Source organism: Onychostoma macrolepis, chromosome 16 (assembly GCF_012432095.1).
Source record: "Onychostoma macrolepis isolate SWU-2019 chromosome 16, ASM1243209v1, whole genome shotgun sequence".
Lineage (NCBI taxonomy): Eukaryota > Metazoa > Chordata > Actinopteri > Cypriniformes > Cyprinidae > Onychostoma > Onychostoma macrolepis.
Genome location: NC_081170.1, coordinates 14,792,773 through 14,914,668, shown reverse-complemented (window position 1 = coordinate 14,914,668; position 121,896 = coordinate 14,792,773). Strand labels below are relative to the sequence as shown.

The following is a 121,896-nucleotide window of genomic DNA, read 5'->3' as shown; positions in this document are numbered from 1 at the left end:
CTATCCCACTGCCTGAGGGAAGAGAATACCAGCTGATTATAAAGACAAAGATATTGATCAGACATCTGAGGAATGATTTAGCATATTTTACAATGAAATCTCATTGATTTGCCAATCTGTGCTAGATGCATCCAAATTGTGTCTCTTTTGATGAGTAATTCTAGTGGGGTCTGTTTAAGCAATGTGCATTTGTTTGCTTGTTTCATATTCTCAGTCCTCAGAGGAACAGTAGCCTGCAGGAGAGCTGAATCAACCGTTAGAGAAATAATACAATGAAACTATTGTAGAGCACAATTACTCTGTCAATCAATACATAAATGGACATTTACATTGTTAAGGATGACGGGGGTTTTCTGCAGGATGAAATGGTTTGTGTGTCTGAGTGCATTAGGAAAAATAGGTTGACTTTGTCATCCAATAAATGGGGACCTGTTACAAACAGAAGCTCAATGGTTGCACCAGACGCCACAACTGACAAACTCAGCTGACGCTGCTCTCAGATGAACAGAATGTCATTGAGGAATGGTCTGAATTCAATGCCCGCTCCTCCAAAAGACACATGCACAAGACACACTCGCACTCAAGGTCAAGTCATTGTGCCTGAATCACCGTGATTCGTTGATGAACTATTTGTGGTTTTTATTTCCAACAACAAAACCAAAAACACATTCTTACATAATTAGATCACATCCAAAGTTTCATCTCAAAGCCGTCGAAATTTGGGTTCAAAGAGACCTGGATTTCCTCTGAACAAGCATGTATATGATAAAACTAGGTACACTATAAAACTGAATCAATGAGAGGGGGAACTTTCGCAGCAGTGTTGATGTGAAGTGAAAGGCTGACATCTAGTGGCCAGATATTAAATGGCAACAGCGCACATTTTAATTGACGAGAACTATTACAAAAGAAAAGGGCAGTCCTCGAGTGTGAAAATTATTTAAATGACATTTATAATGTTACAGAAAAACTCTATTTCAAATAAATTCTTAGAAGTTTGTATTCATGAGAAAAAGTATGAAATATTAAGCAGCTCAACTGTTGTCAACTTTGAACATTCAGGAATAAATTACATTTTAAAATATATTAAATTTGAAAACTTGAAAAATTGTCACAATATTTCCCAATATTACTGTTTTTACTTTTGATCAGTTCAGTGCAGCCTTGGTTGGCGTGAGAGGCTTCTTGAAAACATTTTTTTTTTTTTTTTAAATCCTACTAATGTCAAATTTGAAGTATTTACTTATAGGATCTGTTAGACTTTATTGTTTGAAAGACATCTCTGCTTGCTGATTAAAAATGATTACTTGTTTTTCCACATTTGCAGGTAACTTTAGATTAAAGTGTCTAAATTAATATGTAAATATAGTGAACAGACAAGACAAACCACAAACAACTTGTAAAAGACAGACTCACGCTTCTGTGTAGGTCAACTTGTCTATTTAATATATAAAATACAATAAAACATACGCAAAAGGGGAGGGTCATAAAGGACAATGGATACTTTGGTACAATAACAAACACTCTTTTGTAAAAGCAGTATAGAATTTGTAATAACATATCAGTGCATACTTTGTTTATGAAAATATACACAAATTGTATATCATTCTCCGAAAACAACAGAATTTTTTTTTCATTATTTTTTTGTCTTTTTTATTTTTTACAACAAAACTCAAAGCAGACTAGCCGAACACAATATATTAGCTATAATTTTTCTTTTTTAAACTTTTTTCTTCAATTTCTATTCTAGTTTTGTGTTGTATATTCTTATCGAAATTACATTTCAGTTTATTTATAATATGACTCATTCTTTGCTTGTCTGATGCCCATGCATTGTGTCTGATCAGAATAAATTAAATGTGTGGATGTCCCACCTTAACTATGTGTAGATACTATTGTACAATTGACTAAAAATTGCAGCATTGAACTGGTCATTCTATCGAACCTGTTTTATCGCTTCCCTCAATTAGCAATAAGTACTAATATTACTACAACGGTTTTGTTTTACTTAATAAATCGTGCAATATTAGTAACACCCCTTTGAAGAAAAAAAACAAAACAAAAACAAAAAAACCAACAAAAAAAAATTTAACGAAAATATATTTATATAATATTCATATATAATAAAATAAAATCAAATTAAAATAGGATGCCTAACCTACAGAAAAAAAAAAAAAAAAATGCAGATGCAGAAAACAAAAACCGTCTCTCTAAATTTATCTGTGATGATAACCATAATGGTGATGATAATCATCATAACAATTATAATAAAAACAGACAATAAAACTGTCACCAGCACAAATTAACACGAGAAAAAGTATGTGAGAATCTCTAGACATCATACAAAGGGAATACGGGGGCCAAAGTGAACTATTCACCGGACGATTGTCTTTTCTTTGATTACTCAGATTCCTAATTTTATCACGAGGTCCTTGCGAGAGCTTTTCGAACGTTGTCTTAGCCTTAAAATCAACACAGCCAGCGCTTTGAGGCACCGGACCATCCCAGGCGCATCGCTTTACAGTCACCGGCCTTCTCATCTTACACACGTACATAGAAATCACTGCATTTGTTCAAAGCTCAGGACACAACAGTCTTTAAGTCAACAGGTGCGCTGCAGAGGCTTCGCTCTGCTATGGTGCAGTTCTAGAAAACATCCGCCCAGTAGCTCTAGAACCTCAGTCGATGGGATACGAACGCAGGTCTGTGATGAGTCCCAACAAACGCTTACTCTCCTGGTACTGCATCCATCATGTGTGTGTGCGTGCATGCGTGTGTGTGTGTGTGTGTGTGTATGAGGAATCTGGTTTAACAAAATGTGGGTCACCTGTTGAGGTGAAATGAAATGGCTTCTGTCTTCCTCTGTGAGTGAAAGAGTGGGAAAAAAGGAGAGAAAGAAGATACAAGAGGATGAAGGGAGAGGTAGAGAAGCCGATGACGGACAGGTGAGTCTTACCTTAAATATAAATACACTAACACTTAAAACTCATCTTTTTAGAGGGTAATATGCCATATTTGAAATCATTTTGAACCCCATTTCCCTTCAGCACTAGCTTCACTTAATCTGTCATAATTTTTCAAAATCGTCACGGAAACATCCTTCATCTTTGTCACTTAGAGAATACACTAATGCACAGAAAACGATTTGTGTACATAATTGTCACATCTGCAACACGTGTACAGCCTAATCTAGATTTCAGTACAACATTCTTTTTTCTTTGTTGTCTTTTTCTTTTCTTTTTTTTACAAAACGTGACATTTCTATTATTGTTTACGGTTAAACACGTGAAGTGCAAAAAGCCAAGATCTCACAAAAAAATAATAAACGAAACATCCTTCCCTGAATGCTTTAAACATCTTATAAGTGAAAGGAGGCTGTATTCCCTTCGAAGCTGTCGGGGAAATCGCTGTTCCTGTTGGGGTGTAAAATGACGGATATATCAGTCAAAGTGGACTGATCGTGTAAATGATAATGTGAGGAAGCATAAATTCCTCTTGTGTGTCTGAAGGTGTGCGAGTGGACGAGGGGGAAAGATTTTAAAGTGCGCGCCATCAGGATAAAAACGACAGAAAAGAGTCACGCTTAAAAACAGTCAAATCCTCCTTCATCTGCCTCTCCACCTTGCTAACTTACAACACGGTACAGTTTATTTACAGGTAGAGGTTGACAGAGACGGCTCCACTGAGATTACAGCGCTGTTTCAGAGAGACCCAGCAGAATATATGTGAACATACATCGCTATGTACAATCTCAACGCTTCTCACACACACACACACACACACACACACGCACGCACACACACACAGCGCTACACGACCTCCATCTCTTTCTTAGCTAAAATGAGCTAGCTGAGATGTGTGTTAGCCACCAACTCTTTCTCTATACACCTGTTCTGAAACACTGAGAAATTTTGTATATACACATGATCTCAAAACTCGCCATCCTGAGTTAAACAACAACTCAGATTTTTACTTATTCCTGGAATCTTACAAACAATAATTAAGCATACTCGTCCCATAAAGTTTACTAATTAATCTCTGAATTACACAGCCAGACGAAAACAATAAATAGAGCATAATGTGGCAGACCGCTGCTCACAGTCACACGCAGCAGGCTGATACATTTCCTGCATGCCTGGATCTCATTAGTACAGATAGATCTACATTTCCATCAACGACACCACATTTACGGTCCACGCGTATGCAGAAAATCGAGGACGCAGAGCGGCGTTTGTGCTTCGAGCTCCGACGATTGACACACGCATACGAGTGTGCAAGCGAGGGGACTGGTGCGAGATTACGATACCACGAAAGAAGGAAAACGAACATGATCGAGTGGAGTTTTTTGGCTGAATTGTGTTTAGCGATCGAATGAATGAGCACCTCCGTCTCACAGCTGACACACACACACGCACGCACGCACACTATACGCAGTTTCTGTGCAGTTAGAAAAACAAAGATAAAGATCCTACTTTAAAGGAACGGGGGCGATTCTAAAGGCAGCTGCTCAAGCAGATAGAAAAAAAAACAGAGAAAGAAAGAGGAAAAGCAGGAGCGAAAGAGTCAGTCGAGAAGATAAATGGCAAATGCAACCATTCATACAAAAACAAAACAAAATAGAAATCAATACAAAAAAAAAAAGAGATTGACAGGCTCGTCTATGCAACATAACAAGCTGTTTGGACAGAGCAGTGCCGCTGAACTCTGATCGGGTCGACGGTAAGGCCTGTAAAAGTTGATCTGAGATCCAGACGGCCTCTCTGAGCAGGGGCGGAGATATCCGAGACGTGACCAAAAGCCCTTCCGGCCCGGTACATCTCTTCAGTCTCGTATACGTGAACACGTTTACACCTGGATTGGCAACTGTGTGTGTGTGAGGATCTAGTGCGTGTGTGATCATATATGCATATTTTATATAAATATATACACACACCAGTAAATATGAGTGTGTCTGAGAGTGAGACAAGAGTGAGAGAGAGACAGAGAGACAGGCGCATGCATGTGTCTAAGTGCGGACTGAGATTTGGCTGCTGAAAGCAGGTGCCACTAGGGGTGTGTTTGTGTCGGTGTGTGTGCATGTGTGGGTGAGAGAGCAGCTCTCTCGCTCTCTCCTTCAGTGTTTATGTGACCCAGGTGTCCAGTCTCATGCGTTTCACATTGGCTGACTCCTGCTGCTCTGCTTGGGCCGGCTGCTCTCCGGAAGCTCGGAGGAGACCCAGGCTGGCGGAGTTGAAATCGGGAGGGCGTGGCTGCCCTCCGTCGTCTCGGTCACTTCCTTCGTAAGAGCTGCCGTTACTGCTGATGCTGTCGACCGGAGAGCGGCCGGTGGGCTCCAAACGCAGCGGATACTGGGTCACAGTTAGGCCTGATACGCCACCCGCTGCCCCGGCGGTGGAACTAGGGGTGCTGCGATCCCGGTTAGGAGACACTGGCTCGGATTTGATGCTGAAGTTGGGGTCAGTGTTAACCGTCAGAGTAGCTCCATGAGGGAGCGATCCCACGGGCCTGCGGTAGAAAGAGAAAGAAGAATAATTGGAATCATTGATACCTGATGCATTACAATAACAATTTGACAAACATACGTGTGGACAAACAGCAACGCTACCCACAGCTTTACCATCTTTTGCACTACCTCTGAACAGCCACATTTCAGTATACAAAAAATTATAGTACAACAAAGCAGCTATAAAATGAACAGAAGCCAGACAAATTATCTCTGTCATTTAACTCCTGTTAGCCATGCAGTCACAACTTGATCAGCCTCCTTTCACACAACACAACATGCCACACACCCTTAACTGCAGTGAGTGTGTTTGTTTATGTGCCAGTGTAATTAGACAGCAGCCTAATGCACTGTATTTAGTGTATTATTTATGTTGGGATTAGACTATTCCAGTGATTTTTACTGGAAAGAAATGGAAGGTAAAGGGAGGGGAGGGGAGGGGAGGGGAGAGGAGAGGAGAGGAGAGGAGAGGAGAGGAGAGGAGAGGAGAGGAGAGGAGAGGAGAGGAGAGGAGAGGAGAGGAGAGGAGAGGAGAGGAGAGGAGAGGAGAGGAGAGGAGAGGAGAGGAGAGGAGAGGAGAGGAGAGGAGAGGAGAGGAGAGGAGAGGAGAGGAGAGGATTTTTCTTTGTATTTACTTCCTTTGGGCTCTATTTTCAGAAAGCATGGTGTATCATTTCACTGCTATGCGGATGATACCCAAATTTATCTACCTCTGAAACGAAATAAACATGCTGCTCTGAAACCTCTTTTTGAATGCCTGGATGAAGTGAAAACGTGGTTCTCTCAAAATTTTCTATGTCTAAATGAATCAAAAACGGAGGTTATAGTCTTTGGCCCTAGTGAAAATTCAGGGAGCAGAAGTATCGATTTGGACTACCTTGCTCCTTTTACTTCTTCCTGTATTAAGAACCTAGGTGTTTTCTGGGATCAGAGTCTTAAATTTGATAAACAAATAAATGCGGTTATTAGTTCCTGTTTTTTCCAGCTACGTCTTCTCTCCAAAATTAAATCTTTTCTATCTGTGAAAACTTTAGAGATTGCTATCCATGCGCTCATTACAACTCGCTTGGATTACTGCAACTCTCTCTATCTTGGCATCTCTAAATCTTCCATTGCTCGTCTACAATTAGTACAAAATGCCGCTGCTAAATTCCTCAAAGGACACCGTAAATTTGATCATGTTACTCCAATTCTGAAATTGCTACATTGGTTACCTGTGCATCTCAGAATTGAGTTCAAAATTCTTCTCTGTGTTTATAAATCTATAAATAATCTGGCACCGAGCTACCTATCTGATCAACTTCATCCATACAATCCGACTCGAAATCTGAGGTCTGGTGATCAAAGACTTCTCTCTGTCCCCAGATCACGGTTAAAGCATAGAGGGGATAGAGCCTTTGCAGTTGCTGGCCCTAGGCTGTGGAACAGCCTTCCAGCCTATATCAGATCGGCACAGTCTTTAACTGTTTTTAAATCATCTCTTAAAACCTATTTATTTTCCTTGGCTTTTAATTCACTGTGAGTTTATGGTACGAATCTGTGGGTTGTCCTGTGTTTTTATGTCTTTATCTGTTCAGCAGTTTGGTCAGCCGTGCTTGCTGTTTTTAAATGTGCTATATAAATAAAGCAAACTTGAAACTTGAAGAGAAGAGAAGAGAAGAGAAGATACATTTTTAAAAATGAAAAGTAAGGGGAAATGAAATAAAAGGGAAAGAAATAGAGAAGAAATGGAGAGGCATATGGAAGAGTAAAGAAAATGAAAAATGAAAAATTAAAGGAAATGGCAGAGGAAAAGAAAAGAAAGGATGTAAGTGAACTAAAGGAAAGAGAGATAGGACAGCGAGAGGGCGAGTGGGAGGGAGTTCGGTCTTGTGGGTCTGTACAGGTTGATTGATGATGGTGCAGGTGCTGTTTCAGTATGTTCTGATGCAAAACAGAAAGAAAGGCCAACTCAGCAAATCACTGACAAAGACAAAGCCCAGCTTCCTACAGGCAAACAGCCAGAGACTGATAGAGAGAGAAACCAAAGGGAGAGCGGGAGAGTTAGCGCTATTAGCGCATAAAAAACGGCCACAAGACAGACAACAAACAGATACAGACGGAGAGAGGAAAAGCCAGATACAGTACCAGCTGATCCCTTCCTCCCTGCCCAAGAGTAAGCTGCCCTGAGAGGTCACACTGCAGAGAAAGAGACAAGCGAAACCCAATCTAGCATCTCCAATAATCAACGTCATGTGACAAACACACGTAAATCACAGCATTTACTCATCTACAACAGTTAAGGACAGACAGATGTCTATGCACAGTTAACATGGACTGCTCAGCAGGAGAAAGAAACCCAACTGAATGCTTATTTCCAAAAACAGAAATACATATCCCACCCTCATGCATAGCAGAAAGAGTCCGGTCAGAAAAGGCCTGGCCGCCGAGGTCATGGCACTCAGAGAAGCATGGCGCAAGGGAAAATGATTTGATGGCGTGAGAACAGAAGACAGGGTGGCGGAGCGGCGGGGAGCTCTCATGGCTCCATTAGCATTTATATTAGAAGGAACAGAGAGTCAGGGCCACAGTGGGACGTAATGACAGGTTCCTCAGGCATAACGAGAGAGAAATTCATTTGGAATTCACTGTATATTTGCCGAGAACACAGCAGCTGCTGCCAGGAGAGTGGGAAGTTCTGATAAAGTGGTGTAAGGTTACTGCATTACTGATCAATGAAATCTGCACGTGGTTATCCTGAAGACACGAAAATACTGTCTCAGTCCTGCTAAACCTAACACCTACAGCGTATTTGGAATATTACTTTCTTCTTTGAACCAAGAATAGATAGACCACATTATATGGGATGATATTAAAACTACTCTAATGCCCCCTTGAGGTCAGTGACAGAACTCACAAGAACTTACAAGAAATACAAGTTGACTTGCAGAGGGAGAAGGCAGAAAACGATATATTTTCATTATACGATATGAATGATAACATTATGTAATATATAATAAAGAAACAGCTAGTGACGGAAAAGCTACATTGACCTTGGTTGCAGCTGCTCACTTAGACAAGCTATAGAGAATGTACCATAAGAGTGAATTGTGCAGTGAAACTTTCATTGTTTGTACTATGACCTGAATCAACATGTAAATTAATTAACAAGAAGCTACTGATGTTTTCATGTTCATTTGGGAATTAATCCAAAGCATGAACTTTTTTTGGTGAACTTTTAATTCAATGCATTACCCACCATTACTTTGAACTTATGAAATTTACGTGTGAAATATTTCAAGGGGTAGTTCACCCAAAAATGTACCCATACCCGTAAGACATTCGTTGATCTTCAGAACACAAATGAAGATATTTTTGATGAAATCCGAAAGCTTTCTGACCCTGCTTAGGTCAGATTTTATGAAGATTTTATAATTTTATGAAGCTACGAGAATACTTTTTGTGCACAAAAAAATTTCTTCTCTTCCGTGTCAGTCTTTGACATGCGTTCACGAGAGTACCACACATGGTAAGGAGCGTGTCAGTTGCGTTGCTGTCTATGCAGGGTCAGAAAGCTCTCAGATTTCATTAAAAATATCTTTTTTTTTTTTTTTTTGAAGATGAACAAAGGTCTTACTGGTTTGGAACGACATGAGGATGAGTAATTAACAACGTGATTTTCATTTTGGGGTGAGCTTTCCCTTTAACTATATTGCCACTAAAATAAAACACTAAACAGTTGACGTATAATGTTCATTATTGTGCATCGCTGTCGATCAAATGATGCAGATAAACTTTTTAAGCCTCGACCTGCTGCTGTGCTGAACAGCCTGGTTTATATAATGTGTGGTGCTTGAGGTGATTCAGAGGAGGATATGCTGGCGTGATGAACGTGTGGCCATGCGGCAGGTTACAAACGGACGGACGAATGAACCCCAGAGAGTCCTGACCCACTTGGGAGGACATGATGGAGATGTCTGTCCTACTTTGGAATACTAATCTCTACCTGCTCCGTTATCAGGACATTAAGGCTACGTTTATTAGAATAGCATTGAATGCTTGTGTAAAGAGCACAGGACACTGGACAGTAAACAATGAACGAGGAAAAATATAAAAAGACACAGATAAAATGCTAAATTTGGATTTAACGATGATGAGATGGTCATCAGCGAGACGACGAAAGCGCGAACATTCTTCAGCACGGTCCGAGACGGTAACCATGACAACAAGGCCATGGCAGGTGACAGACAGGACAGCGGCGTGTAATAGGCTGAAACACTGCACCCACAAAATATGACTGGCTGACACAGAGAGCCCACGGTTTGACTGGCTGACACAGAGTGCCTATAGGGCCCCATTCACCTGAGATTAGCAGCCAGACCAGAGATGCAGTGAGCCATCTCTCCGTTCTGTTTGTCTGAGCCCCACATGCTGTAAACAAATGAGAGAGAGCAAAAACACACACACGGCAGGTTAGACCTGCTCCAGAAATCAGCAAATCTGTACTCAGCATTAACTAAAGCGCCCCCTTCCTCTAAGCGAACAGTCACACTAATGAGAGCATAGCACAGCACTAACCCCGCTGTTCGCAGGCATTAAAGCCAGACTAGAACACCTCCACGTTCGCCCCCCATGGGGAGCAATGGGGAGGAGAGAACCAGGAAGAAAAAGAGGAAAACGTCTGTGTGGGAGACCGAAAGACAGTTATTTAGGTCAATCTCTGAGGGAGAATATGCAGGCTTTAGGTTGTGCGATCTACCGATGATCGTTAGCCTCCGCTGTCATTATTTCTTGTTCATGTGATCGCTAATATGAGATCATGACCCGCTGAAAACAACTGGAAAAAAAATAATAAATCAAATGAGCGAAATCACACCAAAGTAGATGTATGTGCCGTGCTAATAATGTAGCATACAGCTGCCCTCGACCTGAGCCCCAGTCTATTAAGTGATGCATAAAGAGAAAATAGGTAGCGCAGGCTTTCAGCTGTTCTGCTCTGTACATTAAATTCATCATTGAAACATCATTTTCAGGGCGTCTAGATGCCCAGTTTTGAGTCACAGAGTAGTTGCGATGTTCCCTCCATAGCTGATGAAGCAGAGAGACACAAAATTAGATTAAAGTGTTACAGTTATGTGTGGTGGGAAAATTGCAGATTAATAATGTAACAACGTATGAGCATTATTTAGAGAATAACGTCCAAATATTTTGTCTAGGAAAGACACTAGTTAGTGCCAATGCACCTTCTAAAAACTAAATGTTAGTTCAACGTTAAACGTTAACACTTAGCTGCAATTAGTTATCATGAACTGACAATTAACCTTTTTTTTTATTTTTTAACAGCATTAATTATCTAGGTTGATAATTTAAATGGCTAGAACACCCAAAAATGAAAACTCTGTCATTATTTACTCACCCTCATGACATTCCAAAGAGTGAAGAAATTGTTGAATTAAGTCGTTATTTTTGTTTTCTTTGAGCACTAAAATTAAGGTTGAACCACTACATGTAACATGGACTATTTTAATGATGAACATGTCAGTTGCATTACTGCCTACGGAGGGTCAGAAAGCTCTTGGATTCAAAATATCTTAATTTGTGTTCCTAAGGTCTTACGGGTTTGGAACGACATGAGGGTGAGTATTAATGACAGAATTTTAGGTGAACTATCTCTTTAAATTAATTCATACCTCTTGAAGTGTTGAAACTTTATTTCATTATCCATTAAATTAATTATGAAATGCTGTAAACAAAACGTTTGGGGGGCTTTTGAAAGAAGTCACTTATTCTTAGCAAAGCTGCTTTTTTAAGTCAGAAATACTGTATAATAAATACTGTAAAAACAGAAATATAATTGCAATTTAAAATAACTGTTTTCTATTTAATATATTTTAAAATGTAATTTATGATTCTTCAGAAATCATTTAACTAATCTGATGCCCAAAAACATTTCTTATTATTAATGTTAAAAACAGTGCTGTTTAATATTTTTGTGGAAAGTGATACCTTTTTTGAGGATTTTTGATAAATAGAACAGCATTTATATCTTTTGTAAAATTATAAATGCCTTTACTGTGATCAATTTAATGCATCCTTGCTGAATAATAATATTTAAAATATATACAAATTTTACTGACCCCAAACTTCTAAACTGTATTTTAATTATAATTTCATGTCATCTTTTGCATTAAATATATATATAAATATATAACCTAATTGTATAGGGATTTGCCCGCTAACCTTTACAGTATCTAGCTAAATGTAGCTAAAGGTAGACTCAGACTAGAGAGGCTTATATCAGCGAAACACTCATTTCTACACTGTAGACAGGAAGTAGATGTGGTGCATGCGGGCTCACACTATGGACATGTGGTTAGTCGAGAACCAGGTGCATGTGTGAGTAGGTGCTAGCAAGAGACAGAGAGTCTGTAAAAGGCATATGACGTACACAAGATTACTGAGGGAGGCCAGAGTTAGCTGCTGTGGTTGTTGCTGCTGCTGCTGAGGCTGTTGCTGGGATACGGATGGTTGCTGCTGTGGTTGTTGGGATACAGATGGCTGCTGCTGCTGTTGCCAAGTGGTCATGTTGCTTGGCAACAGTGCACCCGACGGCGTAAAGGCCTGGAGGGCTGTGAGATCTGCACTTGTTAGCTGGTAGTCTGCATGAAAACAAAGACGAACATTTAATGCATATTCATTTACAGAGTTTACAAAAACACAGTTTTCTATTAAAAGCCTCTGATTCCTATAGTTGTGATAATGTGTGCAGGCCTGCAGAGTGACGGATGTCTTAGCTTCTCGCTATGATGTCACTCTCACCTGTGGTGTAGGCGGTTGGCATGGAGAATGGAGTCAGAAGGCTCGGCGTTGCCACGGAAACCACTGGTGTGGTAAGAGGCTGGGTCACCTGAGAGGACACTAACCGCTGAGCGTTCTGGAAAGCCAGAGGGAGAGAAAAACAGAGATATAGCATAAGATAAGTGAGAAGTACATGAGCTCACTTTCCAGGCAAGGAAAGAATGGACATGAACACCTCTGAATGACTTGTATACGTATGTGTATGAACTAGAGGTGTAACAGTACACAAATATAACTTCCAAATTATACCATTTCTATTTGTTGCTGAAATATATTCATGTACATAGTGACTTTCATAACTTGAAAAATAAAATAGAATAATTAAGACGTCACTAAGAGGTAAAGTAAAATATGAGTATACATTCAAATATTTCACGAAATGCTCTTCTCTAGATTTCTGTAACGAGCTCTGGTCACTGATGAGTCAACTTGTCTGAGGTAAATGAAATACGTGGCATTTGTAAATAAAATGAGGCATGAGATGTTCATTCATGTTTCTTTTGCGTTAAAACTAGCAGTAAAGAGGAAGGGATGATCGTGCTCACTCGCGCTCCGCGCTGCTGTCTGAACTGAGGCGTTTATACATATAAATCAGTTATACAGATCGGTTATACATGCTTCCCGAAACCGAAAATTTTCAGTACGAATACCTGTATGTTACACCCCTAGTATGAACGCAATCTTCAAATTTCAGACACTTCTGAAGATGAAACATTTCAAACCATAATTGAATTCAATCCTAATAACAGTAATGATCATTATAACAAACACAGTCCATATAAACAACATTCACAGCTCCACAGGTTCAAGCTGTCGCTCTAACCATCTCTTTAGACTCTAAACTGAATGCAAAACATTGAGATAAATGTCCTGAAACTCAACAATAAGGATGGTCGAAAGTGTTTTGGGTCAGGTGACACAACTGACACTTGTACTTTTGGTTTATATGACATACTCAACATTGTTGTGAACTCTGCTCATTAAAATATGGCACCAAGGTAATATGATTTAGCTGACTAACACTGAAGTGTTAAAAAAAAATATCATGGTTAAAATCATATGCCATTATTTGTAGTTTGTTAAAATAAAAAAGAAAAAGAAAAGAAAAATATTAAATATATTATCATTTTACAAAACAAAACAAAATCATCATGTGGTGGGGCTGTTGAAAATGTTGGCAGGGCAATTAAAAATGGACTCACAAAAAAAATCCTCATTGTTGAGCCCAGCTCTCAATCATGCAGAAAAAACCCTAAACACTTCACTACAAAACACACGATAACAAAATGGGTAGAGTGTGTCTGCAGGGCAAACCAGTGTCAAACATTTGCATTTAAAGCCCTCAGGCGCTTTGAGAGTCCTCTTGGTTCTGCAAGGGCACTTTTTCAGTCAACAGACTCCCATGATTCAGCAGTCATTGGACATTGGTTTGCCCTGCTCATGCACGCACTCACAGATCCAGATGCTGAGATGGCTGAAACACCCTTCCTTCCCGTCATAAACTCAGATGTGCATGCACTACACTTAATGTGTCATTGGACAACAATCATTAGAGGAAAAGACATCAAGAAGTGAAAGAAGGTGGGAGAGAGACAGACAGACAAATTGATCTCTGGAGTGAGGGCTTCTGCTCCGCTGCGCTCCACATTTGATCTAGTGTGTCTGACTCATGTGAGATCAACCCATGCATATGTGCATTTCGCCTTGAGTGTGTGCATTCAATAATCAGGCAGTCAGCCTGCAACTTAATAAACAGCACGCATTTAACTCCAATTCACTGACCGCCAATTAGATCACATATGAAAAACACTGTATTCTTCAACACAAATAAATAAATAAATAGAAATAATTTTTCAACCAATCAAACTGTTTAATCAATAAAACTTGATCAGTGAATAATGGCGTGTATAAAAAAGGTGAAGAAAAAAATGGTTCAATATACAACATCCATTAAACGTTCATCAAACGTTGTGAAACCGTTCACAGCACAACAGTCAAAAGAATGGAGCTGTATTCACCTCACTCACCAACTCCAGCTCTTCATCTGTCTGCGAGGCCAGAAACAAATAGAAAACAGAGATTACAACTCCAACACACACACGCTCTGTTTTACACCTGGTTTCTTTACCGGTTGATAAGAGCACATTTGTCTCCAATGACCACTTCTGATCAGATTTCAAGGAAGGACCCAGACTTTATGACTGCATATATTACTTACTTTAAATTCTATACTTTAAATTCAAATGTTTACAATTTAAATAGCAATATCAAAATAATCACCTAATATATATGTATATATATACACACACACACACACACTAGTCAACGTTGAAGTGGATCAAAACCTTTCATCAAAGGTGTCCTAAAACCAAAATGTGTTCTTGTCTTAGGACAACTTTGCTGAAGTTTTTTGATCCACTTCAAATGTTGACTACTGTATTTCTACAGTATATATATATATATATAAAATAATTCATTACATTTATATAGCATTTTCTAAGCACTCAAAGTGTCACTATACTGGGGCATTAGGACCCACGCAGACCCTTACACTACTAACACCTCTTCCAGCAGCAACCTGTTTTTCCCAGGAGGTCTCCCATCCAGGTACTGACCAGGCTCAACCCTGCTTAGCTTCAGTGGGCAACCAGTCTTCGGCTGCAGGGTGATATGGCTGCCGACATCTCTCTATTCATATATATACAGTGGTGGCCAAAACTGTTAGAACAGCTGACAGATCTGAAAATATTGACTTTTTTGCCTCCAAAACATGGTTTCATTTCATAATATTCATGAAGCATGCAGATGGTCGCTCTGGGCACAACAAATATCAGATCAAATGAGTCGTACTGTTTTTATTCACTTTTAACTTTAATATTTGGCATGTCCACCTTTTGCAGCAATTACAGCAGCACATCTCTCTGGCATGATGTCAATATATTTCCTGAGAGCTTCAACACTAATGTTATCCCATGCCTTCTGCAGCTCAAGCCAAAGGCTTTCCTTTGAATATACAATAGATCTGTCCAGTTTATTTTCCAACTCTCCCAAAATTTGCTCGATGGGGTTGAGGTCCGGACTTTGAGGGGGCCAGTCCATAATTTTCAATGTTCCAGCAGATTCCTTCCATCGCAGGTAGTTTTGGCAATAGTTTGTTTTATGGGTATTGTAATGGCCAATTCAACAAAAACACCTAAAACCTCTTAAATATGCCAAGTGTTCTAACAATTTTGGTGTGTGATATATATATATATATATATTTTTTTTTTTTCCCTAATTCTTTTTTTTTTTCTCTTTTACATTCCTCTTTACATAAAATTGATATTATTTTAAAATATAATGTTTTGTTTTTCATTTATATGACTTAAGTATTAGCTTTAATTAACTTGTTTCTGTCACAAATCCCAGTTTGGCAAAACCTGACGGAATGTGATGTTTAATGCACTTCTTGTTGTTGATATTACCGTATTGTCCCGAATATAAGACGACCCTGATTATAAGACGACCCCCCTTTTTCCAGATGTACCTTTTGGAAAAAGGCTTTTTGAAACCCAAATCTTGTTTGTTTTTTTCTCTGTTTTTTTCCTATTTTAATTTTTGTTTTGAAAGTATGGTAAATACTGGTAAAATGTACCAACAATGACATTGAAAAATATACACTTTTTGATATACCATTGAAAACAGGTAGCCCATCTGAATTATATAACATTTAGGCTATCCATCTCATAGTCTACCAAAATGTTATTAACAGTAGAAGTGAAATCTTATTGTAGTTTTCAAATCTGGGTACTGTCTTATGTTTTAAAATCACTTACAGAGGAAGTTTGGTGCCCCTGTAAGCTTTTCTTTTTATTTTTCATTTGTTTTCATTCGCGATCTTTACAACACACATTACATTACATATTTCATGGCACACTCGTTTTATGCGTTTTTGGCGCCACCTATTGTTGTGGGTGTATTACTGACATGTCAAAGTCTAGACCCCGTATATAAGACGACCGCTTTTTTCAGATGTATTTCCAAGAAAAAAAAACATCGTCTTGTATTCGGGTCAATACGGTAATTAAATTTTTTTATTTTTTATTTCATTTTAATAAATATATATTATAGTAATTTATTTTCCTTTCATTTTAAAGCTGCTTGATACCAATGAAGTTTAAAACGTCTAATCTACAAACAAGTACTATATTGTGGTAACAAAATGTTTCTGACACTTTTACACCTGAATTTAGTGCTGGCCACTTGTGATCGGATCAACCCGGATGGATCTTAACACCAGGTGTAAACAGGGTCACACATACACACATATACACACATACACACACACACACACACACACACACACACACACACACACACACAAACACACACATACATACTAAGAGCAGACAGACGTGTACGAATCAGCTCAGTGTATCTGACAGCTTTACTTCCCTCTCTCATGGTCCTCGTGAGAAATTCCTGTGTAGCATCACATTGAGAGCCTAGACCTACTCCCATCTCTAACATTAGCCCTCATAAGTTGTAACATGGAACAGCTTTGATGATGTTTGGCCCACGGAGGCTCCTGTAGAGTAATGTGGAAGTGCTCACCAGCTGCAGGAGACCCTTGCTGCTCTGGGAGGTGATGACCCGAAGGTCCGGTTTACGACTGTTCACCATCTGAGAGCTGGGTGGAGGGGGAGATTTAGCCACTACTTTCCCCATGCTGTTGCCGTTGGAGACTGAGAGGAGTCCTGGGGAGGCCCTGGCACTGACGTAACCATTGGCTATAGAAAGAGAACCAGGAAAACACAGAAAAATGTCAACAGAAAGCTGGTATTTTTTTGTTTTTTTTGTTTCTTTCTCGTCAACCCTAAGAAACTCTTTTGCATTTTTTAAACACAAAATTCAGATACACAACCTTGATCACATTTTCTGTTTTCTGTCATTTGTATTGATTGGAAAAACACAATAATTACCCACCAGGGAAAATAATCCTATTAGGGTCTCCCTCACCATGGCAGATGTGTTTTCTAACACTTCCTGCTTCAAACCAAATCCTCTGTTTTCTGGGATTACAACTCTATTATGTTGTAATTGGAGGATTAATAGCTATTGGTTTTTAGGTTGGAGAACCGCATTCCTTTCAGGGAGGAAACGTACACAAAAGCAGACGCACACAAGGAAGGGATCAGGCTATCTAACTGACACCAGTTCATCCTGTTCCTCGACTTTCTTCCCAGCTTGGTTATTGAAATATTTTTGCTCTATTTTGTTTATGACGTTGTAGCACATGTAATGCTTGATCTGATCTGATAAGTAGTCAAACTCAAGGGCAGTGTTTCCAGGGGAAGGCAGAGTATGTTATGATCTGTGTTTCTGAGAGAGAGAGAGACTGGGGACTTTCCCAATGTTTTCCCACATTCTGAAACTGAATAACACTATTCTCTCAGCACAACATGAACGTCACTTGCTAGTGCTATGACAACACACTGATGTCTCAGCTGAACAGAAATATCCAAAACATTTATACTACAAATATTTTTAGCAATGCTATTTTAACATGTGGCTGTAGGAAAGACGGGGTTGGTTGGCCACAAGAGTTGGATGGCACTGGGTATATTTCTGGGTCATAATAGGGTGCTGTCATAATGTAACATACAGCAACATTGTGTAACATCATATCAAGATATCACGACTAAAACCTGTGACAAAACAAAAATGAATTTAAATTTAGATAAAAAAAAAATATTACAATCTATGTTAGCTAATCAAAGTGGGAACCAATTATATTTTGATATAAGACTTGTAAGAAATTGTCTTTTGGCAATTCTTTTGGCTAAATTTAGGAAAAGTTGTTGTATGTTTGTCCTTTATTATTATTATTATTATTATATTATAACAATCATAATATTCATTATACTTATGAAAAAAAGAAAAGTTGGTTTTATATAGGCGTACATAATACCAACCTGACTCTTTTTTACAAATAAAGTTAGCCAGAAGACATAATTCATATATAAAAAAAGTCATAAATTATTATAACTTTTTTCTTGAAATATTTTCAGACATTAAACTTTTTTTTTTTTACTCAAGATTGTACACCTTCATTTTTACCTTGCTTGGCCATCTTAATATTTTTAACACCAAAGATATTGAATAAAGTTATGAAAGCTCTGCCAACCAAGCCCAGTCTCCCCTACTGCTTCTAAAATGTGCTATAAGCTGACGCTTTAAAAACTAAACTAAATTAATACACTAAATTAAAAAAGTGGAGGTGTTCAGTTTATGAATCATTTAAGAGCTTGAGACTTGAGAGACTTTTGCAGTTTGATATTTTATCCTATCTGAGCTCTGGTTACAGGGCAACAACAACTGTGTGTGTGTGTGTGTGAGCAACAACCGCGTCAGCAGCTCTGAATGGAAAGAGATTGCAAAGGGAGCTGCAATTCCTTGGCAGTAGAGAAGAGACGTGCTCAGCTGTTCTCTGCCCCAGGAAACACAGCTTTAAGTTCAGTCTGGTTTTTAGAGGGGGGCTGGGACAGAAACATGTGTATAAACACACTATGAACTTGGGTTAGAAAGTATGCTGGTAAATATCGTGGATATGAGCGTGTATATTTGAGTGCGCTGATTGCGTGAGTAAATAAGTGTGAGTGTTGGTTGTAAGCCCTGGCCTCTACTAATCTCCACTTCAAAAGGTCTGACTGTTTTTTTCTTTTCGTCTCTGTCCATGTCTCTCTTGCTCTCTGTCCCTCTCTCTCATGGGAATGGTAGGAATGCTACATGACGTCAATGCTGACATTCCCAGAGCAACAGCTGAGAATGGAGGGAAGGGAGGGGCAACGGACAGACAGAGAGAATGAGACAAGGAGTGGTAATGGACAGAGAAAAGCAGTTTGTTAAGAGCTTCTTAAGAAAAAAATAATTCACTCCACATATACAAAAAGCATATTCCACAAATACGGTACAAAATATTAAATCATTAAAACTTGTTTTCTTTCTCAATAAATAGTTTGTGGAAGGAGGTTCTTTACCTTCAAGAAAGCGAGAAAAGTACAGAACGTCAAATTGATTTAGTCAAATTAACATTTTATATATATTTTAGCATTTGATATATAATATAGATGCGCTGAGCAACAATTAATCATGATTAATCGCATCCAAAATAAAAGTTTTTGTGTACATAATACATGTATGTGTACTGTGTATATTTATACATATATAAATACACACATGCATGTATATTTAAGAAAAATATATTGTTTATATATTAAATATATTATTTATATATAATATAAATTATATGAATGTAAATATATACATGTAAATACTTTCTAAATATATACTGTATATATATATATATATATATATATATATATATATATATATATATATATATATATATATATATATATATATATATATATATATATAAAATAAATGTACACAGTACACACACTTATATTATGTACACAAAAACTTTTATTTTGGATGCGATTACATACACACACACACACACACACACACACACACACACACACACACACACACACACACACACACACACACATACATACATACATACATACATACATACATACATACATACATACATACATACATACATATACATACTAAAAGGGTTGCAAATTTAACCTAAAGGGGCAGAATATTTTTGGACAAAAATTTGTCATTACTGACAAAAATATTTACCATTTAACTCTTGGTTAAATTTAGGTTTACGTTTAATACTTCACATAACATAAAACCCAGAAATTGGACTCTAACCTTTAAAAAAAAAATGACAAAATGGCAAAGAACACCAAAATAAGGCATATTTATGGAATGTGCCAATTAATACAAACACAATCCCAAGAAATGGGAGGCGTTTTTCCAGTGACTCCACAAGGGCCTTCAGCCTCTTCACTGATTAAATGTTCACATTATAAATGCCCACTTAAAATGTCCATGAGACTTATGTGCTCTTTGAAGTTCAGAGGCAGGAGAACCTACAGCTGTCAGGGACTGTCAAGATTGGCTGGGAGGAGAGAAGGGAGTGTGACAGAGGGGGAGGGGAGGGGACGGAGCGTGCTGGTTTAAGCTGGGTATTCAGAATGTCATGAGTGAGATATGAAGAACAGCTGAGAGGGGAAGAGGATGGGAAGACAGTTATGCAAGGGCACAGAAACAGAAAGGAAAACAGAAAAAAGCAAACAATAATGTAAGAAAATGAAAGGACGGAGTAGGAAAAACGACGTGTGGTGTTGACCTATAACATTTATGTCACTGTGCCTCATGGTCCCATGAGGGTGTTTACAGGCATGCTTGAAGAACACAGTGTGAGCTTCAGCTGTCACGAGCAAACAGGTGTGTGAGCATACACTGGATGTGCGATAGCCTGATCACTCGCGTTCAGATTTTTGAGTCCGGATAACCTTCATAGAGCTGCTGTCATTCTCATAATCACAGTCAGATCAGATCAGATCTTATCGGATGAGATTGAAAACTCTCACTCCACTCTGCAGGTCTTGAGCGTGCCCTTCGATTTTAAGCAGTTTGACTCAGACTGATGCATTATTCAGGTGAAAATGAAGAGGTATTATCGGGGCCGTCTGGCTGGTAGGAGGAAAGACTTACCCACAGGGCTTGGGCACGCTCCGTTTGAATTGTTGAGGTCACCTCCCAAAAGAGCACCTGGGAAACGGACAGAATAGCTTAGAGGATGGCTAAAATTTCAAGTCTAGACTATAGACTCTAAATCTAGATCTAAAGTCAAACAAATCTGGAACTAACATGAAGTTTTTGGAGCAAATATAAGGAAATAACATTAGTCTCAGCTGAATTTGATCACAAAAGGTCAGCCAAGACAGACTGCTGTTTACACCCATCTGAACACGTGTCTTTTGGGGGAGGGGGTCCAGAATTTTAAGGGAGGGTGTCTTATTTAATGACTATATTGATTTATGAATGCGTCACAAGTGTACGTTCAGTGAAGCATTGTGCACTTTTATGTATCATATTTTAGATGCATAATGTACATTGTTTTTGTACAGTATATTGTATTATATAAATTATATGAATGTAAATATATACATGTAAATACTTTCTAAATATATATATATATATAAAATAAATGTACACAGTACACACACTTATATTATGTACACAAAAACTTTTATTTTGGATGCGATTACATACACACACACATACATACACACACACACAATTAATCGCATCCAAAATAAAAGTTTTTGTATATATATATATACACACACACATACATACACACACACACAATTAATCGCATCCAAAATAAAAGTTTTTGTATATATATATATTTGCAACCCTTTAGTGTGTGTGTGTGTATGTATGTATGTATGTGTGTATATATATATATACACACACACACAATTAATCGCATCCAAAATAAAAGTTTTTGTATATATATATATATATATATATATACACACACACACATACATACACACACACATACACACACACACAATTAATCGCATCCAAAATAAAAGTTTTTGTATATATATATATTTGCAACCCTTTAGTGTGTGTGTGTGTGTGTGTGTATGTATGTATGTATGTGTGTATATATATATATACACACACACATACATACATATACATACTAAAAGGGTTGCAAATTTAACCTAAAGGGGCAGAATATTTTTGGACAAAAATTTGTCATTACTGACAAAAATATTTACCATTTAACTCTTGGTTAAATTTAGGTTTACGTTTAATACTTCACATAACATAAAACCCAGAAATTGGACTCTAACCTTTAAAAAAAAAATGACAAAATGGCAAAGAACACCAAAATAAGGCATATTTATGGAATGTGCCAATTAATACAAACACAATCCCAAGAAATGGGAGGCGTTTTTCCAGTGACTCCACAAGGGCCTTCAGCCTCTTCACTGATTAAATGTTCACATTATAAATGCCCACTTAAAATGTCCATGAGACTTATGTGCTCTTTGAAGTTCAGAGGCAGGAGAACCTACAGCTGTCAGGGACTGTCAAGATTGGCTGGGAGGAGAGAAGGGAGTGTGACAGAGGGGGAGGGGAGGGGACGGAGCGTGCTGGTTTAAGCTGGGTATTCAGAATGTCATGAGTGAGATATGAAGAACAGCTGAGAGGGGAAGAGGATGGGAAGACAGTTATGCAAGGGCACAGAAACAGAAAGGAAAACAGAAAAAAGCAAACAATAATGTAAGAAAATGAAAGGACGGAGTAGGAAAAACGACGTGTGGTGTTGACCTATAACATTTATGTCACTCGTGCCTCATGGTCCCATGAGGGTGTTTACAGGCATGCTTGAAGAACACAGTGTGAGCTTCAGCTGTCACGAGCAAACAGGTGTGTGAGCATACACTGGATGTGCGATAGCCTGATCACTCGCGTTCAGATTTTTGAGTCCGGATAACCTTCATAGAGCTGCTGTCATTCTCATAATCACAGTCAGATCAGATCAGATCTTATCGGATGAGATTGAAAACTCTCACTCCACTCTGCAGGTCTTGAGCGTGCCCTTCGATTTTAAGCAGTTTGACTCAGACTGATGCATTATTCAGGTGAAAATGAAGAGGTATTATCGGGGCCGTCTGGCTGGTAGGAGGAAAGACTTACCCACAGGGCTTGGGCACGCTCCGTTTGAATTGTTGAGGTCACCTCCCAAAAGAGCACCTGGGAAACGGACAGAATAGCTTAGAGGATGGCTAAAATTTCAAGTCTAGACTATAGACTCTAAATCTAGATCTAAAGTCAAACAAATCTGGAACTAACATGAAGTTTTTGGAGCAAATATAAGGAAATAACATTAGTCTCAGCTGAATTTGATCACAAAAGGTCAGCCAAGACAGACTGCTGTTTACACCCATCTGAACACGTGTCTTTTGGGGGAGGGGGTCCAGAATTTTAAGGGAGGGTGTCTTATTTAATGACTATATTGATTTATGAATGCGTCACAAGTGTACGTTCAGTGAAGCATTGTGCACTTTTATGTATCATATTTTAGATGCATAATGTACATTGTTTTTGTACAGTATATTGTATTATATAAATTATATGCTATCATTCAAAAGTTTGGGGTCAGTAGGATTTTTTCAATTAATAATTTATTTTAAATTAATATCTATCGTAAGGACATATAAATGTTATTCTTTTGAACTCCATATTCATTACAGACTCCTAAAAAATTTATCAAGTTTCCACAAAAAACTTTAAACTTTTAATAATGAGAGCACCAACTTCTTGTCAGCATATTAAAATGATTTCTGAAGGATCAGGACTGGAGTAATACCCGCTGAAAATTCTGCTTTGTCAGCACAGGGATAAATTCAATTTTTTATTAAAATAGTCAACAGTTATTTAAACTGTAATAATACTTCACAGTATTACTGTTTTTACTGTATTTTTGATCAAATAAATGCAACCTTGGTGAAAAAGCATAACATTTAAAAATAAAAATAAAAAATCATACTGACCCCAAACTTTTGAACGCTCATTGTACATTGTACATACTATTACACAATTGCTCATGTACACTTTTAAACACTGTCTTGTGTATGTTGCACAGCTGTGCCTACATTATCCACCATCCCTGCCTTGTGCCAATAAAGCTTGTTTCACTCTAAAATGATTCGATCAAGCACTTGTTTTTGTTCAAAGCTTTTCCTAGCAGAGATTTCATGCTACGCGAGTCGGGAGTCCTTCGAGTTTTCAAGGATGCATCAGGACACATTAGCGTTTACACTACAAATGCGATATGTGTCCCTGACCACCTCCAAAGGAGCTTTTGAGAGATCAAATCACAAAGAGATCCATTGAATCTTGTTTACTATATCTCTCAAGATGTTGATACCAGGTGTAAAAAAGATGCTACAACTCAGCTGATGCTGAATTACAGAAATGCAAACTTAACAGAATGAGCTGAAGAAAGACTACATGACGTAGGAATGCATTCAAATTTTAGTCAAAATAAAGGTGAAAATTATTTTCATGTTATCGCAGATAACTGATAAATGGCCTTTACTAAAATTCTGTGTTAACATTATACAATAAGCTTCTATTAGCTGACATTGGTTAATGCATTAACCCTCAATGATCAACATGCTACAGTATTTTTTTAATGTTAGATTAAAGATGTTCATTGTCATTGGTCCATTAAATAATATAAATACATACAATTTTAGATTTTAACAAAAAACTATTAAATTAACACAAAGTATTTTTCATTGTTAGTTCATATTAACTAATAGAGCTTGGCAACGGACGTCACTGCGCAGTGCATTCTGGGACGTAAACAAGAGGGCGCCGCCATATTGTGAGGCCACATCGGGCGAGACTTAAAACAACCACATGAAAAACAATGTTGAAAAGTCGATTAAAAGAACAAAATGTACTATACAGAGACAAACTTCTAACGGACGCAAGAAAACGGTACCTGGAAAAGATGGCCAACCACCCGCACCTATATTTTTGCCTGATTTTGATTTAGATAACCGCACCCGATCGTCACATTCAGGGTTCATATACGGTCATGAAAAACCTGGAAAAGTCATGGAATTTTAAAACAGCAATTTCCAGGCCTGTAAACTTTTGGAAAAATAAATAAAGCCAGAAAGTTTTGGAAAAGTCATGTTTCACAATTCTATGTACAGTAGAATTATGCTTAATCAGGTCCTGAATTTCGGTGTGGGATTGCGCATATATTCCCGCAGCTTTCGACTTTAAAATGAGGGAAATTCCTGCAAAACATTTATTCAATATAGAGTGTAGGTTAGATGAGTAAATAAATTCACACAACCAGTCATTTGAAAACAGCGTGAGTGATTCAGCTGCACCGCGTCCTCTCTCTTTGACCTTCTCTTCACATCTGCGATACAAGACTTTAGCTCGCGTTTCGGTACAGCTGACAGAATTGTCAATTGTCTAATCGGTCATTGTTGCATCGTCACAGAAATGTATTATTTGCACGTCTTTTTAAGTCTTTCGGTACTCGTGCGCTCCAGAGGCGCTTTTCTGTGCGCTGCAGTCGCATCCAAAGCGCGTGCTGCGAACAAACAAACACAGCTTGTTGCGCTTAAGTGGCCAAATACACACAAAATAATGTCAAAATGTTCGTCCTGGCGAGTATCCTCATAAGTATTGTCAGTTTTGTCTTAAGTTGCGAAAGAAAACGCATATGTATAAGTATTGGATCCGTGAAACTGGTCTTGTGACAGCAGCCTAATAAAGCTGTGCCGTCTGTCATTAATCTTAATCAAACAACAAAAGACAGAAGAAATCCCTCACTGCTCTTGACTAAATAATGTTTTGTTGAATAACTTTAATATGTTGATTTACACTTTATTCAATTTCTGTATCCTATTTAAAACAGGTTCATATTACAACTTCCTCGGCGCGTCGCAACAAGTGGCCTCACAAAATGGCGATTTTTCCCATCAGCCACCGCGGCGCTAGAGCAGTGACGTCACGCCCCCATCCCCTATTACTAATTTTAACAAATAGAATTCTATACGATTTTATCTAATAAAAAATTATAAATCCAATATTAGCTGATATCAAATTTGTAAAATCAGCTAGAAATAATCATAATAAAAAAGATCTGAACACTATGCCACCACTCCAGAGCAGAGAAGATGAAGGTTTTGCAGTCATTTTTATGCATAAATCAGTGGTATGTCTCTGAAACAGCTGCTCCGTGTAATCTGACACCCACAGGGCAACATTATAAGCTCATGTACACAACATGAGTTACTATTTCCTCCTTCCTGCTTTGCTTACTGGTACCCAGCACCATTGATCTGCTCAGGATTTTACCTGCGCTGGCAGGTCTCTGTGGCAGGCCTGGAGACACCGTGTTCCTCTGCAGCTGCGGTTGCTGTGGTGACAGCAGGCGCGGGTCTGTGAGAGTAGAGGTGACGAAGGAGGTGGTGACGAGACTGCTGGGATTGCTGAACGGCAGAGGGCTCTGACTGGACACCGGCACTGTGACTGGCATGGAGAAAGTGGGCGGTGGCACTGTGGACTGAGAAGCACAGATAGAGAGGGAAACGGTTAACAGCTTAAACTCGCCTGCCTGCATGTACATGGTCACACATCGGTTTTTAATAGCATGCAGTGACTTGTGCAAACATCTCCAAAGCAGAGCACGTGAAGCTACGAGGTGCAGAGTTAATTTTGTAAGACTTTTGTAAAACTGTTGATGTTTTAGTGCAAATTATCCAGGCTGGAAATGAAAGGAACAGGAAGTCTTCTCTTCATTTGCATCTAGATTTCACTGAATCATCTGGTGTTTACGGTTTTATTTTAACACTTGTTTTGGAGCCCAGGATTATACTCAATTTTAGTCTGCAACAGTTGTCCTTAAACTGGTAATACGGCTCTAGGGAATAACCCACGGTGCACAGTAGGCTCAGGTGTTTCAAACAAGGGGCATGTGGCCGTGACAACTCCTGAGTCAGCCGATCCTCGTTCTCTCGCTTTGCGAAGCACAATTAGCCAGCTTCGGCAATCAGTGTGGACTCAAACTGTCCAGATGCTCTGATGGAGACCCATTTTCCCATGATCCTTCAGCAAAACCAGGGCCTCTAAATTTAGAATGTGGGCCGCACTAGGCCTCCTGTGTTCTGAGTGGGACCCAGTTTGATAGAGTTAGTCTGGCTCTTCCTCTGTCCTTCTCCCGTTCTCCTCTAGCCTCTCTGTCTGAGCTTCAGCAGAAAAATGTAGTTCGAAGTGCGCAGATTACAGACACTCCATTCTTAAAAATATACATTCTAAAAGGGGAGTTACATAGTGATGCTATAGAAGAGGGTTTTTGGTTTTTTTTTAGTGTGAAGAACATTTTAAAATTCTAAAGAACTCTTTCACTATAAAGATCATTTTGTGCAATGGAAAGGTTCCATGGATGTTAAACGTTCTACATGGAACTTCATTGATGTCAATAAAGAACCTTTAGTTGGCCCGTTCACACCAAGGACGACACGATAAAGACATAGTTCTAAAAATCGTTCTCAATATAAAAGAATAGCAGAGTCCACACCACAGCTATAACGATAAAGGCACAGAGAAGCGATATCGTTGGAATCGCTTTCAGAAGGATTTTCTCCAGCTGATGATCAGAATTTGGGCTTGTGTCCTCTATAACCACTGTTGTTTTGAAGAAATGACTTCTAATGAGAATATACTGAAGCCAAAGCTGTTTTAAAAGAATATTCCAGGTTAATTTTATCCGAGCTACGGTTCTGGAGGGAGTAACCCATGTAGCATATCGGCCTGTAGGCGAAACAGCAACTAAGTTCCAGCACTGCACGCAGGCCAGACAGGGTGAAGGGAGGGGAGGGAGGAGGAGAGGGAAGGGTCTTTAGTGTGAGACGGGCAGCTGGTTTAAAATATGGAGCACCAAACACACCTCAGCTGAATACATACACCAAGACGGAAAAAATCTAGTTTTCTAGTCTCCAATGTCTCAGCCAGAAAGTGCAATCTTACACTTCTGAAGTGCCTTCAACAACTGAAGATAAATACAACAGACTCAAGATTATATCAGTGTAGACACTGACAAGCGATAGACAACTGTGATAAGAATGACACTTGGTACTGAAAGGGAGACTGTGTGACGTCGAGGAAGAGCGTGACCAGTGAAGTGAGAAAGACTGACTGGTTTTGGGAAACAAGTTGGCAAATCATAATCACATGAAGTCCCTTCGGATTGGAGCTCACGGTGCACACGAGGAATGATCTTTCAGGTCGATTTAAATGTAATTCAACACAATGCGATCACAAATTTTATATAATATAATATTATAAAATGTAATTAGCCAAGCGGAGTGCTGAGCAGATTCTGAACAAATGTTTTCACTTGCTACTTGCAACATCGTAAATGAAAATATGAAAGGCAAATGTATTTGAGATCTGCTAAAAAGTGTTATTAAATTTGAAAGATTACATTTAAACGAGTGTTAGATATTGCAAAATGTAATCTAAATATAATATAGACAGAAATGGGTCAATTAAATATCTAATATCAACTGATATACACTACCATTCGAAAGTTTGGATTTTTTAAATGTTTTTGAAAGAATGCTTGACAAGGATAGATTTATTTGATCAAAAATACAGAAAAACTGAATTTTTGTGAAATAGTATTATTTTAAATAACTGCTTTCTATTTGAATATATTTTAAAATCCAATTTATTCCTGAGATGACAAAGCTGAATTTTCAGCAAACAGTGTAGCATAATATTTTCATGGATCCTGATTCATTTTTAACGAATCCTTGCTAAATAAAAGTATTAATTTATTTTTGAATTATCCTGATGACCTTCGAATGGTAGTGTATATCCAATATCAACTGATCTAAAAAAAATTATAAAAATAATAAAATCACTGATATAGCACTGATGTATACTGCATTCCTGTTTGGTGCACAATACAGAAATATTAATTGTCTTTTTTTCTTTTTACTTCAAGTTGAAATTAAAAATTTAAATTAGTATGATTTGTAATATTTTTTTTAATTTCCTCACAATCCAGCTTTATCCACTGAAACTGCCACCACAGCCAAGTCAGACAGTTAGTGGTGAATATCTAAAAACTCATTACAAACTGATCATTTTCCGGCCTGTTAAATAGAGCTCGTAGTACACATGCTGCTGGGTGTCCCCAGTGAGAGGGATTAAGGTTTTAGCTTTGCTTCCTCGGGCACTCATGCTGGGATTATGTGGCAGAGAAAGAGAGAGGTGCTGGATGACTCTCTTTGTGCTCCGGCCCGTGAACGCCGCACTGGGCAGAGAACAGGAGGGGAGCGAAGGAGAAGAAAACTGGCCCTTCATCAGGTGACGAAATGCTTTTTGGATGCAGCTACCGAGCAATGTCTAATTTCCAGTCTCATTAGCATTTCAGAGGAAAGAGAACGCAACTTACTACACTAATCAGTCTTTGCTGCCCACATCCTGTTGAATCACGTTCACCGTGTAAATCATATCAAACTCGGGCCCACGATACGTTGAGATAGCGAGCAGCACTTTCTTGTTTCTGTACCTCCTGAGAGGAGATTCCTCATGCAGGGCTCATGCATAAAGCATTCTTGACAGTGCCTTAATGAAAATTATCTTCACCGACGCCTGAATCGGGACCCAGATGAGTCAGAAGTCTATTCCTGGCAAACGCGATACAAGCATCAGTCATCGCAGAACACAAGAAACAACAGCACGCAGAATCAAGACAGCTATAAATCACAGGCGCGTTTGAAAAAGTGGATTGTGAGGATCAAAGGGATGCGGCCCACACTCGCCCTCTCGCCCCCGACTGCCCTCTCCTTGCCCAAGCACACACATTCAGAGGGGATTGAGGGGTGGTGGGAGGGGAATGGGGTGAGAGATGGCTGCTAGGTGCTCTGTGAGTTGATTGCCGGGCCGGCAGCAGGCTGTGTGAGTTGGTTGGCGGGCCAAAAGCAGGCCTCTTCACACGGGTACTCACTGAAAGCCTATAGCTCTGCATCATTTTATCAAACTCCTCGTCTATCTTTTTGTACTTCTCCTCTGTGCGAGGCGTGAGGGAGAACGGCTCCTCTGGGTCTGGGCTCTCCGAATCCCGGTGCTCTTTCTTGTTCAGAGCCTTGGTTTATTGCCGACCGAGGACAGGAGAGAGAGACAGAGGGGAAGAAAGAGAAGGAGGGAGGTTAGAATGACAAGATAAAGAGGAATACTCACTCCGTAGCGTTTGAAGAGGATGTCCAGGTCGTCGCTCTTGCGGTATTTGTCATCCTGTAACGGACTTTGGTCGATCGAATCGTCCCCGTCTGGCTCTGGACTGTTGCAACCGTTAAAGCCTTTCTTTCTCAACGTCTTAAAGCATTTGGAGTGGGAGAAGAAAAGGAGAGGAGCATATTTCACATTTAGAAACACAAACGTCAATCAGAGAGAAGCAGCACTGATTTATTAAACCTACAGAGTAACGTGTGACACATAAACCAAGACCACTGTACATCAGCAAAATGTTTCATGAGGGAGTGAAGCGGCTAAATTCGATTTTACACCATGACTTGGAAAACGATGAAACTGCACAGCCCATAGACAACCGTGGGCTGGAAATAAGTTAGACGAGGCTGAAAAAGAGAGAAACTCCGTTTATCGGTTTCAGCCTGAAAACAGCTCGAGTCTTTTTTGAGAAGATTTTCCAAACAAGATTTTCTCTAAGTAGCTTTGATGGGGGTATCGAGGCTGAATGGAAAACAGTTTTTAGCTCTGCCTTCTTCCTCACAGAGGTTATAGTGACATAAAAAGTGTGCAAAGAAAATACAGCATAAAACAATGTAATCCAGATCAGCAATGTAAATTGGACAATTAACACTTTAAATGCTTTTTGTTCTAAAGTTTGGGGTCAGTAAGATTTAATGTTTTTGAAAGAAGTCTCTCAAAAAAAAATTATTACAATTTAAAATAATTGCTTTCTAATTTGATATTACTCCAGTCTTCACGGTCACATGATTCTTCAGAAATCATTGTTAAATGCTGATTTGATTCTCAAGTTTTTTCCCCATACTTTGAAAAACAGAAAAATAACACCATTTACTTGAAACAGAAATCTTTTGTAACATCATAAACTGTCACTTTTAATCAATTTAATGCATCCTTATCAAAGTATTAATCAATTAAAAAACCCTTCCTGAATCTTCCTAATCCCAAACTTTTCAATTATATTATAAAATGAATTAAAATGAACTAAAATGCAAGCGGCGAAGACTAGGGTGTTGTCACACCTCTACAAACACACCTCTCCACAAAACTCCATACGATTAAAGGCTTTTTTTGAGGCCACAAATCTAGCACTGAAATAAAACATTTAAAAATAGGGGCTGTTGAAATCCCTAACCCCAAGTACGAGCATTAGCAATTAGCCTTAGCAAGCAATACTAATAATTTATAGATTTAGAGGATGATTTGATGAATGATGGATAAAAAAAAAAAAAAAAATACATAGCAAGCATTTGATCTAGCTCGATCGTTCATACATAACACTCTCTCTCTCGCGCGCACACACACAGTGAGGAGTGGGTCAGCTGATCAGCTTGTCTCTGAGTCGGCTCCATCTGTTCACCTGTCCCTGTATTTCTCTGCCTGCTGTCTCTCCTTTATGGGGCGGGTGCTTGTTTGTGTTGCCAAGGGAAGATTCCCCTGCAGAGCTCCGCTGCCTCTGACTGGCTAACCTCATTCAGTAGCGCCCCTCCCCCTGCGACCGCCTTCCTTCCCTCCCCCCAGCTTCCCCTTCCTGTCTTTACACTATTTCATCTGTTAGCCCTCGACCTTCACTTTCTTTCTTCTAATGTTTCTGGATGGCTTTTTACACTGTATCTTTGCGTCTCTTTTCTAATCCAGTAATGCTCTCATTCTTCCACGACTTAGCGAGCTGACTCATTTCTGTCCTCTATTCCCCTCCTCTCTCCATCCCATATCGTCTTTTCAAACTCCCACTTCCTATGTGGGATGGAAGCAAACATTTGAGAGGGACCAAATAAAAGTTTAAGAATCTGTAATTGAAAAAGACATACTGATCTAAAAACGAAGGGTCTACGGCGGTTTATGGTCTTAAAACAACTCTCTCACGAGTGGGAGCTGATGTCCAACACAGGCAGACTGTAATGTCACCTTCCATTTGCAGCATGTAAAGCGGAGAAGGCTGCAACCCCCCCCAGCCATCCCTTGAGAACGCGCTTAAAGCCTCGGCTTCGCCGCAGCCTGCTGACTTACACAGACGATAGCGTCCAGATACACCCATCTGACAGATTAGCGGCCCCTCTGAACCCTCCACTCCTCCTTCTCTTCATCCCTCCATCTCAATTCCTCCTTTAAAGGCAGCGTGTCTGCCATTATCAGGCGAGTCTGACTATAACTCATACATGAGGCTAATGGAGTCATTTTAGCAGCTGATCTGGGCTGATAGCCCACGGCTCAGCCCACTGTGGAGGCGGATCTGAGAGAATAAACTGGAGTACATCATCTCGATCTCGATATCGAAGAGGGCTTAGCCCATGTCCAGCACACACAGATTTCTCATCTCTTACAGACAGAGGTTAAGAGTTCAAAGTCATTTCATCTCGACAATCTAACGCCAGTGGTCACACTTGAACAGAACTGCTGCTGTCAGGTGGTGTTGTTGACTTTGATGTCAAGTCGATACTCAAATTAAATGCAGTTCCTTCTGTAGTATTGGTACTATAGACCACTCAATTTAGTACTTAAAAGCAGTCTGGTGACAGGTGGTTACTCCTGAACGCTCATAAATGTGCACTTCCTGGTCAAAATGCCAGCTTGGCATGGCATCAATGTAAACACAGCAGGTTTCTGCCACTGTCTGTTATGTCATTTATAATAATTAAACTGTAATGCTGACAATAAAGAGAGAAACCACTTACTGGGATTACTTGTTTATTTGTTCTTCATTACTGTGTGTTTGAATAATTACTTAATTTTAAAACTTTAATTAAAACTTTTTAATTTAATTTACTTAACTGACAGATATAAAAATGTTTAATTTAGTAATATCTATTGTAATAATAATAACAATTTTTAAATAAAGCACTGTTAAATAGCATATTAGTTTTTGATGTGGTCTCAAAAAATTAACACTAACAATTGTGAAATTTCACTGGTATTGGTTTTCTTAGGAAAACCTATTTTCTTAGGAAATATAGATATAGGCTATTAATATATTGATTAGTATTGTATAATATGTCATTTAATATGAATACTGTTTTTATCGATTGTCAGCCCTGGTTTCTATATAAGTGCTCTCCTAAAAAGCAGTAGAAATATAATAAATTAATTGTTTAACAACAACATGCAACAAATTTTGCAACAGTGTGAAGGAAAAAGTTGAGTAAAAATGAAAACTGTCATTGTTTACTCTCATGCTTTTACATTTTCAGGGACACAGCTCTTTCTGAAAACACAGTCTGGACCTGGTCTGTCAAGCTGCAATGAGGGCAAAAGAAAAACTCAGTAATGTGCAATGATGTGAAACTGAAATAAATTTTGTATTCACAAAAAATTGTTGCCGCCTTCTAAATGTTATCCTTTATTCATAAAACTTACAAGTAGTTGTATGGACTACTTTAATAGTGCTTTATTTGAGGTTGATGCACATGATCACTATTGACTGTCAGTGTTTTGAAAAGCAATGACATGAAGAATTTTCAAAATTTCTTTTTTTGTTGCATAAAAAATGTCATAGGTTCAAAACAACAAAAGGGAGAGTAAATGATGGCAGATTTTTAATTTTTGAGTAAACTGTCCCTTTAAGTGCAAACAAAGACCAAAGAATATTCAGTAAATCAGCACTTGATTTTATCTAGCGGGATTTGATTGGATTGTGAAAAATGGATTAAGAAAATATTAATACTATTATTTTCTCCCCCAACACGACCTCAGTTATATCAGCAAAATAAACATTGTTTCAGAAGCAGAGAAAGTTATTACATTTTGATGAAAGATTATCATATTTTTCATTAGAAAGCTGAGAATAGATGAATCACACCAACCATTTATAAAGGAAATTTAAAAAATATATATTTCATGTTGTTTTTAAGTCCCCACGGCCTCTTCATCTGAGCTGCTTATGAAAAAGGCCAAAGCCTTGTGTTTTTCTTCTTACCACCTCCCTTCAATCCCAAATGATATCTACAGGATCTTCATCCTTAAACACCCACTCTTCATCTCTCTGTCTCTTTCATTCTCCACCTCCCTCTCTCTGTCTCTTTCTCCCTCTCTCTGTCTCTCTCCTGATTGGGATCTGCAGTCAAGCAGATTAACAAGCTCTGGCAGAAGAAGCAGGCAGCCCCCATACAATCACACACACAAACACACACACACACACACACACAAGGCACGTGCAACACGAGGCGAGCGAGATGAGAGCAAAAAGAGAGATATGTAGCAAGAGAGAAGAGGAGAGGCAGTGTGCGTACATATGCATCTGTTCAGTCATGCATCAGTGTGAAAGCATGCCTGCCTGAATGTGTGTGTGTGTGTGTGTACAGTGAGCTGTAGGGTGAATGAGGGTTTTTATCTGGGTGACTGTAAACCACTTGATCATTTATAAACAGTGAAACTCCCTTACTTCATTGAATTGTCTCTGTTTGCCTGCCTGTCTGTCTCTTTTTGGTCTCTGAAAGTCAAATAACCAGGTAAAGCAGAGAAGTCATGGACATGAGCCACAGGAAGAGTCTTCTGAATGGTACTGCCCCCAAAAACATCAGGCCAAACACTGGGAACTCTGCACCAGGTCTGCCTGTACTGTCACTCTGCCTCTCAATATTACATGAGACAGCCTTCAGCCTTTACACACACAAAGCAGCCCAGTCAGGCTTGAGCTGATGTGGCCCACAGCGGCCTAACGCCCTCACCACAGTGCATGCACGCATACACACACACACACACACACACACACACAAAAGAGATTTCTGCAGCTGCAACCAACAGGAAACATGCACCTGTACCACTGGGGGCTTCTGCAAAAGAGTCATCAGTTTTTCAACATCACACACTCTACATAAGTATTCACCCTCTGATGATTGCATTTGAAACTGCACGGAATGACCACCTAATGTTGAATGTTTTCTGTACACACACACACACCCACACACTTGATGTCTTAAAGGAACAGTTCAACCAAAAATTACAATTCTGTCATTATTTACCCACTATCATGTAGTTCCTATAATATAGTATTTGTTTATAGTTCATAGCAATTTGTAGTTATAGTTCAAAGCACTACAAAATTGGTTCGTACGAAGTGTGCAGTTCATTTCGGATCTTCTTAAGTCATGATAGTTTTGAGTGAGTAAAAGACCCAAATTTAAGTTGTTATTTACTGATAATCTTTCCCTCTAGTAAGCCCAAGAACCAAAGCAACCAAATCACTGAACCAGTGAGTTGAACGTGAGTACCATTTATTTCCAATTTGGAAACAAATCATTCTTTTGAGCTGGTTCTTTTCAATTAAATGCATGATCAAGTTGCACTGAATGATTCATTATGGAAAACAGCTGCATTAAAGTGCATCAAGACAAGAAAAAAAACACGAGTTTGGAATACTATGAGGGTGAGTAAATGACAGTTTTTATTTTTGGGTGAACTCTCTTTTCAATCTGCATTTCAACTATACTATTTGAGACACACTTCAACTCTTCCACTGAGGTTATATGCTAGTTTTGTGTCAGTAAAAGACCTAAATTTAAGTTATTGTTCACTGATAATCTTCCTTTCCAGTGAGCTGTTAACTAGAGAACCAAAATATCTGAATCACTGAGTAAGTGAGTTGAAGAACCAAACCAGTTAAATTTGCATGTGAATGATTCTTTTGAACTGGTATATTTCAATTAAACACTTGTTCACAAGTTGCACTGAATGATGCATTATGAAAAACAGCTGCATGAAGACAGGAAAAAACATACGAGTTCGGGATACCGTGAGGGTGAACAAATAATGAGAGAACCTTTTATTTGTGGGTGAACTGTCTTTTTAATTCGAGAAGCATTCCAACTATACTATCTGAGACACTCTTTAACTCTTCTGCTGAGGTTATATGAGTGTTTTGTGTCAGTAAAAGACCTACATTTAAGCTGTTATTCACCGATAATCTTCCTTTCCAGTAAGCTGGTAAATGAAGAATCCAATTCATAAATTGCACTGAACTACACATTATGGGAAACTGCTTTGAGTGAATTATCCTTTTAATTCAAGTGGCGTTTCAGCTATACTATCTGAGACACTCTTCCGCTGCTGCTGTTCTTTCCATGTTAATGTTACGCGCCCCAGAACAACATGCCACACACATGCAGTCGCCATCTTGTGTTGGACGGGACGGACACCGGATGGGCACCGTGTGTGTGTTTGTGTGTAAGCCGCTTTTTCCTCTCTGGCCAAAGGCAGGAGGTGGTAGAGGGTGCAGCTGTCCCTACCTCTCCTGTCCCACCATCGTCCAGGCAGTTAGCCAGCAGCGTATAGAGATCCACGAGCCTCTGAACCACCCTTCATGCTCTCTTGACGTGCACACACACTCTTTCTCTCACACATGCGCCCGGCCTCCCTATGGGTGAGTGTTTATCTATGCAAAAGCCTTGCCATTTCTTGAAGAAACTGCAATGTTGTGGACTTACATTGTCACTATGGTATAACCAAGGTATTCTGGACATGGTAACATGGTAATAATATAATATTCTTAGAAGCACCATGTAAATTAAGTCAAATTAGCATGGTATTATCATGGTCTAAATCCATAATGAAGGTTCACTATGTAATGAAATGACAAATTTAGCTTTGGTTAAAGTATTCGATAAAGGTCAAAATAAACGAGGAGAAGCTTCATGAAAAAAAAGTCATTGCAATTACAGACATTCCTATTTGGACAGGATCTTTCTCAGAGGACTTGCGTGTTAGCCGGAAAACAGTAGGTAATTTGTTCTGTGATTTTAACAAGGTTTCTGTGAGGAAAAACACACAAATGTACATGGCCTCCTCAGGGAAAACTAGTCCCGACCAAATAGGGCTATTGACTGAACTACTGCAACCAAATTAACACGGTTCACCAAAGACAGGAAGGAAGGAATGAAGAGAAGGAGCAAACAAATAAAGGACAAATGAGACCAACAAACAAACAAAACAATTTCCTGCCACCTGAAATTGGGAGGATTCATGGTGGGCTTGTATGTCTGTGTTACCTCGATGATGTCTGCGTTGGTCCTGCTTTCGTGCGGCTCATTGTACTCAGTGTATTTGAGGAGCACTTTGTCCATGTCGGTGCTGGCATACTGGAAGAGCTTGTTTGAGTGATTGAAAATAATGAGGGCAATCTCGCAGTCACACAACACACTGAGCTCATAAGCTTTCTTCATCAGACCAAACTTCCGTTTGGTGAAGGTCACCTGTGGATAGAGAGAGAAAGATTAGGTTAGACAAGGAGAAAAAGTTGATGATTGCGATGAAGGATGAGAACTGAAAACAAAAAAAGAAGATACTAAACTTATAGTCCACCTAAGACAACCGATTACATGCATTTACGTTGTTCCAAACATATACCGAAGACATTATTCACTAACAATCTTGATGTGCACTAGCTGAGAGAAGTAATGATTCATGAACAAATCCATTTTTTGATTTTGATCTTTAAAATGAGTCAGATAAACCATATCCACAATCCAGACTTGTTTAGATTTCACTTAATAGTTAACATTTCACTGTCTGGGAAGACATAAATGCAAATTTGGCTGTTAAACATGCCGTTAAAAATGACGTTTAACATTAAATGTCATTAAATATAAAAAATAGAAAGACTAGGTTAGGCAGGGATGAGTGAAGAGATGGGAACTGCGAACTTTGAAAATAAATTTGTCTTATTTTATGGATGTTAGATAACTTTGGTCAAAATTTGCACTGACTACTTGTATGATATTTCTATGGTGCTTTTGTGTTGTTTTCAAAGCTTGAAAGCTCCAGTCCCTATTCATTGTGACAGCAAGGTGAAAAAAATGAACCAACTACATTCTTCAAAACATCTTCTTTTGTAATTCAACAGAAGACAAGAAAGTCAAAGGTCTAGAACCAAATGAGGCTGAAAAAATAAAGACAGGATTTTTAAAGTGTTTCGTGAATCACTCCTATAGGAATTTTTGCAGTGCACAGAGGTCGACTCAGGATTAGCCACCGAAGAGCCGATTTTTCTCTCTCAGAACTGACCAAACAGCTTTCTACCACTTTCTTGCTCTCTGCTAGCAAAAGTGCCACCTCTAGACAGAAACTTTTTCTGCTCAAACCCAGGACTCCTTAACCTTAAGAGCTCGACAGTGTTAGGAGACAGTGATTGCATCTCTGTAAATGAAAGCCCTTTTCCATTAGGTGAAAGAATCTCCTCCACCTCGACAATCAGAGAGCTGATGTTCCTTCCCTCCACACCAGCACTAGGATAAACACCAGCAACATAATTGCCATCGAAAATAGAAATCGCAGGTAACCAATGGCAACAGGAGAACACAACTTTATCATTGTGAAGAATGTTGAGAGGCAGCGACCTGACTTCTTTCCGCTCCTCTCTCGATCCAATTAACCTCAGGGCCGAATTCTTACCTACTGACCTTTACCGCTCACGCGGACTCTAGCTTGCTCTCTCACCTGCTGCCATCTGTCAGTTCTGGATACCTCTGTTCTTCTACACCTCTGCTATATACTTGCCTCGATGCTGGAGTTTGGCAATTAAAAGGCACATTTTATTGCAGCAAAGACTGTAGTTCATGTCCTCTTCGCGCTCTCTTTAATTCTTTAATTGCCCAAATACCTGTTACACCACAGGAAGGTCGGAAGGACAAGATGAGCAAAGTAAAATCATTTTACAGAAGAAATCTCAATTAAAAGTGATATTTAGTACAAAATGAGGCCTAATATGGGTCAAACAAACTACAAGACTTTTTTTGTAACTTTGTTAAAAATATGATTAGTCAGGCACACCTGAGGGAGACAGAGAGCGCTGACACAGCGAAGCAGGCTAAGGTTGAGTATGCACACCTGCTCCGGTCAGAATGACTACACTTATCAGCACAACTGTGACCAGAAAAACATTTCCCACACATTCTCACCAACATGGAGGGAGAACTTCTGACTCCAAACTAAACACAATGAATAAGTAAGTGTGAATGCTGCCATCCGAACCCTGATGCAGACCAAACAAGCAAACCGAGACCACAAAAAAAAAAAAAAAAAGGGTCTTCTCTCTGGCGTGGTTTGAATGAAATGTGAATGCAACACGGACCAAATACTTCTAAATGAACCAAAAACAGGATGTAATGATAAGAAGAGTCGCTATGTGACATGATTTGACGATGCGGAACGAGCGGTGTATCCAAAACTAAATGAGCAGAGGTCAAACGTGGAGCAACGATGAGGTAAAGTGCCTTTTATGAGCTCTTCGTGAGTTCGCCGGTGGTAAAAATATAAAATCATATGTAAACGCAACAATTAGCGTGCTAAGTCCAGCAGATGGCATTAATGCCATTTCACACTGAGCGCGACGCGAAAAAGCGAAGCGAATTGCCGACGAATGTTGCTTTCACCCCGAGCACGAAACGATTGATCACCTTCTGCTAATTCACGCCTGTATGCTAAGTGGCACCGACCAGCAATGCATTTTTCCTCAGATATGTGACCATGGACCACAAAACCAGTCTTAAGTGTCAATTTTTCGAAATTGAGATTTATACATCATCTGAAAGCTAAAATAAGCTTTCCATTGATGTATGGTTTGTTATGACAGGACAATATTTGGCTGAGATACAACTATTTGAAAATCTGGAATCTGAGGATGCAAAAAAACCTAAATATTGAGAAAATCGCCTTTAAAGTTGTCCAAATGAATTCTTAGCAATGCATATTACCAATCAAAAAATACAGTAGTAAATTTACAAAATATCTTCATGGAATATGATCTTTACTTAATATACTAATGATTTTTGACATAAAAGAAAAATCAATCATTTTGACCCATACAGTGTATTTTTGGCTACTGCTACAAATATACCCCAGCGACTTAAGACTGGTTTTGTGGTCCAGGGTCACATATACACACATATACATATATATATATATATCTCTCGTATATGGATTTAACATCATGCGCTGCTCAATATACAGCATTAAATTAATTAAGATAAATAAAGTTTGGTTCTACACCAGAAACACAAACTTTTATATAATGCTTTCTATAATACAATAATACTAGAAAATACAATTTTCTATAATTTCTATAATACAAGAATACATCCTAAAATATATATAGAGGTACAATTAACATCAAGCTAAACTTGAAAATGTATGTAATTATTAATGTATTTGCTTAAAACCCACTTTAAACCATGCTTAAAATTTGTCATAAACATCCTTTATTGTTATAAAAAATAACATGAGCTGCATACAAAACACATACAGAAAATATATTATCATAATCATATGTCTATTTGCTTTCATATTTTATGTGTAGAAAAATGTTTCACTCGAGTTTAATACGGAAGATCTCTAGAGAGTGAACGCACTCTGACTCTGAAAGTCCTCTACTTCAGTGTTTTTACGCTCATGCTCAATACAGTCTTCTGAGCTTTTAGCGCCACTGCGTTGACCTTTTGGGTAACAGCAGTTTCTTTGGTCACGTGATGTAATCCTCAAATCTTATTGGATGGCCCGTGTTTTCTTTTGCAAAACTGAAAAGATTTGTTGGACTGGTTCGAAAAAAAAAAAAATTCACATTTTCGGTGTGCGAAAGTTCGTGGTCTATGTGGAAGCATCCATAGGCATCTGCTGTTTTATTCATGCGCGTCATCGCATCCGATATTTTGCTTTTTCGCGCTCAGTGTGGAAAGGTCTTTAGGTGTATTCGGCTTAAAGCGGTGCTGAGCAGACTGATCTGTGTATGGGTACTTTGATGCCATATACTGATTGGTCTGTGCAGTGACGCTTTAAGCCAAACACACCTATTAATTGGAATATTCAGTTAGTTCCGTCACCACATACACATCATTCAACACGACCAATCAGGTTGTGAACGTATGACTATGCCTTTAGGTTCGGTATCTTTAGGTTTGCTGTCAAAAATGCCGGTGTGAACGCCAAGCGGACCAGAACCAAATGTATTGTGTTTTTTTTTTTTTGGTCTGGACCAAACGAACCAAGAGAACCAAACTACAAGTGTGAACTTTAATTTATTTAAATTACATTTCAAAAACATGAAATGCCACAGGATGACACTAGATAGCCCAGAGAAATGTAATGTTTCCGTGTGGACGGGGCCTAATACTAAAACTCAAAGAAACTAAGGGTGACTAGGTTATATTTAAAAATGAATGAAAACCAAACAAAATCCTGCTGCATCAGTTGAGCCAGAAATTGAAAAACCTCACCACTCAAACAAACAGCAATGCTTTGAAAGCACCGGTGTTTACACCCTAAGGGAAGACAACCTATGAGTAGTTAACTTGTAGTTGTCTCTGCTTATTAAACCGGGATAGGAAAAAGTACTTACACACTTCAAAAATAAATCAACAGAAACCTTGCATTGGAGGAGTAAGATTTGATTTTGCCTCACACTGTTTGTCTTGAACAAGATGTCTAAATTACAGGTGCAACTTAAGGCAACTCACAAAAGTCAGAACTAATAAGAAAGATTTCTGTTAAAATGCCAATAATATCTTTCAGGCTCTCCTGAGTATATTCAGTGCGGTTTATTCAGAGAAAGCTGCCAAAATGAATTATTTTCAGTTACGCATTTTAAAGTTGAAAAGAAGTCTCTTATGCTGAACTAAGAACACTGTCACTGCAGACAGTCAAGCATTGCACTCACCTGTCTGTTACGCTCGTCTGTGATTCGCTGAATCTGGATCTTTTTCCTCCCCATGGCTGCTGTGATTGGCCGAGCAGGGGTGGGGGCAAGGTTGGGGGTGTGGTGAGGTCAGAGGTCAAAATTTCTCGAGGCAGTTACAGGAGCACAAACAGCGACTAGTCGCCTCTGTGTATGAAGATGTGTGTGTGTGAGAGAGTCTCTCTCTCTCTCCGTATGCCACCTGTCTGAGGCAGCTGGGCTCACCCGTCTTCCTCCACTGATAAAAAAAAGGAAGGAGGGAAGGAAGAAAGAAAGTATGTGGCCTCCTGGTAGGGCCTTCAGATCATTGTCTGCTCAGGGTGCATGTCATCCGACAGGTGTCTTTTCTGATATCCAAACCCCCCTGGAAAAATCTGGTGATGAAGATGAAGATGGTCTTGTGATGAATTCTGTGAAAGAAAAGAGTCGAGAACTTAAAATCAAAACTGGTGTAACAGCAAAACACTAGGATAGTCAATCAACTGAAACATTTTTTAATGTCTTTTAAAAAAAAGACAGAAAAACAGACAAATGGGCTTCTTACAATATTACAGTAAAATCTTTTGATATTTGCTAAATACACTAAATAATTTTATTACATATGCTGGTTAACTCATCAAATGAATTGCAATGAATCACATACACACAAACGTTTCACAATTTAGAGCGGGTAAGATTATTTTTATGTTTTTGAAAGAAGTATAGTATGCTCACCAAGGCTGCATTTATTTTTAATTAATGTTGCAGTAAACTTTGTTTAATATTTGTAAAATGTAAAACAATTTAATATATTTTCAAATGTAATTTTTATTTCTGACCAAGCTGAATTTTCATCAGTCATTACTCCAGTCTTGAGTATCACATGATCTTTCAGAAATCATTATATGGCCAAAAAATAAAAGTGCTTTTTATTATCAATGTTGCGAACAGTTTGTGCTGCCTACATTTTTTAACTTTTCTTTTAATGACTTGAAATTTCAAAAGAACAGCATTTATTTAAAATAGATTTCTTTCGTAACACTTTTGATCAATTCAGTGTATCCTTGCTGAATAAAAATATTCCTTTTTCAAAAAACTTAAAATATCTTACTGACCCCAAATTGTGAACAGTAGTGTACATCAATATTTACAATATTTTACATAATTAATTGTACCAATTTAACAGTCCAACAAACTACAACAGAATTTCAATTACATGTTCTGCTACCTACTTCTGTAATTTTATGTGGGAAAAAAATCTTGATTAAAAGATAATTTTTCTCAATAATTTCGAACACCAAGCCTTTACCGGTGAGCCTGTCAAATAATCTGCGGCCTGTGATTATTGTGTCACCTACTCACTCACCCCTATATTTAAGCAAATGAAGGGGGGACATTTCAAGCCTCCAAACTTTAGGGTACCCACACTTTCTTGTCAGTAAATTTCCATTATTTTCCCAAGATTTTTACAAATACATTTATAAAGATTAGACTCACAACTAGTAATTTCTAGCTTATCAAATAATTCAAAACTAATCATAAACTAGAATAACATGACTTTTTAAGATACCGTCCATTTCTTTTTCAAGCATGGAAATCACACTTTTGAAATTTCTTGATATTGCTAGGTTGCTTGGGAACCCTTAAGCTTTTAAAGAGCTGCCAGAACAGAATAAACAAACCTCACCTCAACCATAGCTGGGTTTCCCCTAAACAACATGACATCCACATATACGACTGGGCAGAGCCCCTTTCTGCAGCCTGATTATGTGTTCTCGTTCACAAACCGCTGACACCGATGTCGCTTACAGACCTAAAGCATCTTCACCTGCAGGGAAACACCTGCTGAAGTGTCTCTGTGCTTGAGTGTGTCATCCAGCAGCACTCACAGTGTTCTCTCACTAACAAGTCTCCCTTTTAGCTGTTTAGTCAATATGGATATTTTAGCCGCGTTTGAAGGTTAAGTGAATTTTTCACTTTATAATAATAATAATAATAAAAAGCCATGTTGAAACAAACAGTGAGAACAGATGCCTGGAAGCGAGATGGCACAAGTTTGTGTGTGTGTGTGTGTGTGTGTGTGTGTGTATGAATGAATGGCTGCATGAATGGATTTACTGCAGCCTAAGAATTGTCATATGGGCCTGGATAATTTTAAAACATGCTATTATTATCTCTGCCTTCGATTAAAAAACAACCAAGGGCTTAAAACAGAATTCTATATATACATCCAGACTGTACACACTCACGCTCACACATCCCCACATGACTGCTGACACAAGCTGACTCCCTGATCAGGGAAGCCTGCAAACTTCCTCATTTCCTCTTTTCAGGTCAAAGTGCACATGCTCAGAGACAACCTTAAGTGAGTTTGACCAAATCGAATTACAAGTTCTTACTTACTTGCCACTTTCCTTGCAATAAAAAGCAACAAATAGCCCAAATTTTTCCTTCCAGTCGAGACTCGACATGAATTCTAGGCCTCTTGGAGAAAGCACACAATTAATAAGGGTAGTTCAGAGTTGTTGTTGAGTAGAAGCATATTAAAGACTGTAAAAAGAGCGATTGGAAAAGCTCTTCCTCCTTGTTCCTGCAAAACACATTCCTTCCGGTAAAGTAAACACTTTCAAAGGGTTGTGGTTTGTTGGAGCCAACGGACATGTCAAAATTACGGACATGTCATAGCAATCCTGATAGGCCGATGGCACCGTGAGAACGCACAAGTATCAACTCTTCTAGGGTATTTTTTTCTTTGAGAAGCAGACAGACATATATATCCCATAACAGGTGTTTAAGCTTATGAAAACAGAACAAAACAACAACAAAACATCTGTAATGGTAAAATGAGATTTTTGCCAAATAAAAAAAAAACTACCATATAACTGTGGTTATGGCATTAGTTTTGATTGGTGGTCGTAAGCAATCTAGTGAAAAGTTCAAGTCAAAGTTCAAAATCGGGCCTGAAAATTCTGTATATGCATACGATCGGAACTCTACTCCCGTACTAATGAATGACTTCCCGTCTGTCGTTAATTAAAGACTGTGAAAAGAGTCTTTAGAAATAAAAGCCGTTCAACTGTGTTAACTTCAGTGTTCTCCTTTCATAATAAAACAACTGAGAAAGACATGACTACAAACTCACCGTCACTTTTTGTTTGTTCTAACATCTAGAGTGACAGAAAAGGTCAGAACGCAGTAGCTCAAATAATCTTACACACAATCCAAGCTGCTGGGCATGACAAAAAAATCCCTGTCACAAGCTTCATCACTTCTTTCACAATAAAACATTGAGTGTTTACGTGAGTTTTCTAACTCCAAATGGGGAGGATGTGTCGACAGGAAAGGTTTCCTCAGCCGGCCGTCAGCAGCACAGGCTTGAGTTCAAAGTGATTCGGAGTGCGTTTGTGTGTTTTGGTCTGTGGGGCCAATACATGAAAAGACTTCTTTATCTGCAATGAGAGTCAGAGTTTGACCTTTCACCCTGTGAGCACTGAGAGGGGCTAATTCCCAGCTCTGATCTCAGTCGCTTCACAAGGGACCTGGAAAGCGTCCTCAGACTGCGGTTCCTCACAGTCAGACTCTCTAACCATAGAGAACTCATAAAGTACTGCTTGATAATGCGGAAACTTAATAACGTTATTCAAACTGGGGGCTGCAAAGAGGATACTATTGGGAAAACAATTATTTGTTAATTTAGGATAAATTAAATATTAAATATAACTATTTATTTTTTTTAGAAATGATGAAATAATTTTTGTATATTATTGTATAAAACTAAAGTATTAACTAAAAATAAATTGAATAAAAAAATGATTAGAATACTGACAACATTATGTTTGAAATATCAAATATGCATATAATTTTGTGAAGAAAGAAAGAATGATGGTGATTGTACGACCGACTAAACTAATTGTTACATTTTAGCAGGAAAATAAGAGTAGTGTTTGCCCATGCGGACCACACTTGCACCACAAATACCATGGTGTTAGGGTGTACCGTATGGTTTTTAGCACATTTTATGCGGTTGCTAAATGAGTCAAAAAAGTCCAGATACTGCAAGGGTTCCTCTGTCAATGTGAGAAGTTTTTTTTTTTTAATGCAGTTTATCCTCTGGAAGGTGAAAATTGCAAGTCTCATTGCTGAGAAAAATAACAGTACACAGTTTGTAGAACAAAAAGTATGGGACAGGTTACATGACGAAGTTGGGGAACTCTGGGGTTTGTTTAGATCTCTGACCTTAAGGGTTAGCAAGCACCACAATTAAACAATAAAGAAGGTTACTGATAAAACAGCAGTTCCTTTCCGGTTTCTCTACTGGGGAACCCCCTGCAACAAATACAAAAACCTTTTGTCTTGAAAATTAGTCATGCTCGTGAAAACTAATGCACAATAAATAAACACATTTATGTACATGAGCGCACAAGCACACACACAAACACGTGTCAGCACAAGGCATTTCTCACTGCTCTCAGAGCAAAAAGGTGAGCCGTTGTATGATGCAGCTGTCACACACACATACAGGGGAAGGTGTTATAATTTTGAGTTGTGGCTTGCTCATACCACTGAGGAAATCCTGCGGAACCAAGCTTCAGCGTGCAACACAAGCAAAACAACATTTATACAGGCTCACAAACAAGTGAAAAACCACCTCGGTGTAAACATGTCCAAAGACACAGGCAGCTAGTGAAGAAGAACCCAAGAGAAAAAAAAAAGTCACAAGTTTGTGACCTTTCACTATGTCGAGTAATTCTCCATCTTCAAGTAGCTCGGACCCACACGGTTGGGCTGCAGTGCTTCTCGCAAGGACTCTGAAGTACCAGAGCTCCATTGGGATAAGTGCACTCTGCCCTCGTCCATGTGTGGGCATATGGTATTCTGCGCGAGCGCGTATGCGTGTGTAAGCATATCTCCTCCGCAGGGTGTGTGTGAGAGAGTCCAGTTTTGTTATCCCTGCCTGTAACTAGAGGCAGAGTGGCCTGGGGCTTGGAGATAAGGGACCGTGCCAGAACTGGGCTTGGACCGGGTCCAAAGCTGTGCTGAGAAATCCATCACCTTCCCAGCTCAGAGCGGGAGGTCACCGACTGGGACAGAGAGTTGTTTAATTCGGCCGTTTACAGTTTCCGTACATTGGTGCTATACAAAACGCCCCATGACCACAGCTCTGTCACCGCCAGCAATATCTCGGCACTCCCAGAGCCAATAAAAGCTATTTTGTACTGAGGAAGAAAGCTAAGCGTGCTGATTGAGATATTGTGACACTAGAATGTAGAGTATAATGGATGTGAATGGAGCCCAGTACACCAAAGAATGCATATGTATGTATATATAATACAAATCAATGATTCCAAGTGGAAATTTCATTTTGCAAGCTTACTGAAATGAAAATGCATTTTACACATTTACTCAAATTAATAAAAATTCCAATCTACTGACAAAGTTGAAAAACACTGGAACTGATGATGCGGATAATCTCATAATATCAGCAATAAATCACTTTTTATCACTAGAAAACTCAAATGCTAATGACTAAATCAAAATGGACACAATTTACTTTTCTTAATACTTATTCCTGGTCTTGAGCTGCATAATCCATTTGCATGTGTGACTGCAAATTTGAAAAATGGTCTTCAAAAAGCAACTCATCCCTTTGAATCACCTGTCATTTAGAGGCCGCTTTTCATCAAAGCAATTCCCAATGGATGAAATCAAGCTGAAGTCTTGTTGAATATCCCTTTTTGCTCAGAAATAAGCAACATCATGGATATGCATGGACAATATTTTGGTACCATATCAGTTATCGGCTGTTTTTAAAGATTTTTTTTAACGGATAGGTTTTAGTCAGTGCTCATTTCCCCTATTAAGACTGTTAAAGGCAACCTTTAGCAATTCTCTTTTCAATTTTTTGAACACTTGTAGCATTTGCCATTCATTTTAGTGTTTTAAAAAAATAATAATTTAGATAAAATAGCAACATTTTAATACAGGCCACGTATCAGCTTAACATCTGACCAATCATCAACATATCAGTATCAGCAAGAATGGTAATAACTCTCATTACAAAAGCTAACTAGGTCACAAATGCTGTTTCGTGTTGATTTTAAGCTCAATTCCCAAACTATACCAGAGTAGAAGGAAATCAAAGCAAGCTTATCTGTTATGACTTACGAAGGAGACAAAAAAAACAAAAAAAAACAAGCTCGGCTGGTCCAACATGGAGCCACAGAACCATTGTGGTGGAGCAAAGGTGTTTTGAGGAGACACCCTCATGCTCATAGGTTTTTGTTTTTTTAACTGAGTGCTGTTCAAAACATTAACAGCAGCTAAACTGGGGCAAAAATGGAGCCCTGTGAGACCCTCCAGCGATTTACTCCAACCTTGGGGTTGTACTGCCAGCACCAACTGCAGGATATTTCCAGCCTGTTGACTCAACCTCCCCGCACGGCAGGAACTCACCCTGTCCAATATGGCTACTCGGCTGCTGACCGCAGCGCATGATTTCTGTTTTTCAACACAGCCGTTTGTCCAGTACACAACGTATACTGATGATACGGCGGTGTTCGATGCCGAGTGCCGTCACTGGACTTCCTCCAGGAGCGAGGAGATAGGTGGCGTAACGTCTGCCAAACCACAAGCGTAACCCAATCTCTGAGATGGGGGAGGGCGGTGGGTACGGCACTGCAAGGACAGCATTACAGGGGGAGGGGTGTAATGGATCCGTGGTCTTCAGCTTGTGAATCACACCATTGCTGTCCGTCTCGTCAACTCTGAAAGCAAACTACAATGCTAGATTACCACTTTCAACCCTAAAAAAAGGTGTTTTTTTCCTGGTGTCAGGCCGTAGGATTCAATGAGTTTTTTCTTTTATACTCATTTGACAAACAAAACACTTGTGAACAGACGAAACCGTTGTCTGTTGTATTGTCTACAGTACTATAGGCTGTTGTTTACACCAGCTTATCATTTCCAGCATCAGTGTGGACAATGTGGTCAAACTTGTCAGTTTACAGTACTGCCGCACGGCTGAACAAACCCAAAGCGACAAAAGTCTCAGGCTACTGCATCAGGCAGCAAATACCGACATGCAAGCTAACATACTGTTCTGGGGTCAGGTAAATCTTTTCCCCTCTCACCCACCATGACCCTGATCTGCCACTAAAGGTCTTGGAGAGACACACACACACACACCTTCCCTTGCAGCGTAACGTCGGTGACTTCAATGTGACAATTGGACAGGAGGGTGTGTTGCCAACGGTTCGTCATGACCACGTCATGAGTGGTTGGTTACACAACAAAACAAAATATTTTTTGGTTCGAACAAAAGACAAGCTTGTCGGTTCAGTAATATCAAAATCACAATCAGAAGACAAGCTAGACAAGGAAAAAGATGTCATTCGTGTTTCTCTAGAAAAGCTCAAAGGTGAAAGAGAAGCGCAAGTAATGCTGGATAATGGCACACAATAATCTGATACGCCACAAGACTGGCAGCTATAAACATACATACTGATCTTTCTTTCCTGTTAATATTGACATACTTTTTCTCAAGTGAAAAGCACTTTAAACAACAATCTTTTTTTCTGCTATGTCTACACAGTTCTCACCAGAAAAGTTAAATTATTATCCAAACAATACTGTAAATCTGTTCTTGAGTGAAAAAAAAAAAAATTATATATTGAATATTGAAAATATTGCGAAATATTGTTTTTGTTGAATATTTTGTATGTTACATATTTTGCAATGTCATTTATTTCTGCGATTAATTTCTTTAATTACGATTTAATAACGATTAATTTCAGTATGTTTTTCATATTGAACTAAGACTGAAACTGCTGGTAAAATCATTAGACAGTATAAAAAAAACAAAAAAAAAAACACAACTGAATTCCTATTCCAACACACTGAAAAGAAGTATTGTGACAAAGGTGCATAAAAAGCAAAAGAAGGAGATTGAGAGAGGCAGACAGAGATGTGAACTGCTCTGCGTGTAGAGTGAAGCTGTCATGCATTACAGCACATGGTCCTGTCACACCACACCACTCTTCAACGCTCGGAAATACCCTCAAGGCAACACATTGTTCATGTCAACCTGATCTCTTAGTGACGTTTACGGAATATACAAATCTAAAAAACAAACTACTAAACTATTTTAGGATGTTACTGCTCTATTTTTGTGTCACATTCAGTTATTTTTACGGAAACCAAAGCGTTCAAGTATGAAACTACATAAAAAGAAACTTGAAGTTACACTATCTTAAAACTGTGTTACTGGTATCAAACTAGGCTTCTTCTTACCCCTTATAAGTAACGATGAACAAAAAGCCTCTGATTCGATCCTCACAGTTCCTTTCCAGTGACCCAATCAAGGAACAAATAAAATCCAAGCGGACTACAGCATAGCTCGTCCCATGACCTGGCCGACAGTGGAGACCGGTTCAGCAATGAGCTTCTAATGCAGAGCGCACAAACCCCCAGCCCTCCTCTCAGAGACCCCCACCCTCACCCTCACCCTTTGCCCTAATATGCCTTTAGCAACTGCCTTCAATCCATCAGTGTCTTTGGATGTAATCGAGAGGGTGGATGGGTGTCAGGATTGGGACGCTTGTCAGTATGTCAGATCCTCTGTTCTCCTGCCTGTACATGTGTGTGTTAAATGTAGTGGCAGCTGCCTACACACCTTTTGTCCTGACACCCCCTTGCGACATCTCTGCTGTCACAGCTGTAGCAAATTCAACTTTTCGGGTCCAAAGCTGCTGCAGGCGACACCCCACGCCAGATCTTTTTCCAAAAAAAATCCTTCACACTAGCTCTGCATTTAGTATGGAAACCTTTTTATACATAAAAAGTAGCAATAACCTGCTATTTTCAGTCTTTTCGGGAAGAACAATCACGGTTTCACCAAGAACAAATCTCAAAATTTGCCCTTTCCTGACCTCAAAATCTCAGAAGGGCTTTCGGGGGGTGTGGGAATGCAAAGGCCATGGGTCTGTAAAACTGCAATGTCCATGAGTTTCCAATGGGAGGGACAAAAAAACATTTTGGGCACAAATCACGCTCTGGCACTGAGAACGTTACAGTTTGAAGAGGAGGTCTGGACACTGCGCTTTCTCACAAAGAGTAACTTATATGGATAAATGTTGTGGATAAGTGAACGGGGGGGGAAATGAAACCCTCCCTATGCTAAAATCAAGCTGGAAATCTGCCATTAGTGAGAAAAAAAATATACAAACATCTTTAACGTAACACACGCGGGCCAAAATCAAGAGGACACAATTGCTAGAACAACAAAATTCATTGACTGGTCATCAGTCTGCTAAGATCCTGTTTCCTTGTTAACTCCCTTTCATACTAAAAAATGTAAGAAAAAAACTTTTTAAATTATCTTTTGTATTTAAAAAAAACAAACAAACAAAAATAATATATTTTATATCATCTTTTTTAAATAAATACATTTTTTTTTTTTAAGAAAACAAATGTCACATTTAATGAAAAATAAAAATTTTCTACACACTTTTTAACACACACACACAATAAATAAATAGAACATTTTTTGTAATGAGACCAGTAAAAAGGTTGGCAGAACAGAAAAAAAAATCTAAATTACTGACAAGAAAAAATTCCTTACTGTTGTTGATGTTTAACATTTAATTAATTGTTTACCATTTTTAATAAAATTGCATGTGGAGAATGATATCTGACACTTTCATTCATTCTCTTATGGTCACACTCCAGTGTAAACTCGTTTTACATTCTTCAAAACATGAACGAAAAGATTTTACACAGGATATGAGCAAAGATTGTTTCGTTTCCCTATTTGTACGTTGTCATACAAATGCAACACGGTATTACCATAAATCCAGGAAGAAGCTTGATTTTCAGGGATTTTTTAGTTCCACATATGAGGTATGGCCAGAAAAAAAACGTCAGTTACTCCATCACGTCTTTCCATATCCCCTTTCCCAGAAAACGCACTGTCATAAAAGGATTCCCATACCAGGAACAGCTGCGTGCATGTGGCCTTTTAACTAACCAGACCAAATAACAGAACAAGCGCTGTCCTATTTAAATAACTTGAGTTGAGTTCTGCGGACAAATATCACTGTTAAAAGCTTCTTCCAGAAGCGCTTTAACATTTCAGATGTCCCTCAGTGAAATCTAGCTGAAGAATAAACATGCTGTTCTCACGAACTGATGTAAAAGAAATGTGCTGAAAAGAATCGGTCAAATCTTCCATCCTGTTGTCATCACTAAAACGCTCTGTAATTCAGAGAAACACTGCATCTCCCGACCTAGTCAGACAGTCACAGCTAAAGGGAAAAGGTCAAGATGAGCTAGATGAGTCCTAACAGACAACGCAACCTGTTTGTCTTTGCCTAAGCCCCTTTAGCTGCCACTCGAGAAGACAGTGCCACAATCTGAAATCATTTCCTCTGACCCTTCAAATAGCTCTTGAGCGGGCACAAGCCAGAGCTTCTGTTAAGATTTATTCCAAATCTGTCAAGATTTACTCTAGACATTCACAGAAAATAAACACAAAAATGTAAAGCAATATTTTGGACTTGCCAAATTCTATAAAAAGAAAAACTGAGCAGTCTGTAAAGCTCATTGACACATTCCTGCTATTCAGGTGCTGAGGGTTTGGAGATGGCCTGGGAACGATTCTAATCACATGAAATTAAAGTGTTAATGTAAATGTGTTTGCAAATGCAAACGCACAAGCCCAATTAACATCCCTAAAGTCTAACTATTTTTATTTTTTATTGTCTATATTTCTACATTTATTCATATTACCGATGCACAATTTTAAAACTGCCAATTTTGGATCAACAAATACACATACAAAGCTGCAAATATTATCTTTATATATTGCAATATTATCATTATATTGTAATCATTAGGAGCACAAGTTGTAATTGCTGCCCAACACATCTGATGTGTCTGCTGAACTGAAAAAATTATGTTCACTAACCATATAAAATTTATTATATTATATCTGTAGTATATTACTCCCATATGGACATTACTTCAATACACTTATGTCTGGCTGATAACATAATACTTCCTAATTTGAACACTGAAACAAGCATTTTCTGTTAAGTTACTTTGAAGTAATATATACTGCGAAAGGCGTTATACAAATAATCTTGTATAAACCTAAAATCACTCTCTACAAATGAATTTAGGCATCACAAAAGTATAATGTACAACATGAAAGGATATTTGCTAAATATTACATTTAATAGTGTTTAAATTAAATTGTTAGCATTTTAAAAATTAACTTTAAGTGAGCATTAGATGAAGGCAAAGGTAATCTAAATGTAAAAATAGAGGAAACGAGCAAGAACAATTAAACTACTACAAAACTGCCTGTTATTGATAAATGTACAAATTCTCTAATATTGGCTGATATTGATAACTCATATAGTACCACTCTTATCATGCATGCCTAGATGATTTCACTGCAGCTTTCCACGTGCCGGGTTGATCAGAGTCTACACCAGTCAAGGACATGAGTAAACGTCAGGGCCTTTATTATAACAAAGAGCCATCAGCTGTCAGTAAGAGGTGAAGTCTTCTCTCTCCAATGTTTAGGAGGGTGAGAAGTGATGGGTCTCTGATGTAAAAAAAACAACAACAAAAAAAACAATTCTCAAAAGGTATTTAACATGAGAGAAGCAGCCCACACACACAGCTTCTACCATCCAACTGAACACTCAAAGGAGCTCGCTCTCTCTCAAATACACACACACACACACACACACACTTCTCAGAAACAGCTGACGTTTCAACAGGCAACAGCTGACAGGCTACAGGTGGGAAGGGCACAACCTCTTTAACCCCATACATCCCCTCAACCCCTAACACACAGCCCTTGTCCTCATCCTGAAGCTTTTACACTCTGAATCACACACACACATATAGGCACACCTGTTAGTACCGCAGAGGAACTGTGATAAACCCTTCCTCCACCGCAGGTTATTTATTTCTGATGGCGGCCTCCCCGTCTCCCTCGCTCTTCCTCTCGGTTTCCTCAGCGCAGCGAGTCTCCTTGTTCTGTCTGCGTCTTTGATAACCTCAGTAAATGTTTCTATTCACTGTGTGCAGCAAGCAAAATGTTCAGATGGCAACAGAGTCACGTGGCTCTGACATGCCAGCTTTGTGAAGGACTTTTTTTACTCAGTAACTGAAAACTGTTTTTGTTTCTTGTAATTTGGTCCTCGTAACTAAGCAAGAAAATAAAAGGTAAAAATATGCCAGAGCAGAGTCAAACAGGCTGTATTTTGCCATGGATGCACCAAAACAGAATGTGTGACCTATATCAAAAATGATTTGTTTAAATTAAACACATACACACACACACACTAAAAACCACTGTTGCTACAGTACAGCTGTTCTTTTGAAAATTCTTTTCATCAAACAATCCTGAAAAAAATTGTATCATATTTTCCACAAAAATATTCAACATTGATAATAATAAAAATTATTTCTTGAGCACCAAATCCACACATTAGAATAACAGTAATAGCTGCTGACAATTCAGCTTTGCCATCAACGGAATAAACTACATTCTAAAATACATAAAAATAGACACATTATTTTAAATTGTAATATTTCAGAATATTGCTGTTTTAACTTGTACTTTTTATCAAATAAATGCAGCCTGGGTGAGCATAAGCAATTTCATAGGCATGAATAGGCATTATTTCAAAAAACCAACCCCATACTTTCTAAAGGCAGTGTTTTGTGCATACTATTTATTTTATAGGACAAGCACCTTAACTTATTCTGTCAGGCATATATGCTAACCACTAGAACACAGCTCTGACTAAGTCAAATGTCCTAAAATGTCTATATTTAAATAGCCTAAAGAGTAAACGAATAACATAAGACAAACATCAATGAAATCTAGCCTTTTTAAAAGCTTGTAACATATTCCAGTAAAGCACTTGATAAAGACTTGCAAAGTAGAAGACAAGAAAAAGGAAAAAAAGAAAGAAAAGTGCTGCCTGCTGCCCTCAAGATGGACTGTAGGAGTGCTTATGTAGCATTTGAATAATATAAACATTGGCTGTAATCCCCAGAAGAAAACATGTAGTGGTTAAGATTCACAAAATCCTTGCTGAAGGCAGATCATGGAAAAGATGTGTAAACATTCACGTGTAAGCAAGTGTGCGGGATAAAAGAGCCCTCTCTAAGAGAGACAGCAAAGAAAAACACATATTTCATTAATCAATTAAATCCAACTCACAAAAATAAAACATTAACATGAGGTAATATTTTATAGACCTCTACAAACAAATATCCTATGGTTGGATCTGATTGGCCGACCGGGCCTTGTTGTTTCAAGTGCACAATTGCTTTCAGAGCTCCATCTGAGAGAAGCGTGCATATTCACAAGAGTAAACACTCATAAACACTCATACACACGCACACCAAGTGTGCCACATTGGAAGTAGAAAGAGGGGATTTTTTTTTTCTCCCTGTCCCTCCTCCCTCTCTGGCATATTTCCCGGCTCTCCATACTGCTGCCTGCATCTCCTGCGATGAGAGGAGGCCAGCCAGCAATCTTCCATTAAAACATGGCGGAGATCGGCCATACTGAGCTTCAAGAGCGAAGGAGACAATGTGTGCAGATGGCCCTAGACAAGAACCACAGCTGTACCGCCATAGAACTGTAGGGCCCCATGAGAGAAAGAGACAGCAGCAAGTAAAATAGCAGAATAACGAGAAATACAGCTGCAAGCAGCAATTACTGAGGCCAAGCACTATATTGAATTGTACTCAAATGTAAACGAAACGACAAAGTTATAAGCGTAAACAAATATTTGAATTTTTGGCCATTAGGTGGCGCTGTAAACAAACTGCTTCGATAGCCTCATGGTGCGTTCACACCAGACGTGAATGAAGCGTTAAGCGCGAGTGATTTACATGTTAAGTCAATGCAAAGACGCGAATAGACATCCTGCGGCGTGATTCGCGCAAATGACGCACCGCGAGTTGAGAGTTTCGGGTGTTTGACACGCGTAACGCTGGATTCATGCGAATCGTGCGAGTTGAAAAATCTGAATTTTGGCAAAAATTCGCGCCGCGTTAACCAATCAGGAGCTTGCTCTAGTAGTGACATGTTACAACATAGCGAGGGAGGCAGAAATTCAAAACAACAATGGAGGACAAAATCATCTTCGCTGTATGTGGATACCCGGAGCTGTACAATACATCTTCGTACTTTTATAGAAACAGGAATAAAAAGGAGCTTGTTTGGTGTGTAACTTTGTGCACAACATGGATCTTCATTTGATATTAAAAACTTAAATGGTATTCTGCATTGTGTATAAGTGATCTGATTCCAGCAATTATTGAATATTTTACCCATGCACAGTAGGGTTCATTTCATATTTGTTGTTCGTACACTGATCCCATTCATTTTGCCATTTGCTGATGACATAGGATACTATGGTAATTTTAAGATCTGACAGTGGTATGGAACACTTTTCCTATATTCTGTCTAATATCAGATTTTTAAAGTGAATGTAAAAGCTCCTAGCATTAATGACAAAGTTTCATTTCAGTTGCCAATAGCATTGCGAAAAAGACCGTCAGTTTATCGACTTCATGTCAAATTTGTTAGCGCCTTACAAGCAAACAATTCTGAATATAAAATATATAGCCTACTCAATCATTTTTGTCAGACATGGTCTTTAGATTATTTGACCCAAATTGGATAAAGACTGGACAAATTTTGAGGAGACAACATTTTTTGCCATTTTAACTCAAATTCAAAATGTCATGGCTTCTAATGACAAAAGAGTCTCATGAGTTAGTGGACTCTGCATCACCTAAGATATACAAAGAGGGTATGAAGTAAAATGTTGATGTAATCAAACTTTTTATTGACCCCTGGGTGGTACTGTCCTCAATAGGGTGTCAAGGATTTTCTTTCTAGACCAAAAAATGTGACAGTTTGAACGTGAGACCCTAAAGTTGTTCTGAGGACAATTCAGTCCCACCCCAATCAGCATGCCAAATTTCTCAACTTTCCTTCAAACAGTTCCAGGGACCACCACAGAGCTGTAGCCAGAGTAATAGCAAGAACACTAATGAACACAATAGGGCCTACGTACCTGCAGTGCTTGGCCCCAAACTACAATACGGGAGAACGAGAGAAAGAATTGGAAAGAAATCAGTTCAAAAGGCTGAAGTAAGAGAGAGAACATGAGCGAAATGAGAGATGCAGGAGTATACGGTTTCAGCACTTGGCTTCAATGCTTGCTGTTTCAGCTGTGCGGGAGTGATGGCCAACCCTTGCTCTCACGCCACTGTAACCCCGTTAGTGTGTCCGCTATCCAACACATGCAACACTAGGTTGTGCGATTGTGCCGTCCAGTCATGCTAAAATCAACACTGTGTTCAAAGATTTTTCAAAGCATTTTGCAGTCCATTCATTCATTAACCAATTGCTCCACAATACTCCACATTAATGCTGATGCAAAAGACCTATGAATAATATAAAAAAGGTCCAATATGAGCTTCAGTGATGACTGAACCCATATTTTTGAAATGATCAAGATGTTTACTCTCCCTCATTTCATTGTTCTTTCTTTATAACAACACAAAGGAAGATATTTTGAGAAAAATCCCAGTGTTTTTTTGTCCATACAATGGAAGTCAACCAAAACTGTTTGGTTACCAACATTCTTCAAAACATCTTCTTTTGTATTCCACAAAAGAAAGGAAGCCATACAGGTTTTGAATGACATGAGGGGGAGTAGATGATGACAGAATTTTCATTTTTGGGCAAACTATCCCTTTAAGCCTTTTTAACTCAAGTATCCTGAATAACCCTGAACGTGAAACAGAGCTAATCACAGTGTTAGGTCATATATCATTAGTAAGCCAGTTACTGCCAGGAAGAACAGAGGAAGAGTTGCTGTTATCTCTGTCTTTATAAGAACATGGGATTGAAACCATTAAGATCTTATTCTATCGTCTCCTGCATCACGCTGCAGAATCAGGTACAAGGTTGCAGTAAATGACTTTGTGTGTGTTCCCAAGGGAAATATCTGTGTCGGGTATGCACAGGTTACACTAGACGAGACCTGACAAGATGACAGCAAGTTCTCTGCTTTGTTCTGGAAGGAAAAAGCACACCGAGTCAGACGGTGACAGAGAGCTGATGGGTAAAGAAGCTACTATTTTGAAAAACATATTATTTTTTGTCCATAGAATGAAAGTCAAGAACATTGGACCTTATTGTCTTTGAATGTATGGACAAAAAAAAAAAACAGATATTTTACAAAATATCTTCTTTTGTGTTCTACAGAAGAAAGTCATACAGGTTTAAAACGACATGAAGGTGAGCAAATAATGAATTTTCATTTTCAGGTGAGCTATACCTTTAAGGACATCAATGTATTCAATAAACAAAAGAAAAAATGTTACTGGATCTTCATGAGATAAATATTTAGCATTTGAATATCAAAACAGCATTTAACTTATGTAGGTCATGGCTGTCGGTTTTATGCAATTGGATATTTCATCCACTAACACTTACATTCAGCAGAGGAAAAAAAAAACATAATCTGGATAAATTGACGACTAAACACCACCGTCATACAAGAACCAAAATATCCACACAGATGCAGACCGAAAGGAGAAGCCATTTACCATATTTAGAGCCAAACTTCTAATACTTTGCATAGATTAATCCCAAACTGAAAATAAACAGAATTTGATTTTTCAGGTTCTCATTTGTTTTCCTTTTAACCGCACGCCCGGAATGAGGTCACCACACATCATTTTAGCTCGAGGGGAATTTTAAGGAATTCAGTACTACTGATGATGACATATTTTGAGCTCAACCAAATAAGCCTGATTCACGAAATGGAAATCAGTGTCGTGGAGACTACGTGAAAATGTCCAGGCATGACAGATGTCTGAGCTGCCTGTGTTCATTAATCAAGCATTTGCATGTTAACCAGAATAAAGGCAGCAATTTCATCATTTACCTAATAATGCATTCGGTGTCTTGCATAATAAAATGATTAAAAGATGTTCATGTCTTACTACAAAAATGAAAAATGGTTCTGTGGTGTGGTTTAGAATACTGTGAAAGCATATGTGCTGCAATTGCCTCTGATGCAGTGAAACAGAAACAGAAAATATGATGTAGAAATCGCATGATATGCATATAGGCATTAAAGAGACACTTAAAAGGTTAAACCTGGGGGCTCTTCAAGCAGCGAGAGCATGAATGGTGGTCTGTCTTTTTAACCCATGTGTTTGAGTGAATGCATGAGTGGTGGTCTTTATAAGGGATACAGCTGCTCTCTCCTCAGTAAGATGACACCAGTACTTCAGCATTGAGGTAACCACACTGTTCTCTAGACCTTGTTTGGACAGCAAAATCTAGTCCAGAAATCTTCTACCTTCCACGTCAGTCTAGAAAATTCATGCCGTCTCAAGGACACGGGAACTTGGATGGGGTCTTATTTTCATGTCATGGCCGATAACCAATAAATGATCAATTAAAATCAAATAATATATTAAAATTTAAATCAGTCTTTTTTTTAAACACTACACATGAATTTAGGCATCACAATATTAGAATATTAAGTATAAAAATTGGCTTGGTGCCTAACTTTATTCGTATACATGTATATATGAATATAGATTAAATGAATATAGATCATATATATTTAACTATTTACATGCTACACATGAATCTAGGCAGAAATATAAAATATAAAAAGTTTTATATATATATATATATATATATATATATATATATATATATATATATATATATATATATATATATATATATATATATATATATATATATATATATATATACACATATACACACACACACATATACACACACACACATATATACACACACACATATATACACACACACACACACATATATACACACACACACACACACACACACACATATATACAGTATCTCACAAAAGTGAGTACACCCCTCACATTTCGGCAATCATTTTAGTGTATCTTTTCAAGGGACAATTCTATAGAAATGAAACTTGGATATATTTTAGAGTAGTCAATGTGCAACTTGTATAGCAGTAAAGATTTACTGTCCTCTGAAAATAACTCAACATATAGCCATTATTGTCAAAAAAGCTGGCAACAAAATGAGTACATCCTACGTGAAAACAGCTATACGTCGTTTAACCATGCAAAGCCACATGTCCTATTCATCATGTTCATGTTTTTGTCTTCTTGACAGGACTATACAAATTTGTGTATCTTGTTTTAGAGCAGTTAACATTTGGTGCTTTGAGTACAGTTCTCTCATACTGACCACTGGATGTTCAACATGGCACCTCATGGCAAAGAACTCTCTGAGGATTTGAGAATTAGAATTGTTGCTCTCCACAAAGATGGCCTAAGAAGTTCGGTAACACCCTAAAACTGAGTTATGGCGCTTTTCCACTGCATGGTACGGCACGGTACGGTTCAGTACGGCTCACTTTTGGGGGGTTTTCCACTGGGAACAGTACCTGGTACCTTGTACTTTTTTTAGTACCACCTCAGCCGAGGTTCCAAGCGAACCGTACCATTACCAAAACGTGACGTGTAAACTCTGCTGATCACTGATTGGCCGGAGAAAATAGTCACTGCCTTTGAACCTCATTGAACTTGCTGCACGAGACACAACAGACCCGCTAGATTTAAATCAGCACAGCCAGCGAAGGATCGAACGCAACTGTTTTGAATGAGCGCACCTTTCTTTTAACAACCAAAAAATGGCTGTTTCGTTGTCTGTTGGGGAAGTACAGACTGTACTCTCGTTGATAGCCGACGAGCGGATCCAGCGAGAGCTTGATGGAGCAACGCAGAATTAAAATGTTTTTCAGGAGTCACGGCAGTAGAGGCGGTGCAACTATAAAGACACGTGAATAATCCCGCCCACTTTAAAGCGGTACTAAACTGCAGTGGAAACGCAAACCGAGCCGAACTGAGCCGTGCCGTGCCATTCTGAACCGTGCCGAGCCGAGTCGTACCACGCAGTGGAAAAGCGCCATTACAGTACAGTGGCCAGTGTCATACAGAGGTTTTCCAAGACGGGTTCCACTCGGTACAGGCCTCGCAAGGGTCGATCAAAGAAGTTGAGTATTTGTGTTGTGCGTCAGGTGCAGAAGCTGGCTTCAAAAAAACAGACGCATGAGTGCTGCCAGCATTGCTTTAGAGGTTGCACAAGTGGAAGGTCAGCTTGTCAGTGCTCAGACCATACGCCGCACACTGCAACAAGTCGGTTTGCATGGCTGTCGTCCCAGAAGGAAGCCTCTTCTGAAGCTGGCTCACAAAAAAATCCTGCAAACAGTTTGCTGAAGACAACCTGGCCAAGAGCATGAATTACTGGAACCATGTGCTGTGGTCTGATGAGTCTAAGGTAAACTTGTTTGGCTCAGATGGTGTCTAGCATGTGTGGTGACGCCCTGGTGAGGAGTACCAAGAAAACTGTGTCTTGCCTACAGTCAAGCATGGTGGTGGTAGCATAATGGTCTGGGGCTGCATGAGTGCTGCTGGTACTGGGGAGCTGCGTTTCATTGAGGGAAACATGGATTCCAATATGTATTGTGACATTCTGAAGCAGAGGATGATGCCCTCCCTTCAGAAACTGGGCCAAACGGCAGTTTTCCAACATGATAACGACCCCAAACACACCGCCAAGATGACAACTGCCTTGCTGATGAAGCTGAAGCTGAAGGTGATGGAGTGGCCAAGTATGTCTCCAGACCTGAACCCTATTGAGCACCATGTGTCTAACATCCAACAGCTCCGTGATGTCATTATGGAGGAGTGGAAGAGGATGCCAGCAACAATCTGTTCAGCTCTGGTGAACTCCATGCCCAGGAGGATTAAGGCAGTGCTAGATAACAATGGTGCCCCTACAAAATATTGACGCTTTGGACACAGTTTTGACATGTTCACTTAGGGTGTACTTATTTTTGTTGCCAGCTAGTTGGACAATAATGGCTATATGTTGAGTTATATTTAGAGGACAGTAAATTTGTACTTGTACTAAATGTATACTGGGATTGAAGCGATGTGGCTTGGTAAATGTTTTATTGCCAGTTTAAAGGCTGATAATGGCTGAATAAAAACAAAAGAATAATGATAAAAGAATAATAAGGATTATGTCTCATACCTGGCGGAAGTGTGAAAGGTTCTGTTTCCTTAAACTAGTTTGTCATTCATTTCTTTATTTCAACACATTTACAGGTAAATCTTAGTATTTTAAATTTGTGATTAATCATGATTAATCACAGCCCGTGACTGTGATTAACGAGATTAAAGTTTTTAATCGATTGACAGCACTAATATATAACTAATTAAATCGCACATTTTTTCTGAAATTAATCGCGATTAATCCCACCTAACATTAAAGTTTTTAAATATACTTTTATATTGCAATAATTTCCCTATAAAATACTGATTTCCTATAACCCCCCCCCCCCATTTTTAACCATTGACTATAGCTATTCAACATTACATTATAATTAAGAGCTATCAATTTTAACATTTATTAGACTTTAAAAAGAACTTCTAAATTAAGTGAACTTAAAACAATCTTCACATAAACCCATTATAATAAATGTCATATTTACCTATGCTCTTCAGCAGAAATATACAGCAATTGAATAAAGTTATCAAACACTAAATTCTAAACTAAATACAGATGAATCTTTAAAGCTATAAAAATTATTGATTTCCTCTTTTTTTCTTTTACTCCTGATGAACAGACATGACAGCAGCGGGTTATTAGGTTGTTTTTGGCTGCCATTTCTTTAAGAGCTGTCGCTGCTGAACATGACACGGATCTGACACGCATCGTATTTTCTCTCAACTCTCTTTACCTTTCCTGATCCACTTCAGGTCTCTACTAATAAACTGACAAGTTGAATTGGGTGTGTTAGATGAGGGAGACAGTGCTGGGCTGCTCCAGTACAGTTTGGAAAATATTACATGCATGCAGAGTTTTACGGCAGCTTTAATCGCCTTTTTGGTAACTTCATGCCTTAACTGACCACAACATTGCATGCACATAGTTTCTTTCGCGAATTGATATATGATATGACACAGGCTACAGCGCGCGCCAGCGCCTTTGTGCGTGCAATTGAAGATCACGTGCTGCGAGCACAGTACCGTCTCCGCACTCGTTTGTCCAGTAGCCCCTCACTGCAGAACAAAGATCGAGGGGGCGGGGTTGGATCTACATCTAGGGGGTGGAGATGGTAGGTTTAGGTGTGGAGATGGGTGGGTTTAGGGATCAGGGGGTGGAGACGGGTAGGTTTAGGTATACGTAAGGTGGGAGGAGTTGGATCTAGATCCAACCTCGCCCCCTGGATCTTGTGTTCTGCAGTGAGGACGATCTCCGTTTGTCTCGCTGAAGTGAAGTGGAGCACGCATCTGAAACGTCTCCGGTTTGATGTGGTCATAAAGACGTTCTGCGACTGAATAAATGCATTTCTTGTCAAGAAAAAAACAAAAAAAAAGAGATAGAAGTAGCAGTTATGAGTGGGGTGACCAACCCCAGGCTCCGCCCCTGCGTTAACGGCATTAAATAATTTTAACACGTTAAACTAAAAAAAATTAATCGCCCGCGTTAACGTGCTAATTTTGACAGCACTAATACAGTGTGTGCAGAATTATTAGGCAAGTTGATATTCTGGTCATTTTTTTTCCCAAGAACATTTTACCAATTCCAAACCACATCAATCTTAATAACTACTATTGATTTTGTATTTAATAATTTATAAGTGATATATAATTGTCCATGAAGGCTGATAGTCAGAAACTTCTTATTTCAGGTGTGCAGAATTTTTAGGCAGGTTTTCCTTTACAGATAAAATGAGCCAAAAAAGAGATTGAACTCAAGAATAAAAGTTAAAAAAAATTATTAAATGCCCATGAGAAGGATGCAATAATAGAATTAGCAAAGTTAAGGCATGACCATTGGGCAGCGAAATGCTCATTGGGTCAGCAAGGCCAGAAAAAACAGGTGGAGAAGAAAAGACACGTTAACTGCAAAAGAATTAAGAATTAAGGTGAAGAATTAGGTGAAAAACCATCAGGAACCATTTAGTCTCCAGCACCATCATTTTCCAGAACTGCAACCTTCCTGGAGTCTCCAGAATTACAAGGTGTCAGGTTCTCAGAGACTTTGCTTGGGTAAAAAAATTCTTTAAAATGGCCCTCACTTAACACATTCCACTTCTGGAAACTCCAGGAAGGTTGCAGTTCTGTAAAATGATGGTGCTGGAGACTAAATGGTTCCTGATGGTTTCTCACCTAATTCTTGACATTAATTCCTAATTCTTTTGCAGTTAACGTGTCTTTTCTTCTCCACCTGTTTTTTCTGACCATGCTGACCCAATGAGCATTTCGCTGCCCAATGGTCATGCCTTAACTTTGCTAATTCTATTATTGCATTAGTATTGCATCCTTCTCATGGGCATTTAATAATTGTTTTACTTTTATTCTTGAGTTCAATCTCATTTTTGGCTCATTTTATCTGTAAAATAAAACCTGCCTAATAATTCTGCACACCTGAAATAAGGAGTTTTTAACTTTCAGCCTTCATGGGCAATTATATATCACTTATAAATGATTAAATACAAAATTGATAGTAGTTACTAAGATTGATGTGGTTTGGAATTGGTAAAATTTTCTTGGAAAAAGAATATGACCAGAATATCAACTTGCCTAATAATTCTGCACACAGTGTATATATATACACTAATATATATTATATTACACTAATATATATAATATATTATATAAACACACACACTACTGACATTTTAACCACAGAGTAATAAAACATTTTACATTTAAACATTTCTTAATAATTGAAAAAGTTGCCCACATCAGCTTGCTCAATTCTGAGATACCAACACACAATAAGAAAACCAATGCATGCCTGCTAGTGCTAACATTTCAAAAGCTCATTTTAAAAACATGCAACTCTGATTACTTGTCAAAACCCCTAAACCCCTGCCAATCTAGTCTCATCTCCAGCGGAAAAGGGTTGCCCTCATCATCAGTGGTCTCTTTTCACACTGCTCATTACCTTAATTGATGTTTAACCCCTAGATCAGCTGATGACGGCTCAATTAAGAGCTTGCTGGAGGAGAGATTAACACAGGAAAGGAGGACTGTGCTCTCTCAGAGGAGCTTCAGCCCTTCAGCGTGCCCTACTCCACCAACCGCACAGCCAGTAAGGACACTGAGGCCATTTTGAATTGGAAAGGGCAGGAAGGCCCCCCCACCCTCCCCATAAAACTTAATTTAATCAGCAGTGCTATGACCTTAAAGTGGATTTGTTTCCAATCAGATGTTGGCCAATATCAGATGCCACTGATCAAGGACAAAATTGTAATAACTGTGTCTTTTGTCACCATTTACACTCCCTCATGTCATTCCAAACACGTATGACAAAGATATTTTGATGTGCTTTTTTCCTTACAGTCAAATATCTTTTTTTGTGTTGCATAAAGGTTTGGAACAACCTTAGGGGGAGTAAAGACAGAAATTTAATGCGAACTACTCCTTTAAACTCACCAGTATTTGACAAAAAAGAAAAGAAAGCTGTGGACCACTGCTGGATGTCTGGGTAAAGTCCACAGCAAGCATTTGTGACAAATGCTTTCAGGGAGACACTAAAGGCCAGAGACATTGTTCGAATGGAAAAATGGATTAAAACATGTGACCAGAGGATATTTTAGAAATTTCACAATGAGAACAAAGTGAAGACCTGCTTTACAGGCAGCAGAAGACCTTTGCCACATGCGAGAGCACATGTAATAAAATCCACACATCAAATACAAGACAGACAGATAGACATCTAATAAAAACAGTGGCAGCACAGTCATAAATTTGTTTATGTGGAAAACTAGATAAGAGACTCAGGATGAATGGTCATTATTTTGACTTCATGGTGATTGCAACATCACTATAGATGATCAGGACGAAGACATAACACTACTTTTGTTCTGTCATGTTTTGCATCATCCTGGCCTGCTTAAATGGGTTTCATGTTCCATCACAACAAAAGCATTTTCTGAACTGCAGCCGCTTAATCATTTCCATGCATCAAACTTCCCATTAGCAAGCAGCGCTTCTACACGAAATGAACGTGATTGTTCACAGGATGCTTGTTATTTTCTGAAAACTTTTTTGAAGCATTTCAAAACAGCAGCGGTAGGTTTGTAACGTGTGAAAGAATCTTTTCTCTCTGACTGTTATTGGTACCCCAGGTGGGAGGACATAACAGCATTGAGACTCTGGAGGTAGAGCTGACACCCTGCTGGGAATCACGACAGCACAGTACCTGTCTGCATGACCTAGACATTCAGCTCATTATGAGATTCAGCCTATAATGAGAGCTGGAATTCTGAAGCCACCAATCAAAAGCTTTGTACACACGCATGCACACACACACACACACACACACATTACACTACAGCAAAGCATCTAGGACAGAAGCACTTCACACTTACAACTCAGCATGTGGAAACTTCAAACTAACGTATTTTTATGAGAGACTGAAGTCACACTTTTACAGCTTGTTAAAGTGACATTTCTTCTCTGAATACCTTGACAGGGGTTTTCAAACTGGGCTCTGGGTACCTCCAGGAGGCCGACAGAAAACTTTCAGTGATAAAAAAAAAATATATTTTTAATGTACCAAAAATTTACATTATATGACATTATATCATGAGATTAATAATGAGTATTTCATTAAGGATTCCCAATAACGACACAATTTTAAGAAAAACACCGTAATACAAAGGAAATGTTTTTTTTTATAATAATACAGAATCATTTCTTTTGGCTTTACTACAACGTTAAAATTATTACACTAATAAAAAGCAGTTATTTTATTTAATTTAGGAGGAGGGTTTCTTTGCATTGGGGGACATCATTTATGGGTGTCCTTGGCATCAAAAGTTTGACTTTAGAGCCAGCAAACGTTCACAAAGAAAGTTTTTAAGAGTACGAATACACCAAAAACACATGTTGTTATTGCATAACAGAAAGAGAGAGGGTGGTGTCGCAGAACTGCGTAGGTTAAACCAAACTTTTGTATAGAGTCCGCGAGCAGGATCAACCAAACTTGATATGTAAGTGGCTCGAGTGCTAAAAAATTCAGTCTACTCCACACAAACACCCCTCAAAATACCTAGAATCAGTTGTTAGCACATAATACGTTATACCTCATAACACATGCTATCCTGTAGTGCACTACACAGTGAGCCTAAATGTGTGCGACTGCATCAAAATCATGTTGACATTTCAGACAGCGACTAAATCTGACAGCTCGTCAGAAGCACCACAACAATGAACACCGTTCATATCGGCCCCGTAAGTCACGATATATAATAACACACTAACTTTAAGGTAAATTATTTAAAAAGTGCTATAACTGTGATGAGTTATATCTTATGCCCTTGTCACCAATTGGTCATTAAAAGCCTAGTCTGAACCTCACTAGCCTCGATTTCAGTCGCGACTCTTCCCCCTTTGAGGCAATAAAAAGACGCATACAACAAATAACCAGAGTATGTTTGCGCACTAACGCAAAAGAGCCTTAATTTAGATTTTTTTAGTTTTTAAAAAAAATAAATTCAGAGAGGTGACGGCAATAATTGGGCACTGTAAGAGCTTCAGCTAGACTGGACGAACGACTTACCCGGAGCAGCTACAAGATCCACATCTGTGCGATAAACACCAGGTTTCTTACGGCCCGATGCGTGAAAGAAGTGTAATATAGATCAAACCAGGCAAGAATATAAAAAACACCGAGCAGATGTCAATAATAATATGTGGAATCCTTAACTCCTGTTCAGGGTTATTATTTAGCCCGTACAGTCAAAAAACCTCCATGTACAAAGTGTCCTATCCACCATGACTCGCAATGCATTATGATAGACAGATAATGTGGCCAATCAGAGATGAGCTTTGCGTGATTCGACCAATCGGGTTAAAGTATGGTCGCTTCTGTGTGAAAGCAGAATTGTGGGCGGGGCAAATGTGCAGTAGGAAGAGATCACGCTGAAGCGGTTTATGTATTCATCCGCCTCCCCATCTTAGTGAAAAGATCCTGTAAAATTCCTCTCCGTGTTTACATTTGAGAACTGGAATGTAATAATTACACGTATTTGTATTATATATTTGAAATACTTTTAATATACAAATGTCTTGAAAATAACCTTCAAGCATGTTGTTGTATTGTACCGGTGCGCTATATTAAACACGTTTTTATTATTAATCATATCAGATGTGCGCGGTTCAGAAGGTTACGTCAGCAAGTACATTTTTTTCAAAGCACACAATACGTCAATCAATCACAAGAAGAACTGCTTTTAAACATTTTATTCGCAACTCTTTTAACCACGAGGAAACAGTAAGTATAAAGAACAGCATAATTTTGAACAAAATATTAAATACAGCATTCGACCAAGACTGATTTAGTGGTTCCAGGAAAGAGACATTTCGGCTCAATCCAATAAAAGCATGGAAGGCCCTATTTCTCGTGGAGGAATATAGTGTTTACAGAGGGAATGGGGGTGATGCAGACAGAGAAAAATGAAAATGTCAGAGTGCAGTAAGTAAGTTTGAAGGCAGTTGAAACGGATACGGTTTCACTGATCAATCTGGAAATCGGCGCCACGGGTTTTGAAATGACAAGAGAACAAAAAACAAGGCCGAAATCTTATTTAAAGGACTGAATAATGAGAATGCACTTGCGACATACACTCGGATCAGAGCTGCGTGCGTCACTGCGATGGAGGAACACTTAAAGTCACAGGACTCAAAAACAAAACTCCTTAAGTCTGCGTTTTATTTGAGATGCAATCCATGCAAACAAAATGCTCTCGAGGAGATTATCACATAAACTGTCATTAAGTTTACAGTCGTTTTAGTTAAGTTTAGTTTTTGAATTTAGTCACAAGCAGCTGTTTCATATTTAATAAGTCACTCGAATGAGTTGCAAACGTCTCCAATAAATGAAATTTGTGTGTTGCTCTTAACTAAATTATGAAGAAAACCCATCCATTTACTTAGAAGCAACAGGAATGTAGCCCATTGCATATAGGCCTACCTGTGGAGGAGAGAGATTACTCTGTTTTATTCCTTATGTAAGGAGCTTATGCACTGGGGTTTTGTGGAAGAGCATTTATACAAACAGATGGACACCCTGTTGCCCTCTCTCAGATCACTCGCTTCCTACACTCAGCCTGCGCACTCAACAGAATGCCATTCAGCCACGGAACCTTCACTGCAGGCAAAAACAATCATGAAAGTGGGGCTGCAATGACAGAGATGACTCAGACAAGCCCTTTGATCTGGAAGCAGTTATTGACTGACCACAGTGGGCAGTTATGAGCGAGGGGAAAAAAGTCAGATTACATCTTTGGTGTGCATAACAAAACATTATGCTGTGCACTGTGATTCGGGACCAGTATTGGCTGTATAAAAGGTGTTCAACTTTAAATTAGTTTAATCTCTTCGGCACAGTTGCTTAATAGTCGTCACGGGGCTGTGGTACCTGCGTGCTCGAACACGTGTTTCAAACCAGCTGCTTTCAGAGCTGAGAAGAGCTGGAAATGACACTTTACAGATGGATTCTCTTCTCATTTCCTTCTCTTTTTTTCCCTCCCTCTCTCACTCTTTCTTTGACACACAGATGCACGTGCAGATGCACACTTGCTTCTTTCTCTCCATGCATCGCTCTCTATCTGCCTCATTCTCTCTTTTTCTCTTTTCCTTTATTTCTGAATGTATTAATCCAGATGAAAGGTGTGTGGGTGAAAATTTTCCTCTCTGCAGTGACCCGCTGATCTGCTGCACTTGGCTTCCGTAGCATCCTGTCTGCTGCCTAGCAACTCTCTGTATCTATGGCAACAAAGCCAACAAACCCTCCTGCCTCTATCAAATGTACCCCCACAATGAGCTGCTGTAAGTATGGCAATCAGGAACAGGCAAGAATTCAGTAAGTGGAAAAGCTTAGAAAAAGGCACTCAAATTATTATTAAAAGCTAATCGTTTTGAAGTGTCTAGATGTCTCTCACGGTCAAATCACCACTGGAAAGAAATGCAGCATCATGTGTGACAAGGCTGTGTTACGTAATGCAATGCATCTCCCATATATTATAAATAAATCAGAATTTACCCCATATATGGCTGCTGTTTTAGGTATGATTTGAAAGATATCATTTTGACAGCATGCTAATTAATGCATTGTATTGATATGATTATCAAGACACTCTGTTGCTCTTTAGACTTCATAGAAAATGAACATTGTCAACACAGAGTGGGCTAAATACAACCCAGTGCTGGGTGAAATATGGACAAACCCAGCAATTGGGTTGTTTTGACCTAACCTTCTGGGTAGTAACCCAATTGCTGGGTTTGTCCATATTTCACCCAGCACTGGGTTGTATTTAACCCAGCATTTTTTAGAGTGTTGGTTTTTATTTACAATACAATTAATATTGTTTTTTGTATCAAACGAAAAGTAAGTTTCGTGATATTCTGTGGCGTAGTGGAGAAGCTTGCGCTGTTTCCAAAGTTGCCCCGTGTGTGTTTTGTGGATGGGGACGTTGCGCCCTCCAGTGGCCACACTGGGACAAGAGCAGTGAAAGAGCAAGGAACGGTTTTTCCTAAGCTAAAGTAGGTCGTAGTAACAGTCGCACGAATCAACTTAATATTATGAGATGTTTTCCAATAAAAAAATTATAAAATAAATATTACTTGAAAATAGTCAAAGAACTACAAGTGTTCTAGAATGACGTCATCGCAAGAATAATGCAGTCACCTGTAGGGCCACCCCAAAAATTACACCCACTTTGTGATACTGCATTCACTGTGCAATGTGATAGTTACTGTATTTACTATTATTTATATATGATAATATAATATTAAGTAAATCATTAAATAAATAAGAGGTTTTATTTATGAAGGGATAATATAATGGGCTGTGCAAACTGATAAAATATAAATGAAGGCTGAGTAAAGATTTTTTTTTTTTACAAAAGTATCAGCACTACATTCAAAATACAAAGAACATAAAAGAAAAAGGGAGGTAAAAAAAAGATATACAAACCGGTACACATATCAAACCTCAATTAGAAAGAAAAATAAGATAATAGTCCTTAAGAAATGTGTTGTTCTTTTTATTATTTATGAGTTTGAGGTATTTTACAGTACAGGAAATTTCAGGAAGATAGATTTCAAATCTAGGCAAAGTGTTGAGATTGTTTTTTTTTTTTTTGTGATTTTAAAAAATGCAATGAAAAACAAAGAGAGTAACAATAGCTTGGTTACTGCCAGAATTTTTTTTAAAATATTATAGATAGATAGATAGATAGATAGATAGATAGATAAAATGATTTTGTGGTGAAGTAAATACTACAGAAAAACAAACGTAATTTCTACATTAAATAATTTAGTTCAGGCAAGAATTTAAATAAAAGAGTAAATTCGATATTAGCACTCAATTTAAGCTCGTAGAATTTAAAGTTTGAACTTATAAATGTATTTTACTTGGAATTGTTTGTTATTTTTACAAATAATGTAAGTAAATATCAACGTCATGATCCCATTGTTCCCATCATGCATTTGGGCATAAATAATTAATAAGGTAATTTTTTTGTTGTTGCTGTTTTCAAGATGTATTTAGGTTGTTTTGTGGTTGCTTTTGTTGTTAGGTTAAGTAGCTTGCTGTTTTGTGACATCTGGAGTTAATTTTTACTCAAAATGACTCATTCATACTCAAACACTATTCACTGATTGTCACCGTCATTGTGTATAATGTATTCAGGTCTCTGTGTTCATTCAGTTAATAACTGTATTGAGTCAACATATTACCTTAAAATGAATAACGAGCAGTCTACTTGCTTACATACGTGCTTGTAACTTAACCACATGCTTTATAGGCAGTTTTTTTTCAGTGCTATGTTGTTTGAGTAAAGTTTACAAACCGTGACTGAGTGAAATGTACTGGAGTATTGTAGGGTAAACTTAAAATAATTAAGTAGAAATTACTCATCAAACTCTACCTGGCCACGTTAAATTTACTTATTTCCTTTACTAATTTTAGATAACTTAAGTAGATTTTTGCTTAATTCCTTATTTAAATTTTACTTACAAAATATGCGTGCAAAATAAAAATTAAGTAAATTTAACTTCTAATTTTTTTTAGTGTAGATAGATAACAAAAAATATACATATTTTTGGGCAATATAAATTTTTTATATTGTTCTCATACCAGAAAATGTTAATTTCAGTACTTACTGACCTTTATGGTTTTCTGTATCACAGTTCAATAAAATAAATAAATAAAAGCTCAAGTTAACAATGTGACTGTATTTTAGAGCAACATTATTATTATTTTTATTATTACAAATATATTAACTTGAAAGGACAATTTAAGATACTGAAAAAATACTTGTTAATTACCAATGGGAAGATTTGAAAAGTCATAGCGTCACTGAAAAAATCAGCTGTTTTTTAAAAAGTGCATGAACCCTAAATGACCACCAGATGGCATTCGAGGCTTAATCATTATGCTTTGAAAAGCGAGCTACAGGCCCCAAATTTGCAGAGTTTGAGCCTTGAGGAACCCATTTTATGATTCATTTATACATCATTTCTTCTTATTATTTATCAATAGCATATAGATTCGTGATATTGATTCGTCTACCACATCAACCTGCATTCGTTACGGATATGTCACAGTAAAAGATATACAGATAAATGCCACTGTGTTTTATTTGGAAGTCAGTCTCTCTCTAAAAATGATCAACCTAGAGGAGAAGTGTCAGTAGCCTATGGTTTCCTTAATTTCGTTTTAATGAAATAATGTCAACGTAAATGTGATCTTCACTTGTCACGTAGGGAAGTGAAAACTTTATAACAAGTCTATTAAGTCCTAGTGATGGGGGTGGAGGACCACGGAAGCAATCTGCTGGTCTCTGTGAATAAAAGAAGAAACATCTCAAAGCTGTTTGACTAATCTCTGCTTCTCTTGCTCGGTTATTGTGTGGGCCCAGGCCAGCAGCGGCATGGGAAGGCGGGTTTGTTGCCCCCTCCTACTGAAATTTAGCGTGTGAACAGTCAGCTTGTTCCTGGGCCAACAGAGTCCCTTCTTTCTTCTTTAAGAGGACCGCCTGCGCGCGGAATCTAGAACCCTCTCTCAGTCTTAATTTATGCGCATATTAATTATGCTGCATTGTAATTTCCACCGTGGGATAGAGCATGCAAATGAGCAGTTTATGTTTATGTAGGCTACAATCTCCCTCAGGAGGGTGAAATTTAAACCAGCACCCAGGCCTGTTCTCATGAAGCCTACCTAACATCTCATTTGAAATTGACCAGGAGCTTCATTTTGGAAATGGTTTGCAAACAGCGCACATGTTTCCTGTGGGCCCTTAGGTTTTGTTTTGGTTTTTTTAAAGAATGATTTCTTTGTGCCTTCCAGCTTCTTTCTTCATTCATCCAAAATTCTAAGACGTTAGATTTATTTTAAGGTTACTTCATTTTATCCCTGTCACTTAGAGTAATTTTGGTAGCTGGGAAAATGACTTTGCAGAAACACACACGTTTACTAGACATCTAAATGGGGACATTCCATAGACTTTTAATGTTTTTACATACAGCATTTAGTATGTATGTAATAGTATTTACATAAATACTTTAACAGACCCTAACCCTAAAAACATTCAGCATTTTTACTATTTACTTTAAATAAGCTATTTTCTTTTCTTTTTTTTTAATGAAAGAGGATGGTTCCACACACACACACACACACTTTGGAACAATATATTATCTATCCATATGTTAATTGACTCAGCTTTTTAGATTTCTTCTTCAAAAACTTTATATAGACTAATTAGGCTAATTATGATATATTTGCATGTTAAATACGCCAGAGTAATATTATTCATTTTAGAATTCATAACAATTACTAATACTTGAATTCATAATTCTAAAATGTGTCGTTACTGTGTTATCTTCACATGAACAAATATAATTTTTAAGAGATTATTCGTTAATATACATTTAATTAAAACAGCTTGGTCTCTATTTCCACACGTATTCATTTGTATTAGCTTATTAATAAAAGTTAAATTGTATTAAAAGGTATAAACTGGTACAGTGCTTTAAAATCGGCTTCTCTGCAGGAAGTCTGTTAACGCTGTGTACTGCTCAGCAGAAAACCAAAAGCAGCAGGAGCTGTCGATGCCACAAGTGCTGAACGACAGCTACATATTTCGTCAAAATTTCGCAGATTTTATTTTTTCATCGTCAGTATTCTGATAAAAGAAAAAGCAAATCACGTCAAAATGCAACATTACGGCTTCAAGAAAGCGCTTGCCAAGAACAAAATCAGAAAGATTGTGTGCACTAAACTAAAATTCACAATGTGTAACTGTATATTTTTTCTTTTTTAAAGTTAATTTTAAGGCTATTGAGGATAGAACTCACGTTAAGTTCAACTTTTGTTTAACGCAAAGGCCTTGATACGCTTTTAATCGTTTAAAGTGACTATTTTGCTAGTCCTCATACTAGAGTAAAAACTATAAAGAAGGCTACAATGAAGACCACTGTTTACTATGGTAAACTGCGCCGTACAGGGAGGTGTATACTTCGTTTCATCCGGATGATAGAGGTTTGCCGCATCTAAGAAGCCTACTGTGCAAAAGTATTTGCCATGCTGCGCCACACTTCTCTGCAAAGGCTGCTTTTGGAGAAAGAGAAAGGGGACGACAAGGAGACAGACAGAGACGTTCATTCAATTCTATTTTGTTAACCTGCTGCACATAAACACAGCCTATATAACTTATAGTATAAATAATATTGTACAACTTTCATCATGTGTTTAACAAGACTTTTCCTGCCTATTTATTGTGTGTATTTTCTATACAAAGTCCAAAGTGACATTATTTACATTTAGTGAGTCTTCTCTCTAATCTGACATATAAACAGTGGCGTTATTTACGAAATATTTCACGTGATGAACGTCAGGCCGCACAGCTGAGAGCACCACGTGTTACGTCTCAATGAGCAAATAGTAACAAACAGAAATTCAAAAGCAAAGTCTGTGACGACTTAAATTCCATTATGTTCTAGGCTAGATATATAAAAGTTTAACTTGATGCTTATTTCTTCAAAAGACTATCTGTATCGGTGCACGTAGAATTGAACACGAACAGCTGTTATTTGGGACCCTTACCTTTATCTACCTGTACCTTAAAATGTTTCTCATTAGTGTAAGCTCAAGTTGATTCAGTTTTATTAAATAATATGTTTGACTAAAACCACTTATAAAAGTTATGTTATTTGACAAACCATTTTACATTGTGGCGAAATCGAATTCCTCGTTAGGACTGAGTTCAGCACTGTTTCACGGACAGCGCCAGAACAGGAGATCGCGAACAAGCTTAGAATAGAATAGAATAGAATAGAATAGAATAGGTTTTTGACATAAGCAAATCACGGGTAATCATAGGCTACTGTATGAGCTTCTTGCTTCAAGATATTTGAAACAATTGAGCGGAATGATAACTGTCATTCGTGAGATGAAAAACAAAACTAAACGACGCAACAAACAAATAGCCTAATAACAAATGATTAAAGAGTGGAATCGGGTGAACTAAATTCTAAATTGTCTTGCTTTGGAGTGAAGCACGTTTTGTTAGAGGCTGGGTTACTTTTTATAGTCTGACCCAGGTCCTCCTGATTCAATCTTTCACTTATTTTACGCACTACAAGAGAACCATGCTGATATTTCAGACGCCTGTAGTTTTACTCATTGAGAACGATAATCAGCCCCGTTGCCCCCTGCATCGAATGACATCTTTTTCCTCTTTTAGTGTTTTCCTTGATCCCATAAAAGAGAAGGATTAGTCAAACAAGTCAGCGAGTCAACTCTATTTCCCTTTTCCATTTCTTTTTTAAGTCAGAAGGGGAATTGTCAGGGTGGAAGTTTTCCATCGACATCTGTCCATCCTCAGTCTGCTGTGGGAGGATAATTGCTCAAATTATTGTAAATACAATAGCTCCATAATAGATGGGAGACAAAAATTGAAGGGGTTGATAAAACTAGCTCTCAAATTTGACCATTAAGTGTTCATCCTACTTTAAACCTGTAGGATCTATATTTGAGCTGATTCACGTCACAGTAATTATTATCATAGAAATAATGATTGATTCATTACATTTTTGCAATAACAAAAGCAACAATTTGTTGCTTATAAAAAGGTAGGCTATGGCAGAAAAATATACATTTTTTGAAGCAAATATCGACACACTTAATCTCGTCCCCCTGTTTATTTATTTTTTCTCTACATTGCTTGGGAATAATGACCTCGGTAAAACAATCAGACACACATACAACGACACCTACATAGGCTATAAGCACAGGCCAACGAAGAGGCTTAAAAATTGGCAAGGATTCAATGGTCAGATTATCCAATCTGGATTTACTTTAATAATTTCGTTAATTGCGAAATGAATTCGTTAACTTACAATCTAAATAAACTAAATTCTTACATGTAAACTGCCGTTTTTGATATGATATATTCATAATTAGCTACCGTAATGGTAGAGGTCATACATAAAGACTGCTGGAATTTCTTTCACACAAGCTGCTCCTTTTCCACACCATAACACGGGAATAATTTCACGACGTCACGTTTGCGTTTAGGTACATTTGATTAACATTTTGTCAAATAAACACGTCAAACACTGCATTTATTTAATTTATAGGCTACACTGCATCAAATTCTGAATACATGATCTGCTCGTAATACAATAAATATAATGGCTAAAGTCATTATATAAAAAAAAAGTCTGTAACAAAGCTAAATTTAAAGTTAAAAATAAATAATAGATTGTGCTTTATAATCTAGCTGTGTATGTACGAAATGTAGCCTATTGAGCAATAACATTTGACTGTAGACTAATTGTGGTCTCAATACAGAAACTTCATAAACTCTCACAAACCCATCAGTTAAGCAATTAATTCAGCATTAGTCGATCTACTCAAAGAATGGCTGCTGATGAGTGAGATGCTTCAATTTCATTGTTTAAACAACAGACTACGTGCTGAATTAAAGACTCGGACTTTCTGGAATAGGCTATTAATCAATACTGCATAAGGTTCAATCAAGTTCAGAAAGAGTTAACTATCCCATTGCAGACTAAACACCTCAAATGTGGTTGTGAGGACATAACCGGCGCCAGACTAAGAACAATGGCTTTAATGAAAGACAACGAGAAGCCTAATACAATTGAGACAAATCTCACGACTGACTCTGCTTTTGTGTTAATTACCAGCTTCAAATAAATATTCTCTCATCATTTCAATCCTAAAGATTACAATTTATGGCATAAAGTTGTGCATTTAATCTCCGAGTCGTCTGCTGCTTCCCTCAACCCCATTTTGTAGTCAAAACGAATTTCCAGGTCATTTGCATATGCAAATTAGGGTTAATTGCAAACCCTGTCAGGCGGTGCGTGGGAGATGTCAGAACGCCATTTTTGTTTTTCAGTTAGACCAGGCTTAGGGATTTGTCATTGAGAAAACAGCTCTTACCGTTTCCAATAACCAGGAAATTTGAATGGGGTATGGGGTAAAACTTGTTTGTGTTATAGAGAGATCAATAGCCTAACCAGTCATATCCTATATATCTGAGGTGCACAGTATCTTCCCTGTAAAGACAGAAGCTTATTGATTAAAAATGTGTAGTTGATGGTAGCCTACTGGTACAAGGGAACATTTCCAGAATTTGCAAAGGTATGATAAATGTGTTTTTTGTTTTGTTTTTGTTTTTTTCCAATTAACCAATACAAGACGATGCTCACGCTCCTCTACCGAGTAGTTATACTCAGTTGGATTTATGGGAACAAAAGATGACATTTGAGTTGCTAATCACGTATCTTGTTCTGAACCGACCAGCATTCCAATTCAAAACCAGACCTTACAAGTAAAGCCTAGCACGTACAACAGCTCAAATAAGACTGGTTTTGAATATAGCTAGTCTTTCTACACTATATTCTCGCTCACACACACACACACACACACACACAGAGAGAATCAAACACTCACGTGTGGACTTACCTTACTTCCACTTTATCTTACCCCCGTGCAATATAACGATTGTGTTATGTGTTTACTTGTAAACAACATTCGAGAATTGTACTGTACCTCTAAACGCTGAATTCACGTGAAAAACTTGCACCTGATATTAAGAATCAGCAGAACCAACCAAAGTCTATTGCAAATAAAAAAAAAGTGATGCACTGATGGATGGTTAATAAAATATCACATGGAGAAAAAAAGGACTCAACACCTGAAGAAAATTTAAAGGATGATAAAGTTTGCGATGCTGCTGTTATATGATATTATATATGATATTATATTGTTCTGCGCGTATTTATTTCTTTATCGTTTCATTAATTTTTTTTAGCATCATCTCATTCACCCTGCTGGCTTATTCAAATTGAAATCACCAGTCTCTCACAAACACCATGCACGTTTACGGATCTTTGTCTGCTAGAATGCATCGACACAATTTCAAGAGAAAACATCAGATTTACTCCTGAGTCATTATTGGCAGGATGGCAGGATAGCGGGATACTAGGCAACTGTGCCAAGGTACGTTGCGTTCTCCTGAAGCCCGAGCTCACGTTTTACTGTAAGAGGCCAAATGTGAAAAGACCAGAATAGCTCAGCCCATGCAATACAATCCTTGTCATGAGTTTTACTGCAGATAATCGTTTTGAGAGCCTTGGCACACTTTCGTGGCCAAAAATCGTGGTGCTGAGTTGGTCAAAAGCCTTCTTGCAAACACGTGTTCTTAATAGGAATAAATCTCAACAGCCTGACTTCTGGAGCGCGCGCTGGCGGTCTATAAAAATCATACAAGTCATTTCGCCCCAGCAGCGTCTCAAGCACACACACACACGCACACGCACACGCGCGGGCACATAATACCGCGAATAATTCGTATTTAAAACGTCATAATAACACTGTTTTATATGTAGAAATATACTTAAATGCATGCTGGACGGGCTGTTCACTCACTGGAAGGAGAAACTAAATTAAGTTGGAGCTTTGGAACTTTCGGTCTAAAGTGGAAAAACATAAAAACGCAAAGTGTTTATTTATTTTGGGAGATCCTCCTAGTGATAAAAACGTGTTGGAGAATCCCTCGGGAAATGACTGAGACGTGTTAAAGCAATGGACTAGTAGAAACATGTTGTTGGTCGATAATTGGTAATGACCCTGGGACGTGCCATCACTGAGCGGTGTCTGTCTGATTCTCACAGCATCTCTGGCGGACACGATGCCTTGGCGCATTATCTCTAACTCATTACTTCTCGACGGGTTGGCTTTCACGAAGGGTTCGAGGCCTGCATGCCCCCGGTGCCCTGGTAACTGCGGCTTTCGCGTGCTATCCAGATCTGGAGAAAGGACAACAAGCGATGGAAATCGATGGAATTTGAGACAGAGAATGCATTAAGAGTCTGAGCTTTTAGAAAAGGGGACTCAGACGACTGATGGAAAAACCAAGACCAGCGGCCTCTGACAGAGTTGTCTATTTGGCAGTCGCGCCTCCTATTGAACCGGTAATTTATTCAAAGGAGATTTTTATCCCCCGCGATCTGATTCTTATGATAATCAACCGACCGAGACCCCTTTCTGTCCCCTTGTCTGGGGTCTACTCTCGGTCCTGACGGTTAAAGCTGATTTGCACGGTTTCACCCTGCCGATTCAGTGGTCACATTCCTAGACACTTACAGAGAAAAAGCCAAAGACAAAGGGTTGCTGGGAGCGAGTGCACTTGATTTAGACTGTGGGTTACAGTTAAAGGAGTCTCTAAGTCAAAGTGTTCTTGGTTCTTCTACAAAAGGCACTTATTTCACCACTGCACCACAACAATCAAGGCCTTCCTGAGGCTCAGATAGAAACTCCACATGGTGAACATGTAGGCATTTATTCTTAAATAAAACTTAGTCATTGCATGTCAGTTATAATCTACATTATATTCATTATAAATGTTATAATGTCTAGCGCAAGAACACTTGGGCTACGAGACAACTTAGCCTACTATTATAGCCTAATTGTTAACAAAAGAGCGCAAATTAAAATGCTTCTTACATTTAAAAAGCCTTGCATTGCTAATTCAAGAGGGTGGGGACAAATTGTACCCGCAACGTGTCATAAGGGGAGGGCTTAAAATATGCTATATGTTTTTTGGCTTGCAGGTTGAGGCCCACAAGCGTTTAATACGCGGAATGATAAGAGGGGGGACAACGAGCAGCTCATTTCACTCTCCGTAGGGGAGGAGAGGAGCATCTCAATGGGAAATATGGGTGAAAAGACTGCGTGCAGCCCGATACGGAGACGCTGAATGGATGGGGCCAGTGCAACGTCACGCGGAGCCGCAGCCATGAAGCGGAGGACCGAAGCGCTAGACAACATTCTGGAGTGCACGCAGCTGGCACGCGCACATTTATCATTGCGATCCGTCCTAAAGATCGTCGACGCTCGTGGATAGGAGTGAGTATACGCTAATATTTACGTCTGTGTTGTAGAATGCATTCATAAAGCCACTGCACGAATTCTGTAATCGTGTTTTTTCAGGGTAAAGCGAGAATTGATTGAAATAAGTCCCAGAACAGGTTGCGCGTGTAGCGGTCCTTGTAGGGTTTGGCGCTCGAGACGCGCTGCTGTTAGAGGTGATCAGGGCGCGTGCATCCTTCTTGGACCCAATTAACGGAAATAGTCAATAGTATCATATCTCATTTTTCATAGAAAGAAGCCAGTAGATGGTTTGAAGGTTAGGAATTCGTTATACGGATTCTCTTTCAGAAGACTCAACTCATAAGTCTGTATTTGGATCCCCTACTCTAATTTGTAAATGACTGGCAATTAGCCTAATAAGTCAGTGCTTTTTGGAATTTATTTATTTTGTTATTATTCACATATCTTTGGTCTGTAAACGTCAGCGTTTTAAATGAGAAATTAGAGTTACAGCAGTGAGCTTTGTGTTTGAATTAAAAGCCTTCATTTAGAATATTGATCAGTTTTGTGATAAACAGGTGGTGCGGGAAAGCTCGTGGTTTATTTTATGAGTTTTGACTGAATCTTCTTTTATCATTAAGCCACAGAATAAAACAAGAATAACAGAAATTATTCGTTCGTCTGATTCATTCAAACCACATAATATGTATTTACAGAACTAGCTACTTTCCAGCAAATACACTCAAGAATTGTTTCTAAAAACCTTGGTATGAATGAATTTGTATTGTGTGGTGTTTATGAGAAAGAGGCCTGTGCGCATGACGTGTCTAATCCTGATGGCCAGCGTTCAGATTTATCACAAGGCCGAATATCTGCTCTCCACGTGCCTCTTTCATGCGCGTTTCTCTCTGTTGCCTTTATCTTACATGAACACTGAGGCATGTTATAATTAATTAAGTTTTGGTTTTATCGGTTTATAAAATATTACACAGACATGTAGCCTATAGGTAGACCCTGCCACCCCACAACATTACAAAATTTTAACAATAAGATTGTGACAACTGACCGAAGGATGACCAGCGTCACTCATGGATTGAAACCTATGGATTGTGCGACCACTGTGTCACAAATCTCACCCCCTCTCTTGCATTATACACTAATGCAGTAAGATATCAGCAGTCTAAAGTAGGCTATGTGATGTAAATTGTAAATTTGTAAAACAAAGTTGTTATAGTCTATATCGGGTTCGTTTAAAAATCCCCATCGCGGACGTTGTAAGGTGTGGTCTACCTCATATCTCTGTTGCTCGTGCTCATGTGTTATAGCTGGACTATATCAGTCCAAAATGTACTATACACCGCTGTGACACACGGTCAGAAGGGCATTTCTAAAGTTTAAAAAAAGTATCAGACACAAGTTCTTTTTTCTCACGTTGTTCTCTCTTTGCTTCTTTTCCCCATGTAGGACGTCCGTTAGAGAAAGAGTGAGATTTTACACGAGGGACAAGTTACACAGGTAGCTACAAATATAAAGATATTCTTATTTGAATATTTTTACTGTTATCGTATTAGCCTATATGGGCACACACACACACACACACACACACACACACACACACACACAAAACCACGGACCCATTCATAGTGTGTGAAGATTGCGACTGAGCGAGCACGACACCAAAGCCTTTCTATAGCTATACTTAATTTTAGCCAAAGAACATTTAGATTTGTAGTTTATTTATTTATTTATTTTAATCTCAGTTAAAATAGTGAATAGGAATAAAACGCACATGCAAATAATAACGACCAGTTTACTTGACAAAACTCGAATCATTACAATTATTTTTAAAGCAATTTCCTCGATAAATAGCCTATAACAAAATTTAGTGTAACGAAACAAACTTTCTAAATAAGAAGTTGTCAAACTTTTTTTGTCGGCCTGTAGTATTTTTATACAACATAGACTAGTCTATACATTTCCATTTCTTATTCTTATTTAATTGCTTCATTTTTAATTCACTGTTAATAGGTTTTCAGTTACTCGTAAACAGCTTATAAAATTAATTTGCATTCTCAATGTTGTCTTGCACGCCTTTCACACCGAGACAATCCTTAAAATAAATTCAGATATAACCTACCATAGCCTATTTAAAGACGCAAACAGGCCAATGAATGTCTCTTCTATAGCTATTGAAACCTATTCTTATGAAAACCTAGGTCAATCATTTGTAGCCTATTCATTCTGATGAAACCCTAAATTAGCAATTATATTTTAGATTTGTTCGATTCGAATGATTAAGATTAAAAAGAGACAGAGATGGGAAAAAAACAAATAAAGCTAAACGCTTCTCTGAATCACACGAAAACAGCTAATCACGACTGTGTCTTTGCGGTGTTAGGTGACTAGATGAAACCAACTAGTTACAGCCAAGCCTAACAGATTAGTTAATTAATGTACCTTTCCGTTAATTCTTGGCATCAATCAATATTTTTGCAGTAGGCCTACAAGAAACAAGAAACCTTAGAAGTGAGGCATCATGTGACGTGAATATAAGCAATGTGATTATCTCACAACAATAAAAAAAATAAATAAAAAAAATGCAGAAAACAACGAAAATAAAATATTATTATGAATTGGTTTTATTACGGTTGTTGGGATGCTGGTGTGAGATAAAAAATATTCATAATAATTATGATTAATATTATTATTATTGTATTGAAATTTTAATATTCAGTCGTTTTTCTTTTGGCTCAGATCATGCATGTGTCTACCTGCGTATCATATAAGCATGTTTGTGGGTGCTAACTGTTCATTTACAAGGAAATATCCTAGCATTCTAATTTACAGTCGAAAAGGCTAGTTGGCTGAGGACATTTTGTTCTGTTAACAATGTGCTGCTGGTGCTGTTAGTAAAATAATTAGATGATGAGCTGTGTGTAGAGTAAATAAAAGTGTTTGAACTCGCCCCTGTGTCGCCATTTTCACTAGGCTTGAAAGGCTGTAATAAGTGATGACACTCTCTCTCTCTCCCTCTCTTCTCTTTGATTGCAACACCTCTGAGAGTGTATGGGGAGGGGCTCCTCTCACACAAAGGCTTTTAATTGGACCAGCTCCTCTTTTATTTGCATAAAATCAGATTGACTGAGAGTCGTGAGAAAGAGAGAGAGAAACTGAGAGAGACCTCATGATTCTGCCACTTAGCACTGAAAGACAGGCTTTTGAAACACAAACAACAGCGACTTGAGGGTAAATTTGCAGAAAACTAAAACAACCAGTGTTACTATTCTTTTTGCTTTTTTCCATCAGCACAGTCAGGGTCTTTTTCCCCCCATTTAAAAATAAATCCCAGCCTTTGCGGGATGCGTTTGAAGCCATCTCTCACCCAGGGAGAATGATCAGCCTGCAGTGTAAGACAGAGACAACAAGCAGTGAATGAACCCCTTGCATCTCTAAAAACCAGTTCGGACTGGATTAACAGACTGGTGAACTCATAGCCAAGTTAATACTAGCAAGTTTTAACCAGTCAGCTTTGAAAGGAGATGTCTGAGAAATAATTAGTAGTCTATAAGCAAGACCCTCCTAGCACAGTCATGATCATTAATGAACGACTTGTGTTAAACACATCAGGTTTAATTAACACTAGCACGCAATACTAAATACAGTTGACTTCAATCCAGTCCTAATTACAAAATTAATAAAATTCTTCTCTTTTCAGGTCCCAGTTCAAACCCTGGTTGGGTTTTCATATGGTGGTGGAAGAGGACGGGTGGCCGGAGGGGTTGGCTGTTATCTTTGGTTATCTAGCTGTATGAGTGTTATTCATTCTTCATAAAGCTAGATAACCGAAAGTAACAAGAATCCCATTACACACCTGAAAGGCATCACCCCACCTTGAGATCTGTACTCCTCTCCTCTCCTCTTCTCTTTTTCCTCCCAAGTCTCCCTCACTCTCTCTCCTCCTCAATCTCTGCATCTTATTGCGAGAGCAAGTCACAAAATGGCCTCCATCACTGCTGATAGAGAAGGTAAGCAGCATTTTTTCTTACAGTTATTTTTTTGTTCGCCAAACAAGCAATGATTGTTCCCCCTTCTCATATAAATTATTATGCAGCATCATCTTTCCTCGTAATGCCCAATCCTTGTCATTACCCTCTTTATAATGCATGTAAAAATAGTGTTTCCATTCTGGGTTGGTGCTAATGCAATTGTAAAAGGTGCATTAACCTAGAACTAAAGGAATATGCAAGTACAAAACAGCTATCTTTTTTTTCTTTTTTTTTTTCTGAGAAGCCTGTTATGGAGCTTGTTCATATTTGTCATACTTATGTGCATGAAAACTGAAAGCAAACAAATCATAAGAGCAGATGTGAAATTTTCAAACTCAATTGCAATGTGTTTTGATGTAAAATGCATTACTCAGGGACTCGATCTGGCTAGTATTAGACAAATAAATGGGATGTTCAATTCATAGACACATTGTAAACAAGGAAAAATTAAGAGGAACAGGAATAATGCACATTCACGCCAGTGGCCAACAACTTTCATTACAAATAATGCATAGAATGAAAGTAACGCTGAACAAATATCAGTAGGATGCACTGATTAAATGTAGGTTCTTTTGTAGAATGAGAATCTGAAATTCTAATACACAAAAACTGCGGATTTGTATGGATAAAAGCTGGTTTATGTGAACATGCAGGGCAGTGGTGAGTTGGTCAAATATGATCATGTTTAATCTGTAAGCTGCTAGTCTCAAAGCACAAAGCAGCAGGCCGAGGCTTAACACTAGGGCCACATGACGATCACCCAGTCCGGTGCTTTCCGCAGTATTAGTCTGCAGCGAACGCACAAAGCTCATTCACTCGTTACCTTTGTTCAACAAGGTTGGTGAGTTGAGACCCCATTGTCTTTTTCAATACCAATCCGGACTCGCTCAATTCAACTCATGCGTTTGAATAATTAACGGGCTAAAGCGTTCCCACACAAATTTGGCTGCTATTCTAAGCTTCGGATGCATTCGGACCTTGAGCCAGCGCTGAGAAACAAACGACAATTGTCTGAACTCGAATTTGTTAAGTTTGTGCTGAGAGGTTCTTGATTGGATGTGACAGTTGGCTGGGTTATAAATGGGGCTGGGATGGAGCCAGCTCCGGGGATGGCCACTTTCTAAGTGGCAAAGCTTGTTGGGATGGTCCTGAATACAGGTCTTTGGGTTCAGCAGCTGAACCTGAACAGTCTTTGGCCATTAGGAGGCCAATACCACAATTCCCCTTCACTATGCTTGTGATCAGTGGATGGACATCAGCCACCAGATCATTGCAACTTTGGACATTAAATGAGATTTAAAAAGATCTCATTTGGAATTAACAGATCACAGAGGATTCAAACTTCTGATTCAGCAATGCTATTTAGTACATTTACAGGTACATTTTAGACGTTAAAAATGAAATCTTTGTGGTGAGGCGCTGCATTACTGCTGTAGCCACAGACAGTGCTGCTGCATTGCAGGTGCAGGGATTAAACCGTACATCTCGCAGAGCAAAAGACAAATAGAGTTTGAATGTTGTCACTGAGATTAGATAAATGAGAATGAGGCAGATTGATCAAGTGTTTAAAATCTCCACATGCACATTAACATTGACTAGATCATGTCCTCCAATGTTTCAGACTGGTTTCTACTGAACGAATTTATTGAAATCACTGAAAAAAGCTGCCATTTTGTGTAGGATTGTTACATTTCATTCACTAATGGCAGTCTCATAAAACTTTCAAACTGGTCCATTTACCGCCGCTTATTCACCATGGTAAAACTAATGAATATTCAAATATATCCACACAAAATACTTGACATCAATACATTTGAAAAAAAAAAAAAAAGCCTTGGTAGGTTTTCTAGGGCTAATCAACATTATTAATTAGTTAATAATTATAAACAAATAATTTTGGATATATTCATAACTGCCCATTTTAGAGAAATGTTTTTTAAAGAATAATGTTTTAGTGCAAAAATAGCTATTCGTTATTCTTATCTCACACTCATTAAAATACTGTAGGCCTACATTGAATCCAGTCTGGTGGTTGCATTTGGTATAAAAAAAAATATAAATATTTCAACACAACCGAAGCTCAAATCTGATCAGAAAATTCAGAATTTCGCATATGATCAGAACTTCACTCAGCTCTAATTCTACACTCCATTGGAAATGAATGAATTTTGGTCTATTGTTTGTCAGGGTTACTAAAATGGCAGCTTTAGAGTTTTTGCTATAATTCCAAAACTGTTAAAGTAAACGTGTGTAGTCCTGATTTTGCCTGCTTGCTTGGTTTTAATGCATTTATTATCAAAAAGACCCAAACTGCAACTTACCTGTATGTTGCAGATCATATCAATCATCATTGTCTTGATGTGGCTTGATTTGCATCACTTGGTCATTATCCGTTTTTCTTGTTGCCTCTTTTACACCAGCTTAGCAGTGAAACGTCCATCTTGGCATAGTTACAATAAGCACTAAACCACAGTCAATTACAAAATGTCCTTAAAAGTGGAATACAAGAAATATCTCAAGAGTACATTCTTCAGATGTTTGTTAATAATATTTATGTGATGCTTCTTGGCAACTTACTTGAATGGTTAGCATACCTTGACTGTTCAGCATGAAGGTTGCAGGTAGCATTCAAGTTGGATACGTAAGGCGTGTGAGGAATAATGAATGCCATTGCTGCTGGCTTCTAATCAAACTCAGAACGGTCTCCTCTCAGTTTGTCAGGAGAGCAGGGAACAGAGGAACAGAAAGGAAAAGCGCGAATGGCAGTTTTCTTGCATTTAGCATTTCGAACTTCAAGTGTCAACTAGAAAACCAGGCATTGTGCCCTTATCTTTACCACCCTCCTCCCCTCTCCCGTCAACTGTACTGTCAATAGAGCCAGTCCACTTGTCACAGAGACAATGGATTCCTTTACCAACCTTTTGACAGCGTCCCAGTCACATCAGCCAGGCTGCTTTTGGTGAGCGCCACTCTGATTCCTGCCCCCGGCAATGCTTCTCTTTCTTTGGACGGAACTCACCAACAGAGCCCCAAAATGGCTGCACTGTTGGAGAGGAAACTGAGGAATAGACGCCGTTCTCTCTGACCCCCTCCTGCCCTAACGTCGCCCCAAAGAACTGTGAATTCCCTTTAGGCTGTTAGAGAAGTCAATGGGCCCACACACACAAAGGGGATTAAACACTCAGCAGTAACAGGTGTAGCCAAACGCTGTCCTGACTACATGAAAGGCTGATTCATCACACACGCTGTACGGCGACAAGAAGACCACACCGTTCTCGTTTAGACATTCAAATTTAGTCTAAAGGAATGAATGGGTAATTGCACAATGGGTTCGTGTTTAGACCGTGTCTGAAAATAGCTGAATAATAATACCGAGCGCTGCTATATGAATTATTTACACTCGTAGATTTAAGAAATGTGTTATTGGAGGAGCAGTTGAAGAAAACAAATGTTGTAAAATCATACATCTGCTTGATTGTCCAATTTTAATGGGCCATTCTATTGAAAGCTTGGCATGGCGAACTAGTACTCGCTTTGGTGAAATGACTTTTTTTCCCACTGAAGCATCATTTGGATGGCTTTTCACATGCTGTCCACTCTCTGCCACATTGTCCTGCGCTCTCTTCAACACACCTACATGTCCACTGAAAGCACACAGTCCTATTGTTACCTCAGCTGTTAATGTCAGAGGCCTGACAATGGTTCCTATTTGCAGTATTTGCATAAGGCACTTTTCCAGCAAGCGTTTGGAGTGGTCTTGAGAGAGGGTCCACTTTATCCAGCCACAGCAAAAAAATGTCAAGTGCCAATTAGGGAAGGTTTGCTGCCTTTCAGCAGAACCCCACCCCTTCAATCCCTCTTTATTTACCCCTCAGCCAACTCTCTCACACTCCGGCCCTGCTAACGGCACCTTAAAACAAAGACCATCTCTACCTTAGAAACTACTCTTAAGTAAAGACTAGCCCACCATGCTGAGTTGTTTCCCCTTGTGGGACCGTCAAACAGACAATAAAGACTCCCTGAGCTTCTGAGATTATTAACAGGGATTCATAGTCCATCCTCTAAAGATATGCCTCAAAATGAACCTGTGAGATTGGGTTTCAATTTTGGGCTGGTACTGGTAATTCTGGTGCTTTCTGGGTAGAGGCTAGTATTTTTGCCTTATTTGCCAGCCACTGTGGCAGGTGACCTATAAGGGAAAAAAAAAAAAAAAAAAAATGGTGTACAAACTATATTAAAAAAAGGCAAGTAACACACTGAATTAAATGTGAAATTTTAAAAACTAATAGAATACAATAAAATCTTTACTTATGTATATATACACAATTTTTTTTTTTTAATTCCATTCAAACGTATAAAATACAGTAAAAAAAAAAAAGTGTAAAATTGTGTTTTTATCTGGTGGGCAGGAAATATCATTTTCCACCCTGACTAGGTTATTTTTAACGTGGTGTGTAAGATGATCACACATTTCATCCTCCACCCCAATGAGTGTTTCAGTGTTGTCTAGAACATTCTCTTTGATTTCTATGACTTCCATTTCCATTATACTTCCAGAGCTCCTACAAGAGACGGTCAACAGGCATACTTTCAGAGCAACTTTCAATGTTTCATTTAGAACTATGACATGGATCAGTAGCTACAGATATTGTGAGCTTTTTAATACTCAAATAAGGTTTGTGTTTTGTGTACACACTAAAATGCCATGAAGAAAGATGTGTTCCAATCTTAAACGGCCATTTTTGTGCTCTCTGGGACACCGTTGTTCCTCCACACAGCATTTAGTTCTGTTAGCCGCCTCCTGCCACCCAAAAGATTTATCCTTCAGTCTCTGTCTCTTTCATTCAATATCTCTGTGTAGATTTTTTCCCAGCCTTGATTCTCAGATGGTTGGGTCTGATTTGCATGCATTTGCATAATGAAAGTCATTTGCATGCTCAGGGCAGACTTTACCATGAGAACAGACATGAAAAGGTGTGTGTGTGCGCGTGCATGCCCGATCTTGCTTATGCCCTCACATGCTGATGCATTTATGCCCTTCATCTTTCCGTTTTCACTCTCAAACAGACCAACCATCCTTGATGCCAGGGAAAGGAAAGAGTGAAGAAGCGGGGCAGGTCGGTTGTGTGGCTGTCGTCCTGCTGGCGTTGCTGCTCCCCTCCCCTTCGCTGTTCGCCTGCCCCCTTCCTCCAGTCACGAGATGCAGTTTGCACAAAGCCACCATCTTAGAGCAAGCGGGCATTAAATGGAAGTGGAAAATAAGCAGGTATGACCCACCATCACTCTCCTGTGTCTCACACCCTCCTCTCTCTCGCCTCTTCTCGTTTACACATACTGTCCCCTCTCGCTCCCCCTGCTCGAAGGCACTGTTCATTACAGCAGATGTGTTTGTTAATTGTGAATATCACACGTCCTGGTTGTGATAGGCGCTGAAGGGGGCGGGGAGATGTTTTGTAGTCGTTTGCATTAAATTATTCCCCGGCACAATGGCTGAGGCAGAGCTGCATCTGCGGGCATCAACGTTGAATAGATCGCCATCAGGGATTCTGCTGCCCCGTCGTCGTACCATGCCAGCCATGGAGATGGCGTGTTGCCATTATTGAGAAGAACAGCAAGACTTCCCTCCTGCTTTCAGCTGTGGTCGTCATGATATTAGCTTTACCATGAGTTTGAATGAGCAAAATGGATCGCTGTTTTCAGTCTTACATAACTATAAGCGAACATTTCGGATTATTTAGCATCTATTTAAAGACAAACTAATGGGAAAACATGCTAAGAGAGAGCAAGAGTAGGAGCAGAGAGCGTGATAGAGAAGTCTCAATAAGGACGGGCTCCTTTTGTACGTCTTGGTTTCTAAGAGTCGCGGGCCAGACAAGTCCAGTATTGTTCTCCGTGGCGAGCTTACTGTGCCGCACTGTTATTAAGGCCAGGAAGCTATAAGTTTAAAAACCGCTTAACCAAAACACCAATTAGAGCTGGCTGTGCCTGATTAAGTGAGGTAGCAAAGTAAACAATACAGGCCATTGTCCTTCATTCTCTCAGAGGGCTGCCTTTGTTTAGGTCCCATCACTGAAAGTCCAGACAATACCCTGAGCGAGAAGATACAGTGGAGGACCAGCATATGTCCAGAGCTCGGCATCTCTGTTCAAGAGAAGAAGGTGTATGTTAGCTGTATGCATATACAAAAATGTCCTGTGCCGCCAAAGTACCATGAGGTACGATGATGGTATTAAATGGCAATACTATGATACCGTAGTATTTACTTGGTACCTCCATGATATACTGTAGTAGCATGGAACATGTCCAAAAATAAATTTTTAGTACTTTTTTAGGTGTAGCATTGTATTCCGATCAAATTTTTTCAAACATAGAGAAGTCTATAAAATATCAGAAACCATTTTATTGCTGAAAATACACTACTGTTCAAAAGTTTAAGGGGGGTAAGATTTTTAAGTAGAAGTCTATTATGCTCACCAAAGCTGCATTTGTTTGATCAAAATACAGTAAAAATTTTAATATTGTGAAATATTATTACAATTTGAAATAACTGTTTTCTATTTTAATATATTTTAAAATGTAATTTATTCCTGTGATGGCAAAACTGAATTTTCAGCAGCCATTGCTCAGGTCTCCAGTGTCACATGAGTATACAGAAATCATTTATTATTATTAATGTTGGAAACAGTGGTGCTTCATAATATTTCTTTGATGAGAAGAAATATCAAAAAAGCAGGTTTGAAACAGAATCTTTTGTAATGTTATAAGTATCTTTATCACTTTTGATCAATTTAATAAACTCTTGCTGAATACAAGTATTCATTTCTTTACAAAACATCTTTACCCCAAACTTTTGAACAGTAGTGCATAACTAGCGCAACTACTAGAAACGGATGTCAAAGCGTGCAAATCAAACTTTCAGAACAGCTACACAAAGAGATTTTGCAAACTGCAAATGTGACCGTTCAAAAACTGCCATCTAGCTTAAATGACAGCAACAATTTCATTTTTTCCACTTTTTTCACATTAAAATGTAATTTCAAATTATTATATTTTAAATTCCAAAACAAGGATGAAATAGTTCAAGAGTGATAAAACTCTTAATGCAGGTAGCAGAGAATTACAGGATTGCAGTCACACTGGGTCTACAATCATGTCATTGTTTTCAGTAATCTAAGTGCGCCACAGTAAACAGGTGGCAAACTGGGGGGAAGAGCGGCTGAGAGGGACGGCACAGTAAATTATGCACAGTAAAAACAAAGCCAAAGCACATCAGATAAAAAAAGGAGTGAAGAATCTGCAGCAGCTTGCGTCTGGGAGCGTGCGAGGTGGCTGGGGCTTGGGCAAAGGGGCAGACACTCTCCCGTCTGCACACACACACACACACACACACACACAAGGCTCCCCTTTTCTGAGCAGCTGCTCTCGCCTCTCCATGCAGGCACCAGCCTTGGGAACCACCACGACGAGGCTCCCCCAAAAAATGGGCACCGGGGCCCCCCAAAGTCTGAGTCTGTCTGGCCCCCCCCTTCTCTGTCTCCCCCTCCCCCTCTTGACGATGATGCTGGGTGCCTGGGAAGGACTCTGAGTTCATGGTCAGACTGCCTATTGAGCTGACAGGCTGACTGTTTGCTCAATTCAGTCTTCTATTCAGTCGGGACAGGAGGAGGGAGACAGAGACACAGTAACACTCCAATGAGTATTCATTTAGGGAAGACAACCGGAGGGAGAGAGGGAAATCGCGAAAGAAAGAATGAAAGAGAAACAGAGAGGGAGGTGTGTTTTTTTGTGACACGATACCGACGCAGGCGTCATACACAAACTTCCACTTATCCAGTTTTCTGACAATGAAACAGAGGGATAGAGTTATTGCCACCCTAATACGACGAATGTGGATGTTTGATCAGCTCTTGTGTTCTTAATCACCTGCATGCCTCGAGTTGCTCGTTTAAGCCGCATGGAGCAACTAAACTCTGGAGTTCTCCGGGTTTAGGTTCTGTCACATGCCTCCTCTTTGCTTCAGTTCCACATCGTACCAAGCACACAGGCACAGTCAACTTCGGCCTCAATCTCTCGACCTGGCACTCGGCCTGTCTGAGGTGTTGGTTTGCTGCGACCTTCATAACGAATCCTACAAAACTGAAAAAAAAAAATAAATAAATCATTAAAAATCCAATAACAGAACACCTTAAAATACAAAAGCCAGTCCTGATGAGATAACCTGACAGTTTTCAGTAATCAAATGAGTTTGATTTGAAATGGTCAAATATCAAAAAATATTATTTCACTAAACACATTTCCTGTTTCTTCTGTGTCTTTTCAGGTTTTTAGAGTCAAGTCGTATAACGTGAAATCCATTAAATGGAGGATCGGAGCTGAAATGGGCTGATGGAGTCAAACGGTTCTTTTCTATGCATGTGCCCCAACATCAGATAAAAGACAGCACTTTAATTGTTCTACATGACTTCAATCTTTGGCATTTTTGAAGCAGTTATAGCATCTAATGTTCTAAGGGCTGTATGTTGCGAGCCAAGTGTATGCGCGTGTGTGTGTGTGTGTGTGTGTGTGGAGAAGATGAGAGAAACTCTTTGTACGGGTCTGGGTCAAAGTACTCAACAAATTGCGTATTTGTACAAACGCACTTGTTTGGGATTCTCCAAGTATAAAAAGATTATATTCAGGAAGTTCACTATAGTCAATTTAATGAGGGTTTTCTAGAAAATGTCATTTTTAAAGGCCAATCATTTAGGTACTTTTTGATAAAAAGAAAAGAAAGAGATTTCAAAAATGTCTTATAATGAATTCAGTTAAACACTATCAGATATAGTCTGTCTTGGTACAATCTTTAGCATAATGCACTTTATAACACACAAACTGATTTTTTTTTTAGTTCAGTAGTTTTCAGTATTAAAGAAAAATGTAGTGGCCTGTACATTCCCTAATGTATTTCTTCAATAACTGATTACTAAATGAAATCTAACATGAATTATTAGAAATGGTGTGTGAGGCTCTGTAGATTCTGCATGTATGAGACCCACGGCAGCGGTGAACGATACTGCACTCTGATTGGACAGCTCAGTGTGTTGTGTGTCACACACTTGTTGGACAGAGAGCTGTTGTCTTTAATTTCTATGCAATTGCGTTGGGCTTGCAATCACCTGGAAGAGAAGGCAGATCAGAGCAGCTATTTATGACAGCAGGTTAAATCTGTTTTAAGGTGCGAGGAATATTTAGCAGAATACGTATGAATATTTCATTCCTACTAAAACTGGTTTCAGCAACAAACTGTGAAGTCATCGACCACTAAAAAGCATCTTCATCTAGCTTTTGTGTTTTTTAATTTTTGTTTCAGCACTCAAAATAGAAACAAATTTAAGGGGTATTAAATGCTCTCTAAATGTCTCTCTGTATTTTGTGTTCCAATCAATCATGGCTGAAGAATTCAGTTCAATATGCAAATGTTTTACAAATTTATTACAATTTGAAGAGAATTGTGCAATCTATTTTATAATCATTTTTCTTAAAATAAGTTTTAATTACAGCGTTATCCTTTCAGTAAAACTGAGATGATGTTTTTTATTTCCCTGCAAAATTTGACAAATCAAGTGAATGTGAAGACAATGGATTGATGAAATGGGGCCTTTACTATGCAATTCTTAACTTCTATATTTTTCCGGGATTTTGTAGAAAGTGATTTTTAGCTAGTCATAGTCCTGTAATGATAACGATAATAACTGAAATCATACTTTAACTTGTAATGCTTAGTTCTATTCTTACTGTACGTTTGTCTTTCATTTTGCAGTTGAACGCAAATGTGCAAGATATTTTTGTTTCCTTATTTTTTTTGTATTTCCGCATGTGCCTTTTATTGTCCTGGTATGGATTTTAATAAAAATTTACTTTGAAAACAAACTTCTGCTGTTGCTGTCACTAAGATTTTGGAGAACAAATTTCATACACATACAATTAAATTCAAGAATCCTAAAGGCATCATGTCAGATTTTGCATGAAACTAAGATGGTGTAAGCATATAAGACTGACTCATTTTCTTATGAAGATTTTTTGGGTTTGTTCTGGGTTTATTCAACTAGCAGTCTAGAGTATTACAGTCCAACAACATTTCTTGGCCGCTCAGATCTGTGTGGCTGTGCGCCAGGAGACAAGGTGCATTAGTGTACTGTAGGCTGTAATGCTGCTGATCTAACACACACTTTGGTGAGACCCTGAGTCTGTGCCTGAATGTTAAATAGCCAATTAAACAACCAAAAATGTAGCTTACTCAGTCTTTGTGTATAGGGCTACTACAGCAGTGGCCACATACCAATAATTTTTGGAGTTTTCAAAAAGGTTGTTAGTTACAAAGAATGCAAAAAACACAAAATAATTTCAGTAAAAGGATCGACCACGTTCAATAGCATCACTTACAGAAGTGAATGAGACAGCATGCTCCAAATGGTGGTCTTTGTGCCCTTTGGGCTGCAAAGAGAACAAAGGAGAACAGAAAAGAAAGAGTTATACATCCACCCACCAAAACATCTTATTCAACGCTGGATTTCAATATAAACCAGGGCAGTAGGTGAAGGACAGAGAATCTGTGAGTGATCATAAGATGTGTCCTTCACTGATTACCTTAAGCTGCGTGTAAGGAAACTGGCTTCAGAGATGCTTACAAGTGACCAGAACTTCATATGTTTAACATACATTACATTTTTAATTAGGACCATGTTATTAATATTTAATTAAAGTACTTAATAATATGACATTTTTATACTTTCTCTCTTATATGCATGTTCACGCGTGCTTTTTAACAATGTCGCGTTATGGATATTGATAAAAGGTACTTTGAAAACAAACGTGCCTTCACACTTTTGCCTCAAACTCCTAATTTGCTGCTTATTATTAATTAGTAAGGTAGTTGTTAAGTTTAGGTATTTGTGTAGGATTAGGGATGTAGAAAATGGTCATGCAGAATATGTGCTTTATAAGTATTAATAAAGAGCCAATATGTTAATAATAGGCATGTTAATAAGCAACTAGTTAATAATGAGAACTGATCCCTATACTAAGGTGTTACCACATGTGCTACCATGACTAGGATTTTGGGACTGTTTTGGGACATTATATATAATGTTATATGGTAAAAATTCTATATTATTAAACATACAATTAATTATAAAATTACAATGATGTGTATTAATTATTTACCTCTTTCAACTGACATCGTTTTCTCCACCAACTGCTGAACCATATGTGTTGAGGATAACATTGGCAAGAATGCATTGGTGGCCTTCAAAATGATGATGAAGGCATCTCAGTATAGACTTGTCTTCCTCCATATACTGTTTGTGAAGGCTTTCGGATGCAGCCCTGATTCCCAGCGCACACTGATGACTGTCCTCAAATCTCCATCTTAATCATAATAATTTGTTACATTTACACTGAACAAAATTATAAACTCAACACTTTTGCCCCCATTTTTCATGAGCTGAACTCAAAGATCTAAGACTTTTTCTATTTACACAACAGGCCTATTTCTCTCAAATATTGTTCACAAATCTGTCTAAATCTGTGTTAGTGAGCACTTCTCCTTTGCCGAGATACTCCATCCACCTCACAGGTGTGGCATATCAAGATGCTGATTAGACAGCATGATTATTGCACAGGTGTGCCTTAGGCTGGCCACAATAAAAGGCCACTCTAAAATGTGCAGATTTACTGTATTGGGGGGGGGGTCCGAAAACCAGTCAGTATCTGGTTTGATCACCATTTGCCTCACGCAGTGCAACACATCTCCTTCGCATAGAGTTGATCAGGTTGTTGATTGTGGCCTGTGGAATGTTGTTCCACTCCTCTTCGATGGCTGTGCGAAGTTGCTGGATATTGGCAGGAACTGGAATGCATTATCATGCTGCAACATGAGGTGATGGTTGTGGATGAATGGCACAACAATGGGCCTCAGGATCTCGTCACGGTATCTCTGTGCATCCAAAATGCCATCAATAAAATACACCTGTGTTTGTTGTCCATAACATACGCCTGCCCATACCATAACCCCACCGCCACCATGGGCCACTCGATCCACAACGTTGACATCAGCAAATGCTCACCCACACGACGCCATACACGCTGTCTGCCATCTGCCCTGTACAGTGAAAACCGGGATTCATCCGTGAAGAGAACACCTCTCCAAAGTGCCAGACGCCATCGAATGTAAGCATTTGCCCACTAAAGTTGGTTACGACGACGAACTGCAGTCAGGTCGAGACCCCGATGAGGACGACGAGCATGCAGATGAGCTTCCCTGAGACGGTTTCTGACAGTTTGTGCAGAAATTCTTTGGTTATGCAAACCGATTGTTGCAGCAGCTGTCCGGGTGGCTGGTCTCAGACGATCTTGGAGGTGAAGATGCTGGATGTGGAGGTCCTGGGCTGGTGTGGTTACACGTAGTCTGCGGTTGTGAGGCCGGTTGGATGTATTGCCAAATTCTCTGAAACGCCTTTGGAGACGGCTTACGGTAGAGAAATGAACATTTCACAGCTCTGGTGGACATTCCTGCAGTCAGCATGCCAATTGCATGCTCCCTCAAAACTTGCGACATCTGTGGCATTGTGCTGTGTGATAAAACTACACATTTTAGAGTGGCCTTTTATTGTGGCCATCAGCATCTTGTTATGCCACACCTGTGAGGTGGATGGAGTATCTCGGCAAAGGAGAAGTGCTCACTAACACAAATTTAGACAGATTTGTGAACAATATTTGAGAGAAATAGGCCTTTTGTGTACATAGAAAAAGTCTTAGATCTTTGAGTTCAGCTCATGAAAAATGAGCTGAACTCAAAAATGGGGGCAAAAACAAAAGTGTTGCGTTTATAATTTTGTTCAGTGTATATAGCACTTTTCTGGGTACTCAAAGCGCTTTACATAGAAGGGGGGAATCTCCTTGTCCACCACCAGTGTGCAGCATCCACCTGGATGATGCGACGGCAGCCATAGTGCGCCAGAACGCCCACCACACACCAGCTTATTGGTGGAGAGGAGACAAGAGTGATGAACCCAATCAGTGTATGGGGATGATTAGGAGGCCATGATGGTCAGAGGCCAATAGGCAAAATTGGCCAGAATGCCAGGGTAACACCCCTACTCTTTTTCGAAGGACATCCTGGGATTTTTAATGACCACAGAGAGTCAGGACCTCAGTTTAACATCTCATCCGAAGGACGGTGCTTTTTACAGTATAATGTCCGTCACTACAGTGGGTACGGAAAGTATTCAGACCCCCTTAAATTTTTCACTCTTTGTTATATTGCAGCCATTTGCTAAAATCATTCAAGTTCATTTTTTTCCTCATTAATGTACACACAGCACCCCATATTGACAGAAAAACACAGAATTGTTGACATTTTTGCAGATTTATTAAAAAAGAAAAACTGAAATATCACATGGTCCTAAGTATTCAGACCCTTTGCTCAGTATTTAGTAGAAGCACCCTTTTGATCTAATACAGCCATGAGTCTTTTTGGGAAAGATGCAACAAGTTTTTCACACCTGGATTTAGGGATCCTCTGCCATTCCTCCTTGCAGATCCTCTCCAGTTCTGTCAGGTTGGATGGTAAACGTTGGTGGACAGCCATTTTTAGGTCTCTCCAGAGATGCTCAATTGGGTTTAAGTCAGGGCTCTGGCTGGGCCATTCAAGAACAGTCATGGAGTTGTTGTGAAGCCCTGCACTGAGGAGAGGCTTCCATCGGGCCACTCTGCCATAAAGCTGTGTTTTTCTGTCAATATGGGGTGCTGTGTGTACATTAATGAGGAAAAAAATGAACTTAAATGATTTTAGCAAATGGCTGCAATATAACAAAGAGTGAAAAATTTAAGGGGGTCTGAATACTTTCTGTACCCACTGTATACTGGGGCGTTAGGAGCCACACAGACCCTTACACTACTAACAACTCTTCCAGCAGCAACCTAGTTTTCTCAGGAGGTCTCCCATCCAGGTACTGACCAGGCTCAACCCTGTTTAGCTTCAGTGGGCAACCAGTCTTGGGCTACATGGTGATATGGCTGCTAGCCAATCTTAGTAATCAAATGCTGAACAATTCCTGTCATCTGCACTGATGTTACTTTGTTGAAAGAAAAATATTGCTCTTTGATTTACTGGTGCCAATGACAAAAGATCCAAAAATGTTTTATTCATCATTACATCAAGTTTACATTTTAATATTAACAGCACTGTATGAAAATGGCATACAGTGAATTAAGATACTGATGTAAAAACATTATTGTAAGGCTCTTGTATTTAAAGTAGCTATTATGTGAAATCCTAATGGAAATGACTAAAGATTCCAAATACTTGTGGTACATAAAAATAGAGATGATAAATCCTGAAAGAAAAAAACAGGACATTGCATTAATGATTTATTATCCACAATTTAACATAAAAAAAGCTTTTCAAATTATTATAAATAAGTACAGTTTCAATAAGGCTGTAATTTGAGACTTCAAAATGAAAACAAATGTGCACACAAACCCAAGATCAGGCACATTGTATTTTAGTGGTAACTAAACAATTTGGTTATTGTGATGAAAAAAAAATAAATAAATAAATAAAAGAGTTTGCGATTACTAGGATATAATTTATCAAGCAGCGCTTATATCCGCATGAATCACCATTTCATTGTGTCTTTGACAGCTCCACTCCACTCCTGAGCTGCGTCTGACCCGGTGTCTGCCTGGTTTGCAAATCCTGTTCAAGCTGCTGAAGTCACTCGGCTAAAACAAAAGCAAGTAAATACAAGATGGAGGATGTGGGAAAGGAATTCGAACCCTGGATTTGCCTCATGGGAAAGCGAACAGCCCCAATGGGCGTGTGCAGCAGGGACGAGGTCACCCCAGCCCGCCGTGCTGGTGTGAATGACGAGGGACCGGAGAGAGGAGTCAATGCAGACAACGCAACAATGAGAGTTTAAGGGTGAGAAGGAGGAGAGGAACAAGAGAATAGACCTGAGGTCAAGTTCAAGGCCATTCTCACTGTCTGGTGATGTAAATGAGCTTTAACACACACACACACACACACACACACACAAACACATTCACATAAACAAATTCACACTTTTCCCAGCCCACACAGCATTCCCTCAATACAGTCTCTGCAATGAGCTAATGTTTGTGCAACTATTATTTTGTAGATTTAATAGGCTGTTTACACGAGAGCTCATTTCCACCTCAAATCAAAAAAAAAATTTGTGACTTTATTTCCCAATTATGAATTGATATCATGCAATGTAACTTCATATTTTGCAATTATCTTTTTTGTTTCACTCTGAGGTGGAAATGGGCTTCAAGAGTTTTAGCAACTGCAACAGTTTAAAAGAGGATCTTATTAGTATTTTTAAGCTAGTTTTTATCTAGATTTTTTAGATTCTAGATCTCCCATTATTAACTCAATCTAAGCAATTAACATAATCAAAACTATATGTTGTTCAGTATTGAATGAAAATGAGATTTAAACTCCAGTGTCTGGAAATTTCTATCTTTGCTATCTTTTGGTTTTACTGAAACATATGTGACCCTGGAAGACAAAACCAGTCTTAAGTGTCAATATTTGGCCGAGATACAACTATTTGAAATCCTGGAATCTGAGGGTGCAAAAAAAAATCAAAATATTGAGAAAATCGCTTTTAAAGTTGTCCAAATGAAGTTCTTAGCAATGCATATTACTAATCAAAAATTAAGTTTTTATACATTTACGGTAAGAGATGTACAAAATATCTTCATGGAACATGATCTTTACTTAATATCCTAATGATTTTTGGCATAAAAGAAAAATCGATAATTTTGACCCATACAATGTATTTTTGGCTATTGCTACAAATATACCCCAGCAACTTAAGACTGGTTTTGTGGTCCAGGGTCACGTGTCTCTAAAACTCTTTTGTCTACCTTACACTCAAAAATAAAGGTTCTTTATTGACATAAATGGTTCCATGAAGAACCTTTAACATCCCTTCCATTGCACAAAAGGTTCTTTATAGTGGAAAAAAGCTTTTTTACAAGCTCTTTTAGGAACTGTTCATTGAAGGTTCTTTTAAAAAGTACCAAAATGGTACTTTTACAGCATCACTGTGAAAAACTCCTTTTGGAACCTTTATATTTAAGAGAGTAATTTATTTGCGAATCAGCTAGGAATAATGTCTCGAATGGTGAATTTCCAACACATTCTGCACAACATACACACAAAGACGAACCACATCCTACATTAGAATGAGTCAAAACGGCTGTCACTTGCTGATAGACTGTCAGAAGGATGCCTGCTAATTTGAAACAATAGAAAGCTGGCTGCACAGATTCACAAAGATTCACTGATAAATATCAGTATTTATTTACAGATACAAAGCTGAATCTTAATTGCAGATGAAGGATTTTTATTTTAATGACTTTTTTCCTACAGTATATGATTTGGTGTATTATTATGTGTTGATAGACAGGACCACACACACACACACTCGTACAGTCTCTCACCCACACCCAGAGAACGTGCACAGCGTCCCAGTGCTGTTCCACAGCTGCTGCAAGTCGGCTTTGTGCCATGCTCCACCTCACTCTCTCCCTCGGTCTTCTCTCGCTAGCTTTCATGCTGCCTCCTGGTTGCCGTAGCAACTGATGGCACTGACTCGGAGAGGAAAGAGGTCTGCAGCAGAGAACAACACTTGCGAGCACACACACACGCACGCACAGAACACAAATATATGCCAACGCACAAACAAATAAACACTCGCAGCAATGGGAACATACACTCGTGCCACTGCTCGCACACCTACAAAAAAAACATATGAATACTTTCTGAGATGTATAATGTGAAGTTCCATCTCTAACTGACTGATACAATGCTGTTATATATGAAGAGACATAAGCTGTATAGACCTGTATATAATAATAACAACATTTAAACAATGAATCCAGATTTTAACATTTCATTCCACAAGCCCTAAATGAATAGAGTACTTCAGAAGCAGACCGCAGGTAAATGTGCGGGTACTGTGCTGATTGACAGGACCACCAATGTGGGAACATTGTGGGAACAGGAAGAGGTTTTAATGTTTTTCTGAAAAGTGTCTTATGCTCACAAAGCCTACATTTATTTAATCTAAATATTAGTACAATTTGAAATGATTATTTTCTATTTCAGTATATTTTGTCATTTATTCCTGTGACGGAAAAGCTGAATTTTCAGCAGCCATTACTTCACTCTTCAGTGTAATATGATCCTTCAGAAATCATTCTAATATGCTAATTTGGTGCTCAAGAAACATTTCTGATTATTAAGGTTGAAAACAGTTGTGCTGCTTAATGTTTTTGTGGAAACTGTGTAAATTTTATTTCAGGACTCTTGAAGGAAAGTATAATTTGAAATACAAATATTTTGTAACATTAAATGTCTTTAATTCCTTTTGATCAATTTAATGTATACTTGCTGAATAAAAGTATTGATTGCTTTAAAATATATTCTTGCTGACCCTTAACTTTTCAACGGCACTATAGGTGGAGTGATTCAGTCATACTAATTTACACATTTGGCTTGACTAAAAGCATTCAAATTAAATTATATGAATTACATTTTTAGGCACTGGTCACTTGGTTTAGATCAAAAATACCAAGGTCATGTACAAACCCGGCAGTTATCACTAAAGCAATGGTCTGCAAGCTCTACAGGACCAGGGACACCCTACTCAGACCAAACCAGGCCCCAATACTATAGATAATTCTTTACAGTAACTTTTAACAACTTTCAATGCGATGTCCATTGACCACCTGCAATATTATCAAAGACCCATGGCCTATTAGAGGGATCTATTGAGACCCTTTCCTCAACACCACTATGACTGCATACTTCTGCAGCAGTTATACACTGGCAATTCGCTGCAACCACTAGGAGAAGCTACAACCATAATCCTTTAGGAATTTGAATTAAACCTAAATCTGCTGGTTAAACAGTGACTGATCAAACTCAACCAGGATTAATAAAACAGGGGGAAACTAAATGAATTTTTAAGTTCAGCATATCACTTCTAATACCAAAATAAAATGGACTTCAATTTCAGGTGTTTGAGAAGGAATCAAAAATCATAATAGGAGATGATACCGAATCAAGGTTTTAAGTGACACTTAAGATTTGAAGTATTTAAAGGCATAGTTCATCCAACAATTCTATAAATCACTGACTCACCCTTATGTTGTTTCAAAACTGTAAGACTTTCTCCTCCAGAACACAACTTTTGAAGATATTTTAAAGAATGTTAGTAACCAAACAGTTTTGTTTACCATAAAATTTTTTAAAAAAAGTCAAAAGTCAAAGGCATTTCTCAAAATATCTTCCTTTATGTTCCACAGGTTAAAATGTCATACAATTTCTGAACGACATTAAGGTGAGTAGTGAGTAAATTATGACAATTTTTATTTTTGTGTGAACTATCCCTTTATTGTAATGCACTAGCTTGTGCACGAGACACAATTCAAAAGTTAATGCGATTTTTTCAGAAGTTCCCACAAAATGCTAACCATGTTTCAGACAGATATGAGTCCATTCATTATCATGGAGTGACGTGAGATTTGATGGGAAAGGCTTTCTGTGTGGCATGATGTCGTAGATACAGGAGGCCACCGTGCTCTTCTGAGAGTCCTCTTTAATGCTGTCTCTAATATATCACATATGGTCTCGGGATTAAGCGGAAGACAGACAGGAACACACATAAAACAGAGGGCCTGAACACTGGCTGCACTCCACAATGACACTTTTAGGGGGCTGGAACCCTTAATTAAAGCACAGACGTGAAAAGGGGGCGCAGACAGAGAGGAGAGCAGAAGAAAAGCAAATGAGATGGAGTCCTCCAGACTGTCTGGGAAAGAGTGTGGGAGCGTGTTGGCCCTTGTGCATGTGTGCACATGTTTATGGGGGGGGGGGGGGAGTTAAGGTTGACTTATATCATATCAAACTGTTACATGCACACAAACACTTTAATTAAAACTCATTGTTTCATACTAATGTCCAGTGCCATTCTAATATTTCAGACAAACACACCACCATGGATGTAGGGCACTGCACATACACACCAGTCTTCTGTGTGAGAAGCACAAAGAGTAGGGGTGAAAGGTCAAATAAGCACACTAAGATGGGTGGCTTTCTCATGCTAATTGCCATACCCATGCACCCCCAGTTCTGTCTGATACAGAGTTTTGGGGCTCCCTGATGGCACTGGGTAACATCCTCCATGAGCATCCTGGGAAGTGGGTGGTAACTGATGGTATGTGTCAAGGATGGGTAAAAAGTGAAATATCGTTTAGCCTTGTGGGGAGAGAAACGACAACAGGCCGAGACATTAGAGACTTTGTGAAAAGAGCGACGTCTAGACACGAATGAAAGATATTTGAGGCCACGTTCAAGAAGATTAGATTGTTTCTTTCAAACGAGACATGCTGTCGAATTACATTGAGGCTGGAAAAGAGTGTGTTGCATGAGTTTACATGCATAGATTTCAAATATGGAGAAAAAAATTATTGGATTTATTCTGTTTCATGTAAATTGGGGTAAAGCAACATCAATGTCAGAGAATGTGACTTTTTTTGAACTGGTGGAAGATGGAAAGTTCATGCAGTCTTGGGTTTTTAAAAATAATGCATCAAAGACTTCAATTGTTTTTATTTAAAGTTTACCTAACCCTAATCCACAAACTTTATCCTAACAGAAACCCTTCTGAATTTTCGCAATTTTATAAAAACTTTAAAATAAAAACTTTTTTTACTTCTAGCTACAAATATGTTCAGATGGTTAGGTAGGCACACACACACACACACACACACATAATATACACAGATAAGCAACAAATATCAACAGGCCATTTTTCTACTGTGTGTAATTATTTTTAAGTACAGTCAACCTGTGAATGCAGTTACTTGCTAATCATTATCTAACAATGATGGTGGATGCAGAATTTTGCTGACTTGGAGCCAACTTCTGGAAAAAAAAGAGAAATCCATTAGCCTAAACTGTGTGCCAATTAAGCCTTAATAGCTAAGAAACTGTTTGGAAACTCAAACCTCACACTTCCCTAATTCTATCACTTTTTTAATCACCCCTTTGTCATTTTCTAAACTAAAACTCACACATATATCATTTTAATCACGAGCTTAATTACAGCTGATAAACAAGTAGTTGTGTAACATTCAAAGAAGCGGTCTACATAGCTTCACGATCAATGTATTAGCGGTTTCAGACGCTGTCATTGACGTGACAATCCGTGAAATTGTAATGAAGCGAATCCGCGCGCAGCCCCAGGGTGTGTCTGGGAAACCACAAAGCACGACTGGTTTCTTTCTGTAGCAACCGTGATAGCGACTCTCGGGGATGACAGGGTTAATACCACCAACTTGGCGGACAATAACTTATAGCAGTGACACATAAAAGTGAGTTATCGGATCAGACACTGATCGATTTGCCATTGAATAGCGACATCAAAAGCCAATACTGCCCTATAGACCACCATCTATGCTAGAGAAACGAAAAAGTTAATATTATACTATACAAGTAACGTTAGATTTATAAATAAATAATTGTGTGAAGGCAACGCAAACACTAACCGTGCACGATTGGACTGCATCAGCTCACACAGTGCTTTTGTATACTTTATACATTCTGTTCTATTTCTATATATATATATATATATATATATATATATATATATATATATATATAGGCTAAATTCTGCTTTGGTGCGTCATTAAATTGATGTTTATTTGTTTCATATTAGAAATACAGAGCAAATAATAATAATAATAGCTAATTTAAGGAAGGAGGGGAATGGCAATAATAAGAAATTACTATATATATATTTAATTGTCAGTTCTGTCTTAAATGTTCATGAAGTCTTCCTTAATTTTTGAATTATTTTATACAAAGAAAAACACTGTTGCTCTTAACAACTCTAATGCAACTTCTGGTGAATAACCCAATTATACCGCTTCATTTTTATTTATTTTTTTCGTTCTTTTGATTTTAGACATAATTGCGTGGCCATACAGTTCATGGTGTGGAACTTCATCATGCCTGTGTCGAGAGAGAGGCGCCCTCATTAGTGCGCGCGCATCTTAATTTTACTCCACGAGGAATTATGTGACGTCAGCCTCAATTAACAGCACACAGGGTCAACGGGATTAAAACACAGACTACCAGTTCTCACAGTTTCCCTCGCATCAAAGTAAAGCGCCTTTTGTTTACTGCGCCTCGTCGGCTGAACTGTGCGCATTCTATACACTGCAGGACCCAATTAAAAACCGGAAAATAGTAAATGAAGGCAATGAGATCATTCACGGACTCGCTGATATTCGTTCCAACCAATCAGATTGAGCCAAATAAACCCAGTGATTTTCTAAACGCAAATAAGGTTTGTGATTGGGAGGGGGATGCAGACTCATTTCAGAGTGACTCAAACGTAAATATCCATTTAAAGGCATATTTTTGTTATAATATTCGTTGCATTTGGACGTCTGGAATACCCGCGTTTAAAGCTAGATAAATTATTATGTGTGAAGGTTTTATGTCCGTTTATTTAGGCTACTTTAGCTGTGAAGATACAAGTGTAGGCTACCTACCATTAACAAGGCTATGGTCAGGATACACAGTAATAGTATATTTTTTGAGACATATCAAATATAAAATTATGTTGATCTGATTATTTTCGTTTGAATGCAAATGTGATCAACTGGCCAATCAGTATCAGGAGCAATGTATTTAGCTTTTTAACATTTCGAGAAATAAACCAAGTTGCATAATTTTTAAAGACACTTCGAATTAATCAGAAGGAAAATATTATAAGTAAATGTCAACATTGTAGATTTATTTGTAGCTACAATTGTTGTTGCGTCAAGAAAATTGAAAATATAAACTAAAGCAAAACAATTTCACTTGACGGTTATCTTTATGATGCCACTTATTCATTTATTAAATCGTGCACTGATTTGATAAAATAGATATTTATTCAGGACAAACAACTAAATCGTTTTAATTTAAAGTAATTGTAAACTAATAGTAGGCTAAAACATCCAAAATATAAACTGTATAGGCAAAATCAGACCAAATGTAGTCTATAAGATAAACAGTCCAAATACAACATGAATGTTTTTACAGTCTGATAACTTCAGGTTGAACAAACAACTCTTTTATTTTTATTATTTAGAAAACCACTTATGTACTAGACTAGTACTTTAAAACAACCACTTAGCAGATATGAATGTGGATCTTTGGAAATGAAAAAGTCCCATATGCAGCGAAAAATCTGGTGCTGCAAAGAAGCATATATTTATGTTATATATATATATATATATATATATAGTTATGTGGCGTCGAAGGCCTGGAGCTGAGGTATAGTGAAGCAAGAGTAAGATCAAAAGCTGTATTCCAGAGCAAGAGGAACATTTTCCAGAGAAGTGAGTGAGGAGAGCTAGATGATCCACAGCGCGCTTAAGCGTGGGCTCGCCTATACACTTTTTCCGGGTTTGATGTCAACCGAAGGGTGGCTAATGAGAGACGACAAGCGACTGACGAAGGGACGAGAGGTAATTGGCACGGAGTCGTGGGAAACCATAAACAAACAGCTGCCAATGGCATTTTGTTTTTCTCATCCCTTATAGCTACTAGTGAAAAGAATCAGAAGCGGAGCTGCTCACTGGCAGCTGGGAGCGGAGAGCGCGCGAGCCGAGAGGCCCAAATAACAAGCTTAGGGATTATATACAGCGTGCCACAGGCATCACACATCACAGGATCATCAGCACTCACCATTAAATATTCACTCTTTCCGACTGCTCACAGAGAAAACTCATCGTTTTCCCATCACAACTCCTGTTCGTCAAAAATACGTAGCCTACCTTATTCACGGCAGACGCCATTTTTAAATTTTTCGCCAATGAAAGCGAAGCTGTGAGAGGGGTTTGTACTAGGTTACTGTTGTGTACCTGAATGACTACTATTGATAATATATCATTCCAATAATAATATAATTATACAATTAAAACAAATACTGGTAAAATTATATAAATTAAATAAATATTATAGAATAAATAGCATATATTTTATACATATAAAATATATTAAATAAAATAAAGTTTATATTTAAATTACATATGTAGATACTACCTGCAGTGACACTTTTAATTTTCAGCCACTTTGAGATTCATTACTGATGATGAAAATTGATCTAAAAATCTGAAAACTTAGTTAAATTAAGTAAATAAATAGTTTAGATGAAAACAAGACGTTGTTGTATTTATGAAAACATTTTTGCTGTGTGTGTCATGCAGAGAGAGAATAAAAAGATAGAACGGCTTCATAAACTAGAACTGTTCTCAGAAAAGAAAATGAAGAAAAGATTTGGATTATTTATTTTTAATTACAGGGCAAGCAGAGCGGATGCATTTCAATTAATGGAAATAAAAACCTTAATCTAAAAATGCTTGTCCTTTAAAACATTTCTTTTCAGTGTGAAAAGCATCAGTATTATTTTTTTGTTTTTTGGGTTGAAAACGTTTTTTTCTGCAGCTTACAAAGATTTACTGTTTGTGAGCAAATTATGGTGATCTTAGTTTAAGCAGGGAAGTTCATAATATACCATAGCTGATTCACATGAATGGCTTAAGGGCAGCGATGAATGAACTGATATATGAATGTTGGTTTAACCTCACAGTGGGATGGACATATCCTTAATCAGTCATAAGGTGGATGTTAAACATAAGGAGGGGTCCCTGGGGTAAGCCCTCGGGGCATATCCCTCCCTTAGCACGCCTGCTATCCTTGTGACCTGCTTGTCCTTGCCTAACCGGGTCAAGCCTCCAATTAGCCAGGGGTCAAAGGTCAGGGTCCTCTCCTCAAGCATATGGCTCTATAGGCTGATGGCCTGCTCTTCAACAACAGGTCAATGTCAGCCATGCAATATTATGTGAGCAGCGTATTGTAGAAATATTATTTGTTATGCAAAAACTGTTTAGGTCCAATTGGTCCAGTGACTTAGAAACATAAGGAACTTGTATCCTTAAATATTTTTTTAAGTATACGATTATTGTTAATGATTTTAAAAAATATGATCCAGAGTTGCAATTCCTGTAACTCAGCATAACTTGTTTCATTAAACTAAGATAAAAGACCAGCTGGATTTCCCACAATTCTTGTATGTGCTGAGCAAGCGAAAATCAGGGACAAATAGATTTGGTCATCAAACTAGCTTGATTCATGTTAAAGAAAGCATTTTAATCTATGTGCACATGTAATGGCTTTATCAAAGGCAGAGATAGTTCAAAAGGACTGTAAATTTAATTCAATTTAATTAATCTTGAATCCCCAAATCTTTTTTTTTTTTTTTTCAGCTGCCCATTTGTGGTTTTCATGTAAACGTGAATGCTTGCTTTGGGATTGACGAAGGCACATAAACTGCTCCCCACCATGGTGTCGCAAACTATACATCGTTTGCGATATATATCCTAGCGATTTGGGGTTTGGAAGGAAAATGTTAAAAGGGCACAATTGAGCCAGTCATGCATGTTCTGTGCATTCACTCGGAGTGGGCGTAATTCTCCAGAACACTTTTCCTTTGATTTCTTTCAGTTTTCACAGTGTCTCTCAAATGCCAATAATAGACTTGTCCATCAGCCTCTCCCTCCCTTGGAGTTAATTGGAGCTGTAGAAATTCAGACCAAGCTCTGAAGTTTGATTCATCATTGGATCACTAGATTATTAGATTAATCCTCCCCAAGATTAATGCCCCACCTGGACCCCCTCTACCCCCCTGCCAGGCTGTCCTGCCCCTTCAATGGCCCTAACGGCCCCTGGGCTCTTTGATAAGGCTGACCTGTACCGTTTCACATAGGGACCCTCTAGGATGTGTGTGTGTGTGTGCCAACCACCAGGGTTGTTTGCTTACAGGAGACTTTTGCAGAAATGCATCCTGAAACAAGGAGCTAGAAACTCTTAGATTCATTATTTCACAATAGCACCATGTGCGTTTTGTTTTCATTTAAAAGAAATGGATTTTCCATTTTCCATGGATTTAAAAGACCATGTACAAGTAGTATCTATGTTGCAGTCCAGCAACACTGATACTGTATTCTGTAAAAATAATTGGTTATGTTTTAATTGCATTTTTATGAGCAGTTTGTGATGTTCCTATTTAAGAATCTCCTTTCACAAATGTATATTTTACTGTAAAATCATGCTTATACCTGCTATGGTATATTTCACAATATGAATGGTCCAAGCAAATTTGTGCTCGATAGAATTCTGATTATGATTTTTAAAAACAATACTAAATATTAACACTAGTGCGTGAATGGTACAATCAATTTTGCCTGACAGAACTGTTTTTATATTTTTAAAAATAGCACTAAATACTAATGCTAATGATTAAATGGTCTGATAAATTTTTTTCCTGACAGAGTTGTTTTTGTATTTGAAAAATAACACTAAATATTAATATTAGTGCTTAATTTGTCAGATAAAATTTGCCTGACAATTATTTTATACTTAAAAAAATAACATCTATATGACCATTAACACTAGTGTGTGAATGGTCATATAGATTTCACTTGATAGAATTCTTTTTATATTTAAAAAATAACACAAAACATCTAGTGCTTGAATGGTCAAACAAAATTAGCCTAATAGAAATATTTTTTATATTTAATAAAATAACACTAAATTAAGCGGCAGTAATATTCCGATCTCACTTCCACGTATAGATCTGGACTGATCGATACAAACCCAGCATCTGATGCTCCTGTCAGGGCTAGCGAGTTGCACATCCCTTCACAGCAGAGAGCAGTGTGGCACAAAGAGTCAGGCTAATGAGGCTTGAGTGGCACTGGCATATACAAAACGCTTGGCATCTCTTGGCAAGCACATCCTTCCATCTCTCTCTCTGCTCGCCCTCTCAGTTTTCACTCTCTCTCTCTTTCTCTCATCATCGCCTTTGCTGGCTCTTTCCGCCAGGCCCATGGTTTCCTGGCAGCGATGCCCGTCTCTGTATGCCATCCTGGGAGGCGTCATATCCCCTCCAGAGAGCTGGCCCCTGCGGCTGATGGAGCCTTTCAGTCCAGAGAATGGGGGCATTGTGAGGAATTGTGGGTCATGGCCGGAGTAGGCGGCAGTTTGCTCATATACAGGCCCCTCACACACTCACACAGGGCGCTTAGAACTGAGAGCCAAAGATAGACATCCAACCTCTCAGCTTTAAAAATGCCTCCTCAGGAAGTAGCTGTGTGAGAAAGTGTGTGTGAGAGAGGTGCATGGCAACACTGGAAGTATGCTTGCAAGTGTTTGTGTGTGTTTCATTTTGACCGCTTAAAAGCTAAAAAGAAACAATTTCACGGCATTGTGCAATGGTGTGTTTGTGTATGTGATTTGGTGTTGCATACATGCATTCATTGCATTCATGTCTATTAAAGAAAGCATTTTTGATCGTGCAGCACTGTTAGGGGCACGTTATTTTTTTTGGTCTGGAGCTAGTAATTTGTTTAAATATGTTCATTTTTAAAAGACCATTTTTAGTAATAAAACGCAGTTCATACATACAATGACTTTAATAAACCTTTTCTATGATTTTCTGATTTAAAATCCAGACTGTAAAATGTCATGTGGTGTGATGTTATGATATTTATGAATATGTAACAAAAGGCACTTTTTAATTTGAAAAAAAAAATAAATAAAATTTTTAAAATAAAGATGCATACACTCACATGTACAGTATTGAAGGTGTAAAAAAAATAGTTTTTATTCATGGTTACATTTTTCCTTTATGACATTTAAAAATCAATCAATTGTAACGTTTTTAAAATGTAGAAACGTTTTTCAAAACCAAATTTAGTGTCAAATGTTTTAAACAACATTTGTCCTTTTATTCATCTTTTTTTCTTTTCTTTTTTTTTGCCATTGACACATATAAATATGTAAGGACAAAACAGTAATGCAACGTTTGCCTATGAAAACGAAGCATCGATAGATCACAAAAATGCTGGATGATTTCCAGGGGAAAAAAGAAACCGCACAGCGCAGGGATGTAGGCCTATGTATTCTATATATAGGTTTATACTATATTTAAATCAGAGACCAAGGCATGTGTAGATAGTACAGCAACTAAACATCGGTGAAGCTCAGTCAGGTAACGAGCTACTGTAGAGACAAACAAGCCACCAGCTCCGTCTCAAAGCTCACTCAGCTCCACCTAGTGGCTTGAAGAGGCCACACAATCATTCACCCATTCATTCACTCACTGCATTTTCACACCAGCATCCTAGTTATAGGCTACCTCTTACACATTCTCTCAATGCATAGTGCTCATTTCCCCACCGCTGGCAGCCGGAGTGGCCGGAGGTGTTTTGGCACATGATGTATCCTTCCACAAGCGTAGGAGGAGGAAAATAGTACCAGTGTTTTTATCCTCTGCTCATGCAGCCCATCCACGGACACCCTACCTCATTAATATTCAGCCACCGGACTCCTTTCTCTCACCGTGCTGCACTAAGACAAAAGAGCATTGTGGAGACACCTCCTGTTTTAATTATGACGAGAAGGTGCGGAGGGGGTGTGAATCGTGGTGTGTGTGTGTGTGTGTGTGTGCTTGTGTGAGAGAGAGAGAAAAGCGAGAGGAGAAACAGCGAATGCATTGATTTGTGTGTAAACGTGATTTGCTGGTGTGTAAGTGACATTTTGTGTGTCTAAAGTGTGTATGTTTGTGTTTTGTTTTGTTTCTATAAGGCTATATGTTTCTCTCTCTCTCTCTGTCTTTGTGTGTGTGTGTGTGTGTGTGTAGTGCAGCTGCAAGTCTGTTGTGGCTTGTTGCCATCATGCAAATTGGCATCTGATAAAACAGCATTGACTGAATTTGCTTAAGGGATGTAGAGGGAAGGAGTAAATACGAGAGAATTAGTTCTTGTTGCAAAACCCATACAGTCACACAGCATTTCTCGCTCTCTCTATCTCTTTGTCTTTTTTTCCCTCCATACCCAATGAATCATCCCCAAATGAATAAACCAAAATCTTCTTTGAACTTAAAATAGCTTCTCCTTTCTTGCTCTTTTTATTTTTTGGAGAAATATGTGCGTTTGATGACTGACACTAAACTCTGATTCTCTAACATTCCATAAGCTCCTGATTGACCCGCACTATGATTAGACAATGTTTATATTTATATTTCTGAGATTTAGATTTATAAGGTGGCCTGTGACTGAGAAGAGTATATTGGCATGTTGATGATTTTTAAAAAGATATTATCATATTGTTTATCCACTGATTTTGGATTTTTAAGAATTTCTGACTTGATTCTACCTATGATTTAAAATAACCATCTACCACTAAACTAATATATTTAATTTATTATTCAAAATATTAAACATTTTTAATTTAAATATTTAACCTTTGAAAACACTATAAGAAGAGTGTAGTGTTGTCATTTTAATAGGCTATGTAAGTTATTATATTTTTTAACTGAATAAAATAGATTTATAGTTATCAGCCTGAAAAAATTCTATCATATAATTATATTAATAATATTTTCTTGTTGGTATAGGAAGAAATTTCAGTATTGGTCCATCCCTAGTTTCATTCATTTGATAAATGGATATTTCCCATTTTCGAGTCTGTAAAAGGTATTTAAATGAGTAAAATCTAAGAGCAAGTAAATGATCCTCAAGATTTGGAGTCCACTGTAAACAACTGTAATGTGTAATCTTTGATGTAGGCTAAAATTTCTCATGCGCATGTCAAGAACTGTCATAATCATGTCTATACGTGGCCTAAGACATCCAAGCACACTTCACGTAAGCTTTAATAGTGGCCCACTCCATCAGCTGAGCTAGATAGAGGCCCTGCACTGTCACTTCCTCATTCAGCAGCACCAACTCAATTAAGACTCTATGATGGCTTCACCCCACTTGACCCATACTGACCTCTGACCTCAAGGTTCACGCCTCCCACAATGTCAAGCATGCGTGTGGATGTGCTTGGCCAAGGGGGGGGATCGCGAGGGGGTCGCTAAAGGGCTTTGTCCCCTCTGTGTCCAGCCACCCTCTCTCGCTAAAGGATGCTGTCAGTGCTTTTGTTGTATTCCTTTGAATATAATGGGCCCTGAGGGAGGGCTTATGAAAGCAAAAATCCCTTAATCACCACACAAATATGAGTTTAAAGTCAGTTTTGAGTGATTCAAGATATCCGGCTAGGTTTTTTTATTTTTTTTATTTGTGAAGATATTTCGACTCATTGTTTTTCTTTTTAATGATGAAAATCACCATTGGTCACCTGTTAAGTTGGTATTTCATTTCTCACGATTTTGTTGTTCATTTTGTTCTTGCTATGCTCTCCACTTTAATGAACCTCTTGAACTTTGCTGCCCTTGACGGAAGCAGGTGTGAGCTCCACTGTTACCATATTAGTCTGATTCTCTTGTCTCTGCTCCATTCAGACCCAAACACCTTCACTAGCCAAAGTGGAGAACATGGGAAACTCCCATAAGCACCAATTTCTGCTGACAGGAGACTTCCTGACCACAACAGGCTTTGTTAATGCCCATAGGGTGAGATTTTAGCACTCTTTTTGTTCTGTAAACTATGCAATCAAATAGATTCAATAAAAAGTTAACAAATTTAAAATTAACTAGTTTTATTAAGGCAAAATGACACCTTGGCAAAACTCATTACATTATTAACCATTTTGCTGCGATTAAAATCCTTTAACTATTTTGATGTTTTTAAATATTGCTTGTAAACCTCCCATTATGCTGTATTGTTACCAAATATTGGATTCAATCTTTTTATCAACTTGTTTTCTTTTAATTGGCACAGGTTTTGTATTTCTTTGGATTGACTGATCATTATTTGTGGATAATTTTGGCAATGTGCACTCAAAAACTTAGGTGAAAGAAGGAAGAAAGAATTGAAAGAAAACAAGTTGATAAAAATATTGAATTCAATATTTGATAATATTTTATAATATAGCACAGCAAGAAATTTAGAAGGAATTTTTTGTAGGCAGGTCACTGGCAAAAATTACCCAAAAATGATAGTTTTGTGGAACTTGTTAAACCCTGTGTGAGCAAAGTGAGTAAGGCTTAGTCCGATGCGATAACATTAACTAGCATTTTTAGGAAAAAGAAAATCCTCTCCGGGTCAAAATGACTGAAACACATCATGAGCATCTGAAGTTCCATGAAGAACCCTTCACATTAATGGAATCTCTCCATTGTGTAAAAAGTTCTTTAGTGGAAAAAGGTTCTTTAGATTTTTTAAATATTCTTCACACTCACTGAAAGGTTCTTTTAGGAACTCAAAAATGGTTCTTGGCATCACTGCGAAAAAACACATTTGGAACCTTTCTTTATAGGAATGTAGGTATAGCTCTGTAAGATTACAACAATATAGAATAGAATAGAATAGAATAGAATAGAATAGAATAGAATAGAATAGGATAGAATAGGATACAGTGTGTCTTGTAGCTGGACTCACTGACATATCCATAGCCAAAGTTCTGGTGTCTTCGTAGAAATGTCAAATATATGCAAGGTAGAGTCATTGTATTTGTAATCCACTGGCTCTGTCTATTTTTCTCGTTGTGCTGTTTGTGTGAGCTCTGATCAGAGGGAGGCCTGCGGTTGAAAGGGTCCATGGCCCCTGAGCACAGCCTGCCTGTAATCCTGTTAATGTGAGCTAAAGAGAGGCACTCTCCCCACACAGACAGGCTTTCAGAGCGTACACAGGACGTTCCCCTCAGCACACACTTCCACTGACCCACTTAGAGACATTCTTACTGGAGAAAATGGATAGATAAACTCTCAGAGGCGTTGGTCATTCCTGATTCAGGTGTGAAATAAACAAAGCATGTTCCCCTAACGTTAGCATATGGTTCCCATTCGGTTATTTTGTTGGAAACCAATTTCTAATATTCTAGGAAAATTTTCTTTAGGTTCTTTAGATTTTCTGCGACATTCAATGTTCTCAGAACACTGCAGGGAGGTAAGAAGCTTGTAAGAACATAGCTATAATGGTTATTTTTAGGTTTTATCTAAAAAAGAATCGCATAAACTAAAATGAGTGTGCTAAAATTAGCTTAATGGCTCTAGGTTTAAACACACACACACACAATTGCAATAGACTAGAAAACAACAATTAATCAAAGTCTGTCACGTGGGCTTCAATCTCCAGCGCAGTTTCATTTTGAAACCCTTAAAGCTCCATTTCAAACAAAACACACAAACAAATCAAGTATGTAAATACCCTATTACGTGCAGTTAGTATTCTACATTTTTGCTGATTATAAAGCGCAATTAAGCACTTCAGCGTTAGCGCCTATTCACATCCCAGCTGTCCACCTGTCTGAGGCCTGGGAAAAGACCTTGGCGCTGGTTCACGCCGCGGCGCCGTCTCTGTAAAACACGCAGTGCGCGAATGAAAAGGGGCGTAGAGCTGCTCCTCGCGCAGCCCGCGAGCTCCAGGCGCTCCTAATAACGTGCTATCAAAATAAGACCCCCACTTTCCCTTCTCCGTTTGATCCTAGAAAGTGAAACTGTGCTAATTACGCGACGGAGACCATCTGGACTCTTCGTTAACCCTTTCCGCAGTGATTGTAGGCGCCATTAAGTATTCTTGAATTAAACGGCGCCTTCACTAGGAATCAGCGTGATTTGACATCGTTGTTTGTCGTCGAGCTGAATGTAGAATTTACGCCCGCGTGGCTTTGAAAAAAATCACTTAGCCTACGTGCTGAAAAAACAAACACATTACCGTGCATTTCTCTCACACACCTTCAAGGATTCTTGAAATAACCATGACACTTCAGCAGTATAAATCTGAACAATTTATTTGAATGTCATTCCATACAGAATTTGTCGTTTAGAATTTTGCCGAGTAGAAATAATCCTTGTAAAGAAACATTTTTTCTTTAAAACAGATAAACATGTAACTATATACATTTAATATCTTAAATGAATCAAAACATTTTCCCTCCAATTTTAGTAGTCAATAAAACGTTCATTAATGTCCCATATTCACAGTTTTTCTAAACTTTTTGTTTGAAACAAATAATCCAGAAATCTAAGATAAAATGTGCGTTCATAGGAAACGTTTTAGAAAACCTGTAACTCACAGAAAGTTCTATGTTGTAGATATTAAATTCCAGCTGTTTAGGATTAATAAAATTTCTTATTCAATTTTAGGAAAATAAAAATATATATATATATATATATATACCAAATGAATACAAAATATTTGACCATGCATCCCACAACAGATTTTCATTGTTCTTGGAAAAATATTCAAAATAAAGAGAAAGCATAAACTGTATTTTGCAGTCGGCTATCTTAAATTACAAATATTTCTAGAAGCTAATCATGGGAACAATCAGCTTGTCCCCTGTCACGCGCTGTAGAGCCATTCGCAGCTCTGCATCACCATCTAGTGGTCTTATAAGGAATCACAGGTTTGTTGACTCGGTTGTACATTCTCAAAGTTCCTCAGGTAAACTGGGCTAATAGTCTTATATAATAACATATACTGATATTAACAATAATGGAACAAAGTTTATCATTTTATTTTAAGAGTGTAAGTAAAATAAATGACACCTGCAGTGAACGTCACAGGTGACAGGACTTGTGCAAGTTTATGAAGTGATGAACAAATACAAACAGGTGAACGGAGGCAATTTAGCTGCTGAGTTTTTCCACTTCGTTTGGTGTGGCCACTTCGTTAAGCTCATGATGACCTTCCTCCTCCCCCGGTACCTGAAACACATTCACATTTCCTATTAGCACATGATAAGACTGAGTGTCGATCAAAATACTCTACATAGCGTACATACAATGTCATATAATACTGCACATTAGTCAATAATGCCTAATAAGTCAAGGACAGTCAAGGAATCTATGGTTGAAACAGATTCAAATGATAACTATAAAAATGATACTGAAAAGTCTTTACCTCCCAGTAGAGTCCATCCTCAAAGCAGTGAGTATCTGGAGGAGCACCGTAAATAGGCAGCTTCAGAATGAACCCTGAGAAAAACAGACATATTGTTATGTTTGATCTGAGATCAATAAATCACAATATACTGAACACACATGTATACATGGGGAGAGTTGTCATGATGATCAAATTTTGGTTGATGATTAATTGTAACTGCAATTTAACAATTCAAACTGGAATCATAGAATACTAATGTATGATTTTCTTTAAAGCTTTTTAAACAATCGCTGTGCAGGGACTGAATGACGTTTATTACAAAATATTTCTATTTTCTGTTTTGTTACTCAGTGTTTTTTAGTCTGGGTTCCATTCACAAAGTTTTTTAACCAAACCAACCTGAATATATTACAGAGATCATTATTGTTGTTGTTGTGGTGAATATTACAATATTATATATTTCTGTCCCATACTGAAAATGAAATGAAAATATTTGCCATTTTCCAATTAATAAAACATTAAGCTCTATGCATTTTGCCTGTTTATATGTTTTGAGCGTGTGGCACAAATGTGCGTCTCATAACATTTGTATGTCTGCTTCAGATTCTCTCACTTGAATGGCACAGTAAGATAACAGAGCAAAACTTCAAACTGATAAGATCAAATAATTGGCCTAGTGGAAGCATACACTCACTGCACTTTCAAACTGTACACCTACCTGTAATGAGACCACCAAACAGAGCCATTCCTAGTGTGACAGCCAGGGAAATAGCCTGAAATCCACCCTTAGATTGAGGGTCCCATTTCCCAGTCTCAACATCAGCGAAAACTCTTTGCAATCTGTGTAAGATGGGATACAGAGGCACATATGTGTCAGGGAATCGAAAATTGATTCCAATTCCAGAATCGGATACTTAAGGTCAGGAATTGGCTACTTGTTGCAAAATTTACATTTCAATTCCACCTATCGATTCCTGTGTGTGCTTTTTTCTTTCTTTTGTTTTTCTTCATCTGTGAAGACCCGACCTGGCGATCTGCCAGGACTTCACTCTTGGTTCGTCAGTGCAGCGTACGATCACACAAGTGTAATTTGAACATTCAGATATGCGTTCGCGCTGCCGCTGACCTAAAGAGTAGCTGTCATGTATGAATCAGCTTCACAAACAGTCTTTTCAACCACACAGTCATTATTTCTGTGTTACAAACATTCAAACAATCACAGAAGTACCAGGATAAAAGTTTACAGTTCGGATATAAACTCTGATGTGCGTATGATGAACGTATGTGAACGACAGGTGTTTCGCCCTCGAGTCACCGCACCTTCCGACAAACCTACACCGTGCCCCTAGGGGCCAACCCATAGCGGCCAGTGCTTAGCAAGCCAGTGACAGCACTTTCGCGGCTGGGTGGGGTCCTAGCTCGGGCACGCAACGCACTCCAATCGATCAGGGGGAACGAGTTCTGATTTTTGTTCGTGGTATCCAGCTGCAACTAAATGTTTTTCAAAAAGAGAAAGAATAAATTTGTTTGATATCTAAATGTTTTGACTTGATTTTTTAATCACATTGGAATTGAAACTGATTTGAAAAGAATTAGAATTGATAAGGAGAATGGGAAACTGAATTGATAAAATTCAAACGATTCCCAACCCTAGTTCTCACAAAGAAGTTCTGCAATATTTTCAGCCATGACACACAAGTATGCAAAACAAAGTAAAAATATTACTTTATTAAATAACAATAATTAATTATAACCGATACTGTTGCGTGACCAGAGGTGTGTCATGAATCCGGGTCCGCAATGATCCCTCTCACCACCAGAGGTCGCCACTTCCCGTCTTCCCGGACTCAATTGCCATTACTCCACACACCTTCCACTCATCACACTCCCAGCTGTTCCCCATCACCATGGACTATTTATACACCTCACTCCCGCTACTCTGTCTGGTGAAATTAATAATTGTTTGTTGTAGTTGCTGTCCAGACTCTGGGGATACATGCACTGTGTTGCCGTCTTGTATCCCACTCCTTAACCTGTTTTGTTTTTGCCCTGTTGGCTTTTTCGTTGTTTATTAAAGTGGTTTTTCCCTGCATCTGGACCCAGACCTTGTTCCTTCGTTGCACATCCCTACCGTGCCGTGACAAGGTGTTTGTGGACCAAATCACAAATCATTAATTATGCAAATAATTATATATATTAACTACTGACTTACCCATGTCCATATACGTCTGGGGATGCCAGTGCAGCGGTGACAGCACCCACCACGGCTCCCAGAATTCCTGGCATTCCATGCAGGTTATGAATGCCACAAGTGTCCTGAATCTTCAGTTTCGATTCCAAAATCGGCTAAAAGAGCGCAAAACAGCAACAAACATGATACTGAGGCTTCTTGTGGATGCTTACAGTTATGAGTCAGAGAAATGTGTGATACTAACCGTGAGGTATTTGTATCCCAGCACTGAAATAGTTCCAGCAAGGAATCCCACAATCATAGAGCCAAACGCAGTCAGCATCATCTCTCCAGCTGTTCCCACAGCAACACCTCCAGCCAGTGCGGCATTCTGGATGTGCACCTGAAAAAGACAGAGGCTTGTAAGAGGGTTTGTAACGTAATATCAAAGATGGCCACAAGGGGATGCTCACCATGTCCAATTTGCCTTCAGGGTTGAGTAGGGCAGAGAAAGCGAATGTAGCCAGTGTGCAGGCGGCCAGAGAGTAGTAAGTGTTCATGGCGGTTCTGTGCTGTGGGTCACCGTAGTTTGTAATGGCTGAGTTGAAGCTGGGCCAGAACATCCACAGATAGATGGTACCTGAGCAGAGCCCAAGCTTTAGTGGATCAGAGAGTCCGGGTTGACCACAGGTTAGAATTTTTTAGGTGTGTAAACTCTTCGAGCGACTTACCGATCATGGCAAAGAGGTCAGAGTGGTAGACAGACGAGTTTCTATGTTTGCTCTTGTCCAGGTTTGGCCTGTACAGCACACGGGTCACCATTAGGCCAAAGTATGCACCAAATGTATGAATGGTCATGGATCCTCCAGCGTCATTGGCCTAGAGATACCGTTAACATTTAAATTTGTACTGTTATGATTACACTCATAAATGTAAGAATATAAATATGTATATAGTTTTTTTATAGTCTTTATGCAAACTTCAGCTTATTTGTATTAGTTTTCTCTGCGGATATTTAATTTTAGATGTAAAGTAAATGTAAATGCGAAGTACTTTAATGTTATCTAGTAGAACTTGTTTTGTTAAAGTCTAAGGTGGAGCTGTTACTACATATGCATGTCTACATTTGGCAAGACCAAAAAATTTATGAAAGTCACATTTTAGAAAGTAATCTACACAGCTGATAATTTATAATGGCATTAGATATAAAGAGAAAGCAATTCATACTCGATCTACTCAGGATGCAGAATTTTTATAATAGCTTACAACAAGCTATACTGTGATTATGATAATAGTACCATGAATTTGTCTATACTACGCATGTGTGAAATATTAGGGGTGCATAATATGTTAGAGAATTTTTTAATTTCCTGTATTGGTCAATATTGGATATTTAATTGTGTATGCTCATTTCCTCTGTTTTGCATTCTGTACTTTATAATTCTGTGATGTCATATGAAGCATTTAAAATGATTAGTTTTGTGCTTTTGAAGATCAGACAGATAGTGTGTTTGCACTCACCCCAAGGATAGAAAGCAGGATGAACTCATTGATGGCGAACAATGTCACCTCAAAAATGGCCATAACAAGTAGCTGCACAGGACTGGTCTTCCCCAAAACGGCGCCAAAAGAGATCAGCACGGAACCAGTGCAGAAGTCTGCATTTATCATGCTGCAGAACAAACATACTCACTGTGAGTAATTATAAATACAGGAGTGCATGTGTCTGTGAGTCAGGGGCTGCACAGTCTAGTCAGCTGCTCAACCGCCAGGTCCACTTGGTGGCACTGTGTTCAGCTGTAATCTACTTTACACACAAGGCCACAGCAGCAGCAAATGTGCACACACACCTAACAATTACAGATGATTTTATCTGTCCTTTTTTCATGAATCACCCCTTCACAGAGCTGAAGTGATCAGACTGTTGTAGCCCTCTGATAACAGATCTTTATTAGCCACCACTGCTGACGGCCTCAAACTTTACCTGTCTCTTTAAAATGCAAATTAGTCAGCTGTAAGAAACAAAAATGTAAAAGTCTCATATGTGCGGTTAAATTTATACCTAGTCACGCCAACGTGGATCTTGCCATGGTGCAAGCCGTGGAAAAAGCCCTGCATAAGTGTGGCCCACTGTAGGGAAAAGGCTGCGATGAGGAAATTAAATCCGACACTACTGAATCCATAACGTTGCAGAAACGTCATCAGAAACCCGAAGCCCACGAAGATCATGACATGAACATCCTGGAAACCTAAAACACAAAGTCAGTTAGCTGTTTTACCTATTCTTTCCCCTCTCGTTCTCACAGTTTTACATTTTTAATAGTAATATCATAAACTGCAATTGCTCGCTGTTATGTGTGTGGACTGGACACATACAGAAAATTGTTTTTTTTTTGACATGGGTACTTAGCAGCA

The 121,896-nt window shown here is 38.5% G+C and overlaps 2 protein-coding genes and 1 long non-coding RNA gene across 15 annotated transcripts in view; all 3 read right to left on the bottom strand.

Annotated features, from left to right (window-relative positions):
- Window positions 1-614: 614 nt before the first annotated feature.
- mef2d (myocyte enhancer factor 2d) lies at window positions 615-95,794 on the bottom strand. Of its 13 annotated transcripts, XM_058747515.1 has the most exons (15): window positions 95,544-95,794; window positions 94,764-94,814; window positions 92,265-92,477; window positions 41,727-42,154; window positions 37,069-37,272; window positions 29,829-29,966; window positions 26,168-26,375; window positions 20,963-21,019; window positions 16,934-17,109; window positions 14,360-14,388; window positions 12,302-12,426; window positions 11,931-12,141; window positions 9,845-9,913; window positions 7,631-7,681; window positions 615-5,505 (listed from the first exon to the last, which is right to left on the bottom strand). In XM_058747515.1, the coding sequence occupies exons 4-15, from the start codon at window positions 41,778-41,780 to the stop codon at window positions 5,121-5,123; spliced, it is 1,707 nt and encodes a 568-aa protein (XP_058603498.1). In that variant the 5' UTR covers window positions 41,781-42,154; window positions 92,265-92,477; window positions 94,764-94,814; window positions 95,544-95,794; the 3' UTR covers window positions 615-5,120. The 13 variants fall into 13 exon arrangements, with proteins under 13 accessions (XP_058603498.1, XP_058603497.1, XP_058603495.1 ...); XM_058747514.1 differs by lacking the exon at window positions 95,544-95,794 and having other exon boundaries at window positions 94,764-94,827; XM_058747512.1 differs by lacking the exons at window positions 92,265-92,477; window positions 94,764-94,814; window positions 95,544-95,794 and adding an exon at window positions 67,450-67,689.
- Window positions 95,795-98,236: 2,442 nt separating this feature from the next.
- On the bottom strand, window positions 98,237-107,265 carry LOC131522195 (uncharacterized). The gene is made up of 3 exons (XR_009266466.1): window positions 107,161-107,265; window positions 99,003-99,104; window positions 98,237-98,716 (listed from the first exon to the last, which is right to left on the bottom strand). It is a non-coding gene; the product is annotated as an uncharacterized LOC131522195 (long non-coding RNA).
- Window positions 107,266-116,198: 8,933 nt separating this feature from the next.
- Window positions 116,199-121,896, bottom strand: part of rhbg (Rh family B glycoprotein) — an 11,422-nt gene continuing 5,724 nt past the window's right edge. Inside the window, exons 3-11 of the mRNA XM_058746396.1 lie at window positions 121,544-121,730; window positions 121,003-121,153; window positions 120,213-120,360; window positions 119,955-120,121; window positions 119,747-119,884; window positions 119,524-119,657; window positions 118,030-118,151; window positions 117,330-117,403; window positions 116,199-117,133 (exon numbers count right to left, since the gene is read on the bottom strand). Coding sequence (XP_058602379.1) covers window positions 117,056-117,133; window positions 117,330-117,403; window positions 118,030-118,151; window positions 119,524-119,657; window positions 119,747-119,884; window positions 119,955-120,121; window positions 120,213-120,360; window positions 121,003-121,153; window positions 121,544-121,730 — 1,199 coding nt within the window. The 3' untranslated portion in view covers window positions 116,199-117,055. The remainder of the gene's footprint in view (window positions 117,134-117,329; window positions 117,404-118,029; window positions 118,152-119,523; window positions 119,658-119,746; window positions 119,885-119,954; window positions 120,122-120,212; window positions 120,361-121,002; window positions 121,154-121,543; window positions 121,731-121,896) is intronic.

Excerpts from the sequence above, each read along its gene's own strand:
- mef2d (XM_058747515.1), bottom strand. The coding sequence starts at position 41,780 with ATGGGGAGGAAAAAGATCCAGATTCAGCGAATCACAGACGAGCGTAAC. Across the intron at positions 17,110-20,962 it reads AGCGTGCCCAAGCCCTGTGG|CCAATGGTTACGTCAGTGCC; the intron begins GTAAGTCTTTCC and ends CTCTTTCTATAG. Across the intron at positions 14,389-16,933 it reads GCAAGGGTCTCCTGCAGCTG|ACAGATGAAGAGCTGGAGTT; the intron begins GTGAGCACTTCC and ends CTGGCCTCGCAG.